Raw genomic sequence first — 127,475 nt, 5'->3', positions numbered from 1 at the left:
CTGTGTGAGGAAAGCTTCAGGCCCGTGTTAGGTGGCCATCAATTTAAAGATGTTTTAAGGACCTCACAAACCTTGCCAAAAACACTGGTGTCCTCATATGGACACTTTGCCTATCCCTGGTGAACTTTAATGCAACAAAACATACTCTGATGCTCATGAACAGTAGGCTAAGGCTAAGAAATTTTACATAATAGGTTGTCTCATCAATTGAATGCCAGACGTTGGGAAAGCCTGGATCAAGGCCCATCCTGGGATGATGTTATTGTAAATGCAGCAAATTAGTGCTAACTGCTGTTTTAACTGCGGTAATAAGGGGCAGTTTTGATCACTTTCCAGGAGCTAACAATACATATAAACTCATTCTGTAATAACTCAGCATTTTGTTTGATGTCACAAAATGGATTGAAAAGATGAATTATTAATTTTAATTTATTATGGGGGAGGTAAATTCTTAGCAAATCGGCTTGGTATAAATTGCCAGCTATTGAGCTGAGAGCTTTAAGTGCTCAGAGTTAAGGACTAGTCAAGCGCAGCAATAAGTACGTTTCCTTTCATTTTTTCTTTTTTCGTGCACTTAATGGCACAGAGAGTCAGAGAAGAAAATCAGCAGAATATTTTAGAGCTGCAGGGAATTGTTGGGTAAAAATAGTTCATTCCCCTAATCTTGCCAATCCCTATTTATAATGTATATATGACCACTTCCTAATCAGTACAATTTTGTAAACATGCTGTTTCATGACAATTGTATTAACCTTTGACGCGATTTCCAATGCATTAACCTTTCAAAGAGATTCATCTTTTTATTTTCTACGAGTTGTCACGTCAACATAAGCGTCCTGAGAACTGAAGTTCTATGGTTATACAATATGGCTGCAGGGATACAAGATCGATGTATTAATTACTGTCACGGTGTTTTGCTGAATTGCTTGTCTTGTGGGATCTACATATGCACATGGAGGTTTAGCAGATGTCTAAGCAAGTGGTAGTTCTGCCAAGAATCTCTGAAGCAGTGTATCCATACATCATTTTGCATACAGCTTAGGTAATAGGGAATATAAGGAATAAGAAACAGATATAAATAGGTTACACTAAGGCACTTTGGGGTTTATTCACTCAAGGTACAATTGTCAGGAGAGATTCCTGGGGAGTTATGGTTTCAGCTCCCCTACCTCAATCTTCCTTATGAAGGTCAAATACTGGCCCTGTGTGATGGATAATTCAATGTGTGGGGAGACTGAGGAACACTCACAGATTTACCTATGCATTAAGCAGGGCTCTTTCTACAGCAGAAGTTCACTGAAGTTGAACCTTCCTAATGTATAGTGAAGTCAATGAGTTGAAACCATGTATCTTCTGACAAATCTCGTTCTGTACGTCTGTGTAACTAAAATGTGGAAAACATATGCATTCCTATATGTCCAGGAAACATATGCATTCATATATGTCCAGGAAACATGTGCATTCCTATATGTCCAGGAAACATGTGCATTCCTATATGTCCAGGAAACATGTGCATTCCTATATGTCCAGGAAACATATGCATTCCTATATGTCCAGGAAACATGTGCATTCCTATATGTCCAGGAAACATGTGCATTCCTATATGTCCAGGAAACATATGCATTCATATATGTCCAGGAAACATATGCATTCCTATATGTCCAGGAAACATGTGCATTCCTATATGTCCAGGAAACATGTGCATTCCTATATGTCCAGGAAACATATGCATTCATATATGTCCAGGAAACATATGCATTCATATATGTCCAGGCCACCATACTCTATATACCGGTAAATCCATAGAGTATGACTTGTACAATCATATGTACAAATCTTAGTGTACTTCAGTATTGACCTCTAATTGTCAGAGTACAGCTCCCATAATCCTTTATCAGCCATATAGAAACAAAGCGGCTGATGTAATGGGAGTTGCATTAAAACACCTGCTCCATCAACCCATGGCTCAAGAATAATACTTCCACTTTAATGATTACAAACCTCTGAAATTGGGAATTCGTTCAAAACTTCCCAGATGGTCTTAATTATTACGTCTTCCACTTCTATTAAATTGCTTGTTGCTAATTAATTTTATTGATTTGCTTAAGAAGTAAGGAATGGAAAACTGACACAAAACAACATATGAAAAGATCTGTGCAAGTCTTTATTGTACACAACAATGGATGTACTCTGTACCCTGTGTTGTTGGACTAATGGATCTTTGCTTGGGACACAAATGAATACCAACATATTATTATGTTTTTTAATCAATTTAGAAAATAAAGAAATACATTATCCATTATCGGCAGTAGTCCGAAAGACAATTTAGCAAAGTCGAATTGCTTTTTCTCCTCCCCACCTTCAGGTCTTTCAGAGAATGTTTTTAATTATTCTGAATTGACTGGATAAATGCAATTAGCAACAAGGAAAACGCACTAAATGCTTGAGAGAGATATATTAATAGTTTGGCTTCCAATGTTTAGCAGTTAGTAAAGAGAATGCTTCAATGTTCTTCTTGGTTCTGCTATCTCATGCTCCAGGGAAGGGCTCCAGTGGCTGTTCCTTCGTGAAATGGAGGTGACCTCTGGGTGATCTGATAGGGTAGATGACGAATTGGACCGATGAGGTAGGGAGGAAGTTCGTCATTAATAGAAGGGCGAATGCTTGATTTATTTACATAGAAAATCATAGGATCTTAACACGCATGGCAATATTTTATTAACACCATGGCTAGAAAAATGTTTTTGGGTTTGTTTTTTTGTTAAATCCAGAAGCACTCAGACATTTCCTGTGAAGCCCTCCACTGGCTCCCTATTACCTTAAGAATTAAAGAATTAAAGTTATTCTAACATATAAGGCCCTCCATAATACTGCTCTTCCATACATTTCCTCCCTCATAACAAAATACTCCCCTATTCGATCTCTACACTCTTCCCATGGGCTAAGGATTTCTCCTCCCTCATAACCTCTTCGTTTTCCTGTCTACAAGACTTCACTCGTGCTGCCCCCATTCCTCTGGAACTCACATCCACCGAACCTCCAGCTTTCGTCTTCCCTCCCTTCATCATAGAAGCGCACAATCTCTATAGCCAGAACCTACCTGCTACTCATACAACCCCCACATTACCTATACCCTTTTTTTCAATACCTAATGTTTCTCCTCACTTAAGATTCCCCTCTAGATTATAAGCTTGCGAGCCGCGCTCTCTACCTAATGTATCTGTTTGCCTTAGTCTGACAATTCTAGTTTTGTTTTACCCTTTGAATAAATATTTTGTATGAAGCGTTGTGTAAACTGTTGGTGCTATATAAATAAAAGATAATAATAACATATATAATATGCTCATGGTCTTTGGCCATTGTGTCCATGAGTCTTCATGTATTTGCATTTGGTGGAAAGGTTTATTTTACACAGTATGACACTATTGTACTTATTTTTTCGCTTTATGGAACCCTGATGATTTAAATCTTTCTGATTTAATACATGAGGCATGATTACTTACATATATTGAGAGTGGCTACAACTAGAAAAGCAGAGCCTAGCACCACTCCTTCCTTTGAAGGTGGTCAGATGCTGCCATTATTGTTTGTGAGATAAAGCGGCTCTAATGACACCACCCAAGCCTAGACTGGCCATTAGGTAAATATATTGTGTATATGATATATGTACATTCAGTTATAAGGACAGCTGAAAGCCTAGGGCAGGAGAAGAAAAAACCAGAAATTCCCCTAGGCTTGGATGTGGAATTCATCATTGACTATATCTCACAATTCTTTTTATAGTCATAGCTTGATACTTACTTCAACCTTGCTCATATGTGCCATATGTTAGTTTTATGCTTTTTTATTTGATACCCATGTTGTTTACTGGACATTGATTTAACCATTTCCTCCAGTATTCTTTATTTTATCATCCTACAACCTGTGGTTACATGGACATCTGGCTTCTCAGGATGCTCACGGATCTGGCAATACTTTGGCTTGTTTTCATCAATTCTAATGAGTATTGTGCCTGCCTCTTCTAGGCAATGAAGGTTCATGAACTTATCCATTACAAGGTTAATAAAATAGATTTGTCTTCAAATGTAATGTCTTGTCATGCCGCTAGATGGAATTATCAAAGTTCAGCCAAATCAGAAATAATATAAGATAAGCAGACCACATAGAGAATGAAAGGATATTTAGCTAGAACTGAAGAGTATCAACAGAAGATTAAATGTTATTAAATCTTCAAAATAGCACCCGGTCCCAGTCAAGCTTCACAACTGTTAGATGTACAGTATATTTTTTTCATGCACAACATTGACCATAATACTTTTTAAACATACCCATGGGCTGCAAAAGAATTATTAAAGCTAAATACAATGTTCAGTTGGAGGTGAGGGTCTTTTAGTTGATACAGTAACTACCAGAGCTTTTTTTGAGACGAAAGATTCTGCCAATTGAAGTGCATAGCCGTTTATTCACTAAACAACGACAAAACCTCCACAACATGCTCTTCTTTAACACGCTCTCGGTTCAAGCATTTTTTGAAAGGTTGTGCCTTGTGAACAAAGGAGTCTAAATACACGTTTCTGCAGATCCGCTGTATCGGTTAACAGGAGCTAATTAACATGTTCTTCTTAATTATTAATGACTGATAAAAAAGGCAAACATTTACTTTTTTAACTCCATGCCTGATGGTTTTCCCATTTTTATTTAAAATATGAAAAAACCTTGTGATGCCATTTTACGTTAGGTATGATCTTGTATTTACGGTATGCACGGCCATATATATTTTAGAATACCAAAATAGACACTCATTGCGGGTCCTAGATCAAAAATAAAATGCACTCCCTTTAATTTGTTTCCAATTATCACTTTTTTAATATCAAATTGTCTCTCCTAGTCTATTCCATTTATCTACTACCCTTTCTGTAAAGTAGAATTTTCCCACATTACCCCTCAGTCTTCCAATGTTACAATGTTACATCATATTCCAATGTTACATCATGTTCTGTATGTCTAGCACTCCCCCTGATTATATATTAAAAAACCTTCTCTTCTAGGCTTTATGAAATACAAAGTTTGATTACTTCTATTATATCTCCCTTCATTTCTGGACATGTTAATACAATAAAAAAACATATTCCAATCTATATTTTATCTAGAAAGACCTTTATATACGTTACTAAATAACTATAAAATTTTATTCCGTAACTACAGCAAGCCTTAAAGGGTCATATATATTGTATACTTACCTTGATCCCATGTGTTAGGAACTTAGTGTAAATGTGGCACCTGGTTTGCTATGAATGAAGGCTGACATATATTTTTTTTCTTCATTTTTTTGGTATCATAAAGTATACCAGTAAAAATTACATTGACAAAAAAAGCATGTGCCAAAGAAGGATGAAGTTGCTGTGATTTAAGAGCGATGTCACGAAGTGCTGGTATGTGGTGTCTGATAATTACAATCAGTGAAGGAAAACAGATCTGACGTAGTTGATTGAAAAACAAGGACATATTGATAGCAGGCCTAAACTTGTCAGAATTCAAATTCATTTACAAACTCACAGTGACAAAAGACCAGCATTTGACTATGATTACATTGAGCGTTAAAAGTAAATGCCCGTCCTGATTTATCATGCAATTGTTACATTTACTAAAGCACGGGTGTCAGTACTGCATTTCATTAAGGGGAGCTGGGATGAGTCGGTCTGGATCTATAAACTTAATGTGGAAGCAAAGATAGATCGATACTTTGGAGAGAATCCAAGGAGGAGTGGTTTCTAAAATTGTGCATGGTATACATAATAAATAAAAAAAATCAGCAGGAAAGCACAAGCTCTTGATGTATTGCTCGGGGGAAAATGTATGAGAAAGGGGGTATGATAGAAACATTCAAATACATAAACAGAAACAACAGGAGATGCTTGTAGATGTCATATAAAACGAAATGCTTAGGCGTGATAAAAGTCGTTACTAGGTCCTGCCTCTCTACTGCACAATGGCGCAACATGTCCCACAGTGCCACCTTTGCCCTAAACAGCTTGTGAGTACCACATTTGTCCCAAACAGCTTATCAGTGCCATTCTAACCCCAAAACAGCCTGCCTGTGCAATTGTTCCCTAGCTTGTCAGTGCCCCCAAACAGCTGATCTGTGCAATCGTTGCCCTCAAACAGCTTATTTGTGCCATCATTGCCCATTCCCTCCCTCCAACATACACTCTAGCACACATATGCAAACACATTTACACAAAGTACACACACTTACTCATACTCACTAACACGTACACATTCATTCCAACACACTCCCTCTAACAACACTAGTGCTAACACACACTCCATCTCAGACCACTTACACATACATGCTCTCACACAAACACTTACACATTCATGCTCATATAAATTTATACACAGACATCCATACCCACACATACTTATAAATAGACATCCATGCTCACATACACTTATGCATGCACCTTCATGCTCACATACACTCATGCATGCACCGGTCCAGGTCGGAAGGGCTCTTTATGAACAATTTTCAACTGGCACGGTCAGACAGGAACAAGTGGTCACAGGGGCTGCCCTGAGCCCCTAGAGTGATGGGCACCGTCCCAGTTACGACCAAGGCAACCTATTTAGTTACTCCACTGTATCCAGGCACTCCACATCAGAAGAACATGTCAGGTACATTGGCTGGCGATATAAGCGATATAAAAGTGACCCTTAAATACCAGGTGAAAATAAGTATTACTGGCTGTAGGATAATAGCCAACTGTATCCTCCAGATGTAAAACCAGATCATTTTAGTTTTAATCTAAGAACATTTCCTTTAGTGTTTCGAGTGAACACTTTAATCACTTCCCCATAAGCTGTCAGCTATTTCAGTGCAAATAAAATACCATTATTTTCTAGACCCACAAAATACTTGCTTTGCTCTATTTTCCATTTCCATGGCCAAGCGCATTTTGTACCCTAAAGACTGGAGCATGTTTACCTATATTTTTGTTATTAGCGTACCTACCTAAATATATAAATTTCTTTTTTAAGGGTAATTCCAGTGCCCCATGCAGCCCCATCAGTCAAGATTCCATATTAAAGTAATTTGTATGTGTTTTAATATGCAGTTGTTAGCTGGAAGTAAATGCAATTAAAGGCCATGCACCTCTATCTCCGTGTTCTGTTTTTTTATTCAGTTTTGGCATCTGGAAGCATCGAGTCACTGTCAGGACTGCACTTTCTACAGATGCATGCAGTGTGTGTTGTTACTTTATGGAAGTCTTGCTCAAGTCAGTGCAGGGTTTGGGTGGTTGTGTATGTGGGGTCGGAGATATATTCCAATAAATGCCTCCATGCATTGCAAGGGAGCAAAGGTAAACATATAAAGGGGACACTCAGCTTTAAGGACAATATATTTTTATCATAGGAGATAAAATATTTTCTTCATAGGAGTGTTGATGCTGAGAAAAAAAAGCTAAAGAAAAAATAAATTAAAAAGTGCCCAAACACCTCCTTCTCTCTAAAAAACTCAAAAGTATTTTTTAATACAATATCAATATTTATAATCATAATAATCTAAAAATAATAACATATGTAGCATTGAAATTACCAAAACAGCAAATCCTGCTCTACCGCTCACTCGAATCCTAAAAATGGAATTGCTTATGTCTATTTTTTGATCATTTAGATTATAGCTCATATGTGTAGTTGTGCATATTATATGTGTACCTGAACATGTTTTGTTTTTCTTATAAGCTGTGCGTTTACATATACATTGTGTGCATGTAGGAACCGTGTGTTGAGTAAGGACTTCAAGTTTTCAGGACCTAGCATCATCCTGCAGCCACGATACCCTAATAGAGATTTCAGACTCACCTTGTAATAATTCCAGAGCAAAATATTTCTACAAAAAGTTCAGCGAACAGGCTAGTACTGCATAGGTTAAATATAAACAGTGCCTGGTGATTGTCAGAGTGAAATGAAATTCACTGTTTATATGATCATATAACCATCTAGAAAGAAAAACCTTTTTTTGTGAAACTTATCATAATGTCTCAGTAGTATATATTATTGCTATTTTTCACTGCCATAGTATTTGCAGTGGTTTGATTGATTGTGACAGATAAAAGATATAGGAAAAACATTTCCGAAAGGAAAACAAAGAAACAAAAGACAGTTTCCTACCACGGACACCATTCTTATGTGCCATTCAAGACAGAGGCATTTGGTCCCCAGGGCAGATCTGCTATGTGGCACACCCCACTTTAAAATGAGAAAACACCTACAAAAATGTAATGATTGCAAGACTATTTATTGCACAAATTTGTAGAAAAAATAAAAATAGAAAGAATAAAATAAATTCAATAAGTTTAAATAAATAGCATTTACTGAACAGATAATACTGTTTCTATAATAACAAACCCCCTGAAAAAAACACAGGTCCAGACTGACCAACCAGCAAAGGTAAATAGATTTACATCCTCTGCCTTTGAGCCTCTATTTTTGCAAATTGATCAATGACTTCATCAAAGTTATATTCATGTTCACTACATAGTGAGCCATGCATTGACGGTGGTACAGCATAACTCTGATCACTTTATACTGAGCCAGACACAGACTGTGGTACTGCGTCACTCCGATCACTATATAATAAGCCAGTCATTGAATGCGGTACAACATAAGGTTCATCGCTATATACTGAATCAGACCTAGATGGTGTTATAGCATAATTCCCATTAAGATATACTGAGCCAGATATTGACAATAGAACAGCATAACTCCCATCACTATATACTGAGCCAGACATAGACTGTTGTGTAGCATATCTCAGGTCACTATATGCTGAGCCAGACACAGACTGTCGTACAGCATAACTCCCATCACTATATATTGAGCAAGACATTGCCGGTGGTACAACATAACTCCCATTGCTATATACTGAGCCATTCATTGACAATGGTACAGCATAACTCCCATCACCATATACTGAGCCAGATATTGACAGATTACAGCATAGCTCCCATCACTATATACTAAGCCACACACAGATGGTGAAACAGCATAACTCCCATCAGTACATACTGAGCGAGACATTGAGGGTGGTACAGCATAACTCTCATCGCTTTATACTGAGCAGACACAGAGGTTGGTACAGCATAACACACATCACCATATATTGAGCCATACATTTACAGTGTACAGCATAACTGGGGCCTTCTTCTTTTTGTTTTTTTATAATTGCACATATCATTTGAGTTGTGATTTGGTTGATTTAACCCCTTTAGGACCAGGTTTTTTTTTAACATGTTTGCACTAAATGACCGGAGCAATTTGTGTGTTTTTGGTATGTCTTTATTCAACTGTGATTGTCGATTGCCCACTAACTCATTTAGTGCACCCCCTCAAAATGTAGATTGGTTTTTTTTCAGGATAAGTAGGGCTTTCTTTTAAAATAATAATTATATATATATATATACAAAAAAATATATAATTTCACCTATAAAACTCTATATAACCAATATATAACAGTTGAACCAGCAAGGTGCACTTCATGCTTTTGGGGGTAACACTATACCTAAACTCCAAAAAAACCCCATAAACAATATACTCCCTGAAGGCACATCACCTAAGGATTTCAAAGACACTCCACTTACCTTTTCATGTGGCCCACCACAAATACAAATCTAATGGGAAAACAGATTTGGGGATTTTTTTCCATTATTTTTATTATGCTCCTCCCTTATTTAAGTTTGTGTTTTGGTTGAGATTAATTTTAGATAGGATTTTTTTTCAGTATAGATTTTTATGACATTGTGATGGTTAACTAAAGCCTATTTTTGCTGTAGGTAACCTTTTTGCACCCTGTCCTTGATTGTTTCCTGTGGAGTTTGCATTTTATTAAGTATTTTAATAAGCAGCACCTGTTAGATTGATTGGGCTCGAAATGCTTAACACAAGTACCCACTTTGAACCTTAACCACACTTTCTGGGAATGCTGCCAAAAATGCTAATCACAGCTTGTTAAGCCTGTATGACTCCAGATAAAGCAACATTTTGTAATTACTGGCAACCATCCCAGAAAACGTGTAAGAGGGAGATCTGCCTTGTTTTTTCGGAGATTCGTACAAATGCACGAAACAGGAAATTTAAAAACAAGTTTGTTCACATTCAAATGCACAAGTCTATCATATACTGCAATGTGTCTGAAGTCAACTTTATTTAATGTTGGATTAAATGCAATAGACATGAAGTATTTATTTCTTTTGATTTGCTTACGGATCAATTTTTCATTGTTTTTTTCTGTTTATATAAATTTGTATTGATATATGTTGCCTTTATTAATGTAATAAAGTTAATTACAGACACATTACATTGGCAAGGCTTTAAGCCCTTAGTGTCCCTTATTGTCTGAGTTGACTCAAACACTCTCATTTTTGTTTGCATTATGGGACACTGGGCTATATTCATTGTGTGGCTTATTTATTAAAATAGATACTACTGAGAATTCTATCTGCCCTCTAAGGTTGTGTTTTGCCAAAATAGCATCCCTGAAATAATTGTAAAATCCTGATGAGAAAGCATCCTCTGAATGATTTTCTTTCTGCCTTATAATGTGATATCTCCCTGCCTTATTCCTCTGCATTATAATGTGATAATTCTCTCTGCATTATAATTTGACATTCCTGTGGGTTATAATATTGTGTCTCTCTGCTTTATGATGTCATATCTCTCTGCCTTACGATGCGATATCCCTCTGCGCTACAATATCACTCTGCGTTACGATGGGATATCACTCTGCGTTACGATGGGATATCCCTTTGCTAATTTCCCTTTTTTAATTATTTGATCCAAAAGCTTAATTGGGGGGGGGGTGTGTCTGTAAAATATCCATCCAATATCCAATATTAGTTACCAATGACAAACTGTCCTCTGATATCTGTTAATTAGTGCATAAAAGGAACTAAGGTAACAAAGCATACCAGAGTGTTTTGGGTACAGATGGGCAGAGCACAAGGGGGGCAGATAGAAGGAGTGTAGCCAAGGGGTGGCAAAATGTGGTTTTGGCTAAGGTGGCAGAAATAAGAGGTAAAATTCTTCTTTCAGCAACTCACATGTACCTCAGCCTAAGTTTCTCGAGCAATAAAATATATTCATGGAAAGATTAATAAAATCAATTAGTCTCTCAAGTTATAAAGCATCTATTTCTACAAACCATAATAAAAATAGAATGGTGGATCTCTATGCATTAATATTTAAATACAAAATCTGATTGAAATGTAAAAGAGAAAACCCTATGAATTCATGTGGGAGATGTAAAAAAAATGTTAAATAAAAAAAACTCTTAAAATCTGCCTACATTTTTGTTTACGTAAAAAAAAAAAAGCACTGACTACTGAAATATTAAGTACTATGATCAAAAGTGACTTGGCTTCAGGGAAAGAATAGTTGTCAAGAACATCAAATTAAAGGAGCCCAGAACAGAGGGATAATCATGTAGATATATAACCTATATTTTTATGCCATCAGGGACCTGATCTTAAAACATGCTGAGTTTTAGGAACTCAGGAGCAATTTGCTTTCTAGAAATTATAGTGATTTTACTAATTCTCTAATGCCTGAGCTTGTCTGATGAGATGACTTCAGTTCCCACACAATTTGCAACTATAAATTAGGAATAAACAGCAGTACTATGTATGTGTTTGTGCATGCTGTATTATTTGATTTATGTAAAAAGAACAGAAAGAACAAGAACATTTATCCTAAAGCAGTCACATTTTATATGCTAACACGCAGGTCTACTTTTCCTGCTGCATCCAGCAACGTTCAGGTCAATATACTCATAGTAGATGTAGAATAATGTAGAATAATGTACCAGGTAGCTTTGGAGATTATATATACATTATATATATACAGGGCCGGCCTTAGGGGTGTGCGACCTGTGCGACCATGGTAGCAGGTGCGCCTGCCCGGGACTTAACTTAAAACATCGTTTTTTTTGTTGTTGTTTTTTTTCATGTTAAATAAAGTTTAAAAAAAAACAACCGATGCTTTAATCTAAATCCCGGGCAGGGGCGCAGAGCGGTTGCTCGTGAAGTTCTCAGCAACCGCTCGGCGCCCCTTACTCTCCGTGACTCCGTCGCGGTGCCGGCATCTCATGTTGAGCCTCCCGCTCTCACCGCAGGACTCCGGCAACAAGGTAAGTGGGGGGGGGTGTAGTTTGAAGGGGCGGGGGGGGTGTAGTTTGAAGGGGCGGGGGGGTGTAGTTTGAAGGGGCGGGTGGGTAGTTTGAAGGGGAGGGTGGATAGTTTGAAGGGGCAGAGAGGGGGGGTAGTGGGGGGGCGCCAGAGGAGTAGTCCGCACAGGGCGCCACAACGCCTAAGGCCGGCTCTGTATATATACACATGCACCGATGCCATAACATTATGACCACTGACCACTAAAAATGAGTGAAGTGAATAACACTGATAATCTTGTTATCATGGTACCTGTCAGTGAGTGGGATATATTAGGCAGCAAGTGAACATTTCATTCCCAAAAATGATGTGTCAGCGACTTTGACTGGGTCAGAGCATCTCCAAAACTGCAGCTCTTGTGGTGTGTTCCCGGTCTGCCGTGGTCAGTGTCTATCAACAGTGGTCATGGATGGCCAAGGTGCATATGGGGGGGCGAAGAATGTCTCGTGCGGTCAAATCCAACAGAAGAGATACTGTAGCTCAAATTGCTGAAAAAATGAATGCCGGCACTGATAGAAAGTCGTCAGAACACACAGTGCATCACCTTCTGTTGCGTATGGGGCTGCTTAGCTGCAGACCAGTCAGAGAGCCCATGCTGACCCCTGTCCACTGCAAAAAGCGCCTACAATGGGCATGTAAGCATAAGAACTGGACCACAGAACAACGGAAGAAGGCGGCCTGGTCTGATGAATTATGTTTCTTTTAAATCACCTGGATGGCCAGTTGTGTGCGTTGCTTACCTGGGGAACACATGGCACCAGGATGAATACATGGAGACTAAAAGATCTGCTGCGTCTTGGTGCCAGATACCACAGCACACCTACAGCTATCTGGTTTACATTTCTACTGCATGAAGACATTGTAGGAATTTTATTCATGGAGAAAGATCAACATAATTATCAGAATTTATGACATATTGGCAGTCCGTTATATTAGTGCTAATAGACAAAGTATTGGCATATTAAAAATATCAATGGCAATATAAAAAGAAGTTAGTATGCATATTCAGGTTTTGTATGGCATCACCCTTAAGAAATGTCATGTTTGGTGGTAGTGTTTTCCGAGGAAATCCAAAGTCATCTGATCTGTTAGACAGAGACTTATAAATTGTACAGTGTGGCTGAATTAGGACAGAAGAGGGTAACACGTAGGAGATGTGGTCTAGGAGATATCTTGCAGTTGTTTCTTTAGTCACAAATAATAACCTTTTGCAAATATTGTGCTCACACATTATATCTATGCACTCACATGTTACTCTACACTTTCTTTTATCACTCTTTTCTGTTTTATCGTTGTGGGGGACAATGGCTTGTGATTGCATATAGAGGTTTGATTTGGCATTTCAGGGGTTAATTGACCTGTGTAGGTATTTCTGTTGTGTTAGGTTACAAACACTCTATAAAGTCCATCATCGTGTGTCACTTAATTTTAGATCTGACTTTTGTAATTCGTGTAACAACTTATTGAGGGCTTTCAACAGAATAGCAATTGCATGGAGTTTTCACATTGGTGTCTACGGGAAAGTGATGTTTTATCACGTGTTTGTTACTGGCATACACTTACAACAACATAGCCTTTAAAAACAACCACGGCAGTTTTATTTGTTGGCACTGGAAATATAAATGACCCATTATACCTTATTTACTTGAAAAAATAAGTTTATAAATCATTGTAAAGTCCATGACAGAACACAGCATTAAGTGGCTGTAGATTCCAAGCTAAACGTTTTTTGGCATTTGGCTTATATACGTCAACTTTTATTATGACTTATAAATACAGACAGCTTGTTCTATGTAGCATGCATTTGTATTCTAAGCATTATTTGTGTTGTGTTACTAGTCGTGGCATCACCAAATTTGTGCATTTTAACCAATAGGTCACCAAATAATTTAATGTGAAAAATTTTAATGCGTCCCCAGCAGGCAGAATCTAGCAGAAAAAAACTATTTTATTGAGATACAGTCTGAATATTTAAATAGACTAGTGTACATTAAAATATCTCTAAGTTTTGATGCCACAGTCACACAAGCTTGCAATGAACGGGTCTTCTCATTCTCTTCCGAAATGTTTCATCGAACATTGGGTCTTAGGATTCCAGCAAAATGCTCCCAACATATAGCCCAACATACATTTGAAGCTCAGACTGCCTTAAAAATGCACCCTGGCAGTACAACACCCATTGACTCTTAAGATAATGGACTACACAAAAACAATGGAGACTAGCTTTGGATCTAGTACTGCATGAGCTTTACTAAGACCAAGGACTAAGATCTGAGACTTTACATTGAGAAAAAAATGGCAGACTGTTTTCTAGGAACATAAATTCTTGTCTTGAGTTTGTTTGGCAAAAAAGTACCTGGCTGCTGTTCAATAGTTCTGCAACATGTTCTATGAACAGATGAGTCAGAAGTGGAACTTTTTGGGTAACATTGGCCAATTATGTCTGACAATACAGTACAGTAAAATGTGATGGTGACAATGCCATTGTTTGGAATACTTTACTGTATCAGGACCTGAACGACATGACTTCACTGAAGGAACATTGAACATCAGATTGTCCTCCTGTAAGACGAAGCACAACTCCAGAGTCATGCAGCAAGACAATAATCCAGGTCTACATCAGCATGTCTGTTTGTACATCAAGAAATTTGATCTTGATTTTGAATAACCAAAATAATGGAAGAATCCTACTTTTAAATGACATTGAATATAGTAGATTTTGTAACCAATATCAGTTTAGATGTTTCATTATTCTACATTTAGATTTTGATTGTGGCAATATTTCTGTTTAGATAAAAAAAAACAATCTTCCTAAGATTACTATCTTTTCACAAAATGTTGCTGTTATATTGTCTGCCAGGAGCTGGTGTAAATGGTGTTACTAGGCAGCTTCCATGTGTATGTGGATATCGGTCAACTAACCTTTATTTCTGCACTGATCCTTCTGCTGTTACACAATTAGCTGAATTATGTCCTCCTTTATGACTTTTTAACCCAACCACGTTTCTGTGTGTGTCCCTTTCACATTTGTGAGCAAAACATAGATTAAGGATTACAAGTGAAAATAACTAGGAAAATAAATAAATAAACAAATAAATAACATCAATCACCAGTAGACTGAAATAATTTTGTATCAATTACTCCCCATCCACCTAGACCAGGGGTCTTCAAAAGGTGGCCCTCCAGCTGTGCAGGACAACATCTTCCATAATACCCTTTCAGAGTATGGGAGATGTAGTCCTGCAACAGCTGAAGGGACGCAGTTTGGAGACCCCTGACCTAGACCACTGCATTCAGCCAAACAACCAAAAATGACAATGAGTGAATTTATGGTTCATAAAACCATGGATGAGAAGCCATGCTCATGTAGGTAGAGCGTTATCAGGCTTTATGTGTTAAGCTCAGCTATGTTAGAACAAGCTAACTCCTAATGGAAAACATCAAAATAATCAATCATTACCTCAACCTTCCTATTTCTCTTATTGATTGTGCTAACAGATCTAACTCAATCCAAAAATTTTCCCACATTTAACGCATTGTTGGCATTTGGTGAAGATAACATGATCTCAGTCAAATTAATTAATATTATCACCTTGAAGTCAAGCTCCCTGTGGATCTATACCGTACAAACAAACTTCATCAAACCTTAAAACAGGAAATTGTTTTACAAAAATCTGCATATTCTTTTATGTTTAGATCCATTTTTAAATAAGATTAGCAGAGTTATTCATAAAACAACCTTGATGGCAGCCATGGGCATAGGAACCGGGGGGGGGGGACGACGGGGGGGACAGATCCCCCCAGTAACTCATGCGGGGGGGACCGATAATTAAGAAATCCCCCCCAGGGCCGTAGGAATCCCCCCCCTGCTACTTACCTGTGGGGGGGTCTTCTGTACTGCACAGAGGAAGCGGAACCCAGCAGAGTTCACATGACATCATATCACATCCTGCTTCCTCTGTGCAGTACCAGAGAACGCAGAGGGAGGCCGCGCCCCCTGCTGAAGTCTGTGAGTGGCATCGAGGAGCTGCAGTGCAGGTAAGGGGGTGGGGAGGGTGTTTGAATCAGTATGCGTGATTGAGGGAATGAATCTGTGAATGAATGAGTATATGAATTAATGACTGTGTGTGTGATAGCATGGATGTGTAAGTGCTGAAACCTAGGCATGATGGGACTGTGATTGCTGTTAGCAATCACACTCCTATCATGCCAAGTCATCCAGTACATGCTGAAACCTAGTTAGCTGCCCCCCTTGTATATTGATGCTGCCAGCAGTATGGGGTCTGCACATCACTTACAGCCACCCTGTACCAGCATGTACTGGCTGACTTGGCATGATAGGAGTGTGATTGCTAACAGCAATCACAGTCCCATCATGCCTAGGTTCCAGCATTTACTGGTTGTATGTGTAAGTGCTGGAACCTAGGCATAATGAGACTGTGATTGCTGTTAGCAATCACACTCCTATCATGCCTAGGTTCCAGCATTTACTGGTTGGATGTGTAAGTGCTGGAACCTAGGCATGATGGGACTGTGATTGCTGTTAGCAATCACACTCCTGTCATGCCAAACCTAGTTAGCTGCCCCCCTTGTATATTGATGCGGCCAGAAATATGGGGTCTGCACATCACTTACAGCCACCCTATACCAGCATGTACTGGCTGCCTGGGTATCATGCCAAGTCATATTGCTAATTTTTTTTGTCCAATTGTGGTGTGTTACCTACTTTTATTAAAACTAATAATGTTTTGGTCCAGAATTTTCATTTTGGTGCAGAATTTTCATTTTGGTGCATCCCTAGAATAAATAGAACTATTTTATTTTTAATTTTTAATTTGTAGTCTTTTTTTTGGCCCAGAAATCAGTGAGAGGAAAAGTAAAGGTTTTGTGTCATTTACTTTATTTTAATCTGCATATTTTATTAAAGGCCATATTTTCTCACAGTGAAAAATGAGTGCGATAGGGAGAGGGTAGCTAGTGAGAAGGGAGGGTAGGGAGAGGGTAGCTAGTGAGAAGGGGGTAGGGAGAGGGTAGATAGTGTGAGAAGGGAGGGTAGGGAGGGGGTAGATAGTGTGAGAAGGGAGGGTAAGGAGGGGGTAGATAGTATGAGAAGGGAGGGTAGGGAGGGGGTAGATAGTAAGAAAGAGTGTGAGAGGGGGAGAGGGGGTAGATAGTGTGAGAAGGAGGGGGGTAGATAGTGTGAGAGATGGGGAGAAAGTGGGGATCTGATGGGGGAAAATGCTGTCCCCCCCAGATTTTTAGGGGTTCCTACACCCATGATGGCAGCGCAGTTTATATTAAAGTTTTGATGTAGGTTTTCTGGTTCTCTGTCCAGATAATTGAGTGAAGGGATAGCACAGTGACTATGATCTACTCTGAGATGTTTTCAAGTTCCCAGGAAACATTGTAGAGATTATCATGAACTGGGGAGGTTCTTACATTAGGAGAAACATCCTTCAACTTATAGTATATCATCTGAAATACGTATATGTGAAGTCCCATTTCTAAGATGGTCAACTGAAACCATTTTCTCTTTATATACTTAAATTCATTTTTCTGGAAACAAAAGAACAAAATACAATATCATGGGAAAGATTAATATTCAGCAAGTGCCAACAAGAATAAAAGATTGATTGTCATAAAATTAGAACAGGTAGTACATAAAAAAACCTGTCACCAATAACACCCCTAAAAAACCCAAAGCAAGTGAACCCCCGTTCCCCTGAACATTCTTTGTCCATTATCACATAGTCACTCCATCGCATTCCCAATCACTATGGCAGCAGGTGGATAGAAGTATGGCCATGTAACATATCCCATGAATACTAGGCTGTGAATTTATTTTTACTTTTATCTGATGAGTGGCAATAAACATCTCCCACTTTTTAAAGAACCCTTTAGTCCAAATTTCTTTTAGTTGTTCCTTTAAACTTTTTACTCAGAATTCCAGCACATAAAATCTCATATAAACTCTTTAATCCCGCAGATGCCCTCTGTGAGCTATAATTGTAGCAAGCCACTTTCTTCCTAACTAATGCAATTTGTGTGTTATTTAGCTTGATCTTATTTATGTCAGTTTAATAGCTTTTTAAGTATTATATCCTACAATTCAATTGTTGTAGGATACTGACTGTTATTCTGTGTTTTTAACTTTCCCAGTGCTTGGATGTCTTACCTTTTTGTAGCTTCCATGTGTATAAAGCTCTTGTTATAAAATGTAAGTGCTTCTCATGATTTTTTCCCCCAAAGTTTCTTTTGTGATTTTCTTTAGTAGATTGTCATAAAGCACCCTTTATAAAGGACTGATATGAAAAAAGCCCATTTGGGGTAGTGAATCTCCTCATTCAGCAGCCTACTTGACCGTGGCCAGGAAAAAGCATATCCTCAAGTAATTTATCTTGACGGTTTTTGAGTTGGTCACTAAAGAGGAAACTTATGGATGTCTCTTGCGAACTCTTGACTTTCTCCAAGTGGAACCTAAGAATGTCCACCACTTTATTAAGTAGAGGTCAAGAGTTTGATTACCTTTGGTAAAATACAGACCATCTTCAGCCTTAGCCAGAAGAGAAACGAGGGACAAAAACTCAATTGTGCAAAGGCTTTGTAAAGGTCTTTGTAAATCCAATGTGTTATATGATAAACTACTTTACCCATTGGACGGCTCCATGGAATATGATGATGCTATATAAATCAATAATTATTAACAAGATTGGTAGAATATTGGTATGCCTGTTTATTAATATTCCATAGGGTTTTCTAAAAATGATAGGTGGGCCTTCTGTGAATACCTGGAATCTTAAATGCTGGAGTGAGGAGCAGCACAGGAGAAAACACTGATGTAAAGAACAGAGAAATGTGCCACATTCCATATAGAATCAAATGCATAATCAATGTGACTTAGCAATGAAAATGAAATCAGTGATTTGTACTCCTTTGCAAATTAAATGCAAAATAATCAAGTGAAACTGACAGTCACTGAAGACGTATTTCAAGGGATATGATTAGGCCACAAAATGCAAATTCACCATAAATGGCGTGTATATATTTTAATGATGAGGCAGAGTCTAAATGCAGAGGCTGGAGAACAGACTTCTCTTTGTTGAGAATTTCTTTATTACTCGGATAGGGATTCGTGAAAAATAAGGATAACAATTGCTTAGAAATATGCAAAATGTCGAATGCTCACGTGGTTGAAGTCCACCACGAGGCATTGCTATTCAACACTATTCCTATGTAACGGAGCTATAACTGGTAAAGTCAGTGTAGACGGTATTATACGGCTTCAAGAATATACCTCATAATGTTTAACTCTTCTATGCAGCAGGCTTTTGTTTTTTCCGGAGAATGGTTGTGCTGGGATGTCTCTGCTAAATCTTTGTGCAAGCATAGAGATGGGAAGGCACAAAAAACATGAAAAATATTTGGAAAAGGACAATTTTTGTTTTCAGAAAAAGTAAATAATGTTTTTAAAACATAAACAATATGTTTTCTTTAAGGATGATGTAAGCAACATTTTAAACAAGGTTCATACCATATGTTGAATATTTTCTATTATCGTTAATATCATTTTACATTTTATTTATAAAGCAGCAGTAGGTGCTATCAGATCATTACAATACACAAATGTAAAAGCAGTATGTAGTTTTGCTGCGAGGTGGTACAGCCTTCTTCACAAGAGAAGGAAGCAGTTCATTTTTGCCTGTGGGCATTTAGATTCATGGGCCTGCTCCTGTCCTCGTGACCTAGTCTCCGATGCAGTTGTATCCACTTGAAATGCTAAGAAAATCAAGAAATAAACTAGCACACAACATGTATGCTCCCTACTCTCTCACCTAGGGGGGTAGGTCTAGGGGGGGTCACACACTCTCTTGGAGGATCAAGTCCCCTTATGTTCAGCTGCACAATGGGTCGGTTACAGAGGAGATCTTTGATCTCTTCAACCGGCCTACTTATGATATGGAGGCCCAGCATTGCCTCCATAGACTGAATTAAAATATGTCATATCCCCCCATGCCATGTCTTAAAGGTGTGCAGCCCCTTATAATGCATTCAGGACCATGACCAGGGGGCAGCTGTGGGTTCTGCCCTTGGTGGGCCTACGGCAGCACTCAAGGTAAATATGCCACTGCCATTCATGGTGGTTTATGTAAGGGTGTGATCATGTAGTTTGGGTAAAATGAGTGCCAAGAAATGAGTGCCAAAATATCCATCAGTGGCTCTGCCTTGATGACACTGTTTAAGGAGACAAGGCAAAAGCAAGGACCTCTTGCTCCTTTCAGCAGACCACCATGAATGAGAACCCACAAAGAGAACTCTAGTAACCACTGAATCTTGAATTTCTGGGAGTTTGTTCTGTTAAAAACTATGTTTGAGTCAAACATTTTCTGGATAATAATATATGTCCCCTTCTTGCAGGAGAGAGTTGTCAGGTTTGGCCCTTCATAATACATTGTGAAGTCAGGGAGTTTAAACTGTAGTGCACTTGCTTTAGTGACTGTGGGACATGTAAAGATGGAAATTTGCATTAATATTTCTCAGATTGAAGAATAGAACCTTTTGCTCCATGGTTAAATGTACCATGAAGGGAGTGGGAATAGTAATAAATGGGCATGCTTTGTACAAAGGCATATGTGCACTTAATTATCTGTACCATTTCTACAATATAACTGGAGCGTAATGAAATCGCTTGATCTGATTAATTGAATATGTTTTATATTCCATGACTGACATTGTTCTGTAAAGAAATAGATAATCCAAATTTGAAAAGCTATGTATACATGAATAATAATCTGTCTTTAGGATATAGTATTCTGCAGGGACTGATTATATGTAACAGTATTACCACCAAGTTATGAATGTTCTGTTATCACTCACAGCTATCGAGGACAGAAGAATTGCCTAGTTTTGAACTGAGCCCGATGGTTTTATCTAAGACGTAAAAGTATATTCTGGTGTTTTGTGTTACTCCATAATTGCTCTACCTAATTGATGTATAATGTAGTTGCCACTCATCCTCTAATACATCTTGGTACAAATTAGAAGACTACAAGAAGACTACTGGATGCCGTTATATGGCTTTCCTAGCAGATTACAGTAGATGCGTCATTTTAATTACATTCATTCATAGAACGCTATTAGAATCCATAGCGCTGTTACAATTGCCAATATAATATGGGACAGATAACTTATTTAGGAAGAATAATCATACAGATCCTGTAAACAAGATGATACACTTTAGGTGGGTCTCTAACACACATAAATTACCAGTCAAAAGTTTAGGGTCATTTGGAAATGTTTTTTAAAAAAATCGTTAGAAAAAAGCAAATTTTGTTGTAAATGACTATTTTAGATGGAAACAGCTGATTTTTAATATATCTTCATAGGTGTACAGCGACCCTTTATCACTCCCATCACTCCTGTATTCCAATGGCACGTTGTATTCGTTACTATATCTATACATTTAAAATGCTAATTGACCATTAGAAAACCCTTTGCAATTATGTTATAAATATAAATTACTGTGTTTTCTGTTAAAACAGCTAAATGACCCCACACAGTAGTGTGTATATATTGATTTTTATTTATTTTTTAATCTGTAAACATATAGTGTAAATAATTTAAACTTGTAGTGTATAAGTATAAGTGTATAGAACAAGGAAACAGGCATAAAAACACTTCTTCACTTTTTGACTAAAAGTAGTCATTTACTTATCTGATTTCATTAAGAAAACTTGGCTGTAAAATCAATGTCTCCCATTTGTTTTATAGAGCCCTGAAATAAGAAGCCAATTTACAGAAGATAATGTTAATGTAGTTTGAATTTCTTTTCAGTTTTCTTCGATCATGTCTGCCTCTGTGAGCGATGGTGTGCTTATAGGGGTTGCCGGTCTAGGCCTGACTCGGGGGGCCTTCCTCAGCCGATTTACCATCTCACCCACTACACGTCCTGTTGTGGAGGGCACCAGGTGAAGACATCAGTCGATATGCTGCACTACAACACGCTATAAAGAGGTTTCCATTGTATGCATGTCTGTGTTATTGTCATTTTTTTACAAGGTGAATGTTAATGTTATTGTTAGTTTTCCCTGTCCTGCTATTACAATATCTGCTGGGGCTCCATACATAATTGTTAGTTCACCCAAAAAGCACTGTAAAAGTATGGTTTTGTGCTCGTCATCTTGGATGGTAAATCTCTAAAAGCAGCTATGGCAGTTTGGGTTAGTAATCTGAACCAAATGACAGCTGTGCTATAGTAGTTAGAACATACTTGGCACACAAACTGCCTAGTAAGCGAGACATAAAGGAGGGAAATGCTGCTCTCAAACCAGGTGAAAACGAGTGATGTTAGCATGAGGCGACCAAAGCCACTGCCTGTGGTGACGACTTATACAGAAGGAGTAGTCACACTTCATGTTCAGGCCCCTGGGAATGGGAGTGTGGGGGAGTGCTGTGTGAAGGGTGTATGCAAATTGGGGGGGTCAAAAAGGGGAGAAAGGGTGACCTTTCGGTGGCCCAGATCAGTGCCACTTTGTGAGATGGCCAGCAATCACTTACTCTCGCCCTCCCTTTTAGTTGTCAGGTGTTAGTTGTCAGGCGATTAGTGTGTCCTTGCTGGTAAGAGAGTGATTGTACGTTACGGTTATTGTGCTGGTCTGAATGAAGGCAAGTTGGTGTGGTCAATGACCTTGGACATGCCCACCGAGCTTAAGGTCGGCTTGTGGTTAGCATGATTGGGGGCAGAGTTTGTATTACTTGGAATGTGTTTTGTTTATATTGTATTTATATTTGTTATATATTATTTTTTTATAAAAGGTTGTAAATATTAAAGGTATAGGGTAACGCAGTACATACTTTAATAAAGCGGTGGCCTGTTTATATTCAAGTTGTGGTGTGTTTTATTGGTGGGTTTCGGGGGGGGGAGGTTAACAGGTTGTCAGCATGGTCCCCATTACCTTTATACATGACTGGCCCCGTTAAAGAATTTGCGAAATCATAGGGATGCACTTGTCAAATATTGTCAACCAGAGGAGCTAGGAAGGAGACCTGATCCAGATGATGGTACCAAGAAAGCCAAATAACTCTGTCTATAAAAAGGTCCTTCTCAGGCATCAGTCAAGAATGTTTCTTTCAGCATCTGGATCCTGCTCCTTCACATGTCCTTTAAATCAATCTTCAAAAGTGTGGTATATCAAGTATACAAAGTTATTGCTCAGACTATAATTAATGACAAGTCTTTAATTGAATGCACTTAAGGCAACAAACACAATTTTTGAGCTTGGGCACTAACCCACAACATAGTTAATTTAAAAAAATAATATTCTTTTTTGGGGGGGGGGGTCACAGTAATAAACAGTTTGAAATAAATCATTTATTGATTTCCCACAAAATACATTACAGAAATGTGCAATAAAAGAGTTTGTAGGCAAAAAAAATCACATCTTCCAACTTTTCTTAAAGCAAAGAAAAGTAGAATAGTACCTTTTAATTAAAATCTATATAGGATTTAATAGGTTGTAAGAGGTAGATCCTGTTAAAAGTAAATCATATTCTATTCTTAGGGTAAATATGGATTTTCTATAGAAGATCTATCTGATGTGTAAAACATAATGCTAGCATTATGATGTGCATAAATCTAATGGCTAATGTCTTAAATGTATTTTAGCATTACACATTTAATTACTGAAACTACCTATAGCTTTCGCCTATTGTTTGTCAAGCAGTATTATTAATTTTATTATTAGAGTAGGTTTTTTTAGTGTACACATAAAATTGTAAAATGGATAACCTATAAGTGTGTCATTCATGCGATGATGTGTATTGTTGCAAAAAGGAACAATATTAACTAATAAAAGCACCTATTTACCTTTTCAGACCAGACTTTCTAATTAAGGTAGCATATTACTGGACTGATAGAATAATTAGGGTTTATAATTATATTAAAATATCCATATATTATATGTGAAAAACCAAGCATTTCCAAAAAACAAAGCGTCATTAAGAATTTAATAATTATAAGATGTTTGGGGAAGAAGAAGGGTTAAAGTGGGTACTCTATAGGGTCAGCTTTCCTTCTAGATTTCTTTTATTTTCTTAAATGCTCTATAATGTTGCACAAATGTTTATAAAGTATGTGATGATTATAATAATAATCTAGTTTTTGGTATAATTATATTAATCAACCAGTGCTATCCAGCATTGAAATAGTCAACAAAATGCATCATGGAGTGTTGGATCACTTTTATCGTAGCCGTGCAAATATATTTTTACTTTATAATCTTTTCTAAATGATCTGTTGCTGTATTACTCAACTGAGAGGGAGCACTAGGTTTAAATTCAGGACACAGACAATCAACCAAGAGGCTGGCTGTGTATACCCATCAGACTACACCTTCTATAGCCCTTTTATCATAAAAAATACAATTTTTGTTTTCAACAATTCTGAAAGTCAATAATCTCAAGATATATCAATAATTATATAAAATAATATAAAATACACAGAAAATTTTGAATCAATGTCTTTACCTTTGAAACACTAAATGTCACTTATTTTCATACATTAAAAATACTATACAGTCTTACTTTTATAAAGCAGCGAATTAACATTTAACAAGTGTTTTTTCTGAAATAACTTTTTAAGTGCTTCATGTAGTTTTACTAAAACCCAGCTATCAATGTGCATGTACCTTTCTACTTAACCCAGCAGTTCCCATTAATAAGTAAACACCCTTACCTAAACTGCACAAACCTTAGTAAATAGCCGAGACAACATTGCGGTGTGTGAAGGCCATTTACTGGATCTGACTCTTTAATCATATTTTATGGTATGGCATATGTGACAAGGGTGGCCGCGAGTGTAAAAATTATTGTAGTGCCATATGGTGTGTGTAGAAGTGATAGTAGGATCCCGATACACTCTATAGTGAGTGGGAGTAATATGGGGTCTTCCCTTTCACTGTATGGGAGTCATAGAAGGATCCCACAGTTTTATCCCTCTGGCGTGTGTAAAAAAAATATAGAATATTCTATGGAGTCTGCAAGAGTGATAGGTGTAACATGAGTAAAAGTAAGATTGTGTGATCATTATGATACGCCACCCTTTACAGTATAAGAGTAGGAATCTTTTTTGCTGTATGGTGCATATGAGATTTCACATCACAGTGAACTAATGGAAACCTAATGTCACAATGTATACTGTACAATAGTCCAACAGGCATCGCATCACATGTGAATGCCACTGAGCAAAATATTGTTTGTAAAATGTATTCAGTAGTACATTGGAGCACTCATTACCACAAAAAAAAACTATGCTCAAATGGTAAAATTATAAGAAAAGAGTTAAAAAACTAAAATAAAAAACCCATAAAATTAAATAATTTGTGCTTTGGTGTTCCATCCGTACGTTTCCTCAGTGTGTCTCCTCCCTGATATCAAACGGGACATCATGGCTTCTAAGACTCCTCATTCGCCCGTTCACCTGGTCCATTCTCCTGGATTCCGAGGGTTTCCTTGTTCTCATATTAGCGAGCTCCTTAAGGTCTTCTCCTGTCAGGAGAATATGAGGAGCGCATCACTCCATGTCCAAAGATCTTACGGAATTGAGCGTCACTACAGCCCCATAGCTACTATTGCAACCAATTGAAAGGAATGCTTCTTAAGTATGTGTAGAACAACAAAAACTACTCATAGGGTTTGGTAGCTGCGTTTTGGAAGATGGTTAAATGAGAAGCTAGAAGACAAGACAAGCTGAGGCATAGCAAGGGCAGCAATGGAAAAAGTTAGACAGCAATATATTCAAACTTTTCTGGAAGGACACTATATGAGTAGGTGTTATGGGGAAGTTGGGAGAGTAACTACATTGAGTGCATTGCTGACAATATGTAGGAATGAAATCTATCTGTGTGGACTGTGAGGATGAAATTAGAACAGTTGGCAGCTATAGCAGGAGTTATTGCATAGTTATGCCATGAGTTAGGAGAAAAGGTCCAATCTTAGCAATGGTTAGATAGGTGAGTACCTCACTGAGAAAAACTATTGGAAAGGAGGAACTAAAGATGCTGCTACCAGAAGGTTTCGCATGATAGTCTTTCTAAAATACATAGAAGCATCTCTCAAGTCATAGTTCTGCAGCTGCAACTGTGTGATGCATATCAGAGTGACATACAAAGTTACAAGACATGTTCAAGAGTTCTGTTAAAGTCTTTACACTAACATTGTTCTTACATAGTTAGTTTTATAATATTTAAAGGATTCACAAAAATATAGCTGAGAGGAAGATGCACATTTTTTCTTCTTCTTATTGAGCGCCGTTCCAAAAATATTGTGAAAATATTTTTTTCAGAGCTTTGATCACTATATTAACAAGAGAAAGTCTGAAGAAACAACAAGCTGTAATCTAAGAGAGCAATATTTTTATTATGGTGTGATGAGTGTATGGGAACGCTTTCCAGCTGACACAGTAAAGGAATGCAAAGATTTTTGTAATAACTATACAGTTACCTAGAATCCTCTACGTAAGCTTTAGGTTTTCTTCAACAGAAAGGACTTTTTGGTTAAAAACAACATTCTTGGTCAAAAATCCAAAATTGAGAGTCTCTTAAAACCTTAATATAATCTAAGAAGTAAAATAAAGAGAGAATGAATGAAATGCCTAAATGCATGATCCCCATCTCTTGGGACATTTTTTCAGGTTGTTCCCCCAAAGCTCTCCTGCTCCTCATGGCTGGGGAGGCAGGGTTGGTTGCACATGGTGATGGCACCAACTCCAAATGGGTGGAACTGGCATAAGAAGTCAACACTATCGCCCCCATTGAGCTCAAAAGCTACGATTATTGGAGACTATAAAGCCCTGCCAAAACGTATCTGCTTATGTTCCTGTATTGCATTTGGAAAAGGGGAGCTACATACCCACCCTGGGTTTCTGCCAACGTGCTTACCTTTTGTTAATATATCTCCCAGTAACGCATAAAACAACGCCTAATATTTAGATGCACGTGTGATGGGAGTTATGCCAGTGGGAAGTAGTCCACTAACACATGTGTTTGTAGTTACACGCATAGCTATACAGCTATCCTAAGATGGCGGCCACAGCCTGGTAATGTGCTATCATTAGGATAATGTTGCGGAGCATTATCTGTGTATATTATTTTCTGGCATTTATTCTAATGTAGTTAATAGAGCGGATACGGTTTGTGTCGGTATATAACAGAATGGTAAGTAAGTGGATATTGAGGCTTGCTGTAATAATACAAGTACCGTGTTATATCAAAGAAATTTATTATATGGGTAAGTAATACGTTTTAATGCAAGTCCCAAAATGATTCCCTAACTGTGCGGTGTCTCCTGTTATTTAACCCCTTAATGACAAAGCCTGTACACGTACAGGCTCACATTGCATTTTTTTTAATGGGTTTAATGGGATTGTGACCCAGTTACTATCAGTGTTCAGGTTCAGGTATACCATGTGGACCGCAAAAATCATATATAGAAGAGGAACGCACAACCTAAAAAGCATAAAAGGCATACATATTCAGATTTCTGCAAAAAAAAAATACAAAACAAAAATACAAAAAACAAAGCAGCAATACTGTGGCCATGAGAATGTTCTTCTAGAGACGCACCACTTATACCCCAGACACTGGGGTATTGGCGGCGACAGGCTGGCTGCAGCAAAAATGTGGCCTATATTTTTTCCCTCTCTAGCCTCTTTCTTACTCAGTTTTCATATAAAAACATTTTAAGCTGACATTTCCCAGTAACATTTCATTAGATGTTCCTATACATTATAAACAAGTATTACATAAAAAATATATATAATATAAATATATAAAATATAGGTTTTTGTGGATAATTCAGCAGGTTCCTGCAGGTTTTTTTTTGGCCCAGCTGAATTGAACTGTGACTTTTATTTTCATAATGTTTTTTAATAACATCATAATAAAAAAGTCATTTTGCTGCAACGAATCCTATTTTGCACTTTCAGAAACCCAAACAGGGCCACCATTTGTGGGCCCGGAGGGGTGGGTGTTATAGGAACTTGGGTGGGTTTGCAGGTGGGGTCTTGGACAGGACTGTGGACTTACCTTAGTTCATTGCATGGCGGTAAGGCAGAACACTGGGATATGACATCATATCCTGCGGCACAGCCTCAATGTGCTGCGGTGCTGCGAGAAGGGACAACGTGGGAGCCGTAATTGAGGTCAGGGGAGACCTTCTGATCTCCCCAACTGGGACAGGATCCCCCAATGCATGGAAATCAGGGCTGGCCTATAAAAAAGGGGACAGTTGGAAGGTATGCTTCTAGTACTGTAGTTTACAGTACGTTAGACTTGTTTGTAGGAAAAGGGGCCAGATACGTAGCGTCTGTATCTTTTGTTTTTAGAAAGAAAAACTGTTAGGCGACAATTTTTATTTTTTTTTACTTTAAGAGATCTGGTTACTTGGCCTGGAGGATCTTATATTATGGAAAGATATGGTATATATTCCCATGTGTCTATGAACAAGCACATTCAGGGGCTAGGGCTATGATTTACATTAAAGAGTGTGATCATCGCTCTAGAATTTCTCTTCTGTGTTCTTTAGTCATAGGTTCTGCTTTGCAGATGAAATATGACTTCCAACTGTGCACATGGAACTAGAGCAAATACCTGCCAATTTCTGACAAAGGTTTGTATAACTTGATATTTGACAGTTTATTGTGAAAAGAAATCCTATATTTTCCCGCTGACATGCATGCAGCCGCGTTTGAGAGTTGGCTGCTAAAGCCTCGAGGCTAAATGACACATTGAGTGTAAAACTTTGAGATAGGAAAGACTAAGCAATGCATTGCACTGCACGCTTTTATCCTTCCAATGTTAAACGGGCTGTGTCATCTAAACAGCACTTACTGTGTGTATACAGCATATAGAATAATTTATATATGGGAACATCCCAGGGAGGGCCCCCTTCTATGCCACCTGTGAGGTTTTAGGAATTGGAGTTTACTTAGTGAGTGGAGCCAAACACTAATTCCTCCCCTACCAACATATGTAAGGCTGACCCAACTGATTCCGAGACTCTGGGCACAATTGGGAGAGTTCCCAGTTACTGTGTACACAACTGCAAGCGAAGGTATACATCGAGAGGGCATTATTTTCGCATATGGTGCCACTTAAATTATGCCACTAATCAGGGACAGGTACAGTAAAGTGTAGTAGATACCTGTCATAGATTCCCAGTGGAAGTACACATGTAAACATAATAAGGAGATTGAATAAATCTTGGGATGTGCATAAAGCTATCCTAAAGAATAAATAAGGCAAAAGTGATTCAAATAGAGCAGACTAAGCAGACTTGGAGCTTAATCTGGAGTCGTGGGTTTTTTTACAAATCCCCAAACAGTGTGGAGTTACTTCCAGCTTCTCCTCTCCCAGTTGGTGCCTCTCTCTTACAATTGTGGCTATAAAAGCTAAAACACCTGCTTGGACACAGGGGATCTAATTCAGTATATTATTATTATTATTTCCAGACAAGTAGGTATTTCACTAGAAGAGAATCGTATAGACTAGATGGTGAACATTTAAAAAAAATACCAACAGGTATGGTTATCGGTGAAGAATACAGATGCAAGTTAATATTGTTGTTAAATACCGTATTGGCTCGGATATAGGCCGCCCCCGTATATAGGCCGCACCCTAAAAGTTTGGTGCTTTTTTAAAGAAAAAGTTATTTTCTTTAAAAAAGCACCAAAAAAACATGCTGCCACTCTGTCTCCCCCCCCGAGATATGCTGCCACTCTCCCCCCCAAGATATGCTGCCACTGTCCCCCCCGAGACATGCTGCCACTGTCCTCCTCCCCCCCGAGATATGCTGCCACTGTCCTCCCCCCCGAGATATGCTGCCACTGTCTCCCCCCCCGAGATATGCTGCCACTGTCCTCCTCCTTTCCCCCACCGAGATATGCTGCCACTCTGCCCCCCCGACTTACCAGAGCAGACTCCCGGGTGTCTTGTGGGGCCCATCTACGCAATACGCGTATACAACTTCCGGTGCCGGCACCGGAAGTTGTATACGCGTATTGCGTAGATGTCCCCCGCTGGCCCCGCAAGACACCCGGGAGTCTGCTCTGGTAAGTCTTGGGGGCAGAGGTAAAACGCATAGTGCGGACGGTCACCGGCTGCGGCGATGCGGGTAAACAACCTCCGCAGCCGGTGACTGTCCGCACGATGCGGTTAGACAACCTCCCGTGCCGGCACCCCCCCTGTGGGAAGTGCTGGCAGGGGAGGCTGTCTGAGCGCATCAGAGAGTAGGATGCAGGTCCCCTGCACCGCTGCGGGGGATCTGTATCCTAACCCCGCTGCCTGCCCGGCGCCCGGGACTGCATGTCCCGGGCGTCGGGCTCTAGACCCCGAATATAGGCCGCACCCCCACTTTAAAGACTTAAAGTGGGGGGAAAAGTGCGGCCTATATTCGAGCCAATACGGTACGTATCTCTCACGAGTCTAAAATGCCAAGGAGGGGTGCTCTTGTGGTTAGAGGTGTGATTAGGGGGGCAGGCCTTACCGACACATTTATGGGACCTCTAGAGAGGCATTTATGTAATTAAAGATATTTAAGAGAATTATGTTGCTTTATAAAATGAAAGGCCATGCTTTTTATTGGGCAGCACTCTGGACGGGTGATAAAACGGCATAACAAATCACACCGAAAATGCTTATTCTTTTTGGCAGACTGTCAGAATTACAAGGTTAATGGGCGCTTCTGCTGGCCAATGTAAAATGCCACCATTAAAGAACTTAAAAACAAATGAAGGTGACGGTTGTAAAGGGACTTTGTTCTGTAGAATTAATTTAACCCTTTGGAAACCAGAAACAGAATTCCTTTGGCTAGCTAACCATGACGATACTCGCGGTCAGCTGTAGTAAGAAAGGCTGTCTGTTTCAGCCATGCAGTGGGTTTCTCTGTGTTAAACATAATGAACAATTTGCTTAAAAATATAACTAAAAAGCATTAAATCCACTGCTTGGTAGAATGTATAATCATCATTAAGGGTGTAATTACATGTTGGGGTGGTCTAGGCAAATCTTTTTAAAGGGACAATTCAGTCATCATATGAACTTTAATACTTCTGTGTGGTCCCTTTACATTTTCATGTAGTCTGTTTTGGAAATGCATTGGAGGGGTCTGCAGAATCCCACCATAAGCATTTGCCCCAGCTAAGCGCCCTGCAGGAGATGTGTTTTTGCTGAATGCATCTCCCTACACGTGGTTTACTTACCTCCAATCAGCTCCAGTGCTGGCTCAGGGAATGTCCTGGGTGGGGGTCTGCTAAGACCCCTGTGTGGAAAGTGCTGCCATTTATTTCAATTTTATTCCAAGCAGCCAATGAGTGGTAAGAGCAGTCAGATCATAGAGAAAGAGGGCAGCCTCTTCTGTGTCAGGCGCTTTATTTTATTTCTTTTATTTTGTTTTGGGAGAATGCACATGAAAGTACTCACATTGTACTTTACATCTTGTTGATCCCATCTATAACAGATATACATTTAAGTAATTGATTTATTTCAGGGAGTTAATACATCACATACACTGCATAGCAGAACAAATAGCTAAAGTGCCAACACTAATGCTGCAATTGATTCTGAAATAGTACAGATGGAATGACAAAGTACAGGAATTATGTATAGTAGCGGGGCAATGGAGAAGAGAGAAAATGCTATTTACTTTTTAATTTAAAACCCACAGAATTAATCTTTCAATTAAAACTGCAAGACATGACCCCCCCCACACACACTGTCTTTGAAAAATGTGCATCATAAGTCATCATCAGAATTCTCCACTACAGACAAAATTTCACGAACGAACACATTTATTTGTGAAAATACTGATTTTGTTTTGACAGTGAAAACACGTACATTGGTTTACCAAGGCAGGTCATACTCAATACACATCTACATCACAGCTCATGGAGCACAGGTTATAGATCTATACAATTGCACTGTTGGTATGACAGCATCATGAGCCTTGGGCGCTGATCTGCAACAAACAACTCGGTATTCTTTTGACCACAAGAGGTTAAAAATATGGACCAATCAGATGGTTTCTTTCTAAAAATCTACTCCGTACACAATGCAGCTTTCAATAATGGAACACTCTGATTGGCCTGAATTTGCCATAGATATAATTACTCACAAATGTCCAAATAGCTTTACTACACTGTTCTATTTCCCCATAGACCATGGGGAGCTTGATGTAAAACAGTTAATATATACAAGCACATATGTATAGAGATATATATATATATATATATATATAATTCACATTCATGATAGCAGAGACCCTGTTAAAGTTGTACAAAGTTGACACGTTTGTCGTTTGAAAGTGCTTTCAAAAAGATCATCTTTGCTCCAATCACATACTTTGCGATTGATAACGAGCGCTGCATTATTTCCCTGAACAAAAATCACGTATATGAACAATGTAAACCATAAATTACCTGCAAGCGGTCGGACTTCTGTTTTTTTCCCCAGAATGCTCTGCTCCTAGTTTAATGGGTTCCCTTGCAATCCTAGTTGGGTTGCGTTATAAAATGAATGTTTTATATGTTTGTGTTCTACACAGCGGGAAGTGGCAGACAGTTTCCATTTAGTAGGCTGCTACAGGTGATGAATTTTTGAAAGGAGAACAGAAATCTTGTTTTGTACGGTGGCAACAAAAAAAATTTAATTGGATACATCCCGTCACAGTTTATTTATCAATTCCTCAAGCTAGAGAAAAAAATTATATGTTTTACTGCAAACTTTGCCAATTACATATGCCTGGGGCTTTGCTGGGAACCGGGTAGCCACTTGACTTTGCATGTGCCGGACCAGAAGGTGCCAGGCGTCACCGTCCCCTGTTCTGTGAGCCATTGGCACAGCTAAGTCTCTGTCAGGCGAGGTGTGGGTATTAGCAATATTGAGGGTCCCAGCAGCTCTTATGAGTAATTCACATACAATCATGCTGCAGTGCATTGGGGGGGACGACTTAATTATTTTAGATTTTTAAAATAATGACTATAAAAAACACAAGTTCAGAAATTTCACAAAGACACGACTATTGTGAAATCAATTTATCAGCTTATCTTTCAAGGCGTAATACGATTGTTATTTTACATTTTCAAAAATATCTTTAAAATATGTTGGTTGCAAATTATGTTTTTAGATAACTCACACGTCGTTTAATGCTTTCACTTCCAGCTTAGCCTGCAAAAGCTGAATTGGATCAACATTAAAAAAAAAAAATGTTACGTCGGGGCATAACTATTTTATATTATCGGTGAATATGTCATAATAGTTTTTTTTTTAACCTGAGGATTTTTTGATTAACACACTAAAGCGGAAATCATGCCAAAGAGAATTTTCTTAGTCTCCAGGCTTCTACTTTTTTCTGCGGTGCAAATACTTTTAGATTGTTTTATGGTTTTATGTGTTTGGTATCAGATTCACAGCCCCCCCCACAAAAAAACCCCCCAATAGACTGTTGAAAATTAAATAAATAAAAATATAGATAGATTTTTTAAACAGAGCATGTACAGCAGTTTTTTAAAGGAAGGGTTGGTGACATTACTTAGCCTATTAACTCTCTGAGTTCCCGAGGAAAGAAGGCAGATATAACAGGTGTGAATACTTTTGAACAAGACCATAGCCCTTAGCTATAAATATTATTTTTGTAGAAAAGCTTATCAAAAATAAACTTTTGCAATTTAGGGCAAATTGTACTATCATATTAGGGTTTATTATGTTCCTGGACTACTAAACACGTTGTCATCCTTTTAGTGCCCACCACTATTTTACAATTTTACTTTCTACTAGGAATTGTTTGGTCTTTGTTTTAAAAGGAGGAGGTTCGAACTACCAACCTACAACGGAGCAGTCATGGTAGGTGTCGGACCTGAAAACAGTTTATAGAAGAAACTGCCTGTTGGTTATAAGAGGCCAGTCTCATGCGGGATGTTAATAGATTACACCCGTGTGCTAAATAGGGTAGGAAGAATTGTTTACAGGTTGCTGTTACCTCTGACAAAGTGGTAAGGCCTTTCATATTGTAAACATACTCTCATTAACGGAATTACTGGACGGAAGAGTAAGGGCATAAGGATTATCAACAAAGTCTCATTCACCTAAGCCTGGATAAAGTGGAAACACTTTAAAATGGATTCCCCTCCTTTGGGGATATAAGTAGCCTAGCAAACCACAAACGGAAACCAAGGACAATCCTGGTTGTGGTGGCCATTTATGAAAGGTTGTTGGAGTAAAAGCTGGAGGAGTCAGACATAGTCTTACAGACACTGCGTGAGGAACCGTTGGAGGTGAGGTCCAAGGACAGGCGTTTGCTGTTCTTCCCACTCTCCTCTGCATCCTCGTCGTTGGCATTTAGGACAGACGAAACGGTGGTTTCAATACGACTGATTTTGTACATGCTGCTCTGAGTTTGAAGGTAGCGTGTGGATTTCATTTCCAGCCCTTCATACTCACCCGCATGGATAAACGGGCACCATCGGAAAACATGCTTAAAGCCAATGCGGAACCTATGGAGACAAAAATGAAAAGCAGTGGCAATAACAGAGTATGGGTAAAATGGTAGAAAGGATTTCATGAGCTGAAGTTGAAGAGAAACCAGATGCCTACCTATCGGCATGAAAAGAACAAGCTAGAAACATGTCCATGGAAATATACCCTGCTTGCAGCAGACACTTCCTATCTCTTGTTGCCCCAAGCAGGCCCACACTCCTCCCAATAATGTACTCCTTGTGTGACATAAATAACATTTCTTAACATTATCATCCGGCTACTGTCATGAACTGTGTCTGCGGAGGGGGAGTCCTACACTTCAGTATTTGGCCACTTTGTTTAATGCTCCGAATAGAACAGTTTCCCATCCACACTTGAAGTTCCTCATTGTATAGCCCCAGTGCTGGAGTAAATAACATAATAAATAATACATAAAAGAACATGTACACTTCTGCTTAATACACCTAACAACACAAGCCTGGCATCTCTACTCCCAATAAGTCTCCTGCTCCTAGAGGGAAGAAACTCAATGATCTACACACCAGGGGTTGGATCCAGACCCGCCAAGAAATACATGCCAGGAATATAGGTTAGCGGCACTCACGTTCACACCAAGTAAATTCCAAAGGCTTTGCTCTCATAATCATAATAGTTTCTTAATTAAACATACATCATAAAAAAGGATATTGAGCCAGACACACATTATACAATAATATGAATTACTAATTAAAATACAATATTACAGATATTTCTAGACAATATTTATTTATAGATGAACTCATTCATCAGCTGCCATTATTATGAATTGGCTTTTATAGTACTTATTTTTTATGGGCATGTTTACACAGTGCTTTATTAATAATTCATTAATGGTTAATCATTATTAATTCACTGATTGACCTATTTATTGGGTGTTGTTATTTTGAATTGTTTCACAGAGTGCTTGATCTGTTTATTGATATATGTATTTGGTGTTTTATCTGTTTATTTTATTTTTTTATTGAGTATTGAGTAAATTATTACTAGCTATTGTATATATGGATCATATATTTATCGATATAGTGACTTATTATTTATAACAACTGGTCATCATGTATAGGTACTGTGTTAGTGAGGGATCCATGTATGCATTTTTATATATACATGTATTGATTTTGTTTTTATATATTCAGTTGTTTTTTTACTAGTTTTAACTATTTAATTACATATTCTTTTGATAATTTGTGTTTAATTTATTTGCATTCAAGGAAATTTAACACAGCTAAAATAGTAACTTTTTTCTTAGTAGAGAGAGTTTTACTTTTGCACTCCATATTATTGTTCACTTAACTCTGTGTTTCATTTAATCCCATTGATAAAAGTTAATATGGATACTTTACACCTGTTTAATTCATCTATAATTATGCACATACCCATTAATGACTTAATTATAAATCTATTCCAATGCTGATCAGACTGTTAAGCTTATGAATAAGCACCTAGTACGAAACACATCAAGCATATCTAGCGATATATCCTTTTTTATGATGTACGTTAAGTAAAGAAGACTATTAAAGAAGATTATTATTATTATTATTATCACAGCAAAGTCTATGGAGTTCATTTGATGGGAGTGAACTTGAGTGCTGTAACACACAAGGCTTGTCTTAACTATCCACTCACCTGTCATTCAGACAACAGTAGATGATGGGGTTATACATGGTGGAGCTCATTGCCAACCACATGATGGCCAGGTATAGCTGCTGGTAGAATTTTTGGTCGCTTTCGGGAAGGAAGATCTGAAGCAGGAAGTAGATATGATATGGGAGCCAGCAGATCGCAAATGTGCAAACTACAACGATCATCATTTTCACCACCTGCAGGACACAGAAGTTAAAGGTGTGTGCTTTCATACATTTCTGAGCAGGTATGGGGTCTGTCTGATTTACATTACAGAAACTGACTTTGGCTGTATATTTTGAGTTGTCGTCATGCTGCAGAAAACATTTGAGGGCTTTTGAAGACCAAGGGTGGTGACACAAAATATTGTTTTGATTTAGATTTTACTCCTGTTCGATTACTTTACATTTTGTTAAATGATAAAAATAAACTATTAACATGATTATTATTTAAACCATTCTTAGTTTACTTTTGCACAGTGCTGTTACCAAGCCATAGTTGATTAAGGTACCATGAACACACAATAATGAATTGGGAATACCCCTGGGAATGGCATAGTGTTTTACTATTTCTATTGGTATATGGAATACTCAGACATGGCTTGGATGGCTATACGCCATCTTGTGAATGGCCTATTTGTCAGCATGTTGCACTTACCTTACGCTTTGCCACCACCTGCTCATGGTAGCGATCTGAGGAGTCTCCTGGGATCTCGCTGGCCCAAAGGGTTAATCCAATGAAAGTGTATGCACAGCCTATTACCAGTAGGGGCAGGAAGTAGATTAGGCCAAAGACTGACACTTGGTACCTGGAAGAGGAGAAGCATTACAGTACTATCAATAATGTATTATCACCGTCTAAATTATGGCTTGGTCTGTTTTACAGAAATGTGCTCAGGTTATTCTCACAAAATGAATGCATATTTAATGAAAATAAAAATATTACATAGACAAACAACCACAAAAATCAGTGTTCATTTACTTCACCTGTCATAAGCTTAAGGGCATACAGTAGTGTGAACATCTCAGTTACAAAATAAAATATTATGATAAATTAAGAGATAGGGTTACATATAATTATAGCTGTATAGTGAGGTTGATTCTTATAGTCGCAGCATTGGTTTTTAAATGTTAATTTTATACATTTTTACAGCGCGCAATGTGCCAGGCTGCCCGGCTATTGCAATGGAAAGTGCGTAAGATAGAGCTATACCAGATCCCTGGTGCTTCGTGCTACCACTGGATAAAATGGCTCAGTAGCTTCATTACCCCTCGGTGTCTCCATATTACCTTGTATCTGGGGTCACATGTCCTTCTGAGGTGGAGAGTTGAGATATGATCCCATATTCTAGTGCTCAGTAGAGAGGATGGTGGCCAAGGAGGTGAGCCCTGGGGGCCTACTTGACTTAAAAATGTTGCTGAGCCCAGGGTACACACAACTCCTGAAATGGCAGTGGGCAACTAAAAGAGTTAGAGGAGTATTTACTACAATGAGATGATATATAAATCCCATACATTAACTATGCTTTATACAGGGAAACTCGCGTTGCAGACGTTCAACTTTGTTGTGTCCACTGGATCTACTGTAGATCCTCTTTACTTAGATATTTTGCAATAACTTTTGGATATTTTTACAAGCAAATTTCAATCTGTAGTGACCTCACAGACAAAATGTTCTGTATAAAATTACCTAGATGCTTATCAGCTAACGAGCTGCTGTCAAAGAAACATTCCAAAGAATGTTGGACGTTTTTGAGAAAGAATTCTAGTCTCCCCCAACTGTCTCCACTGTATCTGAAACAGCCACTGGAATTGTTTAAGAGGTTTTCATGGTGAATTTAAACATTTACTGAACTGCTATCCCACAGTTTCCATGAGAAGCCTTTGGCTTGAGAACTGATGATGCATACACACAGGAGGTCTCAGGTAGCTGCCAGACTATTATCACGGCCCTCAAACAATATTACAACAGAGTTTGTAGAAATGTATATAAAACTGATATGAATTCCTAAAACGCTGCAGGCAGCTCTCTAGACTTCAGACTTATTTACATAACATTAGTACCCATTTAAGTATACCCAGAACCAAAAATGTTTAGAATAGAATATCTTTTGCATAAATGTATTTTATATATAGAGCGGTTGATGCACAAATCTTAAACAGGCATTTTAAAGAGCCGGCTCAAACTCGTATTTAGTAAATTGAAATTAATGTAAACTGTCCTAAATATTTTTCTTCCCAGTAAAATCAATTCTAAGAGATACTGTGATACAGAAATCCAAGAAACAGGCTTTTATGAGTAGACAGTTTATCTTAACTACCATTCTACCTTGCATAGAATTCACTTCACTCCCTATTGTCCACTGTCCCCTGCTGTGAACTAGCACATGAGGCCAAGTTTTAAGAACATACCAACCGCAAGGCATGTGTCACAATCAAAAATGAATTGTTTCTCACTGACATTCTTTTGCTCAAAATATTTCGTTCCACAACAGTGAAACCTCAACTAGTGTATTATGTACAGTGCTGGAGACCACATCTCATGGGTGATATAGGATTTCTTTAGAATTTAAAGAGAAAGGACATGATAGAACTATTTAAATACATAGATTCAACAAAGTGCAAGAGATAAGTACATTTAAAATATTGGGAAGTATGTTTCTTCACTGAAAGGGTAGAAGCAGGAGCCTCACCTAGCGGGGACACGTCATGTTACCCCCATTCACACAGAAAAAGGAGGGCCTACATAAGGGAGGAGGAGGAGGGAGAGTACATTTGTTTAATTGTTTGGTGTTAAAGTGAATGTGTGTATGTGTTGGAGATTGTGTGCATGCTTAAGTATATGGTGGTAGAATGAGTGTGCGTAAGTGTATGGTGGTAGAGTGTCAGGCATAAGCCAAAGGTTAGTGGTGCAATGGAGCTGAGAGAGATGTGTATGTGCACGGTGTTAGGGCTAGTTTGCGCGTTAGTGTCCACGTGGCTTAGTTGAGGGGGAAACAGAATAAATAGTGCACTCAGGCACCACTAACTCCAGACTCACCCTAAGTGAGCAGGAATGCTATCTCTTAATACAGTGAGGGAAGATTGCATGGGGCAGGTATTTTCATTTATTAATTATTTAAATAAAATATATCCCCATGATCCGCTGGTCTCCCCGCTGCAACAGTTAAATGTCCGCACTCGCAGACATTAATTCTGTCGAACTTGCAAACTCTTTTTTTCTATTTATTTTGGGGGTTTTTTGTATTAAACCATTACACGAAAGGATCATGGGAATATATTTTATTTGAATAAATGCAAATGAGCTCACTGCAACAGATGGCTAATATATGTTCGGACAGAATGCTGCCCTCTGTTGGTTTTACATTAAGTAGCATTGTTCCATATGCTTGAAAGAAATCCAGTTATTATGCTACTTAATGTAAAACCAACAGAGGGCAGCATTCTGTCCGAACATATATTAGCCATATGTGGCAGTGAGCTCATTTGCATTTATTCAAATAAAATATATTCCCATGATCCTTTCGTGTAATGGTTTAATACAAAAAAACCCCCAAAATAAATAGAAAAAAAGAGTTTGCAAGTTCGACAGAATTAATGTCTGCGAGTGCGGACATTTAACTGTTGCAGCGGGGAGACCAGCGGATCATGGGGATATATTTTATTTAAATAATTAATAAATGAAAATGAACACACTGCCATATACACTGAATATATTAGCTTTATATATATTAGTGAGCTCATTGGTCCCCAGCAGGAGGCCCCCTGCTGGCGACCAATAGAGTTGCTGATCCGCACATTTAAACTACTGGCGCCAGAGCTGCTGCGGTACGCGTTAACCCCGTATTAACCCCTTAACCGGAAAAAACTAAGAAAAAACGAATATTCGCGGAATATGAAGATTTTTTTTTGACGAAGACGAACACGAAGAGCCCCCTGGTGCCCAAGTCTAGTAATAACCAAGAATAACTTAGGATTCCAATCATTGATTTTATACATCCCATATACAACCCATATACATGTGCTGGTCAGGAACTTGTGAAAGATACATATGCTCCCCCCCCCCCAAAAAAAAGAACAATATGGAAACTCTAACAACCATTAAAAAGGCAGTTCCATATTTTAAGAAGCAATTAGATGATCATATTTAAATACAGCCTTAAATATATGTATTTAGCATATACAATTTTGAGATAACTAAATATTTTAAATTCTCCTCATATATATTCATGAGAAGAATTTTTTACATTTTATGTTAAAAAACAATAAAATGTTTGGGAGTTGTCAATGAGATGAGTTGTTGACATTCAGTCGCTGGTACTGGCAGAAATAGTGTGTTGGTGCTGAACTATTATACCTGTTCATGATGGATTTGTTCCTTCGCTTGAATTGCCACAGTTGGATTGGACCATTTGCGGTTGAACGATAAAATCCCCTAATAGGTAGTAGCTATTTCCTGGGTTATTTCTCTGGGGTGTTTATAGTCTGCAGTCTACTAATGAAATTGCACAAGTTCTGTGTTCTATGGTCTCTCGGATTTTTGATTTGCACCCCCCTCTGGATGAATACGTTCTGACAGTATCAAATGGAAAATAAGTCACATTCTGCCATTTCTGTAGCTGGAACCCGAGCCACAACTAATGTAATTAACCAGTTAAATGGCAGAACTGTGAAACATGACCTGGAAAGGGAATAGATTGTTCCAGCAGTAAGAGGTAAATTATAATTCTTAAGTGTGCTATAGACTTATTGGATGTGTGAACAGAATAGCAGACTCATTTATCTTTAGAACTACAGTCATGTCATCTATAACTCGCTATAGTGTTTCCTAATCCTCACATAGAATGAGAGGTATGGCGCTACCATATAAGCATGTTATGCAGTTGCTTAGCACAGATTTCTCTTAAATTTATACTATTATAGTGCATCGTGTTTGTTAATAAACTTGAGATCATAAGCATCATGTTTCTTCATCTATGTATACTTTCCCATTTTCACCATTTGTTCATTGTTCTCTTCAAATCTTTTTGGTTAGTACCCCTAAAAAGCATACAGCCACCCCCGGCACAGTGTGGAAATTTCAGGAATATATCTGCTTTAGCAAAATGAGACACTGATTCTTCTAGTAAAGTGAGGTAGTACTAAGCCGCCCCAAAAAACACCACAGCATTGAACATCGTCGGAATGACATTCAAAACACTGCTCTGGTACCTGGAATATTGACATTAAAAAGTGTCTGTTGGTGATGTGTGGCTTCTCTATTTTTTCCTTTTTATTTTTTTTTTAGCATACTCACCCTAAGGCCCCCAAACCATTTACTACCCTCTCAACCGTGCTTGTCGCCCCAACCAGAAGTGCCACCGTCCTGAAGCTGCAGTTTCAAAGCAGGCATTTCAGCATCAGAAATGTGGTACTGCTGGATGTGACGCTCCTGGTATATTAACAGGGAAGAGTCTGTGTCTTTACAATGTTGGTCTGCGAAGTGTACCTCAGGCTAACGTGACCTGTGGAATAAAATTACCACTGAACATTTAAAGTCAGGATCGCTCATTTTAGATGGTCTCTAATTAGAATCTATTCCCTTGGTTAGTTGTAGGGGTAACATCAGATTCTACTCCGATCCAGACACAGAGCTGTAATACTCATTACAGCTCAAAATATAAGCAAAAATAAAAATAAAATCAATGACTAAACATACATCCACCTTCATATTCCTAAAATAAAGACAGATTTCCAGTATAGTTCCAATTCATTCCGTCTCTGTTTTGGACCAAGGACCATTCCCTTCCTGCCTTCCTGTTTCTCTTGTAATTGAGTAACCGACTAACCATAAATGAAGTCTCTCCTCGAAGCTGGTTGTAACATTCATTTTCTCGTTATTACTAGTGATTAGTATTCTGAGTAACAAAAAGATAGATTAAACGGTTTAGGAAGAGGTCCCATGGCCTTATGTAGGAAATGTATCTTTTTTATTTTTTCAAATAACAAAAGAACACTCTCCATTCTATTATTTTGCATTATACCCAAGGTGCGGGGAACTCTGATCTCTGATAGCCGGGGAAGGTCTGCGCGATGGACGCAGACAACCCCTGCTGCTAGCCACGCCTCCTTCCGGCTGCATCGTAAGTTGTCTACACGAATCGCGCAGACATCTACACACTGCCCCGACTGCACACCGGGGACTCAGAAGCACCGGTAAGTGGGGCGGGGGGGGGGACAGGAGGATCCAGGTCCCCTGCAGCCACGGGGCATCTGGATCTGAGTCGTCTCATAGTCAGACCTATTTGACTATATATTATAAGACGAGGGGTATTTTTCAGGGCATTTGTTCTGAAAAAAAACCTCGTCTTATAATCAAGCAAATACGATATATATATATATATATATATTCAAAATACTGGAAAAAAATACTATAAACTAAGAATGCTTTTAAAATAGACAGGTTAATAATTTATTTTTTACTTTTAACAAAATGCAAAGTGAGTGAACAAAAGAAAAATCTAAATCTAATCAATATTTGGTGTGACTTCTAGGTACACTTGCAGAAAGTGGAAGACCGTAGACAGAGTGGTTGGCCAAGAAAACTTATTGCAGCAGATGAGACACATCACGCTTACTTCCTTTTGCAATTGGAAGATGTCCAGCAGTGCCATCAGCTCAGCAGAAAACAGTGGGACCTTGGTACAGCCATCTACTGTCCGGAGAACTCTGCTCAGAAGTGGTCTTCATGGAAGACTTGCGGACAAAAAGCCATACCTCCAATGTGGAAGCAAGGCCAAGTGACTCAACTATTGACAAAAATACAGGAACTGGGGTTAAGGAAATGGCAGTAGGTGCTCTGGACTGATGAGTCAAAATATAAAACCTTTGGCTGTAGCAGAAGGCAGTTTTTTCGCCGAAGGCCTGGAAGGTGGTACAAGAATGAGTGCAGGCAACAGTAAAGCATTGTGGAAATTCCTTGCAAGTTTGGGGCAGCATTTCTGCCAACGGAGTTGGGTATTTGGTCAGAATTAATGGTTTCCTTAATGCTGACAAGTACAGGCAGATACTTATCCATCATGCAATGCCATTAAAGAGGCATCTTATTGGCCCCAAATTTATTCTGCAGCATGACATTGACCCCAAATATACCGTCAAAGTCATTAAGAACTATTTTCAGCAAACATAAGAGGAATAATTCCTGGAAGTGATGGTGCAGCCCCCATAGAGCCCTGATCTCAACATCATTGAGTCTGGGATTACATGAAGGGAGAGAAGCAACTGGGGCTCCTTAAAAAACTGTGTGCGAGTGTAATTAGAAGACCTTATGCTGTTTTGATGGCAAAGGGTGGTCAATTTCAGTAAAGGAAATTGGTTAATTGAGCCATATTCAGATACAGAACCCAAACCTTTAAACTAAATATCTCCAAGCACACGGAATAGATTGTTGTAATAAATTAGGTAATGCTTCAATGTAAAAGTGATAGTTTCTCTTTACATCCTTAACCTGTGAACTTCAATAAAGTTAGATGTTCTCCTGGAAGGTTTGAATAAGGTAGTGTATTGTTTACAACTACATTTAGAGATAAGGACTTATGTTTGTAATAGAGACTGAGATAAGATAACAACCTGCATATCACGGGACAGCCTTTAATCAAAACTGGAACTATGTTGAATAGAAAACAATTTACTACTGTTAACGGAGAAATTTATCCTTGAGCATAAAATATAGTGTTGCACATAGTAATGTAGATTAGCACCGAGGAAATCTTGGTTTTATTTCATTTTGCTCTTTATCTGGAGACTTAACAGCTACCATTATTGTCAGTCTTGGGATATTTTGGTTGACTGTCCCTGCTCACACACCACACTGAGCTGATTCTTTATGGCAATGCTAATGGAGTCCTACTGATACAATTAAATTATTTCTTTAGTCAAAGTGCCAGGCTACGTGATTAGGAATGAACCATTTTATTTCTTACCACAGGAGTTGGGGTATATTTAATTTAAAATATAAAATGTTACTAAGGTTTTATGACATATAAGTAGGGTCCTTCTCCTCCAGTGCTGGGCAAATCTGTGTAGAGGTTTGGAGCCACACAGACACATCTCTGAGCCATACATAGTCTTTCTGGTCCCTGGGATTTGTCAAGGCATGTTCTATTGTAAATATAGTTGCCACAATGGCCATTTAGAACCTGAAACCTCTGAACTGTGCATCAGTCTGACATTCCCTTCCCTCAAATTTAGCATTTTACTGGTGAACACTTTCAGACTGACCTTAGCATGTTGAATTCAGAGGTTTTAAATGCCGGAGGTAACAACTTTAATTATAAGAGCAGCAGAATATACATCTTAAGAGAAGAAAAATAATACTGATGCAATTTTTTTTTCATTTTCCAAATGTAATTGGAGGTAAAAATCTATGTGTTGTTGTCTTTGCCTTTGGCTTACACAACACATTTAGAAACTGAGAAATAGCTCCACTCGGAAGCAGATTTGCAGTCGCTCACAGCTCTCTCCAACGCATGTAGGATAAACTCTTCACGGATCATTATATGTGGCTCACAAAGGCTGATCCAGACTCCTCCAGCGTCACATAATCGACAATTAATCTACCTAAAGAAAAGGGATTCTGGGTGTCCTATCTCAGTTTCTTACAAAGCATACAAATTATTTTTTAAATGAAAACTTAAAATATTAACCCCTTAATAACCCATCACAAAAAAGAATGATATAGCTGCTCAGTAATAATACAAAAGGCATTACTTGCCGAAAGGTAATGACAAGACTGAGAAAAGGACCAACTGGAATGATTCGATTTCATTAACTCTGACCACAGCATTAACCCCTTAGATACCCTAGCAAGCTTCCGCCCAGGAAGTGACAAGACATAGTAACACCACTAGAACTGAATACAAACAACAAGAGGTAAGGCGACAAACAAAATGGCTCAAGTCCTTAAATAACGTTCGAGTAACTCTACTCCCAAAACTCAAACAATGTACCCTAGGCCTAGCCCTACTCAGCATCCCTATCAGGGCCCACTCTGACCCCCATTTTTTGTGTGTCCCTGAGTATCACCTCATTTATCACGAGACCCTGAAAAACCAGAACATTCTGTAAATATCCCCAAATATCTGCTAGATGAACCTATATTTCTCAACGCTCGATGGATACAGGTTCTATGTAAACACCAAAGAGGGATTAGAAAGATAAAACATAAAAATATGTCACAACCATTTTTAAGAACACACATTGTGCAATTTTATTGTAAAAGTTTTTATAATAAGTATAGATATAATTTACTTAGTAACAGCCCTGAGACCATGCTGTAATGCTTTGCCAGGCAAGATTATTCATTTAGTGTCCTGCTTCTTAAGAAAACAGATGATAATTGTATCCTCTTGCATAGGTTGTAGTACCTGGATTTACTTTTCTCAAAGTCTTACATTAAAATAATACTGAATTTAAATGTCATAAAAGCATAAACCATTCTTAATGTATTGTCTATAATAAGTCACCATCAAACAAATGATTTTATTAAACATGACCCATAATTAATAATAGTGATGCAAAGGGTACTTGTTAATGTTCTCTGCTGCCCTCTACAGGTGAAGGTTTAGTTTACAGGTATCCTAATTAAATGCTTGGGAGGACACACACCTCCAGTGGAAATCCCACTCCAGCTTTGTCCTGCATGTCTTGTTATATGTATACATACATGTTTTTGGGAGGTATATGATTGACCAATGTATAGTTAGGGTATGGTTTTCAGCTAAAGTTCAGAGGATTCAGTTGACATATAGTTCTATATTGGGAATCCCGGCTATTCTTGCCTGTTTGTGCACTTTGGGATAATTTTTGATATAGTGTAAAAAATTTTATATCACCATAGCAACCTAAGGAATGATTCAGTCATCATAAGCACAAATAAAACACTAATTTATTAGAACTACATTAGGTTGGAAATTGTTTCTCTTGGGGACTCTGTATCCATGGGGAGAAAGTAGAGTTCTTTTTCATTTTGATGTGGCTGTTTAGATATGTAATCTTATTGAATTGGTCAATCGTGTCTTCCATATGTACTATTTGGGATTTTGACCTCTGTTCTATACTATTTGACTTTCTTTGTTTTATATGCTAGACAGAAGCTGATAAATGGTTTACCATATAAGCGGCTATAAGATTTACATTTTTCTATCTTTGTTTTTCATTTATTTTTTAGAGGTCGAGCATTTTGTCTTATTACAATATGCCCCAGCATTACAAGAGTGAAGTCTATTTCAGTGGAGACATATTACAACCAGAGGCCATAATCTAAAACTGTGAGGTCAGAGGTTTACATGTAATGTAAGGAAGTTTTATATAGAAGCAAATGTTTGCTGGTTTATATGACCTTCAGGGCTATTAGACCATACCTGGAAACTTCATCTGAGCTAAGGAGGTGGTAATAGCCACATGTAGGTAATCAAGTTCGATTAATAGGGCATCTTGGAGAAGTCCAGGGAGTTCCCAAGTATTTTTACAACATTATTATACATTTATACCAAAATCCAAGGTTCTATAAAATAAGTTTGAAGAAAGGACAGAGGTTTTTAGGGTCCAAACATGGAATATCTCTCCTAAAAAGGCAGCTATGCATCTTGTTTACTGAGAGGAAGACTTTAAGGACAGGTATGTTCCCTAGCATGGTCTTGATGCGTGAAGATACATAAGGTGCTCAGAGTAATTCTAAAGACTGTTCGGTTGGTAGTCTCATTTTCAGAGACTGGTGCATTGCTACGAAATGAAGGGCTTTCTTGTAGTGAGGCGTTGCTCTCCCCTTAAACAGCAAAGCTGCTCGTGGGGAGTTTGAATAGAACAACATTTTCTGAGACCTGAAAGGTTCTGGAACTGGAGTAAATATGATCGATTGCTCTATTTACATTTGCATGCAGCTGATTTTCTTCAATGTATTCCTAGGACCTCAGGCATCATGGAAGGTCCCAGCGATTCATTACATTACAGAGAAAGGTGGCAATACAATAAAGCAAAGTTAGTTTATCTGCCATCAAGAATATTTCCACCCTCCACGCAATAAGCTCAAAATATAAATATATTCATCAGATAAGAGAGACAATAACACAAGAAAAATGAAAATCTTTTTTCTTTCTTTCATTTTCCAAATACATTGAATTTTGGGTTTCCTGCAAAATGCGGAAAGCGAAAGACGGTTTTATCGCTGCAGTGGTGGTGGGAGGCAGTTAGCTACCTTTGCAGCAAAGATGCCATCAAATTGCTGCTGAGAGCTGGTTAGCGGGAGAAAGAATATTTTGTCTTGTTTTTTTGTTGTACAAAATGATACAAAAAAACACCAAGAATTATTATGTTATCTATATCTGCCAACAGCTGGCGGAACAATCCTGACAACCGGCTATTTTTTCCCCCCCACCTGAGTTGCTCATGACATCATAACCTTAATCATGCATCACAGACAGACTTCACTAATGAGGTGTGATGGGAAACTGAAAGTATATATAGATATATATATCTATATATACAGGGCCGGCCCAAGACAAAATGCCGCCTGGGGCGAAGTTTAAAATGCCCCCCCCATTATCTACCCTTCCTCTCCCTCCCTCCCTGCCGCCCCCCCATTATCTACCCTTCCTCTCCCTCCCTCCCTATTATCTACCCTTACTCTCCCTAACTATTATCTACCCTCCCCCCCCCTCTTGTACTTACCTTTCAGCAGTCCTGCGGCGAGTCTCCCTGCTCGGTTTCGGTGCCGGCTTGTAATGCATTTCTGGCGCTCAGCATTACAAGCCGGCACCGAAACCGAGCTAGAGGGCTCGCAGAGGAGAGAGAGGGGCGCCGAGCGGGTACTAACAACTTGGTAAGCGAAAACCACTCGGCGCCCCTCTCTCCCTCTTCCGCTTTAAAAATAAAAGGGCTTGGGGCAAAGTGCCGCCCCTTCAAAAGTGCTGCCTAGAGCAGTTGCCCCACTCGGCTCCATTGTTGGGCCGGCCCTGTATATATATACTTAGAATTAGTGTAAAGATCTCAATGCCCTCTAATAAGAGGTAGAAATAATTCAACATATATATTCATATTTTGAAATCCTTACAATTTTGTTAGTTGAGAAAGAAAAATACCTGCATTACGCTTTCCTGCTTTTAACATTTAAACTTGCCTTATTTTAGCTTTATTAAGCAAGCATTTGAAACTGGAGTATTATAACTTGAAATAACCTAAAAATGGTACATTTGAAAGGGTTAGGTATGAAATACTGCAAATAAAATGAGATTCATTTTGTTCCCCAGGATAAAACTGTTATGACAAAGTTACCTTGCTACAGTTATTACATAAACTAGCCAGCTACCGAATGTATATCGCTATTAGACTCACACATTGTATACATTTATAGTCAGACTAAACAGTATGAGAGTAGCAGATAATGGCTTTTTTAACCTTAAAGTGAAACACTGAATTCCTAACACATTTTGTGTTTGAGATTTGTTTATGTTTTAGATACAAATCTTAGATTTTACAAGAATTGTATAAAATTTGGTTTAAGATTGACTAGGTTTGTGGGCTACCTGTGCCACCCAAGTTGCTAAAACTAAAGCAACATTTTTAGTTTGTTTCAATGTAGTCAATACACTGATACATCATTTTGTCCATATTTCAGCGTTGCGACTTGGGACAATGAGGCAGCACCACCGCTTTAAGACTGGCAGCCGTCTAATGATGTAAGAGCAGCCGACAGATGGATATGGCAGGTTTTAATGTTAAGTCTTTATGCTCGCTTAGTCTTTATGCTCACTGCTGTTGGAGCAACAGATCGGGGAGGTATGGGGTGCTGCCGGCATTTGCCCGGTATACCAGATGCCTAGTCCAGCCCTGAGAGAGAGAGTCTACTTGTATAAAATAGTCAAGCCTTCAGCTAGAGAGCTCTGTAGATTTCCAAAGTAAAAATCATCTTAATGTGTTACTGGACTTTCTAGGTGGAAATCATTTCATTTCTTAAATTTTTAAGACCATTGTGTAATTAGTGAGCAGGAACATTTAGGATGATGGACAGGAGTCACAGCCACAAGGGCATTTTTGGGTTTTTGCATTTAATTTAGACACATCTTTAAATGTTAATGTGTGCTAAAATTCTTTAGATTCAGGAAGTCAGTCCTGCTTTCCTTGTTTGATGACCCAGCACAGGCCCACTTGGCTGCCATACCAATATTGCACTTTAATAAACCCAAACCGAGAAGTTTTCAGAAAGCTGAGCCTTTTTAAACATGCTTGAGATAAGCATATGGCTATCCTGAATCTAAGACAAGACCAGGGACTGATTAAGGTCTGAGTCTCCACATCAGGAATAATTGGCAGACGGGCCAACGGAGTCTTATCTGCCTCACTTCATTTTGCATTATAACGATCCAGTCCAAATGGATTTCTCTTACATACAATGTTCCTACATAATGTTTAGTTAAAACTGTGAGATTACTGTTAAGAAAAATTCCTCATTATCCCTAGCAGAAGCACAACACATGGCCGCCCTGTGGAACACCATAGCCATAAATGAGCTTTTTCTTTTTATGCAGTCTATGAATAGGTTACACACTACTGGATAGCACATATTCAGCTTATAGTGTACCAAATGAGGGTCAGTCTGCTATATCACTAAACAGTTTGGCTTGGACCCCCTGGCTGGATGTTGCCAATTTCCCATACCTGGGAACGCTTTGTTTTTGACCCGGAGTCTCCGAGTGAAGAGCTGCTCCTCTGGATCTCCGGGTTAGTATACTCTTTCTCTTGGCAGAGGAGTGGCATTTGGGCATAGTTATATACCCTCCCACTTCCACGCCTACTCTGCACCCACTTAAGGCTGTCTGGGTCTAGCCCTGCCCCATACACAGTTAGCCCCTCCTCCACACATGGGTAGCCCTGCCCTCTCACAAAGCCACTCCCATAGAAGGTAGATTGCCTCAGGAATTAGGCTTGCATGCATATACCACAGTAAATGCCCTGGCCGATACCCTCCATAATGCCTAATGTTATTTTTAAAGGAGGGCTGTGAATGTAGCTTTGCTCCTGTATTTCACAATGCACTGGTGGTGTTAAATTGTCATTTTTATAGCATTCATATAAAGTAGCATTATTTAGCACAAGTATATATAGAACAGATCTGATTAGCATTGTGATCCAGTAGTCTGGTTTAGTCGGTACTAACCAGTGAAGATTAAGCTCTGCAACTGATCTTCCTAAGAACTCAATGCAATTCCTATCAAGTCTACCTACACTCATCAGCTTTCTATAGAAATAAATGAGCAATTACTCATTGGTGACATTTACTAGGTTTCTCCAAGACCAAGGTCATAATAACAAGACAATCTGAATTCTAGCAAGCTCAGGGTTTAGTGAATATACTCCACTGATGTCTTACTCCTATTTTATTTACCCCCCCCCGAAAATAAATTAAGATTCAAAAAATCTTTTTATTCTTATCCACTGACTATAGTATACGAGACTGTGAAATATAACAGGAGAAATAAAATGTTTTGAATTAATGATAATTATGCAACAATTAATTATGTTAAAATGGATTCTAATCTTTCTTGTAAATACCCATTGGTATTCAGGAGGTTATAAAATATTAATAAGGAACATAACAGTTTTGAATGTAATCACAGTTTATATAGTAGTGATGTCTAAAATGTATTTATACTATTTATTCTTATAGACGGTGAGTAGTATTATTAAATTACATGTAATAATTTATTTTCTTATTCATGTCTTATTTTACTTGCAACAACAGTGTCCACATTACAATGTATATATAATGAAACCACTGAGCGTCCCAAATCATATAACACAAATTTCCCAAGGAACTTTAGTCAAGCAGCGTAAGTCAAAGAGTTTAAAGCCTAGTTTGTTAATTAAATTCTCTGCTGCAGCATGCTTTTAATGCGTTCTCATAATGCTGCAAATGCAATAAGGTTTAAAACAGTATGTTTATAATGAGCAGCGGTTTATTAGGGCTTAGGCTGACTTGGGGAAACAGCAGCTCCAGCAAGGCAAAAGTAGATAATCCTACTGGGCGATCGGGCTCATTGGGTCTCCGTTGGTTAATGGGATGGTTACAAGGGAGCTCTCTGATTTCGCCAACTTATACTATGAAGCACTATGCTTGACCCTTACAGCCTACCCTGTGAGTCCTTAACAGGTGGAGCACCTGGATATCACATCAGTAGTAAGGACAACAGTTGTTGAGGGAGCAGCTGGGGAGCTCTAAAGATAAACACATCACCGATTAAAAGCAAGGCAAAGAGCTTGCAATCAAATGTCTGAAGAAAGACTGAACCCTTCATTCTGTATTTGTAGTTTCACAGATACCTTATATTAGTAGAGTAACCGTGAGTATCATGTATACTAAGGGTGATTAAAGAAGCTAAAATCATATGCTGCAGGGGAACACAACTGCAGTCCTCGAGGACCAAAAACAGGCCAGGAATTTTGTATACCTCTGGCTGAAAACATGTACTTTAATTTTGAATCAAGATGCTTGTGCTCAAGCTGGGATATTTTATAAAAATGGGCTAGTTTGAGGACTGGACTTGTGTACCATTGATATACTGTAAACTCTACAACATTTAATATTGATGTATCAGAATGTCATGTACATTTAAAAATGGAGACAGGTCAAGTAAGGTCTTCCAAAACTATATGTGAAGAGAAATAGCACAATGACAACACAGCCTTGCCAATGAAAATCCGGGTTGCTGGATTGTGCATGTCTGGTTCAAGGTCTGTTGTTGTCTATTTTTGACGGTGCCACCTGCCCACTGACTCGAGGCTTTGGCTCCGAAGGTGAGAAATTTGCCTTTTTTTCTTTTCCGCACTTCAGCACTCCACGTTGGTGCTTCTCTTCGTCAAGCTGCTGTCAGTGCTTCTGGCACCTGTGAACTGTTCCTGCTAAATCTTCTGCCAATCCCTGAGGTTATGATGAACGGATACATGTTCTGAGCACTCCTGTTAAACTATTCACCTTGTGATGGAAGTTAATAAAAGGAATCAAGACATTAAAAGCATCAGGGTACACAGGTAATGGGACAGTGGCGTTCTGGTCATATGTCAGCTCCTTTTCTCCTCTTGCTGCTTTTTACAGACAGGAAAAGACATTGGCTCTTGTTTGGCCACAGAATGCAATTCTTTAAAACTTGTGGCAGGCCCAGGCTGGCCATCTGGCAAACTGGGCAAATGGCAGGTATGCCAGTGCCCAGTCCCACATAACTTTATTACTGCTCATGTGGCAAATCCTATCCCTTAGGCTGCTGACTGGATTTCATCTGCCACGTGCTGCAAAATGCGTAAGCAGGTAGCATGCAGCAATGCTTGTCTATCAGGTGGCTGCATATATATGATTTATCCCTGCTGGCATTAAGGTGCCAGGGTTGATTTTAATCCCCAGTGCATCCCTTATTTTCGCGTTAAAAGGCTGTCTTGGACGTTCCTATGGCTTTATCTCAAATTCCCACAGTTGTCCATATGGAAGGGGCAACTTGGGCATCACTTATAAAATCATAAAGAAACTGGGAGATACATGGCAAATTCTGATGTCCTTTAAAAGTGATGTTACAACTGCCTTAAAAGATACTGGATTGGCAACCTATTGTGACATTAGGGTTAATTTGTTTTAGCTGGGGTTTCTAGGTGAGGTTTCAACCCACCAACATCATTATGCATTATGAAGGGTCTATCATGGCGCCACCTTGGACTGAGCTGGTCATGCATAATGATTAGTTCTATCAGAGAGGTGCGTCTCGATTAAACGCACTGATTTATTTATGCATTATACAGAGTCAACCAAATTTGTTCCTTCACAATAGCGGTGAAGTAGGTGACCAGGAGCTAAATTTCTGCTTTAACAAACGCCACTGATTGGAACGAAAACCTGTTCATTAATTCAGTGCAGAATAGAGTTTATCCTTCCATTGACCGGGGTCTGTGTACGCGTGCGTAAGTATTGACGCTTGGTGATGTCTCCACAATCTAACTAATTATTTTTGAAATGCCAAATATAACCAAAAGTATATTTTACATCATATTTTTTGTTCAGTCGTGTGCCTTATTGCCTGAACCCCCCTCACGCTTCATGTGTCTTAAAATAGAACAAAATCTGTATATTATACTTGATATTCAAATAGTTAAATAATATGTTGCACACCAATTTAGATTAACTACCTCTGGCAGTGCACAGCACAAGGCACACTGTGAGCTATTATAAACATGTCCCTGTCACATTCCATCTGCCACCTGTCCGTTATCAGTTATTTTTGGACATCCAAAGGGCATCTGCTTTAGGGGATAGAGAGAGACCAGATAACTAACAGCCAGCTGACATTACAGTAACTAGCAACACCCAATACACTTAAGAAATAATTATCCATTTCTGTGTAATGGATTGCCGGAAAATGGGAACATTACAAATTATGCGTTTAACACAATTAGACATATAGATGATTAAACTTTGAAATTCTATCATGGATTATGTCTCATTGCTATATTTAATATGTAAAATATATCACTATGTAGGTATGTAATGGACTGTAAGCTCAGAAGAGCGGGGCCCTCTTCTCCTCCAGTAACAGTATGTCTTAGCGTGCGTTAATGATATTGTTAATTTTGTATATTGTCAGTTTTAATGTTAATAGTGCTATAGAATCTGCTGGCACTCTATAAATGAAATGTAATATAATTAATGTGTGTCTATCTATCTGCGCGTCTAGTCACCTTTCCATTAACTACTATTATGCTGGGAATTCCCAGGCAAGTTAAATGTCCCAACGTCCTACCTGCTTTATAAATTGTGACCATAACTTCCCTGTGACCACTAACAACCCTACTCTTTATAAGAGGTTGAAAGGATGTGTGTCTGTGTTGAGATTAGGTGAGACTAGCTATAAATAGGGGCCGAACTAGCCTAAAGAGACTTGATATAGGCTGGACTGGGCAAGAGTGGCTAAAGGACACATTAAGCAGTGATGTACAGGGGAGCTTTTTGCGATCTGCATATGGTTTTGCATAAGAGGACCTGCGTTGACCCCACCTCCTTCCTTAATCCAGTTGGCTTTGGCCAATATACTCCGCCACTGACCATAGTGATGTAAACCCATTTAATTAAACAAAATATTATTATTTTTTGCTTTATTTGATGAAGAAGAGCTTTATATGATTATCTCAGCAGATGCTAAGAGTAGCCAAATGAATGACAGGTTATGGTTAAGAAAAGTTTAGGAAATGTAGAGAATGATAATGAGGATGCGGGGCAGGAATGTATTTAGCGTGTGGGTATCCCATGGGGCATTCACTGTACAAATAGCAAACCTGCGAGTGAAGCTTTGTTTTATAAAAAGGTACAGAGAAAGGAAATGGTAACAGAGAGACTGGAAGATGGAAGGTAAACACAGTAAACTGTTGGTGCGATTTATAAGGCTCAGGAAGGGAGGGACGCTCTCAAGAGCAGAGCTGCTTGGAGTTTGAATTCATTGTTAAACAAGAGGCAAATGCATCGGGAGGAAATCATTACTCACAATGCGGACACTCAGCCTTACAACTCATGCAGAGCTGATCATTCACAACCCGCACAGGATCCTATGCCTACCTGTATCTGTCACACACAATGCCATTTTACACCCAATCTCACGTTGGCAAGCAGAAGAGGTATTAAACACATTTTAATGGTAAATGAATATTTCCTTATTAACTCTGATGTGTTTAATTAGTCTGTCAAATATTTCTGTGTTCTTCATTCTCTTTGGTCCTAGGAGGGACTGACCCTATAAAACCCGACAGCGTCAAAGACAGCTTATAGCACAGCGCCTGCACTAAGGGATCAGCAGGATATGCAATCACTCAAGGGATTTGCCACTTGGAGAGCCGCATAATAACTTTCAGAGAGATTGAATTGTTCTGTGTCTTGTCTGACATTATTTCTCCTTGTTTGCTGCGCCACAGTCACTGGTTAAGAACAGGGCTCTGTCTGAACATTTCCTGCCGTTTGGGAGGTTAATCCTCCTGAAATGCAACAAGCAAGAAATAAAAAGGTCACAGAGTTCACCGATTCCTTTATTTAAAAAAACTGAAAAATGTATTATTTTTTTCAGCAGAATGTTCAGTGGAAAAGATGAATCAGGATAAGAAGAATAAAGTAAATGCAAGTGCAGAATGATAAGTGACTTAGGCCTTCTTCGGTTTTGGTCTGGAGTGTTTTGGGATCCATCAAGCACCTCTCGGTACACGATGGATCCGGGATACGATGTCAGACGAGTACCACTAGCGACAGCTCGAGCAGACCAGGGAAGCAGAGACCGGCATCTGTGCCATAGAGGACAGACACAATGGACAGCAGTGTGACCCATTAATAGATATTCAAGTAAATATGTAAAGTATATAGAAAATAACATAATTTATAAACCTATTGTCTCTGGTCCGAATACTAACTATTACCTTGTAGTAGCACTAATTAGCACATATGATATATGTTTAAATGTGAATGTTGCCTCTAACGAGGGGGAATCCACACCGTTATTAAACAAAAATAGTTAAAATTGTTTAGATGCATACATATAGATTAATAGTATACATGTTATCTTTCAAGGCTTCAGGGAAGGCATTTTTTTACAAATATAAAAATATCACGTTGTGATCACACTATTCTTACATGCTGTTAACCCAATGGAAGCCTGGAAATAATACAACACAATGGAACAAAAAGCTTATAATTTTACATAACAAATTCCTTCCAGTGCAAATAATACAGAAAACCCCAAGGTAATCCAAATATATATATATATATAAATATAAACACATGGACTGGGCAAATCATTAAGCTGAGGAAGAACATGCAAAATGAATGGGACATGCCAAGGTGGAGGATTTCAAAATGACCGCTTGCTTCCCATGGCACCGTAAAATGTCTCTACAAGCAACTAACTTATGGGGGAAAGGGGCCTGTTCTCATAACACTTTTTCAGAACACATATACATTATACAGGTTGCTTACCTGCATATTTAAAGCACTGCCCCCTGCAGTATGTAATGTGTATAAGTATGTAACAGATTCCCTTTCTGTGAGTTGATACGTCGTACATACTGTTGGAGGTAGCACCTTCCCGGTACTGGTCAGCAACATGTCAAATGTATAGGTGTCCTGGAAAACAAATGGCTCAGTGTGGTCACCCTTACCCGATGGTGCTGGCCCTTCCACTATTACATTATTTATTTATTGGTTTATATAGCGCCATCATATTCCGTACAATGGGTGTCGTTGTGACGTGACAGGTCCTGCTGCCACCAGTTTATTGCCCAGCTACTGCCTCATACCTGGGATTGCACATCTTAATCTAACAGATGTTTGTCTATGCGGGACACTTGGCACAGTTGACAGCCGGGAAATATGTCTGTTTGTAGCCATGTATGACTTTGGAGAGGCAGTTCCAGCAATTTTCGGGGCTATTCTAAAACTTTTTATTCTATGCTATGTACTGCGTTGCAAAATTCCCATTTTCTTATGCCCAAACCTTTTTCATTTTAATTTATGTTCTACACCACCTGGAATTTAGCCATTACAACTTGTCCTCTGCTTCAATAATCTCAGATTAAATCTCTTGAGCCATTTGGTCTAAAGGCTACAAAGGTAGACTGGCAGGTTACCAGCCTTGAACGTAATTCCTTCATTACTGAGCAGGAGACAATGCCATCAGTGCAGAATTTATGATGTTATTATTACGGAAATGATGTCCTGGCATCCTGGAGGCTAACAGGATCTTCATCCTAGTCTCATGTAATAATTTCCTAACCGTGCCCGCTCCTGAAACACCCGCTTAACCAGTTAAAAATAAAATGAACGTTTCTTCTTTTTCCTCCTTCGAAGTGTAATGTATCAGCTGTCTCTGTTTATCTGCCTAATGATAGCCTCATAATTACTGTGGAGACAATTTAATAAACAAACATTAGTTCATCTGTTTTTCTAAGGACTGACTTGCAATGTTGTATATGAACGAAATATGGGGGAAAAACGGTTGCACATCTAATAAAAACAGTAATTAAAAGGATTAACACTTCACATGCCTGAGAAAGTAGAACCTGCAAAACGTGGAGGCTCATCTTGTTGGAATATGAATCCGGGACCTTTCCAGCATTGGGGATGCTAAATGATTGAACTCAGTGGCCTCAGACATCCAATTTCAAGAAAAGTACAGTCTCAAGTGCACAGTGATACAGAGAATGTGGAGAATACCTTCTAAGTGTCCTTGTTCAAAAAGGACAGTCCCTCTTTTGGCACCAAATCCCTATTTTCTAAGAGTGGAGTACGAATGTTTGGTGGGTATGAATGTATCAAAGTGTTCAACGGCTCTAAAAGTCGTAATAATTGCGTGATATAGCAGAAAGGGCCTTTATAGGTTAAACTGAGTAAATTAAATGTACTCATTTTCCTTTGAATACCTTGGTTATGTATATCTATGAATAAGTCACAGCCACATAAGAAGCCTTGATTGAAGTCTTTCCCCAGCCGTGCCTATAAGCACACTTGGCCATTTCAGATGTGCTAGATTATTTGATTATGTTAATTATGGAAATTCTCAAACTGCAGGAAAAAAAATATATGGCAAGTATGACACGTGGTTTAAGTATTTCTATAATATTGACCTCATTCTGTAGAAGTGATATATATCAACATTATGAAATTTTCAAGTTGATTTACCAAGAATGAATATAAATGTTGAAAGACTGTAGACCCAGGAGAAATCAGATCTCTGTCTTGTATTTAGTGAGGAATTCTCCCCAGCTTTGAAATAATTCTGCAGCAAATAGTATATTGGGAATATTCTTAGGGTTCTCGCATTTCATATTTTAAATGCATGGATTGCAGGGCTGTGTTTTATTTAACATACTACTGTAATACACATTAATCACATATTTCTTGCTTCATGGTTAGTGGTAGCCATCAAGCACACTGGATAAAAAGCCACTGGGCCCATGGCCGAGAGCACAGTAGACCTGTCGTAGACCAGATTTGCTCATTTTCATGCGGCTACAGGCTTCAAGAATAAAAGTCTATGTGCGGCCGCACATATCTAGCAGGTAGCCGCACGTGTGACTACTGGCCTTAAAGTGACAGGGCTGCTTTTAAATCCCAAGTCTGACCCTGTAGCCCTGCTCACCTTTGCCAATGCCTGTGCAATTTTAATACTTGTCTTCCAAGTAGGTGCCCCTTAAAAACTAAACTTATTTTACCTTTTTAGATTGTTTTTACCGTTTACAAATCTGACAGAGAGATCACATTTTTGGGGGGATGGAAATAAATGCAATGGGTGTCTTAGATTAACTAAAAACTATTGCTCTTTTATTGTGCTTGTAGCTTGTCTAAATCAACAGCTTTGTAAATATGATATATTATAGCTGGGTGCCATAGAGAACAGAACAATGCACATTATTATTGAGATTGTTATACTGTAAAAGGTTATTGTAATATATATATAGGGGGTAGTAGAAGCATTATTAAACACTCATTAGACACCAGACAAGCCAGAAGGCTTGTTTTACCCTCAGAAATCTCATGGTGCTGCCACAACCACAAGGGATTCTGGGTAGGCGCATGCAAATAAGGTCAATAATTTTTATATATTTTATTCTTTGTTCTATATGTGTCTGGCCTTGCACAATAAACTGGATAAATAATGTGTTGGTCTGTATGGGGAGGGGAGTAAGATAAGGCTCACCCCAAAGACCGTACCCCAGATAGCAATTATAACCTACCAGCAGGTAACATCAGCTTTCAAGGAATCAAAGATTTGCATACACCAATGTGCAACGTGGCAGACCTGCATGGTTTTATATAGTCGTATAGTAGCCCCTTCTAGCAACAAAGTATCTTCCTCCAATAATGGTTACACGGTTAGAAAATTTAATTTATATTCATTTAAAAAATGTCTTGCAATATTCTATTATTATTATTATTATTAATTTTGCTTAGGTTCTAATGCCTGGTCTATGGAGTCAGTTAGTTCCGAGCGGGGATCGAAATTCCTGGAATTTCAAAATGAGTTTTCTTTCAAAATAGGTTTCTTTTTCGAATTTGAGAAGCTACGCCATCCCTATCTGTTGTATAAATAAATACAAATCATTTTTCATTTCCTTTATAGTGTTTGAGGTCCCCAGGTGATATCTATTTCAGCCACCCGAGCAGAGTATTTTGTTTCTTTAAAACATTCTATCCATTTGTTGTAGCACTGGAGAGACTTCATCTTTTAATATAAATAAACTGCCTGGGAGACAGGGCCACCAATCTGGAGGTGATATCCCCCTTTTAGTGTGCCGGGTCTCGGGCAGATAGACCAACCTATAGAAGATTTGTTCTACTGCTCTCTGGGTGGGATCGTTTCCAAATCCAAACAGCATATGATCACTACTTCCCATGAAAGAAAGTGGACCTGTTTCATGTCTTGGATAATTGTAATGGAACAAATGTTGCCCTAATGGATAGTAAGTATTTCTACAGTGCTTTAGTTGACATATCAACTAAGTATTTCCATGATCTGCCAAGTTGGGGTTTAGATCTGTGGATAATCTGCACGCTAAATGCCTTTAGATACATTAGCCAACAGAAGATGTTAATAAGTAAAGAGACACGCAAGGTGTGGTAAAAGGCATTGATATTTAGGTGTTTTTGGAGCGGCCAGATATTGCCAATTTTAATGCATGTTGCTGGTGGCCATATAGCATACTACGTGCCAAAAATATGCTAATGTAGGGAATAAAGCAGTGGAAAAAAATACGATAGGTAGGGAACTACAAGTATATAAGCTGTTCAGTTGGTATGAGATTTGTACTGTTCTACAGAGCCAACAGTGTGTCTAGGTGCTTTAAAGAAAGCCCTCAATAGAGTAGACAACCTTGAGAGGTCCAACTGCAGTAACATTGAGGGGCAATAGCATGAGGTACAGTATGTGATTATGGGATTCTAATTACAGATTATTCTTTCCCACACCAGGACGGTCTATCTATCTAGACTTTATTCCAGTGTCTTAGAAGCTTGCTCGATGTGTACAGTCTTACTTCACATGACTTCACCATTTTAGATATTTTAGTAACAAAAGTGAATGTAAGGCGATTTGTGTTTTGATTAAGCTTTTATAAAGTGGAGGACTTTCAGGATGAGACTACAGGCCAAGTTGCTGCTCATTTATTTAAAAAGCTGTCAGTGAAAACAAACTTCTACGTTTTACAGTTCAGTATACCTAAGCGATAATGTTTCTAGATTAAAATATATATATTCATTACAACTTACTCCAACGTATGTCTATACTAGTGGAACGGTCATTTTAACTTCCTGTTCTCAGGATTTGCATGTTTGTTCCTCCCCACTAAATTATTCCTCTCTTTTTGTTAAACTTATCTGGTAGGAAGAAGTCAGTGGTAAGTGCACACAAAGGATAGTTAGTTATTCAAATTTTGCCATTAAATGCCACTGAATTCAATCTTATAATCATTAGAGAAAACAAAAATCAGCATGTGGCTTTCTTAAAAGCATTTATTGAAAATCAAATGTTTAAGTGAAAGATCCCCTTAAAAAAAAAAAGATAGGCAATATTGAAGACTAAAGTACCTTGTTTAAGGATAAGTTGCCTAAAAGATAAATGAAAATCACACTTGGGAGTTTCTAAGTCCTGGTGATCTGGAGGTTTTCCCGTTCTTCTGTGGAAAAGTGGAATTAGGGGACAGGGGAGGGCGGTCAAGATTCAGCCTAAAGCATGCTCAATGTGTACTATACAGTCTCACCCCTAAGAGTTTAATATAACGAGAATAAAGAAATAAATCATTCAGTCCTTTTTACCAGAGACTCCTGGGGGCCATAAATAGAATTGCAAGTAAAACACATAAAGATTCAGGCAGTGGCCCAAAGTCAGGAAACAATAGTCCATTGCACCCCCTTGCCAGCCCTCCACTCCTGGGGGCGGGGGGGGGGCTGGCTTTAAACTGTTTGGATATTAAAGATAAGCAAATTGTTGTTACAAAAAGTGACATTGTACAGTAGTTTAAAGGCTAATCTAAAGTAGGGACGGCCAAAGTAGAGAGTAATTGGAGTGAAAGGGTAGTATAGTCCAGTAGGTATCAGTTGGTATTGGTTACAACTTTAAAAGGAGAACAAGAATGAACTGAGCATAAATCATGGGATTATGATTTTAGTCAGGACTGACAAGAATGAGCATCATATTTCATCCTGTCTGCTATCCCCTTTTTGTTACAGAGCCAACATTAACGTATTGTTGTAAAATTCTGTAAACACAATATGATTTTGATGGCTACACATCGTATGTTATGCAAGGCAATTTGGAACACGAGCTTGTAATCCTGTCCAGTTTATAGAGGCACCAGGAGGGGGGGAATCTGATGAGGTTAAAACAATCCCATATGGTGCCTTATTTAGGAAATCGAACTTTTTTTTTCTTGCTAAGCCGTAGGTTACTTCAGTAAAAACACAGCAATCAGACATATTAGGAGCCAGTGGTAAGTTGCTTCTAGAACAGGAGAACATGCTGGGTAACAAACATGTATAATGGCAAAGTATGTAGAAATAATGTTATGAGCTTCGAGGCAGGTAGCAGTTGGTCGGTGGTGTAGAACAGGTTGTTCTATCATCTATCTGTGCTTCCGTGCAGAACCGGCGATGCTTGGGAGACAAGGACAAGGTGTAATAAATGTAAGGGGTCAGCGAGTTGCCTTGGATCCAAAATAGGTTGCAGTCAGTGGCACAATGGAGTGGCCTCTCACAACAAAACATAAATCAATAAGGATGTGAACAACATGCGCCCTTGTCGAGGGTCACTGAGATTTTACAGTTGGATTTTTATCTACGGTATAGCTGATAAACGGTGGTTATAGTGAAAAATGAGCTACTATGTACAGGCAGAGAATACCAATACATCCTGAGTTACTGACACACACAGTAAATAATGTCTCCTAGGTGGAAAGTCCTTTTGGGTTTTAGACTGTTGCCTCTACTACAGATTATCAAGGCATAAAATAGGTTAGTTCAATGACATTTATGTAATGATTGTTCATGCAATATATTGTTTAGTACAGGGGTGTCCAACCTGCGGCCCTCCAGCTGCTGCAGGACTACATCTCCCATACTCCTCAGCAAGCCCCTTTAGCTGAAAGAGCATTATGGGTGATATAGTCCTGCAGCAGCTGGAGGGCCGCAGGTTGGACACCCCTGGTTTAGTATGATGGAGCTGGGGTGGGGCATGGAAACTTTTGTTATTTTGATAGAGATATACTTGGTCAAGTCCATTAGTTTCTTTTAGACAGGGTAGTGTTGGAAGGTGGGCTTGTAGACAACCACTGCCCTCTGGTTTGCTCTGCTTTGGTGGCAGGACCAGACTGGGAATTTAAATCAGAACCTGGGTCTTTAAGGCCTGCAGCCGACAAAATAACATCCAGTGTGCTGGATACATGCATATGGCTGCATGTATCCAGCCAGTTTTAAGTGACCTATGCCACCTGCCACCAACCCACCAAGCATGTGGTTGATCTGCCAGTTGGCCAGACAAGGCCTGTTTAGTGGCCACTACTAGAAGTTATTTTGTTTGAATTCAGGTAGCCTCCATATTGTGATGGGATTATTTATTAAATCATTTTAAGGATTTAATTAAGGCATTTTAGTTAGAGGTGTGGCTAAGGGGAAGGTTTTACCAGGACTTTGTGACCTACTGAATACTATTTCTCAAATAATGCCTTTAACGTACTCACTTTGATTTTCCTATACACATTACCATATTACACATTATACACCCATACTGAACAAACATTGTTTGCTAAGAAAAAAGTAACATCAAGAGAGGAAAGAAGGACCTAGATGTGTCCCAAAGAGGGACTATCCCTTCTAACACGGGACACTTGGGAGGTACGCTCTAGCTACAGATGTTAAGCAGGCCAAAATATATTGTATATACCTGTGTTATATCGATCTCCGCTGTTATTGAAACATCTATGAAAAGCCAGAATATTGATGGGAGGAGGTAAAAATCTGACAAATAAATTTTAACACCATGTAGACACAAGTACATTGGTTTTCCCAATTTAAAAATAAAGTAGTGTCGTCCTTGTAGTGTTACATTGTAAAGCATTACCAGCCTGCCTTTAGAAGCAGGCATGCTGATCTGCGGGAAATATAATTTACTGCTTTAATATCTCAAAGCAATAAGCAGCCTGCTATTGAATGAACCATTAGTGAGGATGCATGCTTGGGCAGGATTACACTTTGTATAAGCAGAGAAACAGAGGCCAGATGATAATAGAAGATAACGGTATTGTGGCAGAATTACAAAGCAGACATAATAAAACTCACGTACGTGGAATGATCAGCATGGCTATTGTGCTGATACAAAAGATAAGCGGGTAAGTTGAAAAATAAGAGTGTTTGTAAATTAACACAAGGCAGCGGAATAATGGCAGAGATTACGCTACAATAGCCTAAGAAAATGAACACTTTTTATAGTGCAAAAGATGTTTCCGTCAACATAGGGATGATCTTATAGTTAAGAAATTGTTAAGCATTATTACCGGCTATTTACTAAATGATTACTTACATTTTCTCTGTTCTTGAACTAGCCAGGTTGTATAGAATAATAGGTTTTTGAATTGTAAGGTGGTTCCCTTCACCGCTAATACACAATGTACCGTTTTGCAATTACTGTACTTATTTTAGCATAAGCTAAGTAGATCTCCGTCTCTTAGATGTACATCATCCACATTTCTCAGCAAGCATCACAATTGAAAAGATAACGTGTGTTATCTGAACTTCATGGGAGCCATAGCTTCACAACCAGAAAGCTACCCGTGTAATGGATATAATGGATATCAATACTTCAATTTATCATAAGTAGTGGATCCGGGTGGTATAACTATAAAAGTTAGATGGGATCTATCCAAACGATCCACCCATCCATTTCAAGAATGTGCTGTAACCTCTTGTTGAAAGAACATTTTACTTTTCACCAAGTCTACCTTGTACTACTGTTGCAAATATTTCATAGCAGACCCTTGATGACAGCCCACACTGTGCAGACGTGTAAATGCAGGGCTTATTAGGTGGCCCTCAAAGTACTTAGAACATGAGGAACCCAGAGCTCTCATTTTTAATAATTAGATTGTGCTATAATATTCATTCTTACTGCAAATTCACCTTTAGTAAACATTGTAACGACTTAGTACAATTCTATACAAAACACTGCATTTTAGCCAAGACGTACATTATGGAGAAGTAGATGAAAATGATCATGAAGTGGTTGGGTACTGAAAACTGAGCAGTGAACATGCTGTCATCAATTTCTAGTAACCGACATATCAGACTCACAGTTTTTCGTATTTCCGGTTTAACTCATATCCGGGCCATTCCAGATAACACACTTCTCGATCAAACATTCGTTCCACCTCTGCGTAGTATCCCAGCGGAAAAGCCAAGGAGAATGCAAATCCCCAGATGACGCAAATCACTATTTTGGTAGCAGTTGCAGATAGCCTTGGTTTGAGCGGATGGATAATGGCCATATACCTAGAGAAGAGAACAGAGACAATTGGGCATAATTACAAACATAGATAAACCCTCTCTGTATGCAAATCCTTGGGACCTGAGGCACACAAATACATGCTACACATAGCTGGCTATGTATACAACCCTCACCTCTCTTATTCTTTTCATCCTACAGTGAAGAGAAGGGATTTTTTGATGATAAAAGTAAAATAAAGGCTTCTTTTAAGCAGCAGATTAGTGTATATGTGAGCGCTGTATAATTTAATATTATTAGCATATTTGGCAAGGCAAATGCACTTTGTGGCATCTTGTACGAGGATGAATGAGCCATGCAGTGTCTTATAATCCATTAGTGTGTGGCAAGCAGCTAACACACTGCTTGGACTTCCTACATATAGTCGCGAATTTAAGGCACAGCCAAACCGGATCGGATCCAAAAATAATCCCAGGTATTTGACCAGTCCACATAGACTTTGCTTTAGACATATACTTTGAAGTATCCCTGTCCTGCTTGAATACTATTCTTCCTGTTAAGACTCCTTGGGCTTGAGTCAATGACCTGGTGTTAACTGTGGATGAAACTACCCGGTTTACTATTCAACGTCACAAAAAATGGATATTGTTGCATTAGCTCAAGAGTAAATGGAGTCTTTAGTTATCCTTTAATGGGCCAACATAGAAGTTATAGAAGCTTTCAGGATCTCAGAGATCCATTTTCAGATGGATTTGGTCAGACAGTAAGATCTTCAAGTGAAACCTTTTTAATTAGTGACCTCATTGAGTTCTCCTTCATCCATTGCTTCATCTTTGTTAGTGACAGCTTATATGAGACATCCAACTTTTACTATACTCGTAGTGTCATTAGCAACCTCGAATGGAAATGGATACCTGTTCCTCTAACAAAACGGGACGTGTATCCAATAAAATTTTTGTTTTTATAGAGAGGGTCAACATTATATACTGATGTACACATGTATGGGGATTGCTTAATGAAAAGAAGACAAAAACCAAACCTTTTAAAATGATGAAACATTAGACGTTAACTGCTGTGATAAAGTATGAGACAAGCTATTTATCATTCATGACACATTTTTTATACACGTTGTCTCGATTATCACTGAGTGATTATGTCAATGGCTTTAACTATGTTTTATCCATAAAGCCTGCAATGTAACAGCCAAATATAAACTACAAATTGCTCAAAATGATAGAAACATAAGAGGTCGTTTTTTCTCCTGCTTTCAGCGCTAAAATAAAGCACCGGCGATGTTTTACTGTTTTAATTTAAAATATCATACCGAGCCAATAGATATGTAAACATTTACGATTCCGAACTCTTGTGACCTCATGACTCCCGATCCCTGCTTGATAGAATCTTGGCAAGTATATAGGTATAAGCTAGATACGTGAGGTAAATGTACCATTTCCCCTATACATTTGGCAGCAATTAGGGTAGCACAATATATATATATATATTGATCTTATTGATCTCGATCGCATAACGTAATTGTTTATTTTTTGAAAGGTCAATTTTAAAGAACAATAACGCCTCTTCAATATCCATTTAATACTTTCCTTCACTCACATTCTGTTTTTATTTTATCTTAGACCAAAAGCAGTTACTTTCCATTCTTCACCTTTTAAATAATCGCTTTCTATGGCAGCAAATGTCTATTGAGTTTCAAACCTGCAATTTCAGCAATGCTAGAAAAAAAAAAAGGTAGGAGAAGAGCCATTTAAAGAAAAAAAATGGTCAGTGGTCATCAAAGATAAGTCTTGCTTTCTTTTTAATCAAAGTCCTAGCGGAAAAATGTTGTGAAGAAGGAAGCATCATAAACAGCGCTGGTTTACTTGACAAATGTATCTATTTGTATTCAGAATGCGGGTCTTTCGATGAAAATTGCCAAATCATTTCCCAGTTAATTCCTGGAAATTCTACATTAACCGTTGGCCCCTGAAGCTGCTAAAATAACCAACTTTAGCAAACACAGGCCTAGTGTGCCTGAGGACCGACGTACAATTTAGTGCCATTAGTGTCAGGATGCACAAACAGGCCGTGTCATCTCTTGACCAAGACACCTGGTCCTGTTTTAAAAGGCTTGGGATGCTGCAGAAACACACGTAATTATGTGATACATTGCTATACCTTGTGGTTTGCCCAACACATATTTATTTCACACGGACATTATCTTGTAGCTAGAACTGAAGAAAAGTAATATTCAGAGGAGTTACCGTCAATATCGCGCAATTCCATCACTTCTATGCCACAGGAATGTCTGGAAAAGCACATTCTCATTCCTGTTGAGATATACCTATTCCCTCTGCCAAATCCCATCTATTCTCTGTCCAAATTCTCTCTAGTCTTGCACCCCCCTCCCATGGTAATTTACAGTATCATGGGGGGAAAATGATAACGTTGCACTCTATAGGAGAAGATAATTTCATCTCTTCATTGTGCTGGCTAACAGATACATATTACATTAGTTTCCAGTCTCCTTTTCTATATGATCTCCAGATTAATGGTGGAACACACAGAGCAATTGCTCCAGGTCCCTGGCATTGTGAGGTGCTCTTACTATATATATATATATATATATATATATATATGCTAAAGTACACTACAATATACATACTAGCCCGAATGTATATCCTACAGCGTACAGATATCTGGGATGCAGAGAAATGGATTGATGTAGAGCCTACTTACCCCCCCACCATAAGAAAACTTCAGTGTATAGAAATAAAGCAGTAACACATTCTGCAATGCTGTATAAAACTATGTATATTTGGCTAAATGATGCATTAAATTTGATTAGTAAAAAAAGCATGCCTGAAGAAATCTTAAGTGGCTTAACAATCATACTGCACTGTTGCTACTCATACCTAATGTTAAGCTGAGAACTCCTTTAAGGTGTTTTTAATTTTGAGACTCTTTTATCATTATTATTATTTATTGTTTTATAAAGCGCCATCAAATTCCATAGCGCTCTTCAAATATTAATCGTTTACTAGCCCCTCAAAAAGCTTTAATTGTAGCGACTTCTTACTAGTCCAGATGGTTCTGGAAATGGTCATTACAAAAGCTACTACTTTTTAAGTGATTTTCAAGTGAACTTGAATTAAATCACCTTTATTCAAGCAGCACTTTCAACCCTGAAGGTGTCGCCTTAGACTGGATGATCCTGGGATTTTACCCATTCACCCATTCATCACAAGACTGCTGTAAGAACTCACTGTAAGAACGACTTAGGTCCCATTGTATTCCTCTGTTTGGCGTTTGTATTATTGATAGCTTATGTTGGATGAATTTATTCAGCTCGAATACATCATTGCTAAACATAGCTTTATATAAACCATATAAAAAATATTTCAGCTTAACTCTCTTACTGCCAGTTACACCATTATCTGCATTTTAATGTCCCAGCAAAATAGCCCGATGTCAGTGACACAACTCACCTTGTCTTGTTGGCACCAGACTATGTATCTCTCATTTCCATTACTTGCCTGTTCCAACATCTTGAAACTCTCATAACATAACATCTGGTTTCATCTAACAGTCAATCTATTTGTTGAAATGTGTTCAACAACTCTAGAAAAGAACCATCTTTTTGGAAATCAACATTTGGCTTTGGCATAGTATGTGTTCTATACATGGGATGTAGAAACAACCTGAAGGAACTAGCCGTTTTCCAGTAAAAGCAGGGCTTATTTCCCTTATAAATCCAAGAGCTTGTGGGTCATAAAACCTTTGTGCCTGGGACCAAAATTTAAATATTTACATATATTTACACTTCACTGTACATTTCCATTTACAACAATATTTTTGGCCAGAAGCTTCTCATCTAAAGGACCTTCTCATCTAAAGACCCCACCACAGTGTCTGAATTCTTGAGGCCACATGGAAAGTACTAGCAGAACCACAAAAGCTGCAGAGGATCTTGCCAAGGACAGTTGAGAGATTGGAGAGCATTCAGATCGCGTTCCTGATACTTAATGTTAAACCTATGAGAGAACAGCTGGCACTGAATGCAGTAGAGATTACGTTTCCCTGTGTGTTAAACCCAAGGTTTATTGTAGACAATGGATTTCATAGTGCGCAACGTGTATTGGCCTGAAGTGGCAATTCCAACACAACAGTATACTCCGCTCTGTAAACAGTCCATAGCAAGTTAGCATAAACCTAATACTATTGTGTATTTAACGTTGGCTTATGCATGTGTGCAACATTCACTTGTAGGTTACGACATTATTGATGTTGACTTGAAATAAACAGGGCCAAAAGTCAACCTTTTCCTTTAAAATAGCACTTTAATACTAGCAACCACATGGCATGTAAAACAGAAAATTGCAAAACAGTTCTATTTATGAATTATTAATCTGATTTAATGCTCTATTTCTTATCCAAAATGTTTATAAATGCAGTCCGTTAAATTATTATATAAATATGTTTTGCATATTTTGCTGCATGAAACATATGCGATAAATCGGTATCGAGATGCCCCTTTAGAACATGGGGTGTATAGAATAAACAGGAATACCCCCCCCCACACACCCAGTCTTCATTTAGGAAAGAGTAAATAAAATACTTTCTGTATCTTGGCTTATAAGGAACAGAGCTGCCGCTGCTTTATCCACAGATGCTTGATTCTGTCTAGAATAATAAACTACCGTTTCACCCAGTTGTTAAGCAATATGTGTGTTTCTCTTAATTATTCTGACACCCAATCAGACACATCCAGGAACTCAGTTCAGATCTCCGTGTTGTAAAATGACATGTTTTATTACTCCAGAAATTAATAATTACTGCTCCGAGTAATTTCCATTCGCAACCGTACACCACGAGAGCACTACAGGATATATTTAGAAATCTGAATTAATATACTTTTCCCACTGCATTTTAAAGGGGAAATCCCACTATTTTTTTAAAACAGCTCAAGTTTTTGCATAATTTAATGTTTTCAGGAAACTGCATATTAGCCGTTTGTATGCGCTCTGTTCGCTCTGTTATCTTAACCCAATCTAATAGACGAACACCAAGACTGCTTGTGGTAAGGAATAGAATGGAAGACGCTCTAGCGAGAGTCCATGGAGGAACAGACTGTGGTGTGGTGCTTGAGCAGGGAAAGTCATCAGTGGTCGACAAGGTATCTGTCACCCTGCCAGTTCCCTCGAGAGGCGGACAGGACTCATGACATCATACCTACTCCGCTCCTCCCTGTTCTCTAGGAGAAGCCATAGTTAATATTGTCTCTTTCAATGTCATTAGAACACACTAGTCTTTTACCAGCCTTCCAAATAGCATAGATAGGGCACTATTTGTATATTGCTGGGCTTAGTTAAATTTATCATACATTTTACATGAAAAAGAGTTTGTTTTGGCGGGCTTTAAAATCAATGTTTAGAGAAATCTGTCCAAAAAAAGAGCAAATTTGTATTAAATGAGCATGTGATTAACTAATATTCCCGATTAACAGTGTGCCAAATATAATTAAAGGAAACTCATGACCCCTGTGCCACAACAATGAGTAATTAAACCATTAAACTTTTTTTGTCTTAAACAAAGCTGCGACCTCCTGATTTTATCAATATACAGCTTAGGGGGGTATTAATCTAATATTTAGCAGGCGTTGGTACAGTTGTGAGACATTTAATCAAAGGATTGTGTTAAATGTCACTTCTGCAGATTTTGATGTAGTGACTTGATTTGCCTTATTTATTGACACAGAGCCGCATGAAGCATTACTCCCTAGCGCTGGTCAAAGGGTAGAGCTGTTTGATGCTGCCCCCCACTTTACTTATTGAACCACATACTAATACAGTACATTTAGCTGTCTCTCTGCTTGTCTTGTGTTATTACCGTTACATTATTTATTTCTGCTTTTTGGGACCATATTGCCATAGTTTCTGCAAGTCCACAAAATAAATTGGTGCTAAATAAGAAATAATAGGCAAGAAATCACTTTATTCTTTGTGCAAATTGTCGCATCATTACAGGGAGATTGCTTTCTCCTTCATAACAGTTTTTTTTCTATTGATTGCCTGAGTCCAATCCCATGAATATATTGACCATAAAATACAGTGGCGTTATTTTAAAGATGATAACATTGGATCCACTTAATGGAAATGGTGAAAAAAGACAGACTACTCTTTTCATGGACAATTAACATTAACCTGTGTGTAATACTGATTCTAAATGCAAGATTAAAAGAGATGTTCCTTAAAACATTGGTTGAAAGACACAATTTTAAAGGGATAGTCCTGCACAAAAATATTATTTCAATATGGCTATTCCTATTAAAGCAAAGCCCAGGCCCAGACTAGCCATATAGCCACTGCAGTTATGCCCAGCGATCGGCCCCACTGATGTCATCAGGCGACCCTGGGCTGTCCCATGATCGCTTTTCTGATCCTGGCAATGTCAGCGACCCAGGGTCATACCATTCACTTTCAGTGATATGGCATGCCAGCCAGTCCAGCATGGTAGCATAGGTGTGACACAGATGGGCAGCGTACAGGGGAGAATACATTGGAAATTATTATTTATTGTTTTATATAGCGCCATCAAATTCCGTAGCGCTGTACAATGGGTAGACAAGACATTACAAGTAGCATGTAACATAACAAGTTGACTAACAGAGACAATAGGTGAGGAGGGCCCTGCTCAAAGGAGCTTAGAGTCTAGAGGATTTGTAGAAATGTATTAACATATGCCCACAGCTGTCATAGGGGTAAAATATGTTGCTTCGGTAAGTCAAATTATTATGTTATATACTACTTGTCATGTTCTGTTCACCCATTGTACAGCGCTGCAGGAATATGATGGCGCTATTTAAATCAATAAATAATAATAATAATCGACAGTCTCTGGGTATGAAACTTCAGATCTCCCTTTGATCTTGCTTAAAGAATGTCAAATTCTTTAACAAAAACCAACCACTTTTTACAGCTAGACTTCTAACATGTCAAACTTGTAACATACTCATAACATGACTTTTAACCTTTCTATTTATAAAATGCCAAAAAAGAGAAAGATCCCTAAATCAGTTATATTTATATTATTAATTTAAACAAGTTACAAGTCTATTTTGGTAATAATGGGTTTAATGGGACACAATACTAAATAAGTAACTAAATATACAGCACACAAATAGTAACTAAAAGCATTTAATACGTAATATCAATGAGAGAATAACGTGGTTTGAAACTAATAAACACATTTGTTTGCTTATTTACATCCGCAAAAGCAGAAACCAAGACAAAGCATCTTTTTTAATGGTTAATGGTTATCTGTTGTCAAATTATATGGTTCTATGTTACATACTTGCCTAAAAGTAAAGAGTGCTGTAATTTAGTCATGTTTATGAACGTCTCATAAGCAGGACAGCCCGTGTTCTATAATTATATGAGGTCATAGCAGTTCCAGCTGAATTACATCTTCCTTAGTTAACCTTTGGCTTGAACATTTCCAAATGCACTTAGCATATAACAAAAATGTTCACGATCATGTCACTTATTACAGTGGCCATCGTGTAGCAGAAAAAAAATCAGCAAATTAGCTGTTCTGGTTTGACCTACCAAGGAAACACAATTATTAAGTGAACAGAATAATCTGTTATTCTGAAGAAATCTTCACGGTTTGCTTACATTTAAGGTAATATGTCTTATGCAAGCAGTTCTGTGCGAGGCATCCAGCCATTCCTTCCTTTTAAGAGGTGCAGATGAAGAGTGGCTATCTATCTTTGTGCCATATGGCACTTTGCCTGAAATTCATGTATGAAAACAGAATAACTTCAGACCAAAGTGACAAGTCCCTCATTCAGCCACTTCTTTTATAATTATTCAGAATAACAGAATAACACAAAATTCTAGGCCCCTCTAAACTGGGTTGAGGGGCCCCTTGATTATATTTTGCAAACAAAAATGCAATTTGGCAACTGTACTTTATTATATTATACGGTGAAGTGCTTAGTACAACTGTGTTGCATAAATAAAAATATTAATATACACACAATTTTGCCCAGAAAGTGTTATAATAACAAACACTCTGCCAATGTTCCCTCTAAGCTGTGAGCGTGTGCGCACACGTTTTGCGACCAGTGGACAGAGGAATCTTATGGGCACTCAAAAGGTTACCAAGTCAGGACTGGCCATGCTGCAAAATTTACCGGTAGGTCTTCTCCCCTGGGGCCGGTCTTGAGGCCGGCAATTCAGTTACAAAGGGATTTGGTCTGCAGATAAAATAAACTCCCTCCCACCCTTCAGTCTAATCCAGTCCACAGTTCCCATGATTAACTCCCCTGGTCCCCCCAATAAAATAAACTCCCTCCCTTTCACCCTTTGGTCTGATCCGATCCACAGTCTCTCTCTCTCTCTGATCCCATCATTAACCCTATCCCTTCATTTACCCCCTCCCGCTCTCCGGTCTGCAAATTAAATAAACTCCCTCCCACGCTTCAGTCTGATCGGGTCCTCAGTTCCCATCATTAACCTCCCCGGTCCCCTCATTATTTTAAATAAATTTAACAATTGCAATTTTTTCCCTTTAATTAATTAGCCAACATAATAGTCCCTGCTTGCCTTCTTTAAACAAACATTGGGGGGATTTAATACCCTTCTTACCCCAACCTGTACACACCCAAAATGGCTTCCCACAATAGTTTTTGTATATATGTGTGTATATACACACATACACAAATATTTCCCAATGACACCTCAATGGTTAACTGTAATAATATAGGCACATTAACACTGAACCGGAACCGTAGTATAGAAATATTTCAACAGAAAGTATTTCATGATCTGGTGATAATGAAGAGAGAAGGCTTCAGCCTCTATGAAGTTCCTCCATATTTAAAGCCAGGTATTATTATTCATCAGTAAATGTTGTTTATAAATCCAAAATATATTTTGTAACAATTAGGCTTTGTGCGCCAAGAGATTCTAAACTTTTAATTGACTTAGCAGAGCTTCTTTTTCCATGGGGTTTGGGAGGAGGAAGCAGGGTTCCTAGCAGGGCCGGCCTAAGAGGTGTGCGACCTGTGCGGCCACATACCCCTAAGGGTGAATTCCAATTAATTTATACCTGCAAAGCTGAGTGTGTGTTATTCTGTTGATCTGTATCTGGTACGCTCTTTTTCCATACATTATTATTGTATACCTACAAATAGAGAATTTGTATGTCTGATTCTGTTTATTTGATCTATACCTGCAAAGCTTGGTTTTTGCGTTGATTCTGTTGAGCTATACCTGATATGCTATGTTTCCATATATCATTTATGCATACCTGCAAATATAGTGTTTGTATGTGATCTATACATGCAAGTGCTGTTTATATTTGTTTGATCTATAGTTCACAGGGAGGATGGAAAGGAGAGGCATGGCTTAGTGAATGAGGGACAAAGGGACTGGGAATGATTTCAGGGGAGAGGACCTCTCAAAGTCATGATCTGCAGTCAGTGTGGCAAATTTTTTTGTGTGTGGTAGAGGAGGGAGTGATTGCATGCTAGGGAGCATGGAGCAGGGCCCAAGGAAATGCTTTCTGGGGTCCAATATTTTTAAAAAATGTTTTTGTTACAGCAGATTAGCTGTTTTTCCTTGTATTTAGTGTATATTATTGTTTCCATTGTTTCCAGTTATATATTACTGTACTTATTTGCACTTGCACATAAACTACCTTTAATGAAAGCTAGTTGTTTGTTACAAGATTTTTTTCCTTTCTTTTTTGGGGGGATGGGGTAGCCTTAACAATGCCCTGAACAATAGATATTGTTTTCAATTGCCTGTTTTCTATACAACAGGCAATCCATATTTAGGGTAAATCAATGTTTACTGAAATTTTTCAAATATGTGGGATACAGAAAAGAAAAGGGAGGGGAGCAAAAACCGTGACAAGTAAGTTGGTACACATCAGAACAATGTCACCCGGACAACCCACCCCCCGACAATCACCCGCATAGCGACAAAATAACATCAGGAGACCCTTGACAGACACATGTCTTAAGTAGCACGCCGAAGAAAGGGAGCGAGGTGCCTCAAAGGTTGCTGACTTCAGCGCTGCAAAGAAGGACGCGAGAGAACGGCCGGAGAGTGGCCTTAAGTGCTAAATGAGCGCAAATACCGGCGTAGAGGCGCCAGGAACGGAGCAGCCTGACAAGGGGAATCCCTGCACAGGCACTCGGCCCACATAACAGCAGAGAAGAGAACGGAGGTCGAGCAGGTAGAGTCAAGAGCGGCGTGTGATGGAAGGCAGGCCAAGGGGGAAGAGAAGGAGAGGGAGAAACACAAGGGAAAAAATAAATAAATAAAAATAAGGGGTGGGAGGGGTGTTGGGGCTAGAGGAAGGGAGAGGACTGGGGGTGTGGACCAGAGCGCTACAACATGGTCGGGCAGAGGGACAGGACGTAAGGGCTGTAGGTTAGTCCGCAGATGCCTGGGACAGTAGTGAACGGGCGTGGGGACCAGAGGCATAGGCCATCCAGTGGTGCCAGGTGCGTTGATATCTCTCAACCGCATTCGAAGCCGACAGGGCCAATTCCTCCAATGAGCGTTTATTGTCCACCCGGAGGAACCATTACCTAAAGGAGGGAGGGGAGGGGTCACCCCAGTGTAAAGGTATGAGGGCCTTAGCGGCCGTGATCAGGTGCCTAACAACTGTCTTTTTGTACCAGGAGAAGTAGAATGTCATATGTTGTAGGAGGTAGAACTCCGGGGTGAAGGGGAGGACCTTGTCAGTGAGGGACTGAGCACAATCGTGCACGGCGGACCAGAAGGGAGCGATACGGGGGCAGTTCCACCAGAGATGAAGGAGAGAGCCCGGGGACTCCCCACACCTCCAGCACTCGTCCGTCGACCCAGGCCGGTAGCGTGACAACACCGAAGGTGGTCGGTACCAATGAGCTAGCAGTTTATAAGACATCTCCTGGTCTTTAGCGCTGAGGGAGCATCGATGTGCGAAGATACACATCTTGCTCCACTGTTCCTCAGTAAGGACGACCTGCAGCGCCGTCTCCCACCTCCCCATGAATGCAGGGGGTGAGGGGGTCAGGGCGGACAAGAGAAGGCTGTATAGTTTGGAGATACCGTGGGATAGAGGGGCATCCATCACACACAGGGACTCAAAAGGGGAGAGGTCACGCAACACGTTATGCTTCCATGCCAAAGAGCGGTAAAAGTTTTGCAGTCGAAGGTAGCGAAGCCTATCCATCAGGGAGGTCGTCCCCTGGCTGACAAGGTGATCCAAGGGCTTAAGCCCTGCAGGGGTCACAAAAGATTGGAATCTCGGGACACCCTCCGGAGTCGCTGCAGGAAAAAGATTGAGTCCCAGCCCAGGCGGAAAGTCGGGGTTATCTCTGAGCGGGGTGAGTGGGGAAGGGACAGAAGAAAGCCGTGTAGTGCGGAGCAGGGAGTGCCAGACCCGTAGCGTAGCACACAGGAAGGGGTGAGGGGAGGTAAGACGACGCGCCGTATCCACAGCTAGCCAGGGTAGGGAGGAGATCGGGAGGCCCAGCAGCGCGCTCTCGACTCCCACCCACTGTTTGTTGGCCGGAGAGCGGGTCCACTCCACGATGCGCAGCAAATGACAGGCGCGATAATATGTTCGTGGGCAGGGCAGGGCGAGGCCACCCCTAGACTTAGGGAAGATCAGCGTAGCGAAACCGCTGCGTCAAGATCGAGGGCCCCACAGGTAACAAAGAAAGGCGGAACGGACAGAGGAAAAGAAAGAGGGTGGTACGGAGATCGGCAAGGTTTGAAACAGGTAGAGAAGGCGAGGCATAACATTCATTTTGATGGTGTTAACCCTACCCAACCAGGAGACCCTAGGTCTCGACCACTTGAGCAGGTCAGATCGAATCGATGCAAAGAGGGGAGGGAAGTTAAGGCTAAAGAGGCGAGAGAAGTCATCCGTCAGCCAAACACCCAGATATCTCAGCTGGGAAGGGCACCACTTAAAAGGGAAGGAAGCAGCCAGGGAGTCCCTGTCTGCTGGGGGTAAGTTGACATTGAGAATCTCTGACTTAGACATGTTTATTTTAAAATTAGAAAGTTTCCCGTAATCAGAAAGCTCCTTCAGGACGACCGGCAAGGATAGACGAAGCCGGGTGATGGTGAACAGAAGTTCGTCGGCATAGCCCAAGACCTTGTGGCTTGACCCCCCTGCTGTCAGACCCTGTATGTCCGGGTTTAACGAACGGCCTGGAGCAGGGGTTCCAAGGAGAGCACAAACAGCAGGGGCGACAGGGGGCACCCCTGCCTCGTGCCGCTAGATATAGGAAAAGGGTCCGAGAGAGATCCGTTGATACAAAGGCGAGCCGTAGGAGATGCGTAGAGTGACTGGATCCAAGTCAGCAGGCTGGGGCCAAAGCCCATGCGCCGGAGATTAGCTAACATGAAGGTCCAGTCGACCCTATCAAAGGCCTTCTCGGCATCCGTGGAGAGGAGGATAGTGGGAAGGTTTGAACGCTTGGCAAAATGGAGGAGGTTCACTGCGCGAATGGAGCTGTCCCTAGCCTCACGACCCGAAACGAACCCCATCTGGTCAGGGTGCACAAGCTTCGGCATGTAAGGTTGGAGTCGGGTGGCTAGAATTTTGGCAAAAAGCTTGAGGTCCGAATTAAGGAGGGAAATCTGCCGGTAGCTGCCACAGTTCTCGGGGTCCTTACCGGCTTTGGGGATAAGAGTGACAGAGGCGGATAGGGTGTGGGCATGGATGCGACCACCCCGTAGTAGAGAGTTAAAGGCCTCAACATACCATGGGCCCAGTTGGCTGCGGAACTGCGAATAATATTTAAGGGGAAACCCATCAGGGCCGGGGCATTTCCCGGTCGGAGACGACCGGATGGCTAAAAGTTATTAAACTGTTAAGCTAAGGGGCCCGGATTGCTGTTTTTTTGTGCCACCTTCGTGGCCATCGTCCCTCCCTGCCTTCCTAAGTGGGCACATTTTGTTGGTTTTTATTTTGGTTATTGGCTTTTCTTGCTTTACTAAAGGTGTGCTTTCGTCACAGCCGGGGCGGCAGCTTGCCAGGCATCTTGGGGATGGTTTATGTGGTGACATTGTCATTGGTAGTAACGGAGGTTCCTGGCTGGGCGTGGTGCCGGGAACCTCTGTGGGGGCATGACATCATGGTATGGCCGTCCATATAGGTGGTGTGAGTTTGGCCCTGCTATGTCTTGGCAAGCTTGGGGTTTCGGTGTTTATGGGGTCATTGTCATTGTCACACCCATTTAGGTTTACGGTTGTGTGACAATGACCGGTTATAGAAATAAATTTGGCTATGGCCTTTTCAACCCATAATGGTGTGTTGTTTGTTTATTTGGGGATCTTTTGGCACAGGACAGTCATTGTTATTCACTGTTGGTAAACTTTAAACACTCTATCTATTGGGTTAAGAATCTGTACAATGAGGAGCAAAGTATTTAGCTGCCCTACTTCATACAGATTAACTTCAAAAATCTGTAATAGCTCAAACAGTGAAGATACGAAATAGCAGCTTCATAGCACATTTTAGTGTAATAACTAACTATATTATTTACTTTCTTCAATCTGTTTTATTCATCATTTTGTGTTTAATATACCTTTAATGTATTTTCAATATTTTTTATGTGTTTTATGTTTTATGAGTCAGTCTTTTATTTTGTTTTGGAATACTATGTATTCTTTTGTGTATGTTCGGTAGAGCTCTAGAAACCAAAGCTTACTGATCTGTCTGCTGATAAAAACCCATCTATTCATTGCATAATGAATACAGTATTAGAAAAGCTCTACAATAATATAACATACAGTAACAATATGTGTATATATATTTACTCACAGATGTGAGAGGAAAGCTATTTTCAGCAAAATATAAAAAAAAAATATATCACTGTTTGAACCCTTATTCCATTTTATCAGTTGCCTTATAGCATTGACCGAGATCACAGAGCTTTGCCTCCCAGCCACAGGTTTTATAACAAGAATTTAGAATTTTGAAACAGCTTTAGAAGTAAATGTTGTCTATCTCCCCGCTGCTTAAACATGGAATAGAAGCGTTTGAAAAAGTTCGCCCACAGACTATCATGGGGTATCGAGGCTGGCCATTGCAAGGTAGGCGCAATAGGTTGTTGTAGTGAATCTGTTGAAAGGCTACAAACCACAAATTGAAAACTGTTCTTGAACTTGGAAATGAAAGAGATTGAACAATGTTTGTACGACTGCATTTGCCTCTAGCCTACACACTGAATAATTCTCTCTCTGTTCAGATGGGTTTTTAAGCACGAATGGCCAACCAAATTTTGGTGTTTTTTCCACTTGTAGAAAAAAAGGTCAAACTCAAAGAGAAAAATAAATGTAAGCTTGTATGCAGTATAACGGGAGCTCAACTGAAGCAGCTTCATACATAATCAGACCCTTTTCTTCTAAATACAATGAAAGTGGGCAGCGCAGTGATTACCTCGCGAACAGCCTGCTCTGCTGCTCTGCTCTTAATCCTGTCTATTTATCTATATATCCCCTGGGCATTCCGGTCTTCAAGTGAGAACACTTGGTGTTCCAGCACTCCTTCTAACTTATCGGTGAGACATTCTCTTTCCTGCGGCTCCCAGCCTGTGGATTTCCTTGTGTGCTCTTACCTGTGATTCAATTGCAAACATGCCTTAGGCAAAGCCGAGTATTTCTTTACTCTTGCTACTTTTCTGAGTTAGAGGGGCACGCGTGAACATACATAATGTGTGCAAAACACATTTACACTGGTATAAAACACAAACTTAAGTACAAAATAAGTACATCTTTGAGCAGTAGCAGAACCAAGCAGTGCGAGATCCTCCACATGTGTATTTTTCTCAGTGAAGTGCTGGTATGCCTAGTTTTTGGGAGCAGGGACGAAGCAAGCAATGTGAAAGTGACACTGAAATATGATTTAATTTACGGTCCTCTATCAGCGGCTGCATATGAAGTCAGAACCGGTAAGACAGCTCTTCAGGTAGCAGGAGATATACAAAGTCTGTCACTGTATTTTATATAAATAAGTGATCAGATCGGCCATGGACATGCAGTACCATACTATCTATACCTGACAAAAGCTCTATTACAAACTATAATTGATATCACTGTAAGGACTGTAAAGCTAGGAATGTATTGTGTGATATAGTGCTTCTAAATACAACAGGTACCTCAAAGAAAAGCTGGGTAACTTTTAAGTAAGGGTACGTGTAAAGACTTAATTTAAATTACTCTTATATCTGGTCTATTGCTAATTTAAAGGAAAAAAATAAATATATATATATATATATTCCAAGGTCCACACTGGCCATCTAGCACACGGGGCAAATGCCTTGTGGGGCGCTACCTAATATCACTCTATACACACCCAATGTGCCGCTTCAACAGGCGCTGCAGTGTGTGTGTGTGTGTGTGTGTGTGTGTGTGTGTGTGTGTGTGTCATGTCATTTCCAGCCGTCAGTCATGCTTACATCATTATAACCACCTTGTTATCCCTAGTCCACCCTAACCCCAGAGTTACATGTCCCCTCTTTTTTTGGATTTATCAAAAAGGTTAGATATGAAAGAAGCAGTTAATACGTTATGAAAATACAAAAAATGCTAACAATTAGACATCCCATCAAGATATCTTTAGGTCGGCCCATCTTGTCTAACCCTCTTTTCCTACTTTAAAGACTCAAACCTTAATCAGTCCTTGGTCTTGTCTTAAATTCAGTATAGCCTATCACATGCAGGTTTAAGTTCCCTTACTGTATAAATCTTTACCAATCTCTGCTGGAATGCTGTTCCACTTATCTACCACCCTCCCAAACCGCCATGTGTTTAGAATGTTAAGGACAGTGGTTTATTCACTACACTACTCCATATAATAACATATATGTTATTTTTGTGTTGATTAAAACTAAACCAGAGTATAATGTTTATCTAGCAAAGATTCTTAATTTAAACAAATTTCTCCAGTTCCTTATCTGAAAATCTTTATTTATTTAAACTGTAAAAACATTTAGTTTAAACCTTTATAGAACAATGAAAGGCAATCTGTTTCACATTTTTAAACTACATTTCTCAAAAGGACCAAATATAGAGTTTAAGTATGCTGCTTACACCTTGCAGTTGGAATATGATTAACCCTGAAACCCCTGATCCACTGAAATTAATGCTTTATTGTTAATTGCTTTACTTGAAAGTCTAAAATGTATAATATATTTATTATATGTTTGTATATTATTTTGTACTCCTCAGATATAAAAGGTTCATTCTGTATTAAGTTTAAGACGGATAAGTAATTTAAGGTGGTCCATTGTAGGGAAAAAATAGATTGAAATATGTTTTAAAAAAAAGAGACATTTAAATACGGTATTAAAATATATTTTGTCTTCTTTTTTGTTGTTGTTTGCAAAACTCAAAAGCTGCAAATGTTATGCTGATAAATTCAGAATTCAATGTAGAAGAACATTTGTTCACATAATTGAGCAAATTCTAACATTTATTAAAGCTTATGTTAAATATTGATGGAATTATAGGCTACATTGGTTGCTTATGCAGTTGCCTCTTACACTCAATGTATTTGCTGCTGAACATGAACAATTCTGATATATTTCACTCCCTACCATTGATACCATTACAAAAGTAAGTCACTAGGCTTGATTTTCATTGGCAACACCAGTAAATTGAGTTGCTTTAAGGGCAACCCGGCTAGGGACATAGCATAAAGCCGAAGGACTGCACTATGGTTCACAGCAACCAATCTAAAGACTTGTGTGCACTTCTCTGCATTAATCAGGAACACATAATGAAGGACAATGTCATGACTTCCATGGGAAGTCTGGTTTAGCTGCAATGCCTCTGTACTCCCTGTAACGTGCAAAACCTGAGACTCTGTCCCAGGTGCCAAGAGCCCTAGTCATCGCTCTGGTGATGGACAAAAATTGGATCACCTGAAATGAACAATGCTATTTAATATTTCCTGCCTGTGCGCTCATATCTAGCAGTAGAGCTGAGGTTAAGCCAGGCCTGGTCAGGTTTTTTGAAAACATGAGCCAAACTGGATATACTCTACTCAGAGTAGGTCAGCTCGGCTGAAGCTCATACTCAGTGAAGCCATCAGGGATGCGCAACCAGTACATCTTTAGGAGAGACTTTGGAGTGGCCTGGGGCCACCAAATTCCCACATTGGTGTACCCCATCCATACCGTGATGGAATAGGGCCTAAGTTGATGCTGGCCCCCAAAATCTCTGATGGCAGCCCTGCATTACATCCCTCTCCCTTTCGTATAGCTAATAAAATACAAATAACAAAAAATGAGGTTTATGTTACTCTGTGTAAATCCTTTCTACAGCCAGCCACTCAGAGAGATCTGGGTTGTTAAGAGTGCTTGGAACTTTGCCCAGGACGGCAGTCGCTTTAAACAGACTCACCGCAGTTTAGAATTTGATTAAGGAAGATGCACCTCAGGCTCTTTAGATTGTGGACAGCTGTAAACATTGTTTGTCCTGGTGATATTTTGCTTTAATGTAACAAACACAAAAATACAAGCATTTCTAAAGTGTAGACCTTACTTATGCTAAAAATTGACACTTTGACATTCATTAAAACTGGTTGATACTTTTGTTACTTTGTTGTTAATGGCTAATCAATTCTCGAATCCATCAACGTCTTCAAGTGCTGAACAGAGATCTTTCTAAAACTCTACCCGTTTCAAGGAGAAGCTGGCAGCAAACGACTACTTTCAAATGAGAAGTGTGGTTCTCTATTTACATTCCTGTTTTCATTTAAAAACAGCTTTATGTGAAATAATGCAACATTCTGTTTCACTTCATTTTATTTTGGAGGTATAACTCCAAAATAAATGGAATTGTTTTTCTCTGTGTTGCTGATTTGAGAATTCTAATGTTACAAGCCATATTGAACTGTAGAGAAACAGAGAAAAAGAAGGCTGTCTTATTAATGGAGAAAGGTCTAATTATATTTCTCTACGTAGTGTAATTACGCTATATATTTATCGGGATAATATCCTTCTTTAGCAACCATATTTATTCACATCTTCCGTATGTACAAATTTAAAGTGAATTGACCCCTACTGTGAGGCTGTCATTGCAAATGTAAAAAGTGTCACCTTCCCAAACTACTTAACCCTTGGGAGCATCCACATTTACTCAATTTGCATGAATATTCCCACACATATTTAATTTATTCCTCTTCTTTAATAGAACCTGTCACCTTCCAAAATTCCTCTGCCCACTGGGAACATCAGTATTGACTGATTGCCCATAATTATTCCTCACCATTAATGGAAACTAATAATCCTGACAGCTACTGATGGAGGAGTAAGGTGGATACAGGACATATGGGCTGATCATTATGCAACATTTTACTTACAATCCATGGGTCTGGTAAGCTGAAATAGTCAGTATGTTTTTGTTTTTTTATTAAATAAAAAAATATAATATTTACCAGTTTCAGATTCACTTTTTTAAATTGAATATCAAAAATAAAAATTTTCTTGATAAGAAGTACAATGTGAACTGAAAACATTAGGCACATATAATACTTATTTTTATTTCTAGTCTGTTCATCAAATATTGACCACAAAGATTTACTGAAGAAGAGTTTCTGCCAGCGGGATTCATGAACAAAAATTTTTATTGAAAAATAATCCATGGAAAACTGAACTTTACACGTTTTTATATGAGTTAGTTGTCCTTCTTTAAATATTAGACTAAAGAGCACAGATTCTTGATCTTTCCTGTAGAGACTAAGTTCCTAAATTCTCAGTTTGTTCTTCAAATCCAGAACTTTTGCTACATTTCCCTTCTGTATTGTTTTGTTTTTTATTTCTATAATGCAGATGATCTCAGAGTCAGTCCTTAGGATCAGTTCTTAGGATCTTGTCTAATTAATTTAGGATGTTCTCCCAAGAGGACAAGCTGCATCAGGTCTGGTGGTTCTATCAATTAGCTGATCAATTGATCCAGTTATGCTGAAGCTGGTCCATTTTGTAGGACCAGCCTCGCAGATGTTAGCCTATTATTATAAGATTCATAACAAAAACTACAATATGTTAATTTAATCTGCACAAAACAGCACTTTACAGTAACATCACACATTTATCTGGAACATTTTATAAACTTTAGAAATAAATGGATCTCCTGCTTTCTTAAATACTACATTTTCTATACATGTTCACTAAACAAATCCATGTAATTCTGTTTACACAATAAAATAAGCAGTATATTCTAAGAGGTGTGTGTATCCATGGAGCCATCTATCCAAACTTCCTTTTCTTGGGATCTGCATGCTGTTTCTCCCTATTATACCCATTTTCCCCAACCCAAGTTGCTGGTTGTTGATTATTGGTTCAGACAGCCTTTGTAACTTTCAGTAGAAGGGAGATAACTTTGGGAAAATAAATTGGCTAGATATGCTAGTTTGCCACAGGTCTTGGCTTCCTTGAGAAAAAATTGCTAAGAACAACTCCTACTATAGCACATAACAGGAAACAAAGTACGGAAAATAAAATTGCTTCTAAAAAACAGCATTTCATTATCTTATCTTAAAATCAGGAAACACATAAATAGCCATTTCTTATTTCAGAGATGTTACTCACTCCATGAATGAAAAAAACTTGCTGTTTATCTACCAGTTACACTAATCAAATTCCTTCAAAGAATTTTCAATAAAGGTAGATTAATTAAACTCCAACTACACATCAAAATCTTAAACTCTTCTATGCCAATAATCTTGGGATTTCGTTACATGACAGGTGTATCTCTGTCTTGTTCATTGAGATCTTTGATGCTCAACTGAACTACATGGTTTTTGCAGCTACAAAACCACAAAATCAAGCTCAGTGGAAAAGCCGTGATCACTAAAACCAAGAGTTACTTGGTTCAACAATGCAAGGTCTTCATGGAACTTCCAATACCAATCTGGCCAGTTGAGTGTCAGCTTGGTATCTAAAGTGTCATATTAAGTAAGGGGTCAGCTGAAGAAGAAAATTGCAGGGGTTTTTTTAGACCCTTTTCTGATAAAACCATCAAGTCTATGGTTTGTTTATCCTCTATGATAACTAAAGAGCCGTTGGAGTTCATATTAGAAGCAGCATAATACAGAAATCATTCACTAATGGGGGAATTAAATATCTACATTCGGAAACTCTGTGCTATATAATTATTTATCATTATTCTGCCTCCTTCCCTCTGCTTCTAAAAAGTATGGGCCCCTACGTTAAACATTTATGCAATACTGATCTGGACTTTAGAGATTCTCAGACTTACATGCAGAAAAATGATCAACACATGTGACTGGACTGTAAGCTTCTTTGACATATTATAATGACAAAGATATCATTCTACGCAGAATACATTCTATGGTTCCTCAAAGTCATATAATTCATTGTTTGAGATCTTAAGGCTTTAAGCAAATTAAGGATTAACTTAATTATATTACTGTTGATATTATGGATAAACTAACACTAAGTTTGCCTACAATAACATAACATGTTTCCCCTCACCTTTGCAGTAATAAAAAGTAAACCAGCTCAACAACTTAGTTTATTTCAAAAGAAAACAAAATGTTTAAGTTGGCATTTAAGGTCAAGGTTTTAACGGAGGTTTACTCTCAGGTGTTTTAGTAGGAAGTGTAGCATGTGTCCGAACATATAAATGTTACGTAGAACTAGAACAGCTACGTAGTTTTGCCCCAAATCCATGTGCCACAAAGTGACACTGTCCAGAAGGAGGAACAAGGGATGACTTATAAATAGCCATAAATACATACTATATGGGGTAATGGAGATAACCATCTAGATATTCTTTAAAGGTTTTAATAAATTATTTTCAAAATGGAAACCTGTATGATACTGAGCTGTGTAGATAACAAAATTTTAGTGTAATACAGGGAACAATAATTGAGCTATACTAAATCAGTTCTGGAAACCAAAGTGTTAAAACACTGCAATGTATTTCTCCATTTATAAGTGATTAGCTACACCCCACAGCTAACCAATAGTAAGTTTTAAGGATACTTTATGAAAATTTGAATAATCACAGATATGTTATTTACACATATTGTAGTCTGGTCCCAAAGAAGTGTGTAATAAAGTGTATTCATAATTTTCCATCTTAAATTTGAATAGTGATGGCATAATAAAACTAATCATGGACTAATGTTTCCAAGAGGAGGCAAGTTCCTCCAGAGCTCCATTAAACTCAACAAGGTGGCCCAATACAATGACCAACTCTACCTCTGACTCGACTGACTGACAACCTTGAATGAATGACTTGGCTTCTGACTTGCAAAGGGATTTCATTGACAGCTTAAACTCAAGGATCAACTTGACAAGTGTTAGGAAACTAGACTCTCAATGTGATGCTCAATGGCAACTAACTTTTTGTAAACAAGTTGACAAAAAGTGGACAATTTGATATTCAATTTAACATATTTTAGTTTTGTCAAAAGGTGTTATGTTAAGTAAAGTGAAGTTACTACTATAATCTGACTGTGGATTCAAATCTTTGTAATGGTTTCTGCGATGGTATAATAAAATAGCAGAAACAGCTGTGCTGTTGTCATATTTTTTTAACTCTATAAGGAAAAGGTCTGTAATTGCCCTGGTGTGCACACATTACTCATGTATTGGTCACCTATTATTATTTATTATAAAGCAACTACAGACTGTACTGCACTGTACACAGGGACAAAACATACAAGGTATAAAGATACTTAGATACACATAGGCAAAAGAGGAGGAGAATTTTACTCACTACATCATATAGTTCCCTATGAATGGTATATGACTTTAAAGGCAATCGTCAAGGGAGGGCTCGTGTCCCCATCCCCCCACCCTTGGTAACTCACATACGCACCTGCATATATAGTTACACACACTCTCATACATAAACACTCACGCTAACACACTTACACACACATAAGGTACACTTACACAAAATTACACATATATGCTAACACTCACTTATACACACACTCTCAATCTAACATACATACATACTCCCTCCCTTACCCTCTTACTGTGTCTCACCCCCTTAGCTCACCCTCAGCCTTTATGGTTGCTCCCAAAGTGAACATGTAGCCTCACCTTTACTGGGGTGTCGTGTAACATTGCACTGCGTGAACCTGCTGCCCTCCCACCTCTTTGAGCCAGTCCAAAAATGTTTCACAGAGAGCCAGTCCAATGAGGGCTTTATGCCTGGCCTGGGGGACAATTCCCCCATTCCCCCCCTCCCACCCAGCCTGCTCCTGTTAACTGTAACAAATATAGTAACATTTAATATTTATTTAAAACACTACAATAAATCTTGCTATTTTTATTATTAATACTCCACTTTTGACATAGCTCATCCAACTGAAGATGAGATGTAGGCCTGTAGACTGATGCATGTTTAGGGGCAAAGACAGACTAACACCTTTTTTATTCTTGGAATCAGGGCCGGCCCAAGGCAAAATGCCGCCTGGGGCGAATTTTTAAATGCCCCCCCCCCTTATCTACCCTTCCTCTCCCTCCGCCCCCCCCATCATCTACCCTTCCTCTCCCTCAGCCCCCCCATCATCTACCTTTCCTCTCCCTCCGCCCCCCCATCATCTCCCCTTCCTCTCCCTCCGCCCCCCCATCATCTACCCTTCCTCTCCCTCCGCCCCCCCATCATCTACCCTTCCTCTCCCTCCCTCCCTATTATCTACCCTTACCCCACTCCTGTTGTACTTACCTTTCAGCAGTCCTGCGGCGAGTCTCCCTGTTCGGTTTCGGTGCCGGTGTCAGGAACCAATTTTTCGCTGCCTGAACCATGGCTTTTTTATACCTGTGGTGTTTACATCTGCAACCACTAGTGCCTTGTTACCTGGGTTGAGCCCTAGTCTACATCCAGCTGGGCCTTGTTACCTGGATTGTCCTGCCTTTATGAACCTGCCCTGCCCTTCAGTGAGGGCCTTTGTATTGAAGTCTATGGACTCTGTGGCTCTGCACCTGTACTGTTCCTGGTTCCCTGCTTTGTGTCCTTCCAAGTGGGCTGTGTGCCTTTCCGTGCCCTTCCAAGCGGGCTCCCTGTCAAAAGACTTATTACCGGTATTTATTTTGCTATACGTCCGGTTTCTTGCTTTGACTGTATTACCCTTATTTGCTGGTCCTGTTATATACATAAAATACACTACATTACCTGGAATTCTGCTTGTGGTGTCTTTGTTTGCATAATCATGCACCGTGGATTACATACTGAACCCCAAGTATCCCCTGTGCATGGGCTCCTACCCGACCTAATCACCCAAGTCCTGACAGAATACAAAGGCCATTACAAGGAGTCTGCGGGGTTACTTTCAGTCATCAAAGTCATAGGAGAATGCTTGCTTGAACTGTGCAAATCATTAATGCAAATCTGGGACTCCAACTCCAATCACTCTCATGAAGACCATTCACCTACACCTGCTACATCACCTGAGAAATCCAACAAGCCTGTTACCAGTATGAAAAAGGAATCTCCTAGGAAATCTAGGAAACGTGAACCCCTTACCACAACCGAATTACAACAAAGGCGTGATGAGGAATCTTGCTTTTACTGTGGCAAAAAGGGACACTGAATCACCCAATGTCCTCTGAAACCAGCTAAACCCACTGCAACCCACACCAACAAACCCCAGGCCCAGGAACCTGCATGTGACAACAGCAACGCATCAAAGCTAGAGCACACCCTATCTCTTCCCCAACCTGGTGATCCTTGGGTTAACCAATCCACAGTACCTTTGTATTGAAGTCTATGGACCTTCCTGCTGTGGCTCTGCACCTGTACTGTTCCTGGACTCCCTGCTATTGTGTCCTTCCAAGTGGACTCCCTGCTATTGTGTCCTTCCACGTGGACTCCCTGCTATTGTGTCCTTCCACGTGGACTCCCTGCTATTGTGTCCTTCCAAGTGGACTCCCTGCTTTGTCCTTCCAAGTGGGCTGTGTGCCTTTCCGTGCCCTTCCAAGCGGGCTCCCTGTCAAAAGACTTATTACTGGTATTTATTTTGCCATACGTCCGGTTTCTTGCTTTGACTGTATTACCCTTATTTGCTGGTCCTATTATACATAAAATACACTACATTACCTGGAATTCTGCTTGTGGTGTCTTTGTTTGCATAATCATGCACCGTGGATTACATACTGAACCCCAAGTATCCCCTGCGCATGGGCTCCTATCCGACCTGATCACCCGAGTCCTGACAGCCGGCTTGTAATGCTGAGCGCCGGAAATGAGTTAATCTTCCGGCACTCAGCATTACAAGCCGGCACCGAGACCGAACAGGGAGACTCGGCGCCCTTTTCTCTCTCTTTCGCTTTAAAAAAAAAAAAAAAAAAAAAGGGGCGGCAAAGTGCCGCCCCTTCAAAAGTGCCGCCTGGAGCGGTTGCCCCACTCGGCCCCATTGTCGGGCCGGCCCTGCTGGGAATATTGGGGAAAATCAGTCCTGCACAGATGGGGAAAACCAAAAGGAAAACTTTATCCGAATAGATTTTGCTTGCCATGCTCAAGTCTAATTTCTATGTTAGTATTGGACATCTCCCAAAGAGGAACATTAGCATGGCAGCTACTTGTCCACAAGATCAGGTTCTATAATTTAGACTTTTCATGAATCGAAAAAAAAGCTGTCAGCTCTGTTAAATATATAAGACTCCCTTCAGAAAACTATGTTTAGCACATCTACTTAGGGCCAATTTTCAGCAACCTATATGTGCATATTTCTGTCTAGAAATAACACATTTTGGTGTAGGAGAAAAGTGAGAAAAATTGTTCAGCTTCAGGTAGCCAGACTTACATGCCAATGCTCTCAGCAAGTGTTACTCTAGTCACAGAAGAGTCCATCAAAAGTAAACATTGTGACTTAAGAGGTATAATATTTCTTTCTAAGAAGCCTAAGAAGTACTTAAAAATATCAGCTACTTTAATCAAAACACAGACACTATTTAAAGAATCATTATAAAAATGATGTAGGAAGTCTACAGTTCCATGGCAATATCGAAACTAAATGACCTGTAGCTTAAATGGGAGATGTCAGTTTTCTAAATCCAATACAAGTATCAATAACTTGTTTCCTTTCTTTTCATTCCATGTAATTGTTTTGGAGATTAATATTTAGTGGCAGAACTAGTATAAGACTTAATTGCATCTCCCCAGTGATGAATTAAGGCATGCATGGCATTCAGGACATCCAGATTCCCTGGTTACCGAGACATCCAGCAAGGTCGTGTAACACATTACATTAAACCTAGGTTGTAGTATGACGCTTGCATGTGTGTATGTGTATGTATGTGTAACGACAATGGGTGCAAGATCAGATTGGAGTCGCAAAGCATGGGCAGGATCAGGCCCAGAGCATGGCTGAATGCAGACAGATGGTGATGTGTCTAATTCAGGACTGCTGCCCGCTATAGCCTTAGTCTTCCATTTAGGAGCCTTCTCTAAGAAATACGGAAAAAGGCAATACAAACTGTAGCTAGGTACACATGTCTTAAAAAGTCCTCGGGCAGGAGGCTGTGGCTGGTTAGCCCACGGACTGGGCACACGGCTGGACTGTCAGGGGTAGTCTCTCTATCACCATGGCCCTCCCTCAGCAAACAAGGGTAAGCAAGTTGAATAACCTTCAGAAAGGGCACTGGACACATAATAAAATATGCAGATTGAAAGTTTTGTCCTCTGAAGTGACTATAAATTCAGAAGCCGTTTTATCTCTGGATAAGTAAAAATTAAATAATTTAATTCCTACAATAAGTAAAGTGCCAGGAAACAGGAAAAAGTGCCAGGAAACACCGGGATAGGCTCTGCCACACCGACACCCAAAAACACACACCAGGACAGGCTCTCCCACACCGACACCCAAAAACACACACCAGGACAGGCTCTGCCACATAGACACCCAAACACACACACCAGGACGGGCTCTGCCACACTGAAACCCAAACACACACACCGGGATAGGCTCTGCCACACCCAAAAACACACCAGGACAGGCTCTCCCACACCGACACCCAAAAACACACACCAGGACAGACTCTGCCACACCCACACCCAAACATACACACCAGGACAGGCTCTGCCACACCGAAACCCAAAACATACACAGCAGGACGGCTCTGCCACACCGGCACCCAAACACACACACCAGGACAGGCTCTGCCACACCGACACCCAAACACACACACCAGGACGGGCTCTGCAATACCAACACCCAAACACACACACCAGGACAGGTTTTGCAACACCAACAGCCAAACACACATACCAGGACGGGTTTTGCAAAACACAAACACCCAAACATACACACCAGGACAGGCTGTGCCACACTGACATCCAAACATACATACCAGGACGGGTTCTGCAAAACACAAACACCCAAACATACACACCACGACTGGCTGTGCCATACTTGCATCCAAACATACACACACCAGAACAGGCTCTGCCACACCAACAAAAAAAAATAAACACACCAGGATAGGCTCTGCACACCGACACACAAACACACACACCAAGACATGCTCTGCCACAATCACCCACATCCGAACAGGTTAAGTTAACAATATTGTCTTTTTTTAAATTTCCACACGGCTTATGTCTTTTGTGTTTTTGCCCCCTTGTGTATCGCCCCCAGCCAGCCCTATATGTATTTATGCCTCCAGCCTGCCCCTCCCTTTCGTTTTGATTTATGTGATGGCCCCAGCTGCCTCCCTTGTGTATCGATGCCACCAGCCCCCCTTGTGTATCGATGCCACCAGCCCCCACATGTATTCGTGCACTCCAGCGAGCCACCCATTGTGTATTTACGCCCCCAGCCAGCTCCACATTGTATATTTATCCCACCAGACAGCCCCCTTTAGTGTTGATTCATGTGATGCCCCAGCCAGCACCCCCATGTGAATTCATGCCCCCACACCCTTGCATATCGCCCCCAGCCACATTGTGTATTAATGCCACCCATTCAGCTTTAGTATCAAATTAGCCCTGGCACCTGGATTGTGTTCATGGGACCTGCCTAGCACCCAGATTGGAAACAAAGGACTTGCCATCTTTGCCCCAAAACAGCCTGCCTGTGGCATCTTTGCCCCCAAAGCAGCCTGCCTCTGGTATCTTTGCCCCAAAACAGCCTGCCTGGGCATCTCAGCCCCCAAAGCAGCCTCCCCATGCCATCTCTGCCCCCAAAACTGTCTCCCTTTGGCATCTCTGCCCCCAAAACAGCCCCAGACCATGGCCCCCTCTGCCCCCCCTGTCGACGCCACTGAGCAAATATTTAATATAGAGGAATCACCATGCAGATCCCAAGGACAGGAAAACAACATGGCTGCCTCATGGTATAAAAACGAGACAGGTTTTTAATATAGGTTTTCAATGTAGTTTTTGTAATATGTAATCTCCATAATATGTATTTATTATATTCACTAAATTGTAAACTGTAGGACTTGGGATGGTAATCAGGAAAGGAAAGGATATGTGATCATGTAGGGCTTAGTATAAAGATATTTAGACAATACACAGTTGCGTGTAAGTAAACTATAGCTGTTTATACAAAACCTGGTATTTGTGATTGTAATAACAATGTGACTTGTAACAGTTTTAAATACATTTATAGTAACAGTCTGTGGATTGCAACTAATTAAATGTTTTTAGATATATTTTCTTTCAACATTACTCTGGGCGAAATGCCAAGTACCAAAGAGTGGAGCCAAAGGAATGTGTCCCTCTTTTATCATATTCTAACACCTTGGACAAAAGGCTTATATAATTCAACTGCTGGTGCCTAACCGTTCTTGTATACATTATTTATAGATTACTATTTGTAATTATGTTTACATGATTATTACAGGGTCCTAACATCTAAATGAATTATTTCAGTATACTGTGACATCTGTGTCATTCCTGCATTTCCACATAATTGGGCGCAAGCCATTATAAGTTCTTTTTATGTATTGCAAGTAACATTGCATATAGCTGCTGCTGGAGATGTGATTTTAATGCCACGAAAAAAGTAAACAACTATAGATTCTTGTACAAACCACTGATGTGTTCATTTATATGGTTTGGCCACTTAATAATAAAAAATGGCTACTTTATCTATCCTATGCAAAATTAGCACTGTAACCTTCACCAGGAGCATATTCACCTTTGGCAGCCACAGCAATGGATTTACCTCTGGCGCTGCCCTAGGCCTGACCCCAAAGTGCCAGCATTTACAATACATTAAAAGGTGAGGTGTGCCTGTAGGGCATACATTGCCTTTTCATGAAGTGTATGGGGCTAAGCTGAGCATAAATGGGTTCACTAGGGTGATCTGCATCTCACCAGGTTTTGCAACAGGGGGGCTGCTGCCTCCTTGGACCTGCCGCCGTGGACAGCCTAGGCCACAAAATGTCACTAGGCAGCTGCCGTCCTCACTATGGAGCACTGCATCTGGTAAGTGTGCAGAGCCCTTTAATGCAGTCTACAGAGGTTATGACAGCTCGACACAATTCTCCATAGTGTAAATGGAGTGTTTGGGAGATAAGAAACTTCCCATGTAACCGGCCCGCAACTGCGATCTGCCTCCCAGTTTGGCGGTGGTGGGACTGCCGCCTTAGTCAGCCTAGGCTAGCATATGTTGATGTCTGTTCAATCAGCAGTGACATACCATTTTAAACCACAGAGAGGATAAAAGCCCCAGGAAGGCGTCCTCTCAACAACTGCAGAGGGATCTTAGGATTTTGTGTTATGCCACTCTCACTAGCCCTTGCAACACTCAGACAAGAGCTTTTTCAGACTTGGAACGTGGTGGGTGAAGGAAGGTGATACATCGCATGTACATTTTCTCACTGGATAAAAACATTTGATATAAAGCTCTCTGGGGCTTGAGGTGAAGATAAAGCCTATAGAATGTATTTAGATAAGCACAAAGCATATTATACTAGTGGTAACAAGAAGTGTAGAAATCGCATGTCACCCTCACCATCTCTCAGGTCTTATGGCTTCTCCATGTGCATGAATTGTTAGCTCGCGTATTAATAAAAACAGTTTGTCTTTGTACAAAAACAAATCTTTTGTGTACCCTCCTCACCAACACAAAGGTTGTTTACACTTATGTTTGGGGAAATACATAAATTGAATCTTCTTTTATATATGTATTTTAGCTCAATGTATTGACTAAAAAATGTATTGTTGTCATTTAAGCTTTGTCAGTGCTTGGTTGATTCATGGGGTACAAATGTCTTTTAAAACAGATGACTATGAAGACTGACAGTAAGTGATACATAGTGAGAATCATCCGAGCAATCAGTTTGCATGACATCATAAATGACTTATGCGTGCAAGGACTTGTAACACTTTTAAGGCCCCTTTAGCACTTAAAAGATCATGGAACACAGCCAACCTCTGGCAGACGCCCAGTTTTTGGCTTGAATGGCACAATATTGTGAGAAAATTGACAGGTCATTTACACAATGCAAAGCTGGGCAGGGATCTGTGTTTATTCTGCGGAACTGTGCTGGTCTATGTATTGTGTGACACCAAGAATGTAAGGAGGGTGAATAATCTACAGCAGCGATACTCACAATGTGGTCCTGAGGTCCCGCCAACTATCAACTATGTAACCACCTCATTGTAGTTGAAAAGGGAGCCTTATAACCAGGTGATGTGCCTCCGGTTTTGCGGCAGAGGATTGCCCACCTCATTTAGTTAGGCTAGCCGAAGATGTAGGCCAAGGATATATAAAAAAAAGACCAGGAAGAAACAGAGTAGAGAATTGATCTTTGGTGTCCAATGCCTTTAAAAGTGGTCTCCAAAACATCGGTCAATTTTCTATATTACAGGAAATGTACCTACCAGCTTTAACTACATTATTCACTTCAAGAGAGCTTTAGGGTTTAACGTTTCTAAATAAAAGTGATCTGTGGGGCCTCTGCGACCAAAGTAATGGATTTAATTATACACAGGTTAAGGAACGCAAAGTTGGTTTCCAACTGTTGTGATGTAATATTATACATCTGCGCCATGCTTATATATATATATATATATATGTGTCCCTCTGGTGGGACCTCAAAGATTGTTGGTCCAGAATTCATTCTAACGCAATGTGTAATTCTCAAACACTGAATTTAGAAACAGTGCTATTCTGTTTTACATTTTACAAATACTTTTCACCCCTATAAACAAATATTTCTGAGCATTTAATTTGTTTTATATCCTTATCCTTAAGGAAAACGTGTGTTTTAGTTTCCATGTAAACAATTGTTTTAATCCAGATTTTTTTGTGAGAAATAGGAATAGGATGTAATGCTATACACATAGAAAATATGACAAACAGTATGCATAACAGTACGCAGACTGGTGTATAGAGTAGGAAATAGAGGGGATATACATAATTAATCCCATTCCTTGTAAGTCAGACAAGGCAGCTCTGTTTCTCACATTTATCTAAACAAAATCTACACATTTCTGCACAGACTAAGTTTACTTCCACAAAACATCATTTTACATGCATTTTTCAAACTGTGGTTAATAAAATAAAAGGTGAGATGGAAGTGATTTTTGTTAGATATTGTGTTGTTGTCCCTCTTGTTGGAGCGACCGCTGTATTTATTTCATGCAATAGGATAAGAGTTATGTTATTGCTACACCTTATGGTTAAGTGATTAAACACCATTTTTGTATGTTTATGTCACGTTAGTCAACTGATGGATATGAAAACTATAAAACCAATTAAAAACTATTTCTTTAATTTGTTAAACACTCCATTTACAAGATACTTTTTTTTTTTTAAAGTAAAACTTTCCTTTCTCTCACCATGCTAATCATTGCCATCTATATTAGGAATAACAACTGTTAAATGGTTAGGGATTATACCCATTTGTACACATGCCTGAAATCAAATAAAATAGAAATGGAACCCTCTTACACCAATCTGTTTCCCAATGCAATATAGTTAGCACGGATAAGGACAAAAATAAAACTTAGCAGATCTGTCAATTTATTCTTTTCTTTAAAGGTTTAATCACATAAAACCAACAAAGGAAATTTGAAAACACTATCCACTGAATAGTTATAAATGAGGATAAAATTGTATTTGTAATATACAGTAATTATTGTATTTTCTGGGATGGGTTTCAGTATTCAAGAGTGGTAGATATAATGTTAATGGTGGGCTTATTAATGCATATGTTCAATTTCCATAGCCTAGCAAGTTTGTATCCTGGCCATCTACAGTATGGGATGCATGAACAATAACATTCATACTATGCTACCCAGACATGACATTGATGCAAATGTGAAGTGAAGAACACATCTGTGAAATGATCACTTGATTTTTTTCCACACAATCTCTCGACATCCTCTGGAATAAGACAAAATATATGGTTATGGTTCCATTCCGGAACTATGTGCTCATAAATACACAAAACCCTCAAGTTCTAGAATACACTTCCCTCCTATACTTGGTAATGTCAACTTGCACTAATAGTGTATCTGAGTTTTACAAAGGGAACATTTACAACATATTTCAGAACAAAGCAAAACAAGTGGCAACATTTTATAAATCAACCATATTAGAAACATAAAACGCACTTCAGAATACTTTTCTTGCCAGACAGGACAATCCAACACTAAACAGTACACACTTTTAATACCACGAGCTTCAAGCTCTCTGATGATAGGATAAACAAAACACAAAATTAGAACTGGCTGATGCTTTACTGTCAAAAGCCTATAAACGGCATTGCTTCCAGTTCTTGTGGTGTCAAAATATGTTCTTTTCCAAGGTAGCGCTAAAAAAAAAAAAGCTTAAAGTGACACAATTCCTTTTCAAACTCTACGAGCATTAATATGTGTATGCACACACTTGATGTATACGAAGACATTGCCAACAATCGGTAAAGTGTTGAATTAGACACATTTTGACTCACTGGTGGAATTTTGCCCTTAAAAGGCTCTTGGTGTGAACAATGACAAAGACACAAAGCAAAATCTTAATGAATATCTGCAGTAAATGATAATAGTGATATGATAGGCCTTGTGTACTTATAATGTTAGTAATGGTTTTATGTTTTCTCTTGCCATGTGTAGATATACAGTATAAGATTGCTAAGAAGAACATGCAGTATTTGATAGAATGGAGTGCTAAGAACTACTGGTATGCTTTAAGGGGGCTATGTTTTGGTGGTCACATTGTCCATGGTGCTGGGATGATAGGACGGGCAAAGCTGACATCCTAACTTACACACCACAGAAAACAAACCCAACATCCCCTTCTCATACACATACAAATATATGAAGAATTAATTGGCTTCCTACACTAATAGTGTAGCTCAGGGTCTACAAAGGGAATGCTTACAACATACATTAGTACAAAGGAAGACAAATGGTAAAATTTCATAAATCCACAATATTAGAAATATGAAACATAGTTCAGAACACTTTACCTGCCGGACAGAACAATCGAATGCAACAATAAACAGGGCAAACCTTTAATACCAAGAGCTGCTCAATAATTTAGCCACCAAAGGCTATAAACTGCATTGATTCCAGCTTTTATTTGAAATTTGTTCTACTCCGTTTTGGCACAAAAAAGGTTAAAGCGGCACTTGCTTATAGTTTGGATAACATTTTTATAGCTAGATGAAGGTTCTGCATGACTGGCGAAAGAGATTAATCCAATGGCAGAACAGTTGGTGCCAGTCCTATTGTGTCGGCCCTGGTCATGCTGACCTGGTTCTTAGCTTCTGAGCATTTTGCATGTTGTAATGTTAAGAAGAAGTGTCTGAACAGTGCGAATTTTGGCATGTAACTTAGCCCATAAAGTGAGAGGGAGGGAAATTGTCAAACAAAGGAAGCTAGAACTGTTACGACCATATGCCAAAAAAAAAGAGTCAGAAACCGTTGAAAATTGAGTAGCACCAACAACACTGTTTTTAGATAGGGTTCCATATGGTGTATTTTCATTGTTGAGTATGCTCTATGGCAGAGTATGCAACTGGCGTTGGCAAGAAACCCACAATAAAGCATTCAGATTTATAATTTTATATTAAGGATTGATGTTGAAAGAGGTATATTCCACTTGTCCCATCAGCTAGGACCTCTTTGTTCCAGTCCTTTAAAACTTTAACCATATGGAATACATATATGAGTTATACCACACACATTGATAGTCTTACAAAGTTTTTCATACAAATAAAGCCTTGGACAGTTATGTAAGATCCAAAAATAAATACAGAAGGTAGAATATGTCTACTTCTCCAGTACCAGAGGTGTTAAAATGGCAAAGGCAGTAGTCTTCCCATTTTCACACTAAATGGAAAAACAGCTTAACAAGTGAGATGAATAGGGAATCTTGTAGAATAAATATCACTTTCAAAACATGGAGCCCACGTCCCCTTTTTTGCACTAATGGGGTCAGAAACAAATTGAACAGCAAGTGCTTAGCACTAAGTAATTCAAACAGCGTTATGCTAAAAGGAAATATTTAACTTATAGGTGTGTTTTATATACAGTACTAAAAGCATATTCGAAATTAAGTTCTATGAATAGTTGTACTTCTTAAACTTCATGAGCATGAGTACGTGCGTGTGTTCACTCCACTACAAATATATGAAGACAACGGCAACAACGTTGTAACAAAAGGTAAGTTGCGTTAAGTTTGGTATAAAATGTTAAATTATATTAAATTTTATTTGTGGAAAGCCGGCTAATTCAGTAGGGCTAAAGCAATGCATTTTGACTCACTTATGGAATTGAGCCTTATGAAGATTCTTGGTGTGAACAACAATTAAAGGGTTGAAAATTCAGCAGATGATCACAACCAACACTTACAAAGAAACAAATCCAAGCCTCAAAGTATTTGTTAAAGTATCTGAGATAGGATGTGCAGAGAGATCAATGACAATTATATACAGGATAATTGTCATTGCTATATTGGACCTTATCCCTAATTTTTGACCAGTGTAAACTATACGAAAGTTTAAGTGTAATTTTAAAGATCCTAATATATTAACATGGATTAAATAGCAGTCTATACCCCCCCAAAAAACACGTTTATGGGAACAAAAAGAAATAAAACCCAGGTTTCTTCTTTGTTAAACTATACGACTGTAATTGTACTTATTGTTCAAAGAGAACTCGTTATTCTTCCATTTAAGGAAGAATAATATAAATTAGGGCTGCAACTAACGATTATTTTAATAATCGATTAGTTGGCCGATTATTTTTTCGATTAATCGATTAATCGGATAAAAAAAAACAATATGCAAATTTTTTGTTTATTTAAAATTTAATGAACTGGATGTTAAAAAACAACTTAAAATTTACATTAACATTCTTATTTTGTTATGATGTAATAAAAAACAATATTTTCAAAGTACAAGAACCCAAACACAATATTTATGAAACAAAATAACCCCAAACATTCTGAAAAGAGGTGGACTATTACTGTTCAAGAAACTTTGCCCCAGCCCTGGCACTTTGCACCCAGCACTCAGCACTTTGCCCCAGCCCTGGCACTTTGCACCCAGCACTTTGCACCCAGCACTTTGCACCCAGCCCTGGCACTTTGCACCCAGAACTGTGCACCCAGAACTGTGCACCCAGCCCTGGCACCCAGCCCTGGCACCTTGCACCCAGCTTTTTGCACCCGGCACTTTGCACCCAGCACTCAGCACTTTGCCCCAGCCCTGGCACTTTGCAGCCAGAACTTTGCACCCAGCCCTGGCACTTTGCACCCAGCCCTGGCACTTTGCACCCAGCCCTGGCACTTTGCACCCAGCACTTTGCACTGTGAGTCTCCAACTCTGCCCTGCACCCAGCCCTGCCCCCACACTCACACCCTGCACCCACTCTCACACACTGCACCCACTCTGCCCTGCACCCAGTCTCCAACTCTGCCCTGCCCCCACACTCACACCCTGCCCTGCATCCCCACCCCCACTCTGCCCTGCACTCAGTCTCCTACCCTGCCGCCCCACCCCCACTCTGCCCTGCATCCCCTGAAACCCCACCCCCACCCCCGCGAATCGCTCTGTGCGAATGGAGCCACTCGCACAGAGCGAACCGCTCTGTGCGAAGGGAGCCACTCGCACAGAGCGAACCGCTCTGTGCGAAGGGAGCCACTCGCACAGAGCGAACCGCTCTGTGCGAACGGAGCCACTCGCACAGAGCGAACCGCTCTGTGCGAACGGAGCCACTCGCACAGAGCGAACCGCTCTGTGCGAACGGAGCCACTCGCACAGAGAGCGAACCGCTCTGTGCGAACGGAGCCACACGCAACTAAAAGAAGGCGGAGAGTGCAGCGGAAGCGGGGAACGCTCGCGGAGGTAAGTAAAAGGAGCCGAGTGCTCCAACAACGAATCGATCACTCGATTAATCGATAACGGAAATCGTCGACAACGATTTCCGTTATCGATTATTATCGATTTTATCGATTCGTTGTTTCAGCCCTAATATAAATATACAAATGCAATAACAAAAATGGTACAGCATTTTTGTTCAGCAGAAAGCTACAACCTTTAATCTTTTTGGTTTCTATAAGTGTTTTTTTATTCTAGTAGGTTGAGAAAATATGTAATGTAAAAGAGGAAAGGATACCTGAGAGAAGGTATAGGGTTGAAGAGGTTTTGAAAACAAAGATACTGAAGAGTCTTTAAAGGAGGAGAGCGGATATGGTAGGTTTTGAGGGTAGTAGTTGTCCACAGACAGAGGATTATCTACACTGTAGTACATAATTAAGAGAAAAAAACGACATAAATGAATCCAGAATGTCTCTAAAAAGACGCATCACAATACGTTAAATAAATAACATTTGACAATGGAAGATTAATCATGTGTGTGGCTGTCCATTGGATACACATGGCCCACGCTACAAGCTTACATCACTTGGCTGGGCTATTACAAGTAGGAGGCACAAAGGGCTCAGGCCCAGATGGCCAGTACCGGTGTGCACCAGAATAAATATAATGGAGAAAGGAAGAAGATATTACACATAGGAATACATTTAGCATGTCTCTTCAGGAAGAAGGACAACTGGAAAGTGTCTCAACAAGTGCACGATCTTGACAAGAGAAAACAAATGTAAAATTTACAGAAGAGTGCAGGGAGATCAACAGAGATGGCGTGAAAAGTGTTTTATTGAAAAACGATGACTCAAATTTGTGAAACTATTTAAACAAAGTACACTAGTGCTGAAAAAGTGCTCTGGCTAAATGTTACTCTGAAGGAACAATTCATCAAAATGTCTAAAAAATTTGTTTGTTTGATAAATCAATTTTCTAGAAATGTGTTGATTTAAAAAAACTGTAAAACAAAAAAAAAAAACAACGAGTAGTAGGTGTGTACAAAAAGCTATAAAAAAACAAAACTGCAGAGTACCTTAATAGGGCAAATATGGCACAATGCATAAACTATTAGAGCGTCTGGGAGATGAGATGCTTGAAAGATCAGGGCTTAGATTATCACATTACTTGTCAGATAACACACAGGTAACAAACCTTAATAACATTATAGCTGTCTTCCCAAGCAGAACCTGAAAGTTACATTGATTTTTAGACGATTGACATATCTCTCCCATATTTGTGTTCACTTGGCCTATACATTGAGACCAAATCATTTATTTTTCAGCTTTACATCTTTTATGTAAACCTTTTGCTGTCAAAGAGATTGAGGCGTTTATAGTAGTGAACGGGTTAGCTCTGACTCCTGCCACAGTGACACCATAATTATCTGTGTAATATGATGTTACACTGCAGCTTGGCTGTAACTAATATTCTATGTGAATGCTCAAGGAAATGACATTGGACTTAATTTAAAGGTTATTTAACATATCTACTGAAAAGCAGGGAGGTCTCTACTTCATCTGTCATCTCTCTTGGGGAGCTGAGTTATGACCTCATAAACCTTCAAAGTGTTCTCTATACTTCTGGAGAAATGGAGAAGAGGTGCAGGTAGGTGGAAACCTCTAGCTTGTCAGCTTGTTTCTGTAAGTGAAATTATGTGATGTCCTTTTTACTCATTGTACAGCTCTGCTGGATATGATGAAACTATTAATAAAATTATAGCAAAAATCAATAAAATAATTGTAATAACCAACTCATGTGTTGGAATTCCATGATATATAGCGTGTATATAAATACAAAAAGGGCCAACAGAGACTCTCAGCAGGCTGTTTGGACTTAGACATAGAAATTACTTGTAAAAAATCCTTAATGGACAATCCGCCCTCAGACTGCTCACAGAATGCAATCTCTGACATTTGCCTCCATCAAGGGACAGTCAGCAAGGGGTATTATACCTTTCTCCAACAATAGCAGCAAGCGGGGATCTCAAATACCAATCAAGAGGAACAGAATGTTACTTTTTTAAGCTCTCAACCTCCGATATGGTAAATGCATTAGTGAAGTCTACTGAGCCACTGGCTTTCTTCTTACAGCTGATTGGAGTGGATGGGGATTCAACAAAAATGCTCAGCGGATAACAACTTTATAGGATGGATGGAAAAATAAGTGGCTTTGAGTCGTTAGTTAACAATGAATATCATAAGAACATATTTCTATTCCTACATTTAGCTTTATATTCAGTATTAAATATATAAACCAGGTAATTGTTTAATTATAATATCATAGTAAATATAACTCAAATTGTTTTCAGAATGGGTAGTGCATTTGTCGGTTTGACTAATATATGATGTATTTGTTTTGCTCTGGTTTGTATTAGCTGAAGAAACTTGGGGGTTTTTTCCACACTTTACAAAAAAAAATAGAGCTGAGCAAATTATTTAAAAAAAAATGCATTGTAGGCTAAAGCATTGGCAAAAGTGGACAGCAAATGGGCAATTTCTGCCCACTGATGTTGACATTAAAATCAGTATAATTACAGGAGTTGCCGCTTTTCCTGTAGAAATAAAGATTGATGTCTGGGCTCCGCTGGTTGTCAATAAGGCTGTTCTACCACACGCTTCTAGATATACAGCCATGTTATACACATGTGAGGCCATGCAATAGGTCAATTAACACTTTCCTATGGATCTGACTTCAGGTTATGTGCTGTCCTGGCATTAATTCCTGCCTTTTCATCTCTGACCATCACTGGTCTTTCTCATGTCTGTTTTATTACCGAATAATCGTAAATCTGATTCCTTTGATTTTTTGCTGTTGATCAGTCCTGTTACGTGTTAGTTTTATGAACCTATTTAGACATTACTCGTATGATAGAATCTACAAATTACATTTTAATTATTTACTCTGCATTTAACGAGGTTTTAGATAGAAAGCAGACTAGTGAGTCTACTCATTCTTTTTGCTCTGTTGGAGACGGATGCCTGGATAATATATAATATTTTTACAGCCTTTCGAGGTTCTTTGGCAATGCGGACACTCATTATCCATTGAAGCCTGATAAAAATATAATGAAGTATCATTTTATTCTAACAAATTATCCTTTAGCTTGGTGAGACACAATCCAGCATAGCAAACTCAGCTAAGTTCATCAAATAATGAATGATCTGAACAAGTTTTACCCTGACATGCATCAAATAGTATATTTTATATTTAAAAGTGCAGTTTCAGGCAAAAATTAGGTGAGCTACATTATAATTATCAATGAAACACAAATATGCATCATCCTTGCACTTAACCACTTCAATGCAGTGAACATAACATAATGTTTACTCTATGAATTACAAAATAGGGTTAATTTGCTCATATATCAGTGCCTAACATCTGGTACACCCTTATGGAACATGATGAACTTTATCTGCCTAAAAGTCAAATAAAGTGTCCCTAAATGACCTTTTTCTTTGGCGATTTCCATTTTTTTGGCACAATGCCCATAATGTCATGATTGAACAGTGTTGTAGTCTGAAAAAGGAACGGACAGGGCCACATAATTTAGGTACGATGTAAGGTTAAGTGGGAGGATATCAAATTTTTACCTTTATATATAAAATATTATCAAAAATATTTAGTATGGTGCTTGCTGCTGTGTGCATTCTATAATAAACTCCCATCCAGGATACTGTTGAAATAATACAACAATAATACAACAAAACATTATTGAATTCATTTAAACTGTAAATAAAGTTAAATAAAATGAGAGGCTGTGTAATCCAACAAAAGCAACAATTTGCCATGAGATTAATAGGAGTCATTTTATCCTTCTGTCAATATTAGTGCAGCTATTTAATATTAATTTCGGTCGATCACTTGGAATGGCAAATCTACTAAAACATCATAACATTATATGGGAACTTCCCAGGGCTGCCCCCTGCACCTCTTCCTCTCTTAATTCTAGTACACAATGAAGACAGTAAGTAAAGCTAGAATTAGACCCTGTTCTCCTTCTGTGGCGTGTGGTAGTTATTGCCCAGTTTTGGACTGTATAGTGAAATTGGAGAGTTAATATGTCCTTCTTCATTCATTTTAGTGAATACAACCTATCGACAAAAACAGGTATTATCCATAACTCCTGAACCCCCATAACATAACCCCTATAATCTTAAAAATGACAATATACAACATTGTCAGTCACATTAACGTATGTAAGATATGCTGGTAGAGAAGGAGGGCACTTCTTGTTCAAGCTTAATATCTACTAGACTAAAAAAAAAGATATATTATTCATAAGATACATGATAATAATTATTTTGTACAGATAACCAAAGTTGGGTACTTTTACTGCTAGCAGGTATCAACATTACTGAATATTTGGACAGCAAGACAAAACCCCACCATAAAAAACGGAAACCTGCACCAATATCTATCATATTCTTTTCCATCTGTTACTTTATATATTCCAGCATGAAGAATACCACGAACAAGTAAAGCTCTTCAAACACCAAAGGTAGAACACTGCTATAGAACAAATGCCGCCGGTAACATGCTGGGAAGTCCATAATGGATACAGTCATCATTAGGTGCTAAGATGCATTTGTGATTGTGCAAGTAGCTACAGTAGACGCTCCTCTATGAATAGCAACTGAAGTTAAGCGCCAGGCTGTGAAAGTGTTAAAAACCAGTGACCTAGCATACTCAATCTCTTGGGATTGCCAGAACCCCCTATCTCTTAGTACCAGAAGGAAGGTCAAGGAGGTACTGGCTTTTATTCACCCAGGGTGCCTTAAGTTAAGAGCCAACGTGCGAGAGATACGCATGCCTTATTTTCTTGCTTGTGTTGGCAGGGAAGGGTATTTGGCAAGGAAAAGTAGTCACGGCTAAAATGTTTGATTGATCAGGGGATTATTGTGAGTGGATAATGAATGACCCCATCCCCCAAGAGTAACAATAGGACATCTTGGAAAGGTTGAGCTCAGTGGTCTTCTTTGACCTTACTATGTAACCATTAAAAACAAACAGTTTAGCCTACAGTAATGTTTAGTGATGCATTATGTGTGTCTTTCTGAATATACTGGAAGTCTGATACTACAAGTTTCTCATCCTTACATATACAAACAGTCGCTTGATTATTTGCATAAGTCTGGACTAGTCTCTATATCCTAGAAGCAGATAAAGATAAAGATTCCTAATGGACGAGACCTTTTAACACTATCAAGGGAGTTCTTGTTTGTTATAAGAGAGACAATCTAATGCCATGTCTTTGTTGTTATTAAACGTTGTGCCAGAGACCGGCAGGCTCATTAAATATATATCATTATCACGAAAACCCTTTGGTTTTAGTGTAGCTTGACATGTCACCTGCATTATTACACATCGATTTTTTAAGGGCTAAATCCTTTACAGAAGACTTTTTTTCTAGATTTCTCTCAAACAATAGACTGTTACTGGCATATTATAGCGATGAATCAATAATACGCCAAGATAATTCACTGAAACATAGCTTAGTTGATATGCTGTTTAACTTGGAAGCAGCTAAATGCCAAGAATAATAATATAAAGGAGAGAAAAGAAAACCCTTCAAAATGCACATATTTGAAAAGGAGAATAGGACAATAAAACATGTCACGTTGTAGTTAGAATACCAATAGAGGGGTATGATGTAAGACCCGGCTGCTTCTAGGTATTAGGGCACCCATGGCCCCTTGGCCAAGAAGGATGTCCTCTAACTTAAATATTTTTTTTTTACCAGCTATGGGCAATATGCCAACCAATATCAATAATTGGCTTATTGGATAAAGTAGATACTTTGTGTTATATAGTAAACATAGTTACGTAAGCTAATGTTGAAACCAAGTATGCCCAATGGTATGGGCATTTTAAAAAGCACAAACATGAGAACAAAAGCGCTTTAGCAACCTTTGTGGGGAACTCAAGCGTTTTGTTTAGTGTTGATAAAAGTTAATTCCATTAGTCTTAACCCAGGACAAGCCCAGCGTACATACAGGTGCAAATATTATAGGAGTCAACTCAATCTGCCAGTATAAAGAACATCGGACCATTAAACAAGTGATCATTAGATATTTCGTTTAGTGGAATGTTCTTTTCGCTTATCTGATTGTTCACTATGAATGACAAATGTTTCTTTTGGGATCTTCCATTATACTGCAAGACATATATCAGACTAGATTTATAAACTGGGATAGCTTATATCAGTTTTTATCTCATTGCAGTCTTTGGGAGGATTGCTATTCAATCACTTGCTATAGGTTTGTCTCGGGCAGGGAATAAAGACCTTTGGTGTTACTGGGTTTTTGTAAGAGGGAAGCATTTTTAATAGAAGGAGATTACCAGGAATACAAGTCAGGATTTAACGTTAACTGGTAGAACACTACGTGGTTATTATAAAAAAAAATATATATACATTCAATCATCATTCAAGATCAGGTGCTTTTGCCCTGGGACAACACAGTTCCAAGGTGTCCTCTACAACATGATTTAATATGAATGTATAAGTATGTCACTTCATTGCCAGTAGATCTCTAAAGGTATATTACACATTTGCAAACACTGTATACATGTTATCACATAGCATTATTTGTTTCACTTTTCTACCATTTGGACTGGATGTAGAGGTATTTATTTGGCATTTCAGGAGCGAATCGATCTGTTTAGGTGTTTATGTTGTGCATTTCTAAGGGGTTGCTTCTCCATTACATATTGTTATGCCTGCATTTTGTGGGTTTGAAACTATGGATAGAAAAGTATTAGCTTGCTTTCGGCGGCTGTATATCTAATAAGTGTATTACCTTGTATGTATGGCCAGCTGATGGATACATCTTGCAGCATACAGCTATGTGTTTCTAGCAGGCAGCCTCGCACTGAAGCATCTGATTAGCCACATAAGCAGCAGGAAAGGTACGTCAAAGACATTTAAAGCTGATCCCTTTTACACTATGCTCATTCTTTTATACAGGGTAAGAAATCAAATGTGTTGCATGCTAATTCATGGAATTATTTCACAGTTCATTACATTATCGGGTACCTTATGACATGTGTACCTTATGTTCTAAAGGTGAAAACACTCTCTTTTTAACCCTCTCTCTTCCAGACATCCAGGCAAAGCACTTGTAATACTAATACTGCACTGCTAATCGTTTCAGCAATGAATGAGTAACCAGTTAAACACCATGCTGAACTTTTGCATTATATATTTTGTTGCACACAGCTTGAGAGGTTAGTAAGAGGCAGATAATACAATTTCTTCCCTATATAAAATGCACAGCTGTGCTAGAGATTTACCTGCCAAATCTGGGCTAATCAGACACATTGTGGGGCGCACGCTGTTGTTTTTTCTTCTTTGGCACTTCAATTCACATTTCTCGTTCCGATTATAGTGATGGAAACCAATTAGCATCTTGCAGGAGAATGCATTTTTATCTCAACAACTCCTCAATGAACCCTGCATAGATCCTATCAACCAATTTAGCACTGTGTGACAAAAAAAACCCCAAAAGATTTGATCCAGTACTAAATTGGTATTCACAAAAGCTATTTTAGAAATTCCTTTAGCTTCATAATGGTCGTACAGTTTGTAATTTTTCATCTCAGCATCATTAACACCCTAGCTATGTGACTTACAAGAATTGTAAAGCTACTGGAACAGACATCATGCTCCATCTCTTATAGAAAGCAGAAAGGCAGCTGTCCAGAGCCCATGCATTATTAAAGGCACTACAGTAAATAATCTATTTGCCCAACATCCACTATGTTTTTACTTCCTTAGCAAGAACACTTTCTGTTGAGGGGGAACCTAAGATGGGGTATAATAAGTAGAAGGGACAGTGGCAGATTCTGGCCAAGGACTGGGGTGGCAGATTGGGGATTGAGGGCGATGGTGATAGACCTCCCTAGTACCCTTTCTCTCTCAACAGGACCAGAAGGAAGCAAACAAAAATTAACAGCACGAGCTGAGTGCTAATCACCAAGCTGTATTTATAGATACATATCATCTATATGTCGCTTTGCTTTTTAGGTTATGTGTCTCTCCTGATTGCACTTGAATCAACAAAGAAGTGAGCAGTCCATAATCATTCCATACGTTCCATATTGCTATACATATATATATACATATATATATATACTGTATATGTACACTACCATTCAAAAGTTTGGGGTCACTTATTGGTTTTCATGGGGGGGGGCATTTCTAGCTTTCTAGAAATGCCCCCCCCCCCCTGGAAACACGTGCCACTGGAACACAGGAGTGATGGGAGTGATAAAGGGTCTCCGTACGCAATGTATTCCATTAAAAATCAGCTGCTTCCAGCTACAATAGTCATTTACAACATTAACATTTGCCATGGCTGAATATGTGCATCCGCACCGTACATTTTTTATGCTTACATTGGAGAGGCAGATTGGGTGAATATGTGGCGCTTTCTGCCAGTGGCCCACCAGGCATTTGCCCGGTGTACTAGGTGACCAGTCTGGGCCTACTTGACGACTCCACTTTGCACCCCAATACAACTCTCATTGGGGTTATGTAAAAATAAAGATTATGGCACAAAGTTTGGAAAGTGACCTTATCGCTGCAATAACCCATGGAATGTAGTTAGGGAATAGACTATCCCATGTAAGATCACCTTTAACAATTGTCATAGCCATCAGTTTTTACAGATCACCCCATTTTCTCACCCTTGTTGGTGAGGAAGTGCTGTCATAGTGAAATATTTAATTATAATACACCCAAAGTTCCTAATTGTCTCTACGTGGGCAAGGAATATTAGAGAATATTCTCAGTGTACCAAGCTTAGGTGAGAAAGGGTAAATAGTAAGATGTTAGGGAGTTATGGAAGGTGGTAAGAGGATTTCGGCTTTACATGGGAAGGCATTAAGCCCTTTGTTGCTCTATAGGAAGAAGTATAAAGCCATTAAATGCAGCTTTGAACAGGAATTAATCCACCGCTGCTCTTTAAAACATGCATTAGCTCATTAATTGAAGCTGTATACACACTTATTAACTCATCAAATCAAGAAGTAGGGGAAGCCACACTTTACTCAGTAAGGTTTCTAAATAAAATATATTTAATTGAAATGGCAATATTCCTTTTTATGCATTGAAACAAAATATTAATATGATCTACCTCTACCTTCTCCCAGATATACAGTTGGCACAATTTATTTAATGGTTTATATGCACATAGACAATGCAGTCAAGTTGCAAAAGCAAATAGGGTGCTGGGTTGTATAGCTGGAGGCATTAGTAGCAGAAAGAGAGAGATGGTTCTGCCACTTTACAGATCTCTGGTCAGGCCTCACCTTTAGTATTGTGTACAGTTCTGGAGACCACAACCAACTACATTAATGAATGGCCTGCAGCACAGAGCCAGATTAATGGTGGAGGAGCAATTCCTCCAGCTCCTTGGTGTTCTGACGTGCCCATACCTCTCATCTGTCCCATGAAGCGACAGTGAAGCGACAGTGAAGCGACAGTGAGGGAGCTACAGACCACAAGGAACATACAGGAGGGAAGTGGAAAGTGTGGTAGGTACTGTGTGTATATAAGTGTGTGTGTTTATCTATGGGGAGAGCAGAATAGAAGTGTGAAAAAGGTAAACTGCAGGCAAGCAAGATAAAAGAAAAAAAAAGGGAAAGAAGGTAGAAAAATGTGAGGGAAATAGAATCAGAATAGAACAGACGGAAAAAAAGGCTGCAAATGGCAGAAAGTAGAGAAAAATGGGGGAAATGAGCTTGGTAAAGTCAGGAAATTCAGAGAAGGAACCCTTCCTGTGTAATTGTTCCAGAGCCCAAAGCTTCTTAATCTGGCCTTGGATACACTTATACCAACCAGCTAAACATTCGGAGTTCCTAGGAAAAAAAAACATGGGGGTGAAAAGAAGAGAGGGATTTGGGTCTTAAAGAGTAACCGTCCCTTGTAAACAGTAACACATGAGAGGTTAGTATATGTTATTCCGAATTAAAATTGTGTGCACTTAAGAAAAGAACAGTGACGATACATGCCTAAGGCATCGTTTTGTTTACAGAAGCCAAACCCTATCCATTCTATATGTATATTGTTTATGCTCTACTTTGTATCAGGAAAAATGGCCCTCTGTCGTGTGTATATGAATAAGATCCACTAATTGCTTGCTAAATCTTAAAATCTAGAGTAGAAGTTCAAACTATGAGAATCTAATCAAATGAACAATATGCTATTAATATGCTATGACCTGAAAGATATTCACAAAGCAGATGAAGCAGAGATCTTATTACCCGTGGACAATGTTGCACAGCAATCACAGCAGATCTTAATTACATAGACATTGATCACAAGTAATACAGCCAAGAGATTGAGGATGTTTTGAAGAAGTTACTTCGATGAAAGCTTCCTGCCTTTAAATAAGACAAACACCAACGAGAAAATATGCTTCTTGACCGTAATATACAAAAAACCTGTAGACTTTAAGTAATCTAGCACTTGAAGACCATTGACTATGATCTCATTCATACTTTTTATTTCAAAGAAACCAATCATTTGTATATGGGTTAAAGCAATAGTTTGTAATAGCATCAATCTGATGGGATAATAACAAATGCCAATGGGGTATGATATAAATCACCTTATTGCCAATGGGACTTAACAGAAATGTGAAGGGGAATAGATTAAAAAGTCCCCCATCCAACTGTTAGGAAAAGGGGAATACAAATCTATGTTGGTTCTTGTTGGATGCCTAAGGGTTTGGGTAGGGAGTGCAACAATGCAACAATGAGTTTACAAAGTGAAGGAGGGGATGGATCTACGTCTTTCCTCCCCACTAATTCCTTGAAGACAAGATCATTCTTGAAGATCTTGGGCGAAGAAGTCATGTAAAAATAAAGTACGTGGTAGAGTGGGCACAGAAATTATGTACAATTAAGGCATTTTAAAGAATATGCAAATCTTTTAGGTGTTTTTTGCACCAGAGTAGGGGGATTTTGTGTTCCTACTTAAATATCTTATTGTAGAATTGTTACTGAAATTGTGATTTTATTTTTTAATAGAGTCTCATGCAACAAGTGTCAGGAGACGTTTACCCAGAAAGTACCACCTTCCACCACAACTCCTACAGGAGCAAAAAGTCTTGTAGGATTTGACAGTACCCGGTCACTGGTTGGTGCTGCACCAACTCTTGAAATGCTGCATGTGTTTTGACACCAGCGGGTATTTACAACACAGGTGATAAAGTTTTCATCCACCTCTAGAAAATAGGTTGCCATGCAATTTAATAAACATAAGGGTACTCTGATAGAAAATCAGTATAAGGTCATAGTGTTAATAAGTGTCACGTTTATCATCAACATTGTCCTAAGCCTCACCCGGTGAGGTGCCCCCTCTACGGCAAAAGCAGTTACTGCTTCCATAGACCAGCGCTACGCCTATTAAGGCTGTGTGTCAGTAAACAAGGCCTTTGGCAGTGATAGCTGCCGCTACTTATCAATCTGATTAGGAGGCAGAGAGAGGCATTGCATACTATAATGGTGAGTGAAAAACACTTCCTACTCACCCATTTATGTGCATGCTTTTTTAAATTACCCTAAAGGGTTAATTCTTCTTTTTTTGTTGGGAGAGTGGGTGTGTTTAGATGAGAATTTCTTAGTGAAGATACATAGATTTAGGGTAAAAACATAAAGAAATGAAGAACATGTTTTAAAAAGTGGATGTACATTATCCAGTGTTAACCCTGCAATGCCAAAAACACGACCTACCATGGCACATGAGGTGCTTCCAAAATCAGGTCAGATTCAAATCTATTTTTCTATTCGCACTAGTTACCGGTAGTTTTTATAGGCAAGACTGTGGATTTTTTTTCTTAATTTTTTTAACTTTTTATAATTAAATGGTGGTTTATATATAATTGTGTGGTTAAACAAAGTGAAATAAGTAATTATGGTTGAGAAAAAGATAGCAAAGGTGTTAAAAACCATTTAATGAAAATACACACAAATAAATATTTATGGCCATTGGTTCAAGTCCATGGTTTAGCATCAGCTCATGAAAACAGAAGACGCACAAACCACAGTCAACCCTACAAATCAGTTGTCTAATCTTGATGAGCCTCCATATGGACTTTCCTCCTGTTTCCATGGTGTCAATGGTTTGCCAAGCAAAGCTATTCGACTGGCTCAACCCTGGCATGGTCCATTTTGCTCAATGGCTAGCTATGTTCTTTATAGTAAAGGCTAAAGTAATTTACTATATGTAATGTTTTAGAAAGATCACTATATAATGTTATATACAGCATGTATAGATTTGTACATCTATGTATCTGTAAACAACTAATTTCACATGATTTTATCATTCAGCAACAACAAAAAAGGTAATTTTTCAATGCGCTAGATATTGAAAAGCAATATATTAATAATAAATTCTGAAGACTCTAATCAACCTGATCTTATTCAGCGCACAGACAGCTGGCAGACACAAGCTATTCGACTGCCCTGGTGCAGGCAGCCCTTTTAAGTCATTAGTCCAAATTATTCCTAATAATTGTTCTCGGAAGGTGCATTAATGTTTTCAACTATATAAATTCCGACATATTAAAGTGAAACTACATCTAAAACAAATAAGACAAATGCCATGTATGAAATCTGCAGTATCGGTTAACACTAGCCGTCTAGTAAAACATCACATTTGTACTAAACAAAAACTAAAATGCAGGTGTTTTGAATCTTTAAGGAGCAGTTTCCTGTCCTTGAATTACGGATGTTAAAGTACTCTGTGAGTGCTTCAATATGCATTTTTCAAAATGAACCCGAGATGGCATGAAAGCACTCCCTTTGAAATCAATGGTAGAGGTTTCTGCGCCTGTGCACGGGGCAGTGGCGGTCTGGGCTGAGGGGGAGGCAAGAAGGCCAAGGGTGGCTGGTCACAAAGGGCTGGTCCTACTTGGAAAGGGCTGGTGCAGGTTATGTACTCACTGATCACACAGTGCGTAAGCAGCCAGTAAGATAAGGGGGTGAGAGAGGGAGGAAGCGAGTGAGGGTAAGGGTGAGAAGGAGTATGTATGTATGTTAGAATGATAATGTATGCATCTATCATGAATGTGTGAGTGTTTGTGTGTTAGCATGGATGTGCATGTGTAAGTGATGGTCAGAGTCTCTATATGTAGAAAAATGGGCAGACTAGTTGGGCCGAATGGTTCTTATCTGCCGTTGTAGTTTATGTTTCTATGTTTAAGTAGTGACTAACTGAAGAAGTGTGAAAAGGGCAGAGGGCAGAGGCTGATGTATCCAAGTCTCCATAATATATTTCCTACTGTGAGTGCTGCCCCGGGGCGAATTTCAAACGTATCTACTACAAGACTAGACATGTAAAGCACATTTTGCGACAAACAATTTTCCTCTTAGTAAGGCTGAATTGATTTGACTGTTGACCTGCAACTTACTGTTCCTGGTTCTGAAGAAGAAAAACTCTTTAAGTTGCCTTGTGTGCTGTGCAAGATAAACAAAAACACTAATGGGACTTTTTAGACTCCAGAGCACATGTGTAAAGCCCTCCAATTAATATAAATGGGAGCACTTTCATACCACTGGTTGACAGCTTCAAGCAGCCAATCAGTGGCAAGAAATGTTGTATTATAGAGTAAGGGGGCAGCTTGTGCTTTATTTTTCTTTTTTTTTTCTTGTTTTGGGAGAATGTATACAAAAGTACTCGCAGATGGTTAGAGTTACTCACAGAGTACTTTATTATGGCAGTAAGGGTGTCAGGAACATTAGGCTATCCCTTTAATATGAAACATTAAATCACCAGTCATCAGGCAGCTGCCCCACACATTTATATTTTTTCAGTTGCCTTTGTAACGTAAGATATTCCATGTGTTGTTAAGCTTCTGGTACAAGTTTCTGAGGAATCAAAGAGACCGACTCTGCATCATGCAGTTCTAGATTACAATACTGACAACATGTCAGCCATCTTTGTCAATTAAGAGCGCCCTGGGAGATTTTGATCTGTAAGTTGCTAATGATCTGTTTCAAAGCATACAAACTACGAAAATGGGGAACATGCCGTGCCCTGTGCACCTATGTTCTGTCCACCTCATCAACATGAGCTATGTGTTAGTGAGGATTCAATGTCATCGTGATGTCTATTCAACTTTCTTTTGTTTATCTGGATGTTAGATTTTGGATGAAAATCTCCTTTTTTAAGCCCTTGTTTCAATTCAGAGCACCTAATCGAAATTTAGAAGAGTCTGGTTGTTCTGCTGTTGCCTTACCTTGGCATATTCTGTGTAATGCTGGCCTTTTGCATAGGTTGTTTTCTAGTTTTAATAATTAATTTCCTGCCTTAAGATTTGTCTTTCTGGAAGGACGTTATTCTTGGAGACCATTGATTTCTGTTTGCTGATGTGTATACGGCAATGGCACACAAGCCTGATGGCTCAGCTATGGTCTCTGCAGCTCTGTTTTTTTTATTTCTCTCCAGTATTATCTTAGTGTAATATGACACAATCACCCTATTTCCTTAATTTCTACTATAATGATGCCCACGGGGGGGGCCAGCATGGGCTATAGTGGGCCCTCACTGTTGTGCGGAGGAGGGGTAGGCTTTTTGGCGGGAATTTCGGGGGTGGAGTTGGGGGAAGATTATATAAGTGGCTGCTTTCCCGGGTTCAGGAACCATTCTTGTGGTTAGCTTACCTGGTTGCGTGTCCCACCCTCCCTCCTTTTTATTTTGTTTGTTGGTTTGTGTCGTTTTGTCAGTCTGTGGGGCGGCAGCTTGCCAGGTATCCAGGGGGTTAATGTGGTGGTAAGTGAATGGTTGGTAACATTTAGTGGGAGGTTCTTGGCTGTCAGTGCTGGGAACCTCACGTCAGGGTGGGGGCATCCGGGTATGTCCCTTCCTTACGTGGTATTTGGTTATGGTACCTGGATTACTTGGCAAGCTTGGTGTGTTCATTGTGTTTATTGTATATATTTACATGTTTGTGTTTTGAGTCATTGTCCTTGTTAACGCACCTATGTTTATTGTTTCAGGTTTTGGCGTGACATTGACTCTAATAAATAAAATTGGCTGTGGCTTTTTCTTATCCATATTCAATGGTGTGTGGTGTCGTTATTGGGGTTAATGGGGAGTGAAGCCTGGCCCGGAAAATCGAAGCTACAACAGTCATGGAAAATCACGTTTTTTGGACAACATCACCTATGTCATAGTTTTCTGCTGTTGGCTGACCAAGGAAGGGTAGGGCTGCGCCTGCTGGTTGTTCTGAGCGTGGCTGCAAATTCCCACCCCTACAAAAGTCATTTGGGTAACACACTGGAGAAATCAGAACTGTTAAAAACAAATGATAACCAACAATTACTATCTTCAATTATAGTAATTACAATGCCCAGACAAGGGAAAACCACATTACTGATATCCAACTAGTATTAAAAAGGTGTCCGCTGCCTACTCATGGGCTCTGAAGTTCGGTGAAGTGCACAAAAAATCCAGATGAAATGCGAAAGCTCAAATAACTGAGATGGAGTGAAAAGACATTTTTGGAAAAGAAAAAAAAAAAACCCAAAATGGCATCTGCCCCAGGCTTTTCACACTGAATGCTGCAACATGGCTCAGTGATTAGATGACACAGACTCGTCAATACACTGTTAACTCTTTCATGGAAAGTGGGAGAACTAAAGGAATGGTGGATAGGAACAGACAGACTCTCATTGGATCCATCATCCAGCTGCTGTGTGTACTACAGGTTTCATTCTCCTCAACCACAGTATGCTTGATGGGAGTTGTAGTTAGTTTTCATCACTAAATAGCAAGACCAAATAATCATTATCAGGGAATCCTGTCCCTGGATGTTGTTTGTGCCTGGAAATGTAATCAATATTGAATTTAATTTAAAAAGCGCCAACAGATTCCATAGTGCCATTACATTTGTATAGCCCCCAAATGTCCCTCTGTAGGAAAGACAGTCCCTCTTTTGACCTCAAATGCCTCTTTACTCTCTTGATGTCCCTTTTTTGTATCTATGAATGGGCGGTTGTGAGTGCATCACGTGTATAATCTGTATAGAAACAGCAGGAAATGTGTTTGTAAATGTATAAATAAAATACATTCTTTTTCTAAATGCCTTGCTTGGTTACATAAATAACTGCCTAGAAGTGCCATTGAAAGTCTTGGTAAAGCTCCGCCCCTAGCCACACCCCCTACAACAATGGCATCCCCCTTTGGGAATTTGAAATGTTGAGAAAAAACTAAAATTAAAACACTAATGGCTGACATACATGTTAACACTTACCAGTAAACAAGAAAAAAGCCCTGCTCTTGTAAGCTTATAATCTATTAATTAGTGCATTTGTATTAAAAGGGAGCACCCACCTACTGTTTTTTCCCCAAAATATTGCTCATGTTTTCTTTTTAAGAACTCGTTTTTTGCATGATTTTTTCAGGCTTCGACATATTAACCATACCTGGGACCATCTGAGCTCCGGCTACCAGAAGCCTTCCCTTGCGAGATGCAGCCAGGACTGCCCACTGTTCCCGATGATGTAGGGGGTATGCATGTAGGAAGTCCCTGACGATAGTGGGCGGGCCCGCTTACGTTGCAGGAGGTCCCTCTGATGTCAGTGGGCGGACCTACTAACATCTCGGAACATGCCGCTGTTTAAGGGGGGGAATGGGGTGAGTCAGGACTTCTTCCGGAGTCTACGGGCAAAACACGGAGTGTTCCCAGGTAAGCTTATGTGACATCAATACGCTACACACCATTATTTTGTACAGTAGCCGTTCACCTGTGTATGGTTCAGCACAGTGATGTCACAAAGGAGACAGACATAACAGATAAAAAAAATCCCCTTTATATATTATTATAGAAAAATTCCCACCATATGTATTTATTAATAGTAACAGATTAAATGTGTTTTCAATAATTTTTTGCTATTTTCATTATTAAAAAGTTCTGTTTTTTGCATAATATAACGTTTTCAACATATATATAGGATTTATAAGAGATAGATAAAAAATAGAAGAATCAATTTCTAAGCATATAATGTTGGAAGCAAAATATACAGTTTTACGAATCAGAGCAGGATACCAGAGGGAGCAGATTTTATGTCTCTTGCTAATAACAGAACAGATGCGCATATGGTTTTTCCAAGTGCAGACGAAACTCCCAAATTCCACAATAAAAAAACAGATTTCCCTCAAAAATAAAGAAAAACAACTATAGGAGCATCCCTACCCTCGCCATCACACTTACTAACAAGGCTTTCAATAACAGTAAATAGGACACACATTTTAAAGATTTTTTTGCAGTTGTTGCCAGACAGAATGGCCTTCTTCTTGTCCTGGGGTTAAACAAATTCCCCTCCTGAGACCCATTGCTCTAAAAGGACCGATTTCATTAATTAAAGGGCTTTGCTCAGGCAGAAACCCTGCAGAAGATGCTGTGATGGACAGTTTTTAATCATCCTCAGCACAGTCTGGAATTTTGGTCATCTGTGTGCCCTACAATTATAAAGCTCGTCTGAGGATAATGGGCTTTATGATATACAGAAACATAGGGATCCAGGTTGTCTACGCGGAACGCATACAACATATGGTCAACACCGCACAATGATCATGAATTTAGTGTGATACAGTCAACAACTGTATGTACCATGGCTGTCTACTTCCTAATGATCTCACATACACCTGTAGAAGCAGCTCACTACACCAGCACTAACAATCTCACAATGTTACATAGGTCATTCATTTAGACACCCATACTACGCATAGCCACACACACACCCGTAATAGCAGCTGCTAGCTATGACACCGTCTAATCTCCCTTACACCTGTACTATCTGCTCCACAATGACTTGCCACCTGTCCTCCCTTATACCTGTACTAGCAGTTCTTCACTGTCGTACATTATAATCTTGCCACTCACATGTTCTCACAGGATCGCTCTATAGCACAGTGTTCTCTCTCATACACCTGTGCTAGCACCAAAGCACAAACAGCTCCAATCACATGTAATCACCCAAATACCATCATAAAGAATGCTCTTCTATATGGGTCTACTGGCATCTCCTCATTATCGTACAAGATATTCTCCTAGAATAGCAGCCCATCATTATTACCCGGTCTAATCTGTACTAGCAGCTTTTGTCGCACATGGTGTTCTCCTATGTACCTATACTAGCAGCTGCTTGTTTTTTTGCAGAACGCTCTGGCATACAACTGTACTGGAATCTTCCAGGATGTCTCTTACACCTATACTGGCAGCTCTGCATTACTGCATATCTGTCATAAACCTGTACGAGGAACACAGAACACTCTCCCATACCTGTACTGGCAGCTTCTTGTAATCACACATACACACCTGTCACAGGATCCTATCTTATACACCTGTCCTAGCAGCATACGCTAGGACTGTACACAGTAACACACAGGATGCTCTTTTAGACATTGTCCCGGATGACTGCTCACATTGCCTCAGACTGCCACTGCTACAATGACACAGCCTCACCATCTCCTGTAGAGCTTAGGATACAGCAGACACTAAAGGCTAGACAGCTGTTTGTAACACAAGGCACTTCTAGACACCCTGAGAACAGTGTCTCTAGAGACTTATAGGACAGGTCACACTCCTATATTTACAATACACAACACTGAGACAGAGACTCGGCTTGCACTCACAATTAATTTGTAACCTACTGACCCTTCAACAGCTTACCGAGTCTCACATTAATATCTGACAAGACGCTGGCACAAGCCGGATAAGCTCTATCCTTCCATTACTATGTACTCTAACTCAGGATGATTCCTATACAATGTGACCCCACTCATAAGTGCCACTCATTGACCACCCATACTAAATAGGCCAAACAACACACAGTGAAGCTAACACAACATTTGGCTCACGTCCATGTGACTACAGTCAGGCTTATTATTATTATTGTTGTTTTAAATAACGCCATCATATTCTGTAGCGCTGTACAGGATTCTGCACACTTAACAGATGGTCACTTCAGATGATACTCTGGGAAAAGTCCTCTCTACAGTACAGATAACAGCAGACAGAGATACTTTTATTTATAAACCCCATTGTTTCTTCCTTTGTACATCAGCTTTCACACTCACGCTGCTTGCTCACTCTTTGCAGGCAGCTGTTACAAACACTCACATTGGCTGCTAAATAAAACACCAGCTCACACTCACTCGGAGTGCATTGAACACCCTCCTAGCTTACTGTGCAAATGTGTAAAGGGAAGATGTACCGTATGTCCTTCTAGCATTTAAACTGCTTTCCTAGGATCACTGGTTGTTCCTGTACCTACAATGATGCACTAACCCTGATGTGATGCAAGCAAAAGCATAACCTGTTGACATATTTTTTTTAGATTTGTATACAAATATTGCCAATAATAACCACTTGGGTCATTCCTTTACATATCACGGGTTCCACATGTGGTTGTTTTTCAGAAGTGTTTTCAATTCTTTTCTGCCACTTCCCCTGGGAAGCGGTCCATGCTTGTGCCACTCATTATTACATTATTATTATTACATTATACATTAATGTAAAAGTATTGTCGCAAATCAGAACAGCCTTAAAAATAGAGCACAATAAAACTGCAATGTCATTAAGGTACAATTACCTACATACAGGAGAGAGCCACCTCATTAAAGCACCTTATATAATCTTTAGGTGCTTTTTGTGTTCTGTTTTCTAGTGAGCTGAAGAAATTCTTAGACCCTTCTTGATTTCTTCTGATTTTCTATTCTATTTAAGCTATACCCTGCACTTTCTGTATCTCCAACTAGGATGTCATTTAAGAAATCTTCTACTGAATATTCTCAGATCATCCCTGAACCTCCCAATCTTGATTAGCAAAATAAATATAAATAATAGTAATAAATAAATAAAATAATAATAAAACTCCTGCTGCTATGGACTACAACTCCTATCCATGACTTAATCAGGCTGAAAGTGATTAGAGTACTGCTATACTATATCATGCTATTTCTAGTATAAATATATACGATAGATACTTTTATAACCACCAAATAATGCAAGTGTTAACTCTCACCTGTCCAGGGCTATAGCGGTCATTGAGTAAATGCTGGAGAAAACAGCAGATATTGGGAAGAAGTTGTGAAACTTGCAGTAGACAAGTCCATAGTACCAATGGTTGTGGATGGCATATGTGAAATTAACCACAGTATTGAAGGCAGACATTGAGGCTTCTGCAAAAGCCAAGTTCACCAAGAAGTAGTTGGTGACAGTCCTCATTCTTTTGTGTGCTAAAATGATCCACATGACAATAATATTCCCAACTACAGAGACAATCACAATGATGGAGTATGCAACTGCCCACAGTGCTATCTGCCAGGCTGGCTGCAAGAAAGGGTTGGTCACAGTGTCATTCCTGCTGGTGGCATTTATGGAGATATTCTGCATGGATATATTCATGGTTATGGTGGGTCTCTGCTCAACAGGCTGTTGGTCTTCTTCCAAAAATCCTACAGTCCAATATACACAGAAGTGGGATCAACTACAGGGAACCATTACACAGTGGGATATAATGTGTCCAACTGGTAAAGCTGTCTGGATCCAGATTACAATAGTATGGAAAATTGTCTCAGACCCAAAAGGCAAGATGTCTTGAGGTTCTGCTGCAGCAGATAAAGTAATGGTGGAAGTGAGAGGCAGAAGAAGTGGTGGGTAGCTGATGTCGGGGGAGGGGGGTGCCGGGCGATGCGGTGTCCTGGGGCTCACACTGGACTGGCGAGCGTGAACTTGCGACTGGCTGCCGTGATGTTCATGTTTCCAGAGTTATACTAGAAGAGGTCGGGGGGAATGGGATTTAAAGTCAGTGTCATACGGGGAGGGCGGGGCTTTGCGGCAGTGGGCGTGGTCTTCAATACACCGCTTATGATCCAGGATATCAGGAGCTGATAGAGTCGATAGCCGGGTCGCAAAGCGTGTCTGCGATGTATGGACCGGGAGCCTGGAAAACTGCTCCAAACATCCAGCCCGAGAGGACAGCGAACCGAATGGAGGGAACAACGGAAAGGATGAGCATCAAGGACACTTCCCATACTGTCGCTTACATGTGATGTGGCTTTTCTTGTATGTTCTTATAACGTGGGGTCGGCATGAAGGCTGGGGGGTGTACTTAACCCTTTAAATGCTGGAGAAGAGGGGTGATCGGTATTCTTGCAACTCTCGTGGGGTATCAGAGGCACTCCACACACACGTCTATACACACATTCCACATTGCTTTCGTTCTTAACTCTTGTACTGCTGCAGGGGAAACGAGTGGGGAGGAACAAGGGCACATATTTCACCATGGTAAACTGAGACAACTATAGCTCCTGGCACTCCTATATATATCCCACTGGGCATGGACAGTGAGTTACACAGGGCACGTAGGTCCAATTTCACAGAGACACTGCTAAACACACACACACACAGCTGATAGCACGAATGCACATAGCTACACATAGATGCAGGGGTTACAAGTAATCACACAATCTGAAAAGAGAAATATACAAATGCTGGTACACAATGTAAGAGAATCAATACATATATACTGTCAGTATGTGATAAAACATATACGGTATATATATACAGCAAACACACACACACATATATATATATATATATAGGGCTTACCCCACTCACACTCTTGTGTAATGGATTGTAAGCACACTGGGCTGATTCTATTAATGTAATAATATATATATATATATATATATATATATATAAATACTGTCAGAATGTGATAAAACATATATATATATATATATATATATATATATATATATATATATATAGCACACACATGTATATATATATAATTCAATAAGTGAAGTAACATTGAGTGTCAATAACCACTCTGCTTTCCATGTCTTTGCCACTAGAGTAATATTCCCCAATATCAGTAACCGTGCACAACACACATTTCATTTCAGATTAACGCTACTTATTAATGAAACAGTAGAATCATTTTCTCTAAATGCGTTAAAATTGGAGCAAAAATACAGCGATCAAAGTATTGACATACAAAGTGCTAGTCATATGGGATACTGCAATGTGCAACCATAATGAGTGCCTGAATTGGGCTTGATGAATAGAAGCATATTATCTGCCCCTCTCTTCTGTAAATCGGTAAAACCCTCATTTAGTCTGTGCTCTCCCAAAGGCAGAGTCTTTCCTAAATATTGACTGTCTTGTTGCGCATATTGTATTTTATTCCCATAGCAGTGCTTTGTGTAAAAGAACAGAAGCACAGGTTGGGGGTTATATTAATAGAGATATACCCTACATGCTGGATTGGATGAGAGCTGGCTAGAAAAGGCAAAGTGAATAAACCTCCAAGGGCACGGTATAATCAGTTTCATATTTTAACATCTAGTATTAATATTATTATACACTAGAATATTATCTATTAATTATTAAATGCCCATCTGATATTATTACATTGTTAGTAAAGTGCTAACATGCTCTTCTTTATTACACAGCAGCTGGCAACACTTTAGCCAAAGTGCCTTAACGTAGAGATGAGAGCTTTGCTTATAAGAGCTTGTCGTCTATATAATTGGCCTTCTCTTGCTGTCTTCCTCTATTTTCTCTGTTTTAAGGTGTCTTGTGATTTCTGTGTGATGTTTTGCATGCTAAATGGTACAGTAGGTTTGGGGGTCCACAGAATTTTTTCAGGTGGGGGGGCAAAATAATAGCCAATCGTGGGGATAAGGTGGAGCATGGGTGGGGCCTGGGTGGGTCAAATAAGGCCCACTCATACCAGTAGAGCGTGGCATCATCAGAATGATATGGTATTGGCACTTCCATTGGTGATCATTAAAGCTGAAGCTGTAGTAGACACCTATGCATTGTATATTGTATTTTTTGTGCGGGTTCTCCGCAGTAATCTCCCGGTAAGGGCTGTGTGTCCTTAGAGATGTCATGTGATGTTTAGGCCCACATTGCAGCTCCTCCACGATGTTCAGCCAAATGGAGAGTTTCTGCCAGTGCGGTCATACTGCAGCAGACCTGGTCTTTCAATGAAATTGGAGGCAAGAGAGCTATAGATTTATCCCTGCCATTGTGCAGGTTGACCACAAACATCCCTGATCAGTAGGGTAGAGAATTGGAATTATTCAAATGGTCCCTGTCTTTTTTTTGATTGATGGGTGAACTTTAGGTCAGAAAATTTCTGGAGGAGGGGGGGGTGTCCCCTCTTGCGGAATCCCAGGACTGCAGGCCAGTGGTTTCAGTAAGTGTTTATTAAATTGAACCTTAGGCTTTATATTGCACACGTAATATAAATTAAATTTTTACAATTTTCCACATGGTACAATGTAGGAAGGTAGTTCTTAAGATCGGTTCTAAATCTATATTCCCATCTGACACATCAGCATATGGAACTTAAGTATAAATTAGCAGATGGAATATCTGGTTGTTTCATCTGTGTGATGAACAGGGTTAAACATTAGGCATATTTTTCAATAGATTTTCTGTTTGAAGATTGACTAATTCACACTTGAAAGCAGGGCTCAATCATTTTAAGTGAAGTAAAAATTGATTGAGAAGTAAACGGAAGTAAAGAATGAAGTTGATTCATGCACCGTTGATATTATTTTCAAGCATTCTTCCAAGAACTGGTTTCTAAGAAGCTGAGATTCACCGTGTAATTCTAAGGTAATCATGTTTTAATTGAAGCATTGAATACGTGGTGCCGTAAGCTCCGGTGCCATGCAGCACATGGTGAAGAGGGCATATTAGTTGTTAACCTCTGGCTCATCCTGTTGCTGTTGAGTTTACTACTGGCCTAAGAAAGCTTGACTGCTTAGGCCTGGAGCCTATACCTCTACCTAAATATGAGGGTAGGGCATTGGCTACAGTTTTATTGTTCCATGCCAGCATAAACAATCAACACAAACAGTAACCAACAACCCGCCAGCTGGAGGGACTAGCCCTGCAGGCGGTTCTCACCCCAAGTTGCCAAGAGTCCTAGTCCAGCAGGTGCCATGAGCCGCCCGCTGGACCCGCCTCCCCCGGCCCAGTTTGGGCAACTCTTCGGGTAACGCAACTTCCACGCTGGCCAAATAATGAGAAAGAACAAGAAAACGGCAACAACAACAAAATATACAATACATCTGGGTTGGTGGGAGCAAATCTGTCCAGGGAGGATCGGGGGGGGGGGTAGAACCCTACCCGCACCCCCTTTATGAACCCTTAAAGCCCTGAAACAATGTTGCACTAAACTGCTGGCATCCTTAAAATTGGCCGAGGCCAGCAGTCATATTCCCCTTTCCCTACTGTCCAGGGGGCCCATGGTCTAGGTGGCATTGTCTCCCTTGAAGTGAGTGTCACAATATCATCACAGAAGGACAAAAACTTGGGCTACGCTTGAGCCACGCTGGTCATAGCAATGTCTAGTTCATTAAATGTGACTGCGGTATAGGTTTATAGTTATCATTCCACCGAGGAAGCAACAATTACACGGATGAAAGACGGTGAGAATAAAAACAGGATGAGCTGTAAAAACCAGATAAGTGAAGTTTTTCATTGTTTCTGAGTATTTAACGGGAACTGTGGCATTCAAAGAAGGCTCCGGACAGCTCTTAAGTCAGAGAGGACCAGCTGTGTCCCTGCATTCTCTTCTGACAGCTGAAGTCTCTTAGCTTCTGTGCCCCTCAGCTGAAACAGAAACTCTCTGAATGAGGCTTTGCGATTACAACACCCCCATTACCAGGAAGCTATGACGTTTTAGTAATGGCAAACACTAAAAGTGCAAACAGAATTTTCCTTTGTACATAAGTTTACGTTTCAATCCAAATTCAACAATTACAAACAATCTCTTGGACTCATTACCCTCGGGCAGTCACGTAGCAGAATACCAACCAGTAGGTGCACATCAAAGCAAAAAGGAAACATTGCTTAAGTAGTTTAACAACCGTTAAATCAGAACTTAGCATAACAACATGTAATGGTGTAAACAGTGTTACACAAATATGTCATGATAGATAGATATATATTATACATATATATATATATATATATATATATATATATATAGAGTAGAGGTTGTAGCCGTATTAGTCCAGTAGTGTCAATATCAAAAAACAGATGGAATAAGTATCTTGTGATAATACCTTTTTTATTTGGACTAACAGAATTTTGGAATGACAAGCTTTCGGGAGCTCTTCTCCCTTTCTCAAGTCTAAAACATTTCTGAGCAAAACGACACATAGAATTCAATGTTGTGTGGCAGGGGAGGGGGGCTTACTACCCAGATCTGATAAGAGAGGGTGAGATGTTGTAAAAGTATGTGTCCCTCCAGAGGGTCATAAATGTTCTGAGTGGGGAATTTTGAAGGGGGGGTTTAGCACTGCTGAAGATAAATTGACAAAAAAAAAATAAAAAAAAATACCATAAGATGCTAGTGCTCACATACAGGGAATAGGAGTGCAGTGATGAATATAGGGATGGGAATGTATATGTCTACACATGTTGTCATATATACAGGTACATATAGATGAACATGGTGCACTAAAAGTACAGTACATATAGCAGGTGGGGGGTTATGTAAAACCTGTGTAGTGGGACAGGAAACCCAAATCGACATTGAGTCCTCTATTCTTGCTGTTGAATAGTTGAATCATTCTGACTTCAAATGTTTGTCTTTCTTTGGTATTACTGAAGTCCCCTTTCAGTACTTTGATTTTTAGGTCCTTGATAGAATGGTCATTTTGGGTGAAGTGGTGTCCCACAGGGGTGCAGTAGGAATTTTCCTTGTGATGTTTAATGGAATGTCTGTGCATGTTCATTCTGCCATTTAGTTGCTGGCTGGTTTCTCCAATGTAGAATCCTAGGTCACATTTCGTGCATTGTATCATATACACTACATTGCTGGATGTGCAGGTATATGATCCTTTAATACTGTAGGTCTTGCTGTTGTGGGTGGCTATGTTGTCTGTGCATATATGTTGGCACAGTTTGCAGCGGGGCCTTTTGCACGGTGTGGTCCCTTTTTCTTTATTCATTCTGTCAGTGGGTAGTTTCCGGTTAATTAATTTTTGTTGCAGGTTTGGGGGTTGTCTGAAGGCCAAAATGGGGGTTTCAGGGAAGATGTTTTTTAGTGTCTCATCTTCTGCTAGCATAGGCTGTAGGTCTTTGATGACTTTCCGGATTTCTTCAAGCGCTGGGTTATAGGTGACTACAAGTGGTACACGTGTAGAGATTCTTTTTTCTCTATATTGTAGCAGGTGTGTGCGTGGAACTTTGAGAGCAGAGTTGATTTGTTGGTTGATAGTTTTTGATTGGTAGCCTTTCTGTTTCATAGATTTGGAGAGGTCGTTTAGATGCAGGTTGCGGTCGTTGGGGTCAGAGCATATTCGATGGTACCTGGTTGCTTGGCTGTAGATGATGCCCCGCTTAGTATGGGAGGGGTGAAAGCTGGATTTGTGGAGATAGCTGCATCTGTCTTTGGGTATTCTGTAAAGAGAGGCGTGGGTTGTACCATTGGTACATCTTACTGTAGTGTCCAGAAAGTTTACGGATTTTGTGGAGTACTCCATTTTTAGTTTAATTGACGGGTGGAATGAGTTGAAAGAGGCATGGAATTGTTTCAGTTTTTCCTCGCTTTCCGTCCAAATGATGAAGATGTCATCGATGTACCTGTAATATTTGTGTGGTTTGGTGTCTTGTGTTTCAAGGAATCTCTGTTCTAAGTCAGCCATGAAAAGGTTGGCATATTGAGGTGCCATCTTCGTCCCCATAGCCGTCCCCATGATTTGTAGGTAGATCTCATTGTTGAAAGCAAAATAGTTGTGTGTGAGGATGAATTTTACCAGTTCTGTGATGATTCGGGGGTTGTATTTTTGGTTGTCAGTGCGTGAGAGAAAATGTGAACAGGCGTTAATGCCATCTGTATGTGGAATGTTGCTGTACAGGGATTCCACATCCATGGTTACTAGGATGGTGTTAGCAGGGAGGTTGGCGATTTGGTTGAGTTTGTTGAGGAAGTCAGTGGTGTCTTTTATGAAGCTGTTTGTGTTAATGACAAACGGTTTTAGCGTGTTTTCGACCAGTCCTGAGAGCTGTTCTGTGAGTGTGCCCATACCTGTAATTATAGGTCTGCCTGGATTACCTGCTTTGTGGATTTTGGAACATTTATGACCCTCTGGAGGGACACATACTTTTACAACATCTCACCCTCTCTTATCAGATCTGGGTAGTAAGCCCCCCTCCCCTGCCACACAA

The 127,475-nt window shown here is 39.3% G+C and overlaps 1 protein-coding gene across 1 annotated transcript; it reads right to left on the bottom strand.

Moving 5' to 3' along the window:
- Positions 1–34,466: 34,466 nt before the first annotated feature.
- LOC149300147 (substance-P receptor) lies at positions 34,467–120,677 on the bottom strand. The gene is made up of 5 exons (XM_089485735.1): positions 120,295–120,677; positions 64,784–64,981; positions 37,061–37,211; positions 36,407–36,600; positions 34,467–34,761 (listed from the first exon to the last, which is right to left on the bottom strand). Exons 1-5 carry the CDS (start codon positions 120,675–120,677, stop codon positions 34,467–34,469), a joined length of 1,221 nt encoding a protein of 406 aa, XP_089341861.1.
- Positions 120,678–127,475: the final 6,798 nt, after the last annotated feature.

Source organism: Sceloporus occidentalis, unplaced genomic scaffold, assembly GCF_023333645.1.
Source record: "Sceloporus occidentalis isolate IW3139 unplaced genomic scaffold, rSceOcc1.0.p SCAF_26, whole genome shotgun sequence".
In the NCBI taxonomy this organism is placed as follows: domain Eukaryota; kingdom Metazoa; phylum Chordata; class Lepidosauria; order Squamata; family Phrynosomatidae; genus Sceloporus; species Sceloporus occidentalis.
The sequence above is the reverse complement of the archived record's forward strand: the minus strand, read 5'-3'. Positions and strand labels throughout refer to the sequence as shown.

Coding starts and splice junctions, on each gene's coding strand:
- LOC149300147 (XM_089485735.1), bottom strand. CDS start 120,677: ATGAATATATCCATGCAGAATATCTCCATAAATGCCACCAGCAGGAAT. Junction 64,982..120,294: donor ACCGCTATAGCCCTGGACAG/GTGAGAGTTAAC, acceptor TCTCTTCTCTAG/GTATATGGCCATTATCCATC. Junction 36,601..37,060: donor AGGTGGTGGCAAAGCGTAAG/GTAAGTGCAACA, acceptor TGTGTCCTGCAG/GTGGTGAAAATGATGATCGT.